This window comes from Schistosoma haematobium, chromosome 6, assembly GCF_000699445.3.
Source record: "Schistosoma haematobium chromosome 6, whole genome shotgun sequence".
NCBI lineage: Eukaryota > Metazoa > Platyhelminthes > Trematoda > Strigeidida > Schistosomatidae > Schistosoma > Schistosoma haematobium.
The window spans coordinates 10,332,506-10,467,601 of NC_067201.1; the positions used below are offsets into that span (position 1 = coordinate 10,332,506).

Sequence of the window (135,096 nt, forward strand, 5' to 3'; positions counted from 1 at the left end):
CTTTTTCTTTCAGTTTTCCGTCACTGGAAATAAGATCTTGTAAGTATTGAGCTAACACATCAAGAACTACTCGTAAAAAGACTGTACGTGGCCAGATTCGAACAACTGTCTTCAGAAACGTCCTCAGATTTTCAAGATCACTACTAACTTAATTTTATTTTTAGGTCACTCAAGAAAAAGATGTATTGACAATCTCTTAACACATTTACAGTCACCTAGTCCGTCGTGTAACTCCGCCTGGAGTCCCTCCGGGGGCTACTGCTGGTCCCAAGCCAGGATAAAGGAGGAGAGTTGGGCATGGGTTAGTGACCCCATCCCGTAGAAAACTAACTCGTTAAAAAAACGCTAACCAGAAACCCTAAGTTCGTCGTGTAAAAAACCTAACTGCGAAAATTAACTAAATCTCCATTAATTTCTACTTCTAATCCTAACTTGTGACTCAATGACTTCAAAATATGTACCAAGAAATGTAATTCAGAATACGCGGTTTATACGGTCGAGTAAATGATTATTAATAGTAACTAATGTTATATTTTTTAGACCTTACGTGTTGAATTAATGTTTGCAGCTTAAAATCACTCAGGTGGTCAACGTTCTACTGGACGCAACTGAATTAATAAAAGAAATTTTTATTAGTCTTGATTATACCAATCGATCACAGATGAGTCACTGACGTCTTATGTTAGGGTTCTCAGCGTTGATTAAATTCTATTGACTAAGCTTGTAACATATCAATTAGGGTAAGTAACTTAATAATATGATGTCATGTATTAGAAGTTTGCAGTTTGATGACTCTAAACTTCATTTTGATTATGATTTTAATTTCCGCATGAGCCCACTTAGTCGGATTACGAGATTATAGAGCTTTCTAATGAAGAATTTGGTGTGTACCACCAACGATGACTGGAATTTCCAGAACCTATTGGTTTATACAACTATCTTCAATGGTTAGTCAGATGAGGAGAGTAAGTAAATGTACCTTTTGTTATGGTAATATCAATCTGACTTCAAAACTCATACGCTCGCGCGCGACACTGAAAGTTCTATCCGGGCATAGTACCCCATGTTGAAGTCGTGGATGCACACTGCCACTGAGGAGTCTCATACTAGGAATAAACGGCTGTCCAATGATTCTTAGTTTCAATGGATGTCAATAGCATTCATTTCGAATATTCTATAAATTGTCGTAATTTCAAAGAGTAAATATATTAGTTCTACAATGTTTATTAACACTTAGGACAAGACTATTATCTATTTGGTGAATTATATGAATCACGATAACAGATAAACAATATATCTGTTTATAAATACACAATGAATGTATCAATATAAATTACCAAGCACATCGATCATAGTTATTAATGTGGATAGACAATAGGCGACTACATTATCTATCTCATTAGAAATTATCTATACGCCAATTTCTCTTTTCATCTGTTTTTTTTTCGTGTGTGGGTTTAATTCTCTTTTATTTAGTTTTGTTTCGCGTCACTACTCATTATATGTCATCGATGCTTTTATTGTTACTCACTAACACACACATTTATGTACAGTTTCTCTCTAACTTGCTATCTATCCGTAGTCACATTTTATATGGGTTTTTGAAATTAGTGTTAGCCTCATTCAGATTCATTCATTCTAGGCATGAGTACACTGTGTGTGTGTGTGTTCATTTCTGTATGAATTGTATTTCCACTGGTTGTCACATTTTTTAGTATCTCCTCCACAAGTGGAATGTATCATCACTGAGTAGTATTTGAATTGATGTTTTTAATCATCCACTAAGTCACCTACAACCCATCTATTATTATCACTATTACTATTATTATTATTATTATTATTATTATTATTATTATTATACTCAACATTAAAGAGATTTGATGAAGCATAAAAGATAACATAGGTAAACAACCAAAAATGTCATAAAGAGAAAGAGAGAGGAAATCAGAGTACAGCAAAAAAAAAGAAAAATCGCATTTTTCGATACTTAGTTCAAAACATTCACGCAGAACAGAATCATACACATTTCACTGAACACAGCTGATGATACACCATTCTAAATGCAAAACGCGCGCTGATACAAATATACATTAGAAAACACACTAACAAACACACAACTAAGCCAATACACGAATATTATTTAATCAGTAGTAATAATCTTATGCACTCTGGTTCTTATTAAAATAGTTATAAATAAAGCAAATAAATATTCATGAATAGTAGTGATGGTCTAGATAATAATCTTATTAATAATAACAATAATAATAGTTACTGAAATGATCAAACAACATTCTGAGCCATTTTCACTTGTAACTATGAATTAATATTAAAATAACAAACATTAAAGATCAAAAAGCTATGAATATGCATAGTTATTTTATTCACAGTTTTAAATCTTTTGTTTAGAAGATCCAGGATTCGAACAAGGCATTAGGTAGTTTTATGGTATGAAGAATTATACTTATTCTAGAACTGGAGGAGGAGAAATTTCTGACTAAGATATAACAAAAATCCAATAAGTATATGATAAACATAGAAATATTTAGCGGTCTCAATACTTTTAAGGGTGATTTTTGTTCTCTGAGCTAGATGATTGAATTGAAGTGATTAGATAAAGTAGACTTTGATGATATTGCCTAAAATGGCATTAAAAGTTCAATAATTGAGAGTATTTATTTCAGGGGATAAAACACATCATCAACAGTATCTACTTGAGCTACCACGCTTCTACGTTATGTTCAGTACAAGTGAGGTTGTGTTGGATCATTGATTACTAATATGGTATCATGAATGTTGCATAACACTACTACTAGTTATTATTCGCGAGGTCCAGAATGTCTCATCAAAGCTCTTCATTGTTATTTTTAATTCACTCATTTCAATTTTATCGGACTTTTTTTGTTTTTGACATGTTTATTCAGATGTTAATATTATCTGAATAAAATAAAGATTATTTATGGATGGAAAGAGTTAAATGTTGGTAAGTCTTTACCAATTTGCAGCTCTTCAATCTAAAGTATTTCACTGTAAAACTAATATTAGTGTTAGTTAATATTTATTCAAACTTTTATTTGAGAGGATTTCGGTAATTATTACTGGTGACAATCAAGATGAAAATTCCTTTTCAAGAGATGCTTAGTTTTACATTTTATTCAACCTCAAATTTATTGAAGTTTGCTGTCGAAAAGTTCTAGAATCAAATATTTGAAGTGTAATATTCAAACGCACGTTGTGATAGAATTTATTATACATACAGTGTTTATGTTGGTGTTGATGACGTTAGATCCCCAGAACTCACTTGGAAAAGGTCCTAATTTTGTAATTTTATTCTGAAAATTGGAACTTTATGTTTTTACGCCAAAAGACGCTTAATTGACCTACAGCTTATATTTCCCACTCGGAAATCCTTGACTGTCATTGGTTGACGAATTTTTTTTAGTACGCTGTTTTGTGGCTTTCCCAAAGGCGTTTCTATCCTTTTATAAATAAGCTTGGTTTGTGTGCTTAGGACCTCGTATTTTCTGAGTGCTTGTAGAATACATTCTCTACGGCTCATCAAGATTTCTTGATCTAGTTGGCAGGGTCGGGGACAACGCATTAGAATAGCTTATCGTGTCACTGTATCTTTGACCTTCGTTCCGTTTATCGAGTAAGGTGAACTCGTAGCATTCAAGCAGTTGGAAACAGGACCATGAAATGAGAATTTATGAGGATAACGTAGGAATTATCCAATAATTATTTTATTTAATCCTCTTATAACACGGCTTCTGTTCAAAAGTTACTGTCTGACATATCATTTAGGTTAAATTCAAGAGTTGTTGGATGCTTCCTTAGTAATCGATAATTCGCAATCACAGATCAAACTATGCTGTATGTGTTAGTAACTCATAAATGAATAAAATAAAAGGTGAAGGATATTAGTTGGTTCGACCACTTCTCACTTCAGGAATACCAGCATTTAATGTTATTATTTGCCGTGATTTTAGAATGCAAAATGTTTTTATATACAAACTTACGAGGTTGTGGTGTATGCTGCTTATGTTGTTAGATATAATTAGTATGTAACATCACTTAGAAGTGGAATACAGATAGCAGAAGGTTAAGAAGATCAAATTGAAGAGAACAGGAATGTAAATAGAGAATAAAAGTAATGACAACTGGAATGAAGGGACAATGGAGTTTGAGATCATTGATGGAAGATTTACAAATGAAGTATTTAATGTAAGGTCTTTCACGTTTTATGAAAGAACTTTGTAATTTGGTATTGAATAAGTAAATTGGTTTCCCCTATCTGAGCTCTCGTTTACTACAAGATAATCTTCTGAATTGTTCATCCACTACAGTCATATATAATTATTTTAGATTTGCGTCTCACGTGTATTCTACGAGAACTGGGTGTGTGATACAATAGGGCGAATAGTGTGGCAACTTAACTTCGAGACTATCATACAAAGGATTATTATCTATACTTTCATATTATCATATTTCTAAGCTTTCATTTGATCCATAAATCGCCACCATATGTATTATTATTCCAGATTTTTCATTAATTAATTATTCGCCTATTATCCTGGTCATGTACCATTTATGACTGATCTATGGACACGCTGTAATTATTGTTACTGTGCAGTTAGACATTCAAAGCGTATTATTATCTGAGTTTTGATCATGATTCAATTGAGTGCAATGGAAAACTGATCTACTTTCTATCCTCGTCTTCTGATTAACCACTGGGTTAGGAGCTTGATGACATATAAGCTTTAATGTTTTATTTATACTAGTTGGTTGATGTGTCACTTGGTAAATGGATCACCAGTCCTACTGCAAATACAGGTGAACTAGTCGATAACCATTTTGAGAGGGAGAGGTTGTACTGCTCGAGTACACAGGACAAAATAACCCAAGTAAACAATGTTTTTTCATCTGACATAACACAATACTTTACCAGTCATTGGCTCACTTCACTTCTGAAGATTCTCGCTCTCACAAACACAGACTTCCTCACATTCCCCTAGCCTACAATAAACCTTAAGCCTAGACGCAAACCTAACAAAGACTGAACCCTGTACACCTTCGTTACTTTAAACGTCAACGACAGAATGTATCCCTTTTTTTAAACAACAATTCTTTAGCTCACAACTTACGAGTTATTTATTATATCCAGTTGGTCTAGGTGGTTTAATGTTAAAAAGTCTTTTCCTTTACAATTTAGCCTCATCTGAAGGAAAACGAGTGAGTATCACTTTTAGTTATTTCAAGCAGGGCCACTACAAACAACTAAGGAATCAGTGTGTTCATGAGTAACGTATTAGCCCGTTACAATTTGTGATGACTGAAATATTTCTCACTGTTCATCATTTATTTTCCCACGTTCATATCTATACAACTGGTTGAAGTTAGACATCAACATCGTCGGATGATGGTTTTGCAGTAGAGGTTTAGCGTTTGCTCACAAAACTGAAAGTTCCAGAACAGGTTTGTGATTATTTAGTTTTTGATTGAGATTATGAACCGATTGTTGTTAGACTACCATTGAAAGCCTGGAAGCACTGGACGGCCATCTTGTCCTATTGTGGGACTCCTCAGCAGTGTGCATCCACGATCCCGCCCACGGGATTTAGACCCAGGGCCTTCAATCTCGCGCACAAACGCCTGACCTCCAGACCACTGAATCGGCATCCAACGGTGTTAATGTCTAACTTTAACCAACCCACGAAATCGCACGACCATCTTCCATTGTAATGAGGTAGATACCTGTCTCTGCCCGACACAGATTAGGTCGACTGGTTACTGCCTCTCACTAGAACTCCGAGAATTCTCTCACGAAGCTAGTCACTAGTGAGCACATGGTAATTATCAGTATAGGGTTGTGGAGATTATTAAGATGAAACGGCCGTCCAGTGCTTCCAGGCTTTCAATGATGGTCTAGCATCAATAAGTTTATGATCTCAATGAAAAATTGGTATTATAAACATATGAATAATTGGATTAGTGCTCATGTTATCCTACTAAATTCATATCAAACAAGGGCCAACTGCTTGACGTCGGCCACACACGACCTTCTTGTGTTAGCTCCGTAATTGTTGGAACCTTACCGCCGGAAAAGGAAATCCGTGGGATAAGGTGAGGTGTGTATTTTTAGGGTTGACCTTTCCCAACCTCACCCTTCCTTGTGGAAAGGCAGCATCGCTGTTATGCTGGTTGTCTGAAGGAAACACCTTACTGCCATCACACCTCTGTACAGTGAGCAGTAAGACTTCGCCCTCGGACATTGGGTTTGCTGCTTTTAGTTTTATCGCTCTTCAACAGACCTGCTTGGCACAATAAGACCTTGAGGAAGGATTATTCCAGACAGTATAGCTCGACTGGTTCATCACGACAGGCAAGCCTGACCAGCACGTCAAGGTAGCAGCAACGGTCAGGAAACATGATATAGTCTTCGGCCAAACATTTCACCTGTAATTACATAAATATTTCTGTTAACTTTATTCACTTACATTTATTCCAACTATCAATCTCAAGTTAACAGTACATCCTTGTCGTTTTGACACCACTGATTTCATTTTACAAGCGATCCATAATTAATAGGCGGTTATTGTAAAATACATAAATGTGTTAAACTTAATCATTCTTTAAAATCACGAGCCGATATAAGCTGTACAAAAATCGAAAACCTGAAAATACTGGACAGCTATTTCGTGCTAGTATGATACTCTTCAGGAGTGTGCAATTATGACCCTGCACACAGGAAATGAACCCAGAACCACCAGTCTCGCGCTCAAACACCCGAATTATAGATCAAGTCGGTAGCCAATAGTGTAATATATAACTTCAACCAATCCACGACATTGCGTGACCATCTTCCTTTGTCTTCGATGGATAACTGCCTCATACGCGATACGGTTTAACTTTACTGGTCACGGATTTTCACTAGAACTCGAGAAATTTCCTATTAAAGTTAGTCACGATTGAGCACATGATAATTGTCAATGAAATTCAACAATTTCTACAATGCATACTGACACTTGACCATTCTTTTAAATTACTAATTTACACTGTAACTATGATCCCAAATCGAATTTAATAAACAGAATATTATTCATCCATCTATATCTATTTTTTAATATGATGAAAATTGTTTGAACACTTTACACACTTAGTTCTGTAAAATAAAGTTCTCAACAATTAAACAAAAGTTTCAAACACAAACCGATAATTAGCGGCTCCCATAAAACATATAATCTAACTACTACCACTATTAGTCAGTTAATCACAGTAATCTGTCTAGTTCCATGTCAATATACACTATGAAGAAGAAGATTATGATTGGTTATATATTCATTCCACGCAAGCTTTCTGATAATTTTACTTACATCTCTGAGTAGTTCCATTCACTGGATGGAGTATGCATGCTTCAACAACAAAGTTTCGGGTTCAAACCCTGTGGGACAGAATTCCGTTTTTTAAACTGTAGAATCATTAACATTCACATATAAAAAAGTAACTCAATACTGAGTATATAAATCTGCACTTGGGTACTAAAGTTGTGTTATATTCAATTTATCTAGCGTTTAGGAAACTATTGAGAACTACGTTCAAACAAATAATAACAATGATAAAATAGATGAAATCATGACAAAAGATTCTCGTTAGTAAACCATTTTGAATGTGGTTATTTAGTTGACTATTTCAGTGAAATTTAATTAAAATAATTGAGTTGCAAAGCCACTTAGTCAGTCAGTAACAACGTAGAACTTCGTACGTACGTACATCAGTTCGAGTTGCCATACCACATTAGCACAGACATGCAGTTGTCTATTCAAATCCCATAGTGGTAGAGGTAGTAAAAGTATAAGCAGTAATCGGAAAGATTAGGGTTTGGAGATGTTATTCAAGGAGTATAATAAAGTGAAATAAATTTGGAAAGAGAAAAAGAAAAGGGACACATAGAATTCAGAAGATTAGAATTTGGGAGAATACAAAGAGTGGATGCACCTCCGCCATTGCAAAACGATTTCGAGCCATGTCATTCAGGGTCTCTAACCATCGGTTGCTATCCTCTCGGGGTCCCCAACCAGGTAGTCTACACCTACCAACATGGCTTAGTTCACTTGTCAGTGACTTCATGGACTTGTACCATATTTTAGTCTGGCTGCCCCTAGCTTTCTTCCAACTTACTCCTACACCACAAAAAATCGCATGTCAGGGCAGCCGCTGGCTCTAAGTTCTCTTTCTAAAGCCACTTAGAAACAGAAATTTAAAGGACTAAAAGATGAAAACAAATATATTTCTTGAGAAAAACGAAACAAAGTTAAATTACATAGTATTATTATTATTACAATTAAAAAATATTTCCGTTTCAATGTAAAAAAAACAAGACATCGAAAACATGTTATTAAAATTAATGTAGAAAAAAAAGCGATAGGATATGTCATTGTGAATTTGTAGCGAATCTATTTTTCAATGGTCAATATTTGGACTGTATCAAGGATTTTTGGGTAATTTTCTGTTCATTTATTATGTAATTGCTATATATAAAATCATAATTTTCACTGAATATTTCATCAAAAGCTCTAACTTTTCTTTCATTTCTTTTTTTCATCTGGAAAGTTGAGATCCACTACAGTGGCGTACTGTCGTATGGAGCACTCATTCACTAATAGAATGGGAAAATGCTCGAAAATGTACTTTTGTGGAACACTGAAGAGGAATGGATAATCTTAGATAATAAAAGAATGTGAAGTGAAAATTGGTATTGCTTTAAGGATTGTAAAAATATACATACATATACATAATCAAGTATGTGTACAAAATGAATAGCTGTAGATCCCCTCTAACAGTCATTCAATGATTGTGTTCAGTTTCCAATTTATTGTAACGATTTTCTGAAATGTGAATTGTTTATCATAAAAAAATTCTCTTATAAAAAAATCATTGAAACATTAAGAAAAGTATAGAAAATTAATTAAGAGAATTCTTAACAGTACATATATACATATATCTATAGGATTAACGATAGCTTACTGGGTAAGGTGATCAACTTTTATCTACAAGATTGCAAACTTGAGCCTCGATTAACTTAATTTAGGGGCACTCGGATAGTATTACTTGCCCATACAGAAAAAATACAAGTTAAAGTCGAGTATATGATCTACTAGGTGTTTTGAAGTAATAGGCAAGAAACCTTATTCAATCTATATTTCATCTCAGTCAATACTCATCAGCAAGACGTAATTCCAATCTAGATGGAACTGATGCAACTCGTAGGATTGGAACTTGCATCACATTCTGACACGTTAACACTCAGGCATTTGGGCAGCGAGTACTCACTTGGCAAATGAGTTACAACAACATCACTATTGCAACGTTACATCATCACTGATTCATTATCACAACAATTCAATTCAACGAGAACAATATAGCCTAAAATGTAGTCACATTGAATTTCTCATTTGGTTGTCATCAGAGATCACTATAATTTTATTCAGGTTAATCACAAAAAAGTACGTTGCAGTTTAAGGCACAAACATTTATTTGATCTGCGCGGCTGAAGAGTAATCGATTCCTTAATATAGTAAAAATTACTTTCTTAATATCCATGAAAAGTTAGCATTGTCATCTGGTCTAGTCTAGTCTATAAACATTGAGAAGTTTATCAACTTCAACGGAAAAAGGTAGTCGACCTGCAATTACTGTTTATTCACAAAGTAAATATAACGAAAGATGTATTAAAGGATACATTTCAAAGGAACATGAAGGTAACTATGAGTTCAAATCGAGGACGTTCGTCTAGATATGGGGAGGATAAGTGGGCTTAGACATATCACTTACTTGTTCTTATAAGTCAACTAAAGATCAGATGGTAGATGAGAAATAATAAACGAGATACACTATCGGAGGAAGCCGATTATACTTTCAGTCAAGAGTCTTAGCTTACATGTCCCTTTTTGGTGTCAAAAGGACAAATGTCTAATAATTCAGCCCTGCTAATTACAGCTTCTTAGTTATCTTTCAGTCACTTTACTCGCATAGCTGGTTGAGTAAGCTGTGTAGGAAGCTAGTCTATCGGAACTGTACGATCACGAAACATAATGAATACCATTAATAGATTATACGTAACAGACGTTAACCAATTGGATATGAATCCCAGGTGTGAATGTCAACAATGGGATGCAGCTGTACACGTAATGAACAAGTTCAGAATACGATGAAACATTTGTCCTGGACTCTACTATTAGATATAATCGGTCGACTATGTATTAAAATCTTTACATGACTTTAGTTTAGTAAACGAGACGGTCATGTTTTCTGAAATTTGAATAAAATCAGCTTCTACCATCAGTTTTCTCTTCATTTTTGTATTGTGCGCTCAAAGTATTCACAGTAGCAATCATCAGTATTTTTGGGACGGTTATAGCAAATATAGGTATTACTTTGATTTCAAGACTACTTTAAATGGATTTTTTACTGTTTCAAATGTCATTTTATTTCATTTACCTAGTACCTAACTATAAAATAGGCGGATATAACTTAAAAACTTTGAGAAACAAAACTATTTTCAAGTCATCAAAGCTTTAGTATTAATCAAAGAAAGAAGATGAGCAGTCGTGAAAAGAGATATAAAGTCCAGAAGAGGAAAAAAAGAAAAAAAACGAGACTTCATTTGTACAAGGCAATTAAAAAAAAGGAAGTAAACCGGCAATTTATACACAACTGTTCAGTAGTAATAGTAGTAGTGGTAGCGTCCAGCTTCATTATATCGCGTCATATTAAATTAATATAAAAATTAGGAAAGTATTTGAAAGAGAGAAAAAATGCCGAATCATATCATTGACATGAATTTTATTTTCACTGCACCCACACTTTTCCCAATATTTTTGGACTTAAAATCCATTGCAATATAAAAGCGTACAGATTTGTTTTGCTCTGAAGGTTAACACTACTTTTATTTTTATATAAGTAACATAATTCTAAATTTGTCGTTTATCAGATCAAATAGCGAGACTTGCGAATAATTTGTACAATTACTAATATCGACCGTAAAATTGTTGTTTTGAAAAGTTTTGACCTTGATCTTCCGTCCCTGTTTTGTACTCTCATGTCAAGACACATCGATAATCGCCCGAAAATACTTCTCGTTTTCCTTTATTAGCTGTCGCAATAATAGAACTTTAATATATTTTGCTGTCTACGTTTACAGATCATATTGATATCTTTATTGCGAGATTACTCTGGATACACAATTTGAATTATATTAATAACATTTGGAATCATTGTCTACTTATAGTTATGTATTACTAGACCAAAAGGAACTCGAACATGCCTCCTGACAATTTAAGTAACGTTCCATATTTTTCTTTGTGTATAACTAATATTTCGGTATATTACCAATTGTCTCTACTCTTTTTTGTAATAACTTTATCATTATTTTAGAATTGATATATTTGGTCTACTACAGACTAATATGTGGGTGAACCAATCAAATTAAGAATAGAAGTCTTAAACTTTGTTGCGAAAGTCATTTGTCCGTCGAATTGAATAGCATTTTGGCATTATAGCTGATGTCAGCTCATGATAAAAATCCTTGCTTTATTTTCAATATAGGGTTGTGAAGATTGTTGATATATTATATTATATTACGCCTGTTACTCCCAATGGAGCATAGGCGGCCCACCAGCATTCTACAACCCATTCTCTCCTGGGCCTTCTTTTCTAGTTCCATCCAATTCTTGTTCATTTTCCTCATGTCTATCTCCATTTCTCGACCTAATGTGTTCTTTGGTCTTCCTCTTTTCCTTTGGCCTTGAGGATTCCATATGACGGCTTGTCTTGTGACGCAGTTGGGTGCTTTCCTCAATGTGTGTCCTATCCACTTCCAGCGCTTCTCCCTGATTTCTTGCTCCGCTGGGATCTGGTTTGTTCTCTCCCACAGTACGTTGTTGCTAATAGTGTCCGGCCAATGGATCTGAAGTACTTTGCGTAGACAATTGTTAATAAACACCTGTATTTTCTGAATGATGGCTTTCGTAGTTCTCCAGGTTTCTGTCCCATACAGTAGAACTGTCTTGACGTTTGTATTGAAAATCCTGACCTTGGTGTTAGTTGACAGTTGTTTTGAGTTCCAGATGTACCTCAGTTGTAAATATGCTGCTCTTGCTTTGACGATCCGCGCCTTCACATCTGCATCAGATCCACCATGTTCATCAATGATGCTGCCCAAATACGTAAAGGTTTTTACATCTTCCAAATCTTCTCCGTCAATTGTGATTGGATTGGTGCATTCTGTGTTGTATCGGAGAATCCTGCTTTTCCCTTTGTGTATATTGAGACCTATTGCTGCTGAGGCTGCTGCCACACTGTTCGTCTTCTCCTGCATCTGTTGTTGCGTTTGCGATAGAAGGGCCAGATCGTCTGCGAAGTCTAGATCATCCAACTGCATCTTAGATATCCATTGTATCCCGCGCTCCCCTTCAGACGTTGACGTCTCCATGATCCAGTCGATCACCAGGAGAACTTGATAAAAAATCATGGACCGATTCAAGTTAGACCACCATTGAAATCCTGAAACCACTTACTTTAATTCGTAACCCTAAATTCTAATGTTAACACTTCATACTACCTTAGTAAGGTAGGTGAGTTGCCTCAAGGTCACTTTGGTGTCACTTAAAAGTCGTCCATAAATTATAGTTTCACCAATCAGATGTAATAACAGACAGAAAAAGTTGTGAAATTAGAAAAGTAGAACATGTAAACGATAAATATCATTTAACCATTAGACCACTGAGCCGGCATCCAACGGTGTTAATGTCTAACTTCAACCAATCCACGAAGTTGCGCCACCATATACCATTGTCTTCAGTGAGCTGATATCTCACAACAGACCTGGTTGTACTCCACTGGTAACGGCTTCCCACTAGAACTAGAACCACGCCCTAATACGGGCACGCATCTGCTTGCGCCTCACTGGACGCAAAAAAGCCACAGTAAAAAGACCCATTAGAACCGAACTGAGTAGCGAGGAAACCAAAAGTAGGTTCCAGGAACAACTGAGGTCACACTTAGGTAGTTCTGAAAACGAGGCTGACCCAGATGCTGCTTGGAAAGATATACAAACAGCTGTGGAAACAGCAGTGACATCTATTAGCGACTTAAACCACAGAGTTACAAAGAACCAGTGGATTTCTTCAAAGTCTATCACACTGATGGATTCTCGCAAACTCGTCCCATCAGGTTCCGAACATGAGGAAGAGCGACAACAAATCAGATCTAGGTTAAGAAAAAGTCTAAGAAACGACCGTGAGCAGTGGTGGGCAACGAAAGAAAAAGAGATGGAAAAGGCGGCGACTATAGGGAACACAAGACAGCTTTACAGACTAATAAAAGAAACTGGAATTAATAAGTCAAGTGTAAGTGAGATTATATCGGAAAAAGACGATACACTCATCTGCTCCCAGTCCAGGCGTTTAGAACGATGGGCGGAACATTTCAGAGAACAGTTCAGCTGGCCTTCAGCTACTCTACAAATACCCTCCATTCCCAGACAGTGTGAATGGAACATTGAAGTAGGTCCCCCAACTCTTGCTGAAGTTCAAAAGGCTATAGTCAATCTGAAACGAGGAAGGGCAGCTGGTCCAGATGGATTGGCTCCAGAGGTCTTTAAGGATGGTGGTCCAATTTTAGCGATTAGGTTGACTAATATTTTAGCTAAAATCTGGGAGTTAGACGTTATCCCATCTAACTGGTCACAATCACTTATCGTCCCAATATATAAGAAAGGGTCAAAATCATCCTGTGACAACCACAGAGGGATTAGTTTAACTAATATAGTATCTAAAATACTAGCCTCGATAATTATCAGATGCCTAACTAAGACTCGTGAACTGCAAACACGAGAAAATCAGGCTGGCTTCAGACCTGGTCGTGGCTGCATTGACCACATATTCACCATTCGTCAGATTCTAGAACACAGGGATACTTATCGGCGTCCGACAATGGTGGTCTTTCTTGACTTAAAAGCAGCATTTGACTCGGTAGACCGCGAGATTTTGTGGCAGTGTCTGTCATTGAAAGGCGTACCCCAGAAGTACATAAACCTTGTAAAGGCTCTTTACTCGAACACTACTAGTCGAGTCAGAGCTTATGGCGAACTGTCATCTACTTTGGCAACCTCAAGTGGTGTCCGTCAAGGCTGTCCACTTTCCCCATTTTTGTTTAACTTCATCATAGATCTACTGATGGAAATAACTTTCTCGTCGACTGAGTTCTCGGGTATTGATCTCCTACCAGGAGGTCCACTTATCGACTAAGAATACGCAGATGACAGCCCTGTTTGGTGAAGACGCTGACAAAATGCAGAGTCTTCTGGTAGCACTGAGCAACAATGCCAGGATGTTTGGAATGCGCTTCTCTCCCTCGAAATGCAAGTTATTGCTTCAGGACTGGACTGCGTTAACACCTGAACTAAGGATAGGGAGTGAAGTAGTCGAACGCGTTGGCAACTTCACTTATCTTGGAAGTCTGATCAGCCCTAATGATTTGGTATCGGACGAAATCTCAGCACGGATTCGAAAAGCTCGTTTGGCTTTTGCCAACTTACGTCATCTATGGCGAAGGCAAGATATCCGTCTATCAATAAAAGGAAGAGTATACTGCGCGGCAGTCCGTTCTGTTTTAATTTACGGCTGCGAAACATGGCCATTAAGAGTAGAAGACACTCGTAAGCTATTAGTATTTGACCACAGATGCCTTAGAAATATTGCTGGCGTCTGCGGGGATCACCAGGTAAGTAATAGTGAGGTTAGACGCCGGGTTTTAGGGAATGATGGTAAATCTGTTGATGAGGTTATGAATCTTCATCGACTGAGATGGTTCGGCCACCTGTTACGTATGCCCGAACACCGATTACCACGACGTGCAATGCTATCCGGTATTGGAAATGGTTGGAAGAAAGTTAGGGGCGGCCAAACCAAAACGTGTCAGCAGTGCTTGAAGTCACTAACTTCTAGTCTGAGCCATGTTGGTAGATGCAGACTACTTGGTTGGGGTCCGCGTGACTATCGTAACCAGTGGTTGGAGACTCTTGGTGACATGGCTCAGAATCGATCACAATCGCGTCGGTGTATACACTCCCTGTCTTCCCTTAAACTAAGAGATTAAAATCACTTCATATCTTTCTTTCTACGAACTAATTCTTTCTTCTTGTACTATATCTCTATATGCAATCTTTCTCTTATATATTACTACCTTTGACCTAACCACTGCTATGAATCCGGTGTTCATCTTGTTGTGCTGATGCGGTATGGCAACCTGGACCGATGCACATATGTGCCTGGTCCTACGTTGTAGCTGACTGACTGACTGAGAACTCCAGGAGTATCTCTTGGAGTCAGTCACCAGTGAGCAGACGATTATTATCAGAAGGGGTTTGTGGAGATTTTAGAAATTTTCACAGATTGAAATCATGAGTCAGTTGAAGCTAGACCACCATTGAAAACCTGGAAGCACTGGACGGCCGTTTCGTCCTAGTATGGGACTCCTCAGCAATGCGCATCCACGATCATTTAAATAATTAAAAATGACAGTCATTAAATGGGAATAATATCCCATCAAAATATATAGTTGGCTACTAAGAATTGACTAATCAAGAATTAAATTACTATGAATTTTTCTAAATAATTCTAAAGTTCATAAAATATATTATACAAACGAGTGGAATAGATTGTATTGATAACATAGGAATTCCTCAACGTTACAAGATTCCATCTATCTCTGAGTAGCAAACCAATGACTTGTAATCAGTTATTACTGAACTAAAATATCACATCTTCTATACATTTTTAACCGATTTAAAACATAAAAAAATGATTGTATGATCGATGTTAATTGATTCAGCGACAGGAAATATGCCCCAATAAAATTATTCAGACTATGTAAGAATAGGAATACAATTCTAAAGTAGGGAAATTCTCCACTTATCATCTAACATGACTTGAATTTTTTAGTTTCCAAGGTTGTTAATTCTGAACACTTGTGTAATTTGAAGAGCATTTATTATTTCAGCATATGCTACTAGAATATTTGTCATTAATTTTATTCTACGTTTCTTCTACAAGCGAGTGCTTTTAAACTGAACATTTTTTTAGCCAAACGTTAGATCAAGAAACAAGTCAGAAGATATGTGATAGGGTATAAAGGTGCAGTATATAAATTAACGTTTTTCAAAACAAAAAAATATTTAAACTAAAAATTTATAGGTTTAATTTATCACCGATGGATCGCATTTAAGGTAACACTGGTAACTAGAGGGCACCGGATAGCTGTCTCGTCCTGTAAGTCATTCGTTGTTCTAATGGTCAAACGTTTACAGACAGATCTGAAAGTTTGTGGCTCGATTCCTGGTAGGATTTTGAATGGAAACTGATGAAGAGTCCTAAACTAGGGCGAAACAATTGGCTGATACACCCCGTAGTTTCCAATGTTACTCTAAATGAAATGAATGAAACCTACGAATTAAACTAATCACAACACAAACTACTTCAGATCAGCCAGAATCCCTGGTTTTTTTGTTCCAATTTCATAATTAAACGCAGAAATATCATATCTACCTAGTTGTTTGGTTAAAGTTTCAATTTCAAACGCTTTTTTCTCCAACTGTTCTATATCCTTATCGAACTGATCAATTTTTTTCAGGGCATCACTTAATGAAGCAACTAAACAGGATTAAAAACAAACAGAAAAAGGCAAATAATGAGAAATTATTGGAAGAACTAAGAATAAATTACTTTAAAAACCTTTTCGTAATTACGACGTATAAAGGTGATACGAAACAGTGATAGTTACAAATGATTAGTTACTGAGAAGTGATTAACGTCATGTTTGTCTAATTCATTTTAATGCTGATCGTATTTTATCGATCAGTAAATTGCAATGTGCCAACTAGTCTACTGGACTCAATGTCTCATGTATTATGTTTTTATATTAGATGGTTGAAAGTAGTTAGAAGGAAATCGCAGTCGCTCAATAGAACATGATTATTATCAGGGACAAGATAAACAAGACATTGGTCACAACTCAGTGATGAACCAATTATTAACACATATATCTTAGTTCTACAGGAGGCCAGTCACGGCCCAAAAAGCTTAATGATAAGGCCTCGAACAGTATAAATGGGATCACAAGAATACCAAGTTCTATCAAGATCATAGTTACACCTTGTACGGCAAGTCTCAAAGGGCATGAAATCTGCGTTAAACAGGGTTTCATGGTGAGTGCTTTCATCGACATAACATCAGTGATTAAGTTGCTTACGACGAATTAACTTCGGGTTATTCAGAAAATTTGATTAAATTGAAGTATATATTACCTATGAAGCTGCAGTACCAGACAAAGGCTACATCAGTTACTTACAATTCTTAATCTGTATAGTTCCCTCTTTGATGGTGAAGTACTTATTATCAATGGTTAGAAAAGATGAGTAAAATGGGACAAAACCTGTTACAGTTGTACAGTTTCTGTGTCTATTCACTATGTTCATATTTATCTTGATTAACGTGTCCATTTTAACTTCCTATTCTTTTATAGCATTCGAAACTAACCATTCATATCCGCCTTTCATCATGTTAACTTTCTCTCTTGTAGTACTGACGTGAGGTTCGTCAGTCAGTTACAATCAATATAGAGCTTAGTACACATATGTGTTGATTCAACACGATGAGATGCAATTGGCAAGATGAACAGCAACAGTTTTGCAATGACGATTGTGACGATAATAATGAGAAAGATTCAAAATTGAGAATATAATTCAGAAATATAGAAGAAACGGTATGTGCGAATGAATATTGAAGCACAAGACCTAAAAGAAGATAAAATGTGAATAAATATGCATTACTGTGACCTATTCTGATAGATATCACCTAATTATTGACCATGATAATCCTACAGATACCAAACAAATGGTCTGAACCCATCAACACCTACCCAAAAGTCAATAACTTTACAGACTGATACCGAATCTTGATTTGGCCACTCTTGATTGTTAGTGATCTCATCTTTTAAATCTTGAATTTTCTATTAGCGAGTATTTTCTGTATATTTATGCAATAAAACAACCTGCACTCATGTGACATATTTCTGTTATCTTCCGAGTTCGTCCAATTCTAACATCGGTATAAAAGTTTCCTATACATGAGGCCAAACCAAGTCATCAGAAAACTTCTGAAGGATAACTGAATCAAAAATATACGCACAAATGAATAAGAAATATATGTGCGTCACTCGCAAAAGCTTGCGCCGGATTTTTAGTCAATCATGTACACCAATTCGTCCAGAAAGTGAAACTGAACCTTAATCAATAATATGCCCCGTCAGTATTTTACATTTATCATCTGACCTATGTTCGATTGACCCAGAGTATCATTTTAAAATTGGACTGTCTATCTGCTTCTCTAATGGAAAGATATAACACTGAATGGACAGTAAGTCTACTTTGCCTCTTGTTAATCCACAGATCATATGTTAATCAACTAGCTATATTTTACGTTGGTTTACAAATAAATTACTTATAATGAACCAAACAACGAAATCGGATTTTAACATCAATTATAGTATCAAACTTACAACGGTTGTTCACATCAATTAATTTTCTTGTCATATCATTTGTATTTGTAGTTAATTCCATGTAACGTTCGCTTGAAGCTTGATTCATACGTGTTAATATATTGACATCGGAAACAAGACCTACAAAAATATAGATTAGGTCATCCAAGATGTGATTTTAAATCATTATAAAAGAAGTTTTATGTGCAAAAACAAAACAAGAACTTATTTCCCAGTGTGTTAAAACAATCAATTTCTAATACTTTTAAGTTTAAACGCAATTCATCCTGCTTGTAATTTTCGTTTTCATTCGGTTACCTTTAGTGTATTATATTACTTGCTGATATTCCGTAACTGATGTTAATGACAATCACTTTTGAGCATACAATTTGTAATGTCATTACGTTTTCGTGCGATATTTCTAGGTACTTCAAGAAATCGGTGCCATTTAGTCGAGTAATTATTGTAACTTCATTTCCTTGGTATTCTTAATAATTTATACTTTTTTGCATGCTTAGCGAACATTTTTTTATCTGTAAAAGCGTCTATATTTAGTGTGAACAGTTCCTATTTCATATTATTGTCTGGAATGATTGTATCGAAATGTCCAAAAGCCGAGAAAAACTGACTCGCGAGGAGCAGGTTGGGTTTCGTTCTGGTCGAGGATGTATTGATCATATCTTCACCCTCCGCCAAATGTTAGAACACCGCTATACTTATCAAAGGCCAACAGTCGTAGTGTTTCTTGACATCAGGGTTGCCTTCGACTCGTCGGACAGGACTGTTCTCTGGGATTGTCTATTGAAGAAGGGTGTGCCTGAGAAGTTTATTAACATCCTAAAAGCCCTATATAAAAACACCTCAGGCAGAGTGAGGGCATACAACCACCTCGCTCCATTGTTCCATTCGAGCAGTGGGGTTAGGCAGGGTTGCCCAATCTCACCATTCCTCTTCAACTTTGCCATCGATGACATTCTGAAAACAGCTCTGATGAATGTAAGTAATGGTGGTGTGGACCTGTTGCCTGGAGAAAGACTTCTCGACCTTGAGTATGCGGATGATATTGTCTTACTGTGCGATAATGCCCAAGGCATGCAATCCGCACTTAATCAGTTGGCAATCAGTGTCCGTAGGTATGGTATGTGCTTTGCACCTTCGAAGTGCAAAGTACTTCTACAAGACTGGCAGGATTCTAATCCTGTACTCACTCTGGATGGTGAGCAGATAGAAGTAGTCGAGAAGTTCGTGTATCTAGGTAGCTGCATAAGTGCTGGTGGTGGCGCGAGTGATGAAATCAATGCACGTATAGTGAAAGCCAGAGCGGCTTATGCCAATCTGGGACACCTTTGGCGTCTTCGTGATGTTAGTCTGGCTGTAAAAGATCGGATTTACAACGCGTCGGTGAGAGCAGTTTTGCCCTATGCTTGTGAAACCTGGTCTCTCCGAGTTGAGGACGTTAGACGACTCTCTGTGTTCGATCATCGTTGTCTCCGAAGGATTGCTGACATTCAGTGGCAACACCATGTTAGTAATGCAGAGGTTCAGGATCGTGTGTTCGGTCACAGAGACGATAATCCAATTGGTGTCACCATCTTGAAACACCGACTGCGGTGGCTTGGACATGTTCTACGAATGTCGTCCCAGAGAATTCCACATCGTGCATTACTTGCCGACTCTGGGACTAGTTGGAAAAAGCCGAGAGGTGGTCAGTGTATGACATGGTGTTGTGGCATGAAAGAAAGCTGTACGGGATTGGCTTTTCTTGGTCCTTCACGACTCCCTGGTTGGGGTCCGAGAGATGGTGCAACACAGTGTCTAGAGACGTTATCAGATATAGCTCAGAATAGAAGCCAATGGCGATCGTGCTGCAACCTTCTCTTACTTTCTTTATAAAAAGTGGTTGTATCTTCCTTAACTGAAAGATTTCTTCTGGTTGTACCCTTCTGTTTCCCCCATTATTATTATTATTACACTTCCTTATAATAATCTGGCCGTTATTGTTCCTCTTCTTTTTTTCTTTTACGCTCCTTACCTATTTTTCTCTTCGAATTCTCATTGGTTTGTGTGGCGCATATATACCTGGTGCTTTCTTGTACCAATTATTATGTGTTCAAATAAATAATCGAAATGGCTACTGTGTATTACATAGTCTATCGAAGTACTCAGTCTTTTGCTAGCAAGATGAAATACGTGAACGTCATATGCACCACTTGAATCTAGATTTGTAAAATGCATTGTTTATGGTGCCATTAGTAATATTATAGAATTGTAGCCGAATCCTATGTTCGATATTTCGGATTTTACGCGTCGCTCAAACATCTAATCTTGGTCTTCGAGTGAAATTAACGTCGAAAGACTTAATTCGATTTCGTCACTGTTCATATTTACCACTAACCTTCTTAAACCTAATATAATGTGCAAATTGCCAATATATACACAATAATGTAGCTAAGTGTCGAGGTTTAAATAGCATGCAAAACAACGTAGCATTTTCAAATTTCAACGATCATTGGATGTACCTCCTTGTGTTGGCTTATTTCTTTTAAAAAAAGCCTAAGCGTTGAAAACTGCGCTGAGAAAGTTATCTAGATGTACTGGGTTTAGCTAGATGAACACCAAGTATATTTTTAAAAATCAGCGATCCATTCTGATTTAATTTATGAGTCATATTACACGACATACGAACACAAACACCAGTGCAGTAACAAAATTGAGCAAGTTAAATATCCACAATTCCACCTCTTGTCTCTTCGCTTATTTTTGTGTTACACTGAACTACTTAATTAATATTTAATAGCTTATGTCATTGTCAATAAATTTTGGAGTTTGCAACATGACGTTTCTCTACTGTGATATTATGCAATTGTTAAGGATTTGTATATACCACCGATGTCTTTACTCATTTTCTTATTTGTGATAGTATTTCACCCCACCTTTACGACTCGTTCTCTATTTTCCGTGTTTCTTTTTTAAATTTGACGATTGGAAACAACTCACTCCCTGTGTTGTCCATCGATTCATGGTATGCGGCGTTCTACATTAATTTTTATGCGATTAGTCCGAGGACGCAATTTCTTATTGATTATCCTTTCGATCTATTACCAATTCTTGGATACCACAGAATTCAATATGTGTAAATTTATTGCTTATATTGTTTGCGTAATATTATCGTTATTCATACAAATACAGTATTTTGATTTACCCATCAGAGTCTTAGAGATTTCATACCTTTGGGAATAATTTTGAATACTTATTACATTTTCCGTTGATACCTTATTGCATCACAACTTGGATGTATTATAAATAAATACGATAGAAATAATAACTAGGAATGATATTTTTAAAAGGATAACTTTTATTATTTTGAAATGTATAATGAAAAACAAAGAAATATATACTGTGATGGACAATCTTCGGGACCGTTGTGGTGTTATTCTGGCTGTAGAAGTTCAGGTTTACAACGGGTCAGAAGGGAGGACAGTTCTGCCTTATGCTTTTAAAACTTCACTGAATTAGGAATGTTCAGTAACTCGATTCATAACCGTCATTATGTTCGAAGGACTGATTATATCTAGTGACAACATCATGCTAGTATAGCTGAGGTCTGGCAATGTGTGTTCGGGCACAGTGATGACAACTCAATTGATGTCACTATCTTGAAACACCGAATTCGGTGATTTAAACATATTATGTGAATGTTATTCCAACAACTTTCGCACTATGTATTAAGCGCCTATAGTGGCACTGAGTGGAAAAAGTGGAAGGATCGTCAGCTTATAACATGGAGCCGTAGTGTGGAAGAAGGATTATATGACTATTATCACAACTTCCAGGTTAAGATCCTAGAGATAGCCCAAACAAATGAAATTTTTCTCTACATTCTTCATAAAAGCAAAACGAAATCACTTTATTGAAAGAAATTCTTCACCGTTATATTTTTAACTGGACTATAACTTAATACAACAGGTCATCGACCAAATGCTAAGTGCACGCGATTGGCCAAAACTTGATATTCTTTTTAAGGAAATGGGGTACATTCCATTGCTGAAAAAGTGTGACTTAAATATATATATACTTCCAATCACCCCCCTTGCAAACCTTATTTCTCTTCAATGTTATTTCTTTATTCCTTGTAGTGCATATTATTTTTGTGACCAGCTTTACGACGAATTTGTCATATTAAGTAAAATAAAACACTTCTAAACAAAGCGACCACAATTAAGGGGTTAAATTTTCCCTTTGTTGATATTAGGGACTGAGATCGATTGGTATCTACTGTTATATTTCCATACTGGACAGATCGCAACGATGCTAAACTTAGTAGTAAATTGAATATATGGTTGAAATAAGGTTAACAGTTAAAATCTGGGAAGTGTGTTTTGTCCTATTTGGGACTTATCAGGTGGATGTAGCACCTACACCCCAATGTTGATGTTCATATTGATTACAATTCAATAACAATGGCTTTGAACAACAACACGATATTCACTAAGCTACTTGCTCTAAACAATCGATAACCTGTTCAACAGGTATTGAGACATTAATAAAAGTTTGTAATTTGCTGTTATTGAGATCAGGACTGAAATTAACCGGTCTCTGTTGACATACTTGCATCCTAAGCGAATCTCATTTCGCTACAGGTCTTAGTATACTCGAATCAATTATCCATACTTTGAAAAAAATGTTGAAAATATCCACAGACTTACATTCAAAGTCATATTCCAGATAATCACGAACAGCTTTAGTTGCTCGACTAATTAGTGAATTATCATCAACTGAGGAATTTGATATGTCAGCAACTGTTTCATTTTTTGTAATTGGATTATTTTTACCTTGTGAATTTTTTTCCATTTTGAAAGTGATGGAAATTCTAAATCGTCTTGATATAGGTAAGTAAATAAATAAAATGATATCACTTACTTTGAGTCTGATAAGTAAACAATATCTAGCTTTACAAACTGTAATACTTGAACATTGGTGTTGAACTCGATAACATTGCCATTACATAGAGTAGCTAAATATAGAGTTTTTAAAAAAAGACAAATAAATAAATAAATACTAACCTTGTTAAGATGATATGAGAAGTTTAAGAGCATCTCCCTACCGATTATTTAGAGCCAAGGAAGCTTCCGATACAACCAATGGGCTAAATCCAGATTTCAGGTTGAACTACGGACAATGTATATTTATATACCAGAAAATAATCATTAGTCTGTTTGAGCGGTGTATGAACAACAGATATTTTCGTCGAAGTTTTAAGCAAAACAGAAGTCAGTGACTAAAATGACTAAGGGTTGTGTAGCTTAAAAGCAATGAATCCGAAATCGGTCATGTGTTGCTATAGATGGGTAACAATAGACATAATTCCAGTATATAGTTTAGTTGGTCTAGACAACATCCAAGATTTCTAAGTCACATCAATGTACACAGTGATAAGTTAAACAGTGTCATTAAACAATCCTGTTTGCCTTTCATATTTGTTATGTAAATCAAAATATCAACCGAACAGTGAATGTATGCAAATACTCTTCAATAGAACCTGTATTATGCTCTCATTGATCCATGACCTAAATCCAAACTACTGAAAAGACAATGGTTTGTTAACACTGATGGACGACAATACAGACAAAATAAAGTAAGTATTCCTATCATTTTTTTTAAGGTATCTTTGAAAACCAGCCATTTAGGACATGAGTTTAAATGTGTCAGATTCAAGGGTTCCCGCGTTTCTCAAAGATAAAAACTGCGATTTTTAAAAAAACCCTTTTGAAGTGATTAGCGTTGTAATCCGAAATTTGCATTCGAAATTATAAGGTTCATGATAGAAAGAAAAGTCAATTTTCGATTGATTTACTCATTATGAGTTTTATTCAGCATTACATCCGTTTTGATTCAACGTGTTGATCATTCAGTGTAGTATTTGATTGTTTTCCCAGTATGATATTTTCCTCTGTATAATATACAATATTCTTGTATTCGATTGACATGAACTATGCTCAATATGTGATTTGTTATATATGTGATTTCATCCTAATTATTAATCAAAATGGGTGTACAATCAATATATAAACCAGTGTATTTTAGACTACATTCGTTCGTTGTCGTCGTCATAGTGTTTGGGTCTAATAAATCTTCACCTATACCAGTCTTGTGTTCTTACTTTCGCATCATGGGAATTGCCGAGGTCCCTCGTTCCGAGTATAAATGATGAGCGTTTTTCCGGCACAGCAATCAGCGACGACCAAATATAACAGTTCAACTACTATACTCAATTACTAACTAACACACGATTTAAAAAAATGAATTTTTTTCTAAACTCCCAAGCTTTCTCACATTACATACTATCAATGTAATCCATAACAATTCAGACAAACAAGCATACAGTAAAATCATTCAAGTAAACGAAATAATTAGAAGAGAACACATTGACAGAACTCAAAATTAAGCTAATTCTCCATATTTTTTTCTCTCATTTCAACAGAAAAATAAAATGATACTGAAAAACGACGTAAGAAGAAAAATGAATATGAAGTTTTTTTCTAAAAAACAAAAAACAAAACAAATTATCTGATGTGTACAGGTTATAGTATACATTTGGGCGAGCGTGTGTGTGCGTGCATGGGTACATATACAATCAAACAAAAAATAAGTATCAACATAAGAATCTTAATTACATGGATCTATTTATTTATTTCTTCCGATTTAAAAATGATTGAATGCGTTGTTTGGTATCACTGAATTGTAAATTTTTTACCATCGCATCTGAAGCTATTGCATAAGCATCCATTAATGACATAGAAGCCTGTTAGGTTAAAAAAATAAAAACAAAATGAAAACCCAAATAAAACACTAGTAAGAAGGGTCTGTGTTTAACTATTGTCGATACCAGGGACTATTAATGCCCCCTAATGCCATAATACAACCGAAGGTTGGAAGAGTCCGCTCCACCTCTCGAAATGCTCTCATATATAACCATGCGTATACAGCCACTACCAGGAAAGTCCTACTCACTGCTTTCTCGTGGAGGAAATTGAGGACAAAAATCTAATGTCCCATCAGTTTGGTGGGTACGGAGGATCCATCTAGGACATTTGGAAAACCCTGATTCCAAACCAATGGTATACATGGGCTTCAGGATCCTGATGGGACAAATGGCGTATGAACCCATACTTGATCACTGGGTGCCATGAAACTGCATCTCCTAACGTTAATCCACTGCCTTGCGGATTAGATCTATAAACCAAAGGTTCAAATGATAGCTCCCTGAGAAAACCACCTGCTTCTGTTTGAGCGCCGCGTAGCATCCAAGCCCACACACATGAAATGATGAGTGTGATGCATATATATTTTATTGTCCCTTTATATAAATCTTCTAACTGAACGCTTGAATCGGTTTCCTAAGCTCTTCTAATAACCTCAGGCTAAATCTACACGGCGACTTGAATACGAGGGAAAACGCGCGAAGTGTAAAAAGAACACATTACTCCAAGGTTAACAAAGGTATGGAAAAGTAAGGGTATTTATACTATTACAGGCGGCCTTGGGCTTCTGGAACCATACTAACTATAGCAGTCTCATGGATAATTATCCAACCCAAACTGCGGCATATGTTTCTGTTTTTCAGATGTTTCTGCGAAAATTCTATTCGACGCCGATCGGATAGCAAACTTACTGGGATTTCTGGACCACTAGGGACTCGTCGAGAGATATTTTCGGGACTATCCTAACACCTTTATACCAATATTTGTGTTTAAATAAACCAAACAAATAAAAAAGCACTGATAAGTTTATCTAAGCCGCCAAGTGTGTATCCTTGAAGCGGATTGTGTTGATGTAGTGTTACGTGACAAGTCTCAGTACATTTTGTACATATCAAGCAGTGGAAACCACGGAGCGTGTTTGCTGAAGTAAATCAAACTGGGATATATATAACAAAACTTGCATAATTTCATTAATGTCATCTAATATAGAATAGGTGGAATGTAACTAACAGTAGGACGAAACGTGCATCCTGGATTCCACTGTTAGCCACATTCCAACTATTCTACATTAATAAATTGGATAGCTATAGAGCCATGATAATAAAAACATCATCAGTCACTTTGTCGACTTCGCTAAGAAGTTTCAAAATAACCTCCATTAGTTGAGGTAGTCTTAGTATATTAACTAGCTTCTAGAGATTTTTCCGAGAAATTATTGGGGAGAGTCAAGATCAGAAAATCAAATCCAAATATAATATGTGATCGGAATTTTATTATTTTTAAGGTATTGCAAATGATTCCGAACCGTTTCTAGTAGATGCAAGTCGCCAACTTTACAAAATGACATATATACAAGGACAACGAAAACAAATACTTAAAACGTTTACACTCCTTTTTCAAGTTAGTCAGCATTAAAATATACAGTCATAGATTTAAAACAAACTGTATAGACTTCTATCTTAGCGCTCATTTAATATCGTCAGATTATACATGATATATGGTAGTTGAAATAAATGCACTATAATTTTGATCCAAAGTTAGTATCTATCTCTATCTATCAGTTGATTAAATAGTTCATAATTGAGTAACTATTTCTAATTACATGTATCTGATTATCAACAAAACTTGATGGATTAATGCTTCACACAATAGTCCACAGGAAAGAAAATCATCTGGTAGAAGCGGGACGATGCAGAAAAATACTTAACCACAGAAAAAAGCAAAAAATCAAAATTATTTATTTCCAATAAACTTACTTGTTTGTGAAGAGTTTCTCGACCTAACTGTACAACATCTTTATTATGTTGAGTAATTTCTTTGGCGAATTCAATAGACGCTTCATATAGTTTGTCATCTTCAACTACACGATGAACAAGACCCAATTCGTAGGCTCTATCAGCACTGATAGCTTTGCCTAAAAAAAGTTTTGTTTCTCTTCAGAAAAACCTCAGGGAACAGGATTTTTATAAGACTGAATACATTGCTGAAAAATCATACGAGCAAAAATGTAAGATTATTTGGTTGGAAAGTTCGTGGGGATTAGTCCAATTTAAAGAGATTTTCATCAAGGCCTGACATTACCTAGTGCAATTAGTAACTGGTGAAATCCCAACACGGATGCGAAAATCCCGTCTTTTCGTCATTTTGTGTCGCCACTTATGGAGATGAGATATCCACTTGTCTATCGAAAGACAAGCATACTTGATATAAACGGAGAAACAAAGAAGCTATGACAAACAACGGAAGCTATTTTTGGGGTGTTGTTTCACTTAATTCGAAGCTTGTAAAACAATAACATTTAGTTTTGTCCCTAGTTAGTATATAAACCATAAGCTTTCGTTTGATGTATGACTAACTGCCATAACTTTTTCTATTCCAAAGCCGTCGCAATTTAAACGTAACGTTTAGTACTCTATTTTCTACCCTAATGACCAGCTTGAACATAATTGTATTTTCCTAATTGTTTGTACGTTGTGGACATGTCAGATATCTATTTATTCGTGTATATTTTTTTACGCTAATGTGATTTGGGAATCGGAAATTATTCATGTGTTCCAGTTGACTCGTCATTTCTCTCGCTTGTCAATCAACCAGGTGATAGAATAGTTTTTCGCCTCTCTCTACTCAAGGCCGTTAGTCTCGACTGGGACTTACGCATTTCTAGCCCCAAGGTTAAACCAGTTGGCCTATCATGTTAAGGCCTCAACCTATATCGAGACAACTTCTCTCCTCTATGTTATTGATTAGACAGACCAAAGACGTAACAAAAGTGACAACAGAGAATTTTTGTTTCGATCGCTCTGGAACAAAATGTCTACATCATTGGACGACCTTAAAACTACTCTACAAATTGAGCAAGCGCAGAGTGATGCAAATTGAATGAAGCTTTTGGACGCATTAACGCAGAAGCTCTCCTTTCATTAAACTTCAACCTTTCAATCAGATAAATATGAAAGCATTGCAAATTCCATTTGTGGATTCAGCTATGATCCTGAATCTGGTATCATATTCGATTCTTGGTTTCATCGTTTCGAAAACATATTCCGTGTCGAATGCTCAAATTCCGATGACGAAGTTAAGTTCGCTTACTCCTGAGAAGAATTGGAACACGTGGATATAATAAATATGCAAATTTCATCTTTTAACAACACAGTCCAAATATTACCTAAAATTTCTGGGGAACAATCCTCATCATTCAACATTCGCTACTAGTAAATAAGAACTTTCGTCTAAATCTGAACGAATAGTTTCACAATATTTGGGCGCCGAGTCAATGTGAGACATTAAAGAGGAAGAATGTATTTGTAAAATCTCAGCGAAAGAATTTGAAGTAAATCCAACGTTTCCAATAATAATATTCGGTAATTTTGTTGTTTGATTATATTTTCCTTCAAAAAAGCTTGAACCAGATTGCCAGGAGAAACGTTGGATTTCAAATTCTTTCGCTGAGATTTTACAAATACATTCGTCCTCTTTAATTCGCCACCAGTGTTTTGAAATAAAATCCTATCCAAGAATTATCTCACCTATGTTGGAAAAGTAAATCGAGAATGTGAACTATTTAAAATGAAATTACAGCGGATCAATTAAAATGTCTGGTTTTCATCTATGGATTAAAGAATCCAGAAGATATGGGCACCCGCATTGAGTAGTAATCGAACACGGCTTTGCAAATGGTCACAACCGAGTGTCAACGTTTGTTAAATCTCAAATACGGTATCGCAATGGTGCAACACAATGCGAAACTGTTATGTTCTTAGCTTGTACGATTACCGCGAATACGATTGCCAAATTTAGATACGCAGATTTATACAATCAACAAATGACGCATACACCTGAACGAACGGCCTCGAGTCTCGACTGGCCCTTTTCCCTGCCTGTTAAGTACAGAACACAAATCTCAACCTCCGCGATATGAATCGTATATTCCAAAAGTACTGGGTTTATATATAAGCCAAACATACTACATCACACCATAAATAGAAAATAACAACTGTAAAGGATCAAGCCAAAAAGTGGCTGTGATTGCGGTTGACTGTAATTAATAAACTGGATATAACTTAAGAAAAGTAAGTCGTATGATAATAGTTTATAGGTCAAAATGAAGCTTATAATAAGAGGTATATGAATATACATAGTTTAATTACTTAACAATAAAAAAATAAACAGTATTAGTCCATAAATAGATTCCAACAGTTATCACCCATTATTCTCGTCGTGATATAACGGAAACATTCCGATTTCGGTTCAGTTAATGCAGTTAAATCCTCTAAATCTCTCAAACAAAGCACAACAAGCGCATAATAACCTGGTGACAAACCACCATCACTATGTTGGTTTCGTGGAGCATGGCATTTTGTGAAATTATATCCATTCAAGAATCACAAGTGCCGCCACTGTCATCGCATTGGTTACTGACCAGCAAATAAACGCCAGTCAAAACTTCGTAGCGGGAATATGAAACGAAATTCATAGATCCAAATCAAGGAAGTATGTAAACTTATTAGTGAGTGGAAAATCTATTCGTCTTCGGCTAGACACGGCTTCCAACGTTACACTGATTTCTAAAACCACGTGGCGTAAGCTAGGATACCCACGCATTCAACTAACCAAACATGTTGCCCGAAATGAATCAGGAGATATAGTGAAGCTAACTTAAGTCATGTGCGAGGTAAAGTTCAAATAACATAAATTTGATAACGTTTGTTATCTGACGAGTCGGCATGATTTGGATCTAGTAGGCTTAGACTGAATCGAGAAGAATGTTACTTCGAATAGTTCATTAAACGAGGTATTTTCTCATAAGCCTTCCTCTGAATCTATCCAAATTTCTCGTAATATTTCCGAGTCATACATTACAGCCAGATTGCAAGCAGCAAACTCAAGGTCTGAGGACAAATTCGTACAACTAAATGTACAGAGGTGTGACAATAGCAAGTAATTTCTCTCAGGAAACCAATTTCTGAAGCAATTTTGCTTCCCCACAATGAAAGAAAGTCAAAAAAGATCGACCCTATGAATACCACCACTTACCTTGCTCCACAGATTTCCGCCATCAGTGAAGACTTTATCATTACGAACCTAACATTTAACTATTCATAAACAGGTTGTGAAACCACTAAGATGTCGCTTCTAATATCTAGTAAATGCTATTTAAGCTTTAATATTTGATCACAGAAACTTAGTTGAGAAATTCTAAGGAATACTTTCTGACAACCAAGCTAATTACAGGTGTAGAAAGGATGTATTTTTGATACATATTAAAAGCTTTAATGTAAGAAAAATGTTATTTCCTTTGTATTGGACCCATCATCACTTTGGTAGGCATCTATTTCAGTGAAGCTGAAAGTCAGCACAAAGAACCGGACATAGTTTTCCCTTTAATTGATTAATCATCATCCACCAGAATATTAGTCAGTCAGTCAATCAATGTGCATATTTGTACATAGTATTTTGGCCCAAGTCGCCATATTATTAACACAACGAGAGGAAATCAATAGGACGAGTAGCAAATAAGTTGAAATGATGTAACAGCAGTGATAATGAGAAAGATCAAGCGTTGAGAACATGGTCCGAAAAGATAGAAAAAAATGAAGTGAATCCACCACAGCCATTGTGATCAATCCTCAGCCACATCACCCAACGTCTCTAGCACAAAATCCCTAATCATCGATTGCTAGAATCGCAAGGATGTCAATCAGGTAGTCTGCATCTATCTGCAAGATTCAGAACAGTCAACAGCTTCATGGTCTGTTGTTACATATTGGTTTGACCGCTAGTAGCATCGTCCTAACCATTTCTGTACTAGCAAGTAGCGTTTATCGAAGTAGGCAGCGGCTCAATATATATAATACATATCAAAACCATCTCAGTTGATGACTTACAACCTAGCCAATCGATCTGCTACATTTGCCTTATATTCTGTGTTTAATCTAAACATTGCTCACTAGTCATTCCACGTAAAGATAGAAATGCTTCGAAGGCAACTATGATAAAAAATCTTTAGCTTATGCATGTCTTCTACTCTAAAGGAACATGTTTCGCACCAATAGAATAATACAGAATGGATTGGTATATATATATATATATATATATATATATATATATATATATATATATATATATATATTGATTACCTGTTAAAAGTAGTTCATTAGCAGCTCGTAACCCGATCGCTCGAACTAATGATACACCAGGTGTACTACAGAATAATCCTAGTTTAATACTACTGGCTGAAAATATCGCAGATTTGGCTGATATTGCCAAGTCACAAGCTGCAACTAACTGACAACCTCCAGCGACAGCAGGACCATTTACAGATGCTATCGATGGTATAGGAAATTCAGTTAATTTCTCCATAATCTATTAATTCAGAATTTAAACAACAACAAGTTCAGGATACAAATTTGTCTGTAAAAAGACCTGATGAAACAATGCTTATTTATTTATTGGTTGAAAACAGACTTTTGTAATCAACTTTACATTCTATGCTTCTTTTCACGACAATTAATTGATAACTGAGTAGTGACCAATGTGATGTACTTCAAGTCTTTATTTAGTGCCGATGGAATTCTATCAAACAAGTTGCAATGTAGCCTCTAGTCTAAGCAACTCAATATCCCGTACACTATGTTGAGATGTAAGGTGATGGTTGGAGTTAATCGATGGGAAACACTGGATATTTGATACTTTCTCACAAGGTGTATCGGTAATCTTAAGATAAATTATGCTCCCTGGTGCTCAATCAATTGTAAATACGCCTCACGCTTACTAGTTATTCGTGGCGCGGATAGTTCAGTGACCACGTCTCTGACTGTGAAGCTGGATGAAGCGAGAGCATCAGTCCCCTTAAGGTTACAGGTACACGTTGCTTACGAATACCAAATAGCACGGAACTTAGGTCCACGGTTTCCCGTCAACTATACTCAACCATTACCTCACACTTTTTTCTCGAAATATCTTTGATTATGTAGCGATGAAACATTTCTATTAAACAAAGACACTGATAAAAAGTTCCCTAGATTTGCTGAAGCAACATTGAATTATTCAAGGTATACACTTATGACCTTGTTGTAGATTAAGACTAAGGTATGGAATTTTCTGGTTTCGGGGGACTGGGAGATTTTTTCCAAAACAAAACGGAGTCTATGAGAACTAGACAAATCGGATAACCAATACATAACACTTCAGTCATTAACGCACCGTACGATGGATGAAATATAATAGAAGTCTTGTGAAAAAGATGTACTGCTCAAGACCACAGAATAATTTAATTACATTCGAGTTAGTTGAATTGTATATCGATTATTGAATACAAAATTTATCAAAATTATTGATCGTCACTTTAATGTAAAACTACAGCGCATTAATATAACGGAAATGCATGGAAAACAAATTAACTGCATACTGGGTAAATCGACACATGAAAATATATTGAAAATCAATGAGCGAAGTTCACCGAAAACCAATGTGAATTGATCTTTCCCTACGTGTAGTAGCACTTACGGATTTAACATCTTCAACAATATTACTAATTAAAGATGATTTCTTAGAACTGGTTTTGACTATAGGGATTTGAATAACTGTGTTTATCATATTAATACTTTAGTTATAAGGATAGATTCATGTGAACTGGTGGTATATGAAAGATCTAACTAGTATTTATCACTTTGCATGGTCCACACTCATGATATGATAACAAAATCTGAGCAAAATAATGGTATATACCACAATAAATTACTCTACTTTACTACATGGCGTTAAAAAGTTCAGTGAATTTGGTACTCAGCGGTTTTTCGACACAATACTGACATTAAGTTAGGCCATAGACGTAAAGCACAAGACAACAGACGTGTACTGATTTATATAGTTTCAAACCATCAACCAAAATGAGTAAATTACTTCATACACCGTACATATAAGAAAACCCATTGTTGTCCAAGGTGACCACGAAAAAGAGAAAACATTAGAAAGGTGAATTTTAGACGTGACATTAATTCATGAAGACGTTAACTACTGCCTTGAGATATGCTAGAAATGAGATAGTTTCACAATATGGTTGAAAGTTAGTTCTTGTGTGACAAAAACATGTTTCTTATTACATACAAGTAGCCAACCATTTCATTATTATAACCTTACCTAACTACTTCGTACTTCCGCTTTTCTTCTGACTCACCACTTCATTTTCTTTAATTATCTAGCTCAGGAGTGTGAAGGAATGAAACCAAACATTATTGCAAAAGGTTCTGTGTCGACTTAAATGAATGTAATATAGCAAGTGTAAGTTAATGAAGTCAGCTTTATGCCACATATTTTTTATATCTACTGATACTACCTGGTTGATCAAATCAAATAGGATGTATATGGGTTTAATCATCCACATTTCATTAAACAGTATTATACAGAAGTAAGGATATTTAATAAGTTTAGATAATCAGTAAGCTTAGTAGTCATCACTCTGAACCATATACGAACATTGTAAGCTCTTTTGCGGTGATATATAAACTTCCTAAAACCATTTGTTGGGATATTGTTAGTATTGTCACAATATTGTGTTGAAAATGCGCTACACGAGTTAAGATGACAATATTATAAGAGAACAGTAGGGGTTAAACAACCAACGAAAAAAATATGAATAGTGTATATTAAATAATTTGACTGAGTCATATCTAATAACACCTCGATTCAATGAGTCGCACACCATCTTCACTCCCATACAGAAGGCCATGATGAATCAACGACCCCTAACCAAGTACATCTATACTTCATTGCACATTTCAAACTGACCACTGCGTTGCTTTGCCATTCTGCATTAGTGACGTCAAACGATACATGATTTGGAAGTCTTTGGCATGAAATGCATGAAAAGCGATCAAGCCATCAAAATCCTGTGTTCCGAGATCTTAACACCAGTCGAATTATCATGTTAGAACACGAATATCCGGACCTCAGTATTGAAGTAGTTCACTAAGTGTAGCTTTCTGTATTTGGCTTTGAGCCGTGCTTTATCCGTAAGGGCTAGTGATAATACCCAGTAGACTATACAGAAATAGGTGACACAGGACTCGAGTCCACAACCTGGTGATTGAAAATCAAACGCCCTAACAACTAGACTACAACAGTATTACTAATGTAATGTTCTCACTGAATGTAAGTAATCGGTCAAATACAGTTACAGATACTTATCCTATATGGCCCAGGTTGTCTATAGTAAGTGATTCAGTTACTCAAACTTGATCGAGCGAAACAGTAAGATTAATAGAATATAAATCAATTTACCTCTGATGCTGTTGAAAAGACTTTTTTAGAGTTTGTATCAGAAAATTTGATAACCTCGTGAAGATTATGTCCAGAAGAAAAAAATCCTCCTTCACCAGTAATCACTAAAGCTTTAATATTCTGCGACAACTTGATCGAATCCAAAACCATGAGAAGTTCTTTCATCAACGGCAAAGAAAGTGAATTAGCACTCGTAGGATTATTCAACGTTAAAATATGTACCTCGTTATCGATTGTCGCCGATTTAATATAAGACTTGAAAAATGGGATGAATAACAAGTAAAGAACAAACCAGATGTCGTACGAAACGGAGACGAAAACATGAGAACAATTTCGATGGGTTTACATATAATACACATGGAAGATTCATTGTAGTTTAGTCAATATAGTGATGATTAGAATGAGCCTAAAAATGAAGGAGACAATAAAGTGTTAATTTATTTCATTTCGAATAAAGGATTTGCACATGGTCAGGAGGAAACAAATATTACATTCTTGGTCCTGAAAAACTTGAGGAAATCAGTAAACCGCATTGAACATAGCCTTATTACTGATAGGGACAGGTTAATAGATGGAGTTCCTACGATCAGGTAAATTTTGAAAAACAAAAGCTAACCTTTCAGCAAAATTACAGGCTCTACGACTGTCATATGTACTATGACTCATACTGTGTAATGAGACCTTATTTGTTAATAGGCCACTATATGTTATTAACCATGTTTTATTTCACCATAGTAGTTAGTCAGTATACAAGAATATGAATAAATACTTTGGGCAAAAACTCAGTAGAGAAGCATTTCAAGTTACACATTTAATTATGCATAACGCCAACTGTCAGGATGTTTAGCACAGATGAGTAGCTTGATGAATATGATGGTATCTCACTAGTCATACGTGCTCTAGACAAAATAATTAGTGAATGATGGGGTGGGTTTAGTTAAAAATATCTCCGAGGAAACTTTGCTAACATTAAAAGATTTTAAAACCTCAAATAGCTGCTCATCAGGCTTTTGGATTCTTCCTGAACTATGAAATACAGCAGAATGTAAGTAAACGGCACAAAACAATTTACAACAAGAGGATATCGACTAGTAGTGTTCCTTTCTAGATGAGGAAAGCATGTAAGTAATATTTATATCATGAAAAGCATGAATTTCAAGTCGAGAGTGTTTTATTCTGTATGCTTACCAAATTCAATTGTTTTATTAATTTCAGCTTGTAAACAGATGTTAGAGTGGACAAGTGTTTTCGATAGCTTCAAATCCTACAATTACAAGTCTATGACAATTGTACTAAATTAGACACAAAATATGTATATAAACGTTCTGGCTGAATTAGTCAGTACTGTAGATAGAAAATAATAGATTTTGTGCCGATTGAGTCTCAGATGCGAAAAAAGTCAGTAGAACCGTGAAGCCCATACAAAAAGGGTCAAGAAAAACTATCTGCCCCAGGGTGATGAGTTCTAATCGATAGACTGAAACTGTCCGGGCCGAAACTTGATACAAAATACAAGTTAATGTGTCCTAGTTAATGTGAGAAAGATAGTAATCGTAATGTTAATAATTATTATTAGTAATATCATACAAAATAAGGTGGATGTATGATTAAGAACGTGAAAATGCCAGGTGCGTAATAGAAAGAGTATAATTGCACTAATATCGTTGAACGTAATAGTTTTAATATCACAAATCCGTCCAAACTGTCCGTCATTGTGATGTGCAGGAAACAAATCAAAAATGGAAAGTCATAGTGACTGATGGCTGGTAAAGGCATGACAACGTACACAAATGAAATATTCATCGATCGGGCTTTAGATTATTGCAGAGAACCGCCACTACATCACGTTGGAACTACCAAATGTTTCGCAAAACGACGGTTGTAGGTGAGCGAGAAAAAAACTGATTGGTGCACAGCAGTGAGAGGGTTATGAGGGTCAAGGAGATACATGTATTCTTGAGTGTCATACGGTATCAGGGGCGTTTGTAACTTCAAAGGACAACGTAATTCGTCATCGGATAATAAGGTAGCTGGTGAGAACCCCATTGAAGCATGTACCGGAGTCCAATAACTAAAAGATAGTACGGCATTGCATTATCCTAGAAATCAGTCGATAATCTGTTTACGAGCGCTTGTAACAGTCTTCGTAGTCCGATTCGTCCGTCAGTCAGAAGGTAAAAAAAACAGTAGGTGACCTTGGTAGTTCGCAAAATTGAGTCTCTTTTACTACACTCAGATCGAAATGCGGTGCTTGTAAAGCGCTCCGTCGCACAGGCAAAGCAACTTCTGCGAGTCTGGATTCTATTTATTTATTTATTTAGACACATAAACCCCAAATCTATTTCCTAACCTTAACCATCAACTGTAAATCATAATTCTAATTCCCCACACTGGTTTATAACCCTCATTTGGTCGTAGTTATTAGGCGGACACTCTAGAGATCAGTCTAGCTTCGCTTAAAGGTCGTCTATGAATTATAGTCTCTCCGTCCTCTCAATTCCGTAAACAACACCCCTACTGAGAGAAGGGAGTAAGTAGAAGTCTGAAGGGCACCAATAACGAGGTATTATGCAGAAGTTAACAAATCACGAGAACGGATGATCGTACTTTTGATGGAAGGGAGGATGCATACAAGGACGAGCAAGCCCTACATGGACTGAATATGCGAGGCGATATAGATATTACGTCACATGAAACCTCAGCCCGTAAACATTCTTTTTTTACAACTGAGCCAGGAAGTTCGATCGCTGGCTAGTAAGCTGCCAAGGGTGGGAAGGCTGAGGCGTAAGGAACGTCCGCTTGACCTTGGATACGCCAGGTTCCGACTCCAACACGAAATATCAAGTTAAGACTAATGGATTTATAACTCTAACGAAGATTTTGTGCTGGAGACATGTACAGACTAGTGTGTATGAAGAATTCTGAAATAAGGAAAAAAAGAAGCCAATTTACTTGATCGACTCAATAAATAACTAGGTTACACTAAAATGCAATAATGAAAGTAACCGTTCAAACACCACAATAGTACAGGAGAGGAAATAAGGCAATATTACAGGAACAACTGGAAGTTTTTAGATTGAGAATCTGATAACGTTACAAAACCCTGACTTATAGGTAAACAAGAAAGGGTAACACACACTTCAAAAACTCCGGGTTCTTGAAGACAGTCTTCAATAAGAAGAAAAGTAAATCGATTGACCTCCGTCCATCCATAGAGATTACTTTTTCATGGAAGTTAAGTTTGTCACTAAAAATGTTCACTTTTTGAGTTATTATCGGCAGTGACGTGTAAATTTATTGATTTTTGCAATTACATCAAAATATTTTGTCCCTAGGGACAATCAGCAGGAAGCTAATTTGTCTTTTCCCACGGAAGACTGTTGTTGATGGTACCTGGTCAACGTACACTAAGTATCTTACGTAGACAACTGTTTATAAATACTTGTACTTTTTTATGATGGTTGTAGTAGTTTTCCGTACAGTGAAACTGTCTTTATGTTCGTATTGAAGATTGTGACTTTGATATTGGTTGACAGACAGTTGTTATTGGTTGAATATTTTGTTTGTTCAACTGTAGGAATGCTGTCTTTCCTTTGCCAATTCTCTCCTTTACGTCTGCATCCGATCCTCCTAGTTTATTGATGATGCGGCTGGCAAGATACGTGAAAGATTCCACATCTTCCGGAGCTTCTTCATCAAGTGTGATGGGGTTGGTGTTCCCCGTGTTCCATCTGAGGACCTTGCTTTTACCCCTGCATATTTTGAGGTCTGCTAATGCAGAGGCTGCTGCTACACTAGCCATCTTCATCTGTCCTTCTTCCCTGTCCATCGGTATTTGCTCTTCCTCCCAAATCTTCCTGAATAGAATGTGGAGCGTCTTTGAAGTTACTTATATGTCTGAGTTCAGTACCTCAGATGGTATATAATCAGGTTCTGACGACTATGCTGATTTTTTCGGTCTTTGATTGAGTGACATCTATAGGCAGGTCTGTAGGACTGCCTGAATGTTCTCTAGGGTTTCCATAGAGATCCATTGCTTATGATGGAGTCGTGTTGTGCGATTGTACCGAAGGAAAGTCTACGTGAATAGGATTTTCTTCTAAATACGCTGCTTTTAAGCGATCGATGCTGATACTATCGTTTGTTCAGATCTTATCGACTAAATAGTACTTAGATTCGCGATGAAGAACTTTGAAATGTCCTTCGTATACTGATTCGAAAGGTCGTCGATGTGAGTCTCGACGAACGAAAACGTGTGTACTATATCGTAAGTCACGTTGAACGAAAACATCAGTTGATTGAGGTCGAGTGGAAGCAGGTTTAACTGAACGCATTGCGTTTGTAAGCCTGTTCGTGTAGGAGGTTAGATCCATGTTCATTGAAGAGGATGAAGGATCCACGAATCCTCCTGGAAGTCGAAGTGTCGTTCCATAGACGAGTTGAGCCGCAGTGTATCGAATGTCAGCTTTCACTGCATTGTGAATACCTAGTAAGACGAGTGGAAGAGCGTCAGTCCACTGTGAAACGTTTGCAGCTGATAGTGAAGCTTTTAGTTGTCGGTGAAAACGTTCTACCAACCCGTTTGCTTGTGGGTGATAGGCGGTCGTTCGGAAACGAGTCATTCCAAAAAGTGTGGTCAGACGACGGAAAATTTCAGATTCAAACTGACGTCTGCGGTTTGTAGTGATGGTTGAAGGGCAGTCGAAGTTTGCTACCCATCGTTCGACGAAGGCGCAGGCCACTGTTTCAGCAGTGATGTCCTTGATAGGTACTGCTTCTGGCCATCGAGTGAAACGGTCTACGCAGGTTAAGAGATAAGAGTATCCATTTGAATCTGGTAAAGGTCCTACCAAATCCAGATGAACATGGTCGAAACGAGCATCAGGAGTTTTAAATGAGCCCAAGGGACATTTGTTGTGTCTGATAACCCTAGATTTTTGGCAGTTTACACAGGAGCGTGCCCACTCCCTCACGTCTTTATTCACGCCAGGCCAGCAAAACCGTTCTGCTATAAGCTTGGTGGTCGCACAAACACCTGGATGAGAAAGTGTGTGCAACGTATTGAAGACATTGCGTCGATAACTTTTCGGCACGATTGAGCGATCCCTACCTGTAGATGCGTCACACAGTAAGGTTTCCTTACCTGTTCCCATCTGTTTGACACGTAACTTGAGGGTTGTGGTCGATAACTCGTGCCGAAGATCAGTTTCTTCTTTTTGAAGCTCGGAGAGTTTAAGAAGGTCGATTCCTTGGAAACTGTTCAAGGAAGTTATGCGAGACAAGGCGTCTGCAACCACATTGTTTGCTCCAGAAATGTGTTGAACGTCTGAAGTAAACTGCGAATTGTAATCCAGTTGTCGAGACTCACGGGGAGAGTACTTGTCTGGAGTAGAGCTTAGAGAGAAGGTGAGTGGTTTGTGGTCAGTGAAGAGTGAATTCACGACCTTCGATGTAGTGTTGAAAATGCCGTACAGCACAATACATAGCTAGGAGTTCCCTACCGAATATGCTGTACCTCGATTCGGTATCTAGCAACCGTCTAGAGAAAAATGCTAAAGGTTGCCAGGAGTTGTTAACCCATTTTTGTAAGACTCCTCCGATTGCTGAGTCGGATGCGTCTACTGCGATGCTAATGGGTGCTTGAGTGTCCTGATGTGCAAGCATTGTTCTTTAGCGACAAGTTCCCTAATTGTGGAGAATGCTTTTCGTGCGGTGTCGTCCAGATTGATGGATTTCGCATTTCCACGAAGTTGGTCGGTAAGAGGTTTCATGAGTAACGCTCATTTCGGTATGATTCGTCTATAGAAACTTACAAGGCCGTTAAACGTTCATAGTTGCTTGATCGTGGTCGGTTCTGGGTAATCCAGAATTGCCACCACTTTGGTCCTAAGGGGTCAGATGCCTTGAGCATCTATAATGTGTCCTAGGAGGTCTAATGAGTCAGCTCCGATTTGGCATTTCTGAATGTTTACAGTAATGCCGTGATTTTGTACTCGTTCGAAAACAAGATCCAGATGCTTGAGATGTGATTCTCTGTCCGGACTTGCGATTAGGCAGTCGTCAACATACGCACGTACGAAGTTGAAACCTCGAAAAACGTTGTCTATGAATCTTTGGAATGTTTGAGCAGCGTTTTTTTATGACCGGAAGGCATTCGCGAAAATTCATAAAGCCCGAAGGGAGTAATGATGGCGGTTTTCGGTATGTCGTCTGTGGCCATATGGATTTGGTTATACGCTTTAACCAAGTCGATTTTCGCTTACGTGGAGTGCTTCTACGTGGGGTATGTGATCACCTACTTACTTACTTACTTACTTACTTACTTATTTGTTTATTTATTTATTTATTTACTTGCTTACTTACTTACTTACGCCTGTTACTCCTAATGGAGCATAGGCCGCCGACCAGCATTCTCCAACCCACTCTGTCCTGAACCCTCCTTTCTAGTTCCATCCAATTCTTGTTCATTTTTCTCATGTCTATCTCCATTTCCCGGCGTAACGTGTTCTTTGGTCTTCCTCTTTTCCTTTGGCCTTGAGGATTCCATATGACGGCTTGTCTTGTGACGCAGTTGGGTGCTTTCCTCAATGTGTGTCCTATCCACTTCCAGCGCTTCTCCTTGATTTCTTCCTCCACTGGGATCTGGTTTGTTCTCTCCCACAGTACGTTGTTGCTAATAGTGCCCGGCCAACGGATCTGAAGTATTTTGCGTAGACAATTGTTAATAAACACCTGTATTTTCTGAATGATGGCTTTCATAGTTCTCCAGGTTTCTGCCCCATACAGTAGAACTGTCTTGACATTTGTATTGAAAATCCTGACTTTGGTGTTGGTTGACAGTTGTTTTGAGTTCCAGATGTTCCTCAGTTGTAAATATGCTGCTCTTGCTTTGACGATCCGCGCCTTCACATGTGCATCAGATCCACCATGTTCATCAATGATATGTGATCACCTGCGGTCGTTACGAAACTTAAGATAACGCGTAAGTGTATGACATAGCTCTGTTATGTCATTCTGAGTCGTTTTAGGCTTTTCTTTGACTGAAAAAACCTCGGTAATAGAAGATTTTGTAATTTCTAAAATGCGGTCGGCAGATGCAGCCAGCTCGTCTAAGGCGTTGTTCTGAAACGAGACCAGAACCGCTTGCACCTGTTGGGGAAGTTTGGACAAGTAAAGTTGTTTGAATAGGCCTTCGTCGAAAGTTATTAGTCTTATAACCTCTCTCATCCTTTGCAACATATCCGCCGCAGAACCGTGTTGTAGGTCTATGTTATTAAAGAGTTGATCTAACCTTTGTCGATCAGTTAGGTCTCCTCGTTTAAGAATAGAACGCTTTAACGTTTCGTATGGTCCAGAAACATCACTAGTAAACATACTAGGTGTTACGTACCTGTTGAATTCCCGCGGTAGTGCCTTGACTACTGCGAGGAACTGTGCACGTGTGTCGTTCACGTCGTGCTCGTGGAAGTCGGCTTCTGCGTAGCAAAACCAGGCTTCGATATTGTCGGGCCAGAAGGGCATGAGTTGGAACGAGGGTGGGGACATGGTCTTAATCTTCAATACCTTAGGAATCTGTTCATTCATAGGGAAATATTAAGTACGAGAATACGAGGGAAAAATACATAGATGTCTTAAAACACAAGGAAAAAATATCATAATGTCTAAAAAAAAATAAAATAAGGCAATAATATATAAAAATCCTCAAAAGGAACAGACTCACAGTTGCAATTGGGTGAACCAGATCACGTCGGTCTCACCAATGAAGATGGCACAGGTAGTCAGTGCTTGACAACGCTTTTACCAGCAACACCTAATATAATTCGTACCCACCAAGAGGAATCAAAAGACAGAGTCGAGGAGATCGGAAGAGTGTATTTGGCGATAACCAATATATCGGAATTCTCTGATCTAATCTGGCTAGCGATTGCGGTAGATGTTGAGCAAGGCGTTCTCACAAGTGATCTGGTGCGGATGCCTGACCAAGCGTCTTCAGCCAGATGAGTTCACTAAAACATATGGCCAGCATCCAATGTTGAAAACTTACAGAGCTATTTATTTTGGGGATTTATTTACCGCTACACTATCTTGAATTCATTGAGTTTGTCAGTATCTCGAAAGAAATCTGCATTGAACCTTTGTAGTGCTGTTTGTCCACTTGTTCAGTTCTATTTCGGCTTCATTTTTAAATTGGCCACACCTAGGTGGTGATCTGAAGCTATGTCCGCTCCTCTCCGGGTTCTCACATCTTCCATTGTCCTTCGGAATTTTCTGTTGATGCAAATACGATCTATCTGGTTCTCTGTGGTTTGGTCCAGTGAGATCCATGTCGCTTTGTGTATACGTTTGTGTGAGAATATTGCGCCACCTGTGACTAATTTGTTGAATGCACACAGATTTGAAAACCTTTTCCCATTTTCGTTTCTCTCTCCCAGTCCATGTCCTCCCATGATATCTTCATATTCGGTGTTGTCTATTCCGACTTTGGTATTTAGATCTCCCATCAGAATGGCGAGGTCGCTGCTTGGGCATTTAGCTGTGATTGCTTGTAGCCTCTAGTAGAACTGATCTTTACTGTTGTCATTGCTATCATTGGTGGGTGCATGACACATCGTGATTCCCTCCTTCGTTTTGGATGATGCTTTGATGATCCTGAATTCGTGGGATTCCCATCCTATAAGTACATTTCGTACCTCTTTGGACAATATTAGAGAAACTCTCTGAGTGTGTGGAGCATTTTCCTCTTCGTAACCGGAGTATAGCAGCATCTCTCCCGCGCTTGGCCTTTTCTTTCCAGCTTCCGTCCAGTGGGTCTCGCTGATTCCCAGCACTGCCAAGATGTATCTCTTCATTTCCGTAGCTATTTGATTGGTCTTCATGGTCTCCCACATTGCCAGGACATTGCGTGTGCCTAAAGTAATTGTTGCTATAGGTGAGATCAGCCTTGTGGCTTTCGAAGAATCTCGGCTCCCATCATGAGGCGTCATCATTCTTCCTTCAACTCAAAGGGCAGTGTTTAATTGGTTTAATTGTTTCATTCTGGTTGGCGTTTTTTTGGCGATGTTGTTTTCTACGAGATGGGGTTTCCGACCGTCCTCTTTTATTATTATTATTATTGTTAGTATTATTAGTATTATTATTCACAAACATCTTATGGGTACATATGTGTTGTAAAGAAACCATTTCGTGTTTCTTCAAAAATGAAATAATACACAAGTTTCAATAATGTTAGCATTATATTCGCCATGTTTGAAAAAATAGATCAATAATAATAAAATAATAACAATAAATCAGGTTTTGTGTAGTTGAGAAGAATATTGAATTGAGTTTAAATAAGGAAAGAAAGAAAATAAGGGAATATAAATGAAGGAGACGTGAAATACTCAAATAGTTTAATAGGCGTGTTTGTGAACACAGAACAAGAATAAACGACTATGTAAAATAGAAAATAATTGAGAAAAAATAACTTATTATTGCAGTAAGATATGACGCTGGAATAAATGTTCGTGCAGTCATAGTTTGGAGTGATGCTATGAAAGTCTCAATCAAGTGAAAAGGATAACGAAATATCAATATGTATGAGTCATATATGCATAGTGAAGATAAAACGGGTCTGAGAAGTTAATTTAAGTGTAACACAAGTTATTGTCTTAATTACAAACTTCGTAATCATAAGAATAATATTTATTTAGAAGGGCAAAACAGAGAGAAAAGAAGTAGACACTTAGAGAAAAGGTTCAACCATGATAATAATAGTTGTGTAATGAACATCGATCTCCGAAGTAAACCAACATTTTAGAAAAATAAAATAAATCCTATAGTGCACTCGGATAAATACATGTAGATTTATCTGGGCTTGAGACCCGCGGTAACTCTACAAGAGCCGCAGGTGGAGTTAATACAAATAGTTTGTCTATTGCAACTCAGGACATCGAGTCTCGATAGTGTCCCTCACAAATGCACTCACGTTCAACGAACTATGGTGAGCCATCTGTTCGAAATTCACAAAACTATCAGTATTTTTACGTATGAAATGAGGTTTTGATAACAGTTCATATGTCGGAGTAGTATTACTAAATCCTGTTACAGTTAAGCAATAATGAAGTCAAGAAAATCTACCCGTAACTAAATAAACTGGATTGAACTAAACTAACCAACTGGAACACTGGTTGAAATCATTTCCTAGATGAGGTTATACATCTATTCCTTCAGTCAGCCCACCAATTCAAATGCAATTAGAAATCAACTCATATGGACGGCATATGGACATGAACATCATAGGAATCCCTAATTTGAGCCAAAAATAGTACCAATACTAATGTTTGTACAATACTGATTGTCTTTCTATTTATGAACACGAAATCCTTTTCCTGTCCATAACTTGAGTTGTTAATTAACGGTTACTCCTATGGAACTTAATGGGGCTTGTTAAAATACCTCTATACAAAGTTATTCTTAATTATCATAATTTTACCTTGTTTAGCTATTGAATAATCTTCACGCAGAATTTCATTAGGCGTGTGCTACGAATTAAACACAAAAAATTTGGAATTATTACATGTACTTCCCCCTCGGTTGCTGCGGCCTTCTTTTTGATTTATCTTTTAATTTATCGGTACTCGGGGAATCCTTATTATTCTTTTGCTAACCCCTGACGCGCGACAACTCCACTCCACAATGTCACGTTGATTCTAGTGGGAAAGTAGCGGTGCTGGTTTCTCACCGCACGCTTTTCGAAGCCGAGCATGTAATTACTAAGACGTTTTACGTTCAACACGTAACACTTAGTGATGATTTTAGAACATGCCGAGTGGTCACCGTTGGACAAATTAAAGTTACATGACCCTTATAGGGCCACAATTAAACACAACTCCGTTTCGTAATTTTGCCAGTCTACGTAGCGACCAACCAGAATGAAATAGGAATTATAATTTTCGCCATTTCCGTAATCGGTAGCGGTCGGCTTGCCTCGTTTTGTGTTTTCCCGCTGTTTTTTAATAAAACTACATAGTCTAATGTTATAGTGCGCTGAAATTCCCCAATTCATGTAATATCATAACTATTGGTAATACTTTTTAGATTCTGCCATGTTTTCTCGGCTTTTGCTGCTGCTATTCAAGCCAGTGTATTCTTTCAGGCAAGCTTGCTTTCTTTAGGCGATAAAATGTCAATCCGTTTTGTTTTAAGTATTAATTTGTAGGTATCGGAAGCCAAAGTTAGCTCTTTTCGGCTAAAAATAAATGTTGCTGCCGCCTGGGATTCTCTTAGTGTCCGCATGTTCCTTCCTAATTGTCGTTTATGATTTTATCCAGAGCAATGACAGAAAACTATTTTCGGTTTGTTATTTTCTGTAGTTTCATGGATAACTTTATCTCATCGAGTCAAACTAATACCGGGCGTCTAGTAGCAGTGGATATCAGTGATGTTTTCGAAAGGATCCAGGCACTTCACAACCTGAGATCAAGTGAGAGATGCTATCGATCTATTGCAGAAAATTTGTTACTGAAACTTTACCATTGCTAGATGAGTGAGACGCACTGTGTCGTGCGTCAAAGCAATCTTAACATTAGGAAGCTGGAAATCCACTACCAGTATGTAGTTTATGTCTGTCGATTTGGCCATAGAATGAGACTGGAAGGCCATGATCAGAAAGTAAAAGAGCAAATAACTGTTATTATGTCTACATTTTTGTAGGTCAAAGGTTACTGGTTGCAAAGCCATGCTTTGTTTGCAGTATGATCTCAACTGATACACACTAGTTTAATCTAATACGATCCACAGCCATCCTTGCCGAGAAAAGCATCTGAAAAATGATGTATGGTTCAAGGGATTAAAAGGTGATCAGTTTCAAGTTGCCATACCCATGACAAAAACCGGAAGTGACCCTGAGCAAGTTGTTAAATATTTCGAAGACAATTTGGGAAATACTATTACCATTTAGTTTGCCAATAATATAAAAATGTCAAACGTATGGAGATCTTTGAGGACTCACTTCTATTCCCTTTTAAACAAACAAATAGTATTAGCTCTGGTCAAAAATGCGGAATGGGTCAATAAACAAGTTACATGTTTTTAAGGAAAGAAGAGTTTGCATAACTGTGACTGACTAACATGTTCATGAATATTAGTTAACGATGAGGTCAGCTAATGCAACATGTGCAAAGCGTAGTATGTGTTTATTAACGTAATGTACAGCTTTTATTCTTTTGCTCACGTTTATGTGTTTTAATACATTTGCGTTTCGTTCAACTGTAAGATATACAGCAAGACTTAGTGTCTAATAAACTAAAATTTCCAGCTATTAGAAAGATTTTTGACGTTACTTCACAACTAACTGCATTTAATTAAGACGCACAACACTCTTCTTTCATGACTGAATACTGCTGTTTTCCTGGGAAATAAAAACACAAAAACTTAGTTATCAATCTGTCGATGTTAACGCTGGGGAAACTATTTATTAACAGTGATCTTGAAATACGGTCAGGGCCACAAGTACAGCCTACAAAGGAAAACCGAACATATATATCATTTCTGAATTCAGAGATAGCATTAACTATACTTAAGATAGGGTCGGACAATTTAGGTAATGAATTAGGAACGTTCACAGGGGGACCTCCAATATCTCTAGGTTTATTAGGAGGGTACATTATATACAAAATAAGCTGGTGGGTCAGTTGAAATAAACATTATGGTAAACAGGTAAACGCTCGGCTTACCAGATAATTGTGCTGGACCAAAATTATATTAACTTAAAAATGACAATAAAGTTATTACGTCCAAAAGTTAACGTTATAATATATCAATTATAAGTTATAAACACAAAGAAGAGTTATGAGACGTTACTTAAATCATCAGGATTTGGCGTGTTCTAACTGCTCTTGGTACCATAATCCACAATCATAGGTAATTAATAATTCCAATGAGGTTGTTGTAACACCAGCGATATGGCCAGATGTAGTATATAATGAAAATATGGCTGTAGTCTATAAATGTAGATAATATATATTTTAGGGTTCAGACATCACAACAACAGGTAACTGAGAACGATAGACGTGTGTGTAGCAGCGTATATACGAGCGGTTAGCAGAGTGTGTTGTGCTATGAGGAATCCAAAATGGAAGAGTTCACGGTCATGTAATTTTCAGTAACTTTTACAATCATTTTTGTTAAATATACAAACTATGAGAATTAACAAAAGAAATGCGAATAATATCAAAATTTATTTGCAAAATAAGTTTGTTGTGCCTATATCCACATATTCAATATATCCACGGATTAGACGAAAAGCAGCTTGTTCCTAACGAGACTGTTGCAATGGGTTTTACCGATCTAGGAAGTAGGACGAAAGCCGACTGTTTAAACGTAATCACAATTAAAGTTAATACCATACAGTTGTTTTACAGATGACGTTGATATTTGCTAAGATGAGGTTGACGCTCAATTCTCTCTAGCATGTAGAAGCACTCTCAACTGTCACATTCCCCATCAGCCACTCTACTCTACCTTGATTTTAAAACAAATTTTTGAGATTGTTTCCACCGACTTTTAATCCAAACTGTAGTTGCTCGTTTTGTATTTACGGTATAGCTTCAGAATTAACATTGGCATAGGATGAATCTTAAGGAGAAAATGATATAAGAAGGCATAAGTCTCCGTGGACTTATATAAAGTATTTCAAATTCTGAAAAACACAGCTCTTTTCACTAATCTTCGTAAAGTCAGAATCTTAGTACACAAATCAGTTACTCTATGACGACGCATTTTATGCATTCCATAATTATATGATTTGTCGTAACGCAAATATTGACATATTTACGTATTTGACACAATTAACACATTTAAAGATTGCAAGAGACAGTGATTTTCTGTTTCGGGGTGTAATCATCTTCTTTCAGAGCTTCGACACGAAGTTTGTTTAAGCTATCTGCGAACCAGATTTAATGACCTACAATATATAGGTGATTTTCAAAAGTAATGGGTTTGATATTGGAGTGTTTGGGAGTCAATTCGTAGACTTATGATCGACAACAAAAGACTTTCTACTAAAATAACAGGCCCTTCATGCACAGTTGTTTCTGACAAACCAGTAGTTACAGTCGGCCGTAAAAGCCATATCCCTGTAGACGTATGTCTTGACGATTCTGAATGTGTATCGCGCAAGCATCTAGAAATACACAGAAAAAACAAGGATATATATCTTAGATGTCTTAGTAAAAACGGAATATTTATAGATGGATCCTTTCATACTGGGAGGCCGGATTTCGTTCTTTTAGTTGATGGGTAAGTAGTGCCAGTAGTTAGAAATAATTATTTATTTATCATAATTTAGGTGTAAATTAAGGTTTCCGAGTACAAACATCGTGATTATCGTGGAAGTAGTCGAACTTGAACCCTTTTGTCACCCTAAAAAGCGGGCATCTTGGAGATCCTCACTTGATCACACCAATCGTGGCAAGCCTACATTGAGTACTGATCAAAACAATAGGTGAGTAAATTCCCAGTAGCCTATGTATATACATTATTTCATCAAGCTAATGTGTTCCTCAAAATATTTCGTATCGTCTGAATAATTCTTTCGAATAGTTTGCTTTATAGATTCATAAACTCAAATTGTCTAACTTTATCAGTGGTAATTCCGTAAATGTGTATAAATCAAATGAGTCTTTTCATGTTTTTCCTGTAAATCAATCTTGTCATTATTTTAACTTTGAGTGAGCATCTAAGCTTGCGGCGAATTCTTCTTTGGGTTTAAGTGGTATACGTAAGCACCACTTTGCTTGAACTTAGTGTGCCAGGCTGTACCATAACAATTTCTTGGTCATTTAGGTTGTTTTCTTCAGTATGTAAAATAATCCATAAAGAATTCGGGCCCATGATGTTCATTCAACATTAATTCATAGTCTAGCTTTCGTGTACCAATCCTGTTTGGTTGCTGAAATATTTAATCACAAATGGTATGTGGCTATTTACATTCTGCATAAATGTTATATCTATCCTCGGTTTCCCTTTAGTAAAAATCTGCCTATGTCATGCTTGAGCTAAATTTTCTACTCCTTAAAATATAGATGTGTTGTTTTGTCTTTGGAGTTTTACTTTCTATTTGTTCAAATTCCCTGGTACGACCGAGAATGGGGAAAGTCCGCTCTCCCTCTCTAAATGCTCTCACATGGCCACGCGTATATAGCATCTGCCAGGAAAGTCCTATTCGTTGCCTTCTCGTGGCAGGGGTGTTGTTTGCGAAATTGAGAGGACGAAAAGCGAATGTCCGGTGCTATAACCGGATTGGTGGACATGGAGAGTCCACCTAGGGGAGTTGGAAAACCCTGATTCCAAACCAATAATGCACATAGGCTCCAGTACCCTAGAGGAACAAATGGCGTATGAACCAATCATTGGTCACCGGCTACCATGAGAATGCATCTCCTTACGTTGCTCCACTGCCTTGTGAATCAGACCTTCAGGTCGAAGGTTCCGGGTGTGACCCTCTAAGAAAACCACTTGCTTCGGTTTGGGCACCCGGGCAGTATCACAGTCCTCACATATATCAAATGAGATCTGTGTGGTGCATATGTATTTGGTGCCTCCTTGTACCAATATCCATGTGTTAAATTCCTATCTACACCAGAGTATAATTTTAGGGCTCGGCAACTTTTTATCATTACCACTTGATAAAGCATAATTAATTGAGATCATGAACCGATCAAGGATTATGATTCAGTACGTTTACTCAAAATTTATTCAGTCATGTGGAGGTAGCCGCTTTTAACCCACAGGTCTTATGGAGAATTTTATTAGACTTAAGATGTGTAACCTATGCAAATAAAAAATCTAATAATAACACATAAAGATCTGTGACAAATTGGGCATTTGACATGCATACATAGTCACTATTCACGACGTATAGTAGTTAATAAAATAATATCGAGAAGAATATAAAGTAGACGAAAACAGAACACTAGTGTGAGAATTAAGAATACTCGCTCACTTAACAATAATCTTTAAAATAAGATGTAAATAAAGACCAAATTAATACTTAATAGATTAAGGTTGAGTTTATTCATGTTTCGTCAAAATTTATCTAGTCTTATCCACTACTAGTTCCTTGTTTATTTTGTCTTATTAAAACAACATGTTTTAATAGAATATGAAATTATCAGCTTTTCACAACCATCTAATTTTAGGACGATGTTCTTTTTCATAAATCCCTCACCAATTATAGTAATAATCACTTTATTCATATGTATTAAATCGACCGGAGAAATATTGAAACAAGTGTATAGCGAAGTTAAGCAAAAGTAGTGATGATAATTACTCCAGACAAACGCTCCACATCACTTCGAAGAGCGATTCTCCATAAACGTCTATGCGGCTATATGAGCTTGAATCAAGTATCTTTAGTAGCATAACACATTGTTATGGCACTCTCTTCATAGTTTGGTACCTCTGAAAGACTTTTCGATAGATGAAGTCAGAAATTGCCCTGAAGTATAAAGCTTCACTGTAGAACACTAACAAATATGTTTGTATTACTGAACCCAGTAAAGTGTCAAAATTTTGTTACTTTAAACCATCAGCATAGAACTTGTTTAGTTTTCATGAATTTGCTGAATGTCAAATATCTACAATTTTCGGCAGCATATTACTCAAACAGATTCCTGTAGGGTCGTCTCAGGAATGTTTATGTCATTTCTCATAAACTGAAACTATCACCCCCAATGAGCAGTCTGTTCGGACGACTTTCTATTTCCGTATTTAGTCCAAAAACACGGTTTTCTAACCTACCCATTTTATTCACTAGCCTTAACTAGATATTGCTGTACATGGAACCCCTTCTCTAAATAAATCCATAGTGCAGTGCCCCTAAAAACTAAGCTTAACAGTCAGGTATTAATTTACTGAAAGATTAGTGACCTAGAGGCCAATTTCCTCCAGTCGCCTGCGACATTTTATCATGTTTATTTTGTGTCTGTATTTTCTATACAACCATGTTATTTTACTAAAAAAAACCCTATTCATTCAACTAGTGGTCTTGTCCTTATTTCTAATCGTTCGGGGACTTCAGTCAATAAAATGGTCCCATGTGCAACCATCACTCGGCCATGTCGTATCACCTCATCCATCTGCCGATTACCATTATATTTATTGTCTTTAACAATTGAAAACTTCGTCTCATCAAACTACCGAAAACCTCCATAATAATAATAATGATAATAATAATAATAATCTGATTTGTCGAATTTTCATATGGCTTGGAAGAATTGCTTTCAAAGTAGTGTTGTGCGTATTCTTGTTATATGTACGTTGTAAATGATGGCGGACTAAGGTATTTATCTTTTCCGAATGATTTTGTGAATAGAATCGGTCACTTATGTGATTGGTGAGTATCAAGGATCAACGTGGTTGTAGCTTGTTTATTTTGGTACTTGATTTCAATTATCGAGTCAGCCTCAAACCTTGTTTTTACTTTAAAGTAGGTGACCAGTTAGTACTTCTTGGGAGTAACTCTGTGGTGTGGGTATTCTGCACCCGATAACCAGGTTGTATGTTTGCACCAAATCATGCTTTATTTCTGAAAACCCCTATTATCCCTAGTCCTTACATGACAAACGTGAACTAAAACCGATTACCTAACTATTCAGTTGAATTGTTTATGTTTGTCAAGGATAATGACCGATGACGTTCTCATATTATTTGTAGTCTGCATTCTAGTTCACGACTTTGTTTTTAACTACGGAGTTGTTTTTTAGTTTGAAATGATGTACTCATGCTGTCGATTTCGATAGTCACAAAGTGTTTGATAGTTTCTTACTAAATTATGACATTCTTGAATACCTAGATTAGTCTTAGTACTATTCTGTAGAAACGCATAAACACAACAAAGTAAAATCTGATGTATAATAATTTAAGTGTGTTTACCTAGCAACCATGAAAGCAAATTTACACTACTTATTTCGGATTTAATTTCTTATAAAGTGTCATTCATACTAAACTTTCAGTAGCCTTATTTAAAAATTGTTTGTATGCCTTGTTATATTTTCATATACTTACACTTCTGTTTTGCAGAAATATGACAGATCCACTAATTTCACCAATTCTAACGTCCAAAGGATTTGAAGAAAATTCCCATTCTTCATTTTGTTTTGAGTCCGGAAATTGTCGAAATACTCCCGAAGAAAGACATGATGTTTCATGTAACAACTTGAAAATTGATTATCAGAATACTATTCCGGATTTATCCCTTAACAGTCTTCAGGGTTCAACCACCTCAAACTGTGCATTATTACCGGTTGAACCATTATTTGTACAATCAGATCAAAATTTCAATATTCCAGCCATCAGAGCAGCTACAACAGTCCTTCAGAATCTTATTCAAAATGATAGTCAATCTAAATTCTTAAATATCGATGGTGAATCACTGTTTCAAAGCGAAAATTCAGATGTTGTAACTAAAATGAATCATATCACAAGATTGTTTGCTTTTAACTCACTTGCACAGTTATCCCAGTTGGATGCACACAAAAGTAGTACTCTAACATTATCTAACTTAGTGAATTTTCCTTCTCATCAACTATATGACTCCAGATCAACTGAACTCAGTAAGCTTTATAATTTACTTTTGATTTCACTATTGAAAATAATTGGTTCAAAAATGTTCATAGTATGATAGTGTACTAGTTTCAAAATTAACATATTATTGCCTCCTAAAGTTTTTATGGAGAAACTACATAAGTCTACTTGTTAATGTCCGTTATCTATTATTGGTGACTGTAGTATGATTCCAAACCTGTCACAATGGTACTCCCACATATTCTCTTAAATCACTTACCCCTGCTATACCTCGTGGGGGAGCATAGTTTAAACAACTTTTCATTCTCTTCCTTTTATTTTTCTACTACTATCTGCATCAATATTTTCACTCTTGTTTTTTCCTGTGTCGATTCTCCACCTTTCTACTGTTTTACACCACCTTTGCCCTTCATCGTTTGTCCTTTAGTAAATACACCATCGACGAATACGTCTTACTCTTATTTGTTATCTGTACTTCTGAAAATATTCAACTAGGCGAGTAGCACATCTTTTCGTGTTCCATTTATTTATATAGTCAAACTACAACAAGTCTGTCAAAATTCATTTAATTTGCCATAAGATTTATTCTTAATTACGTTATACCTCATTTCTAATGACAATCCTTGAAAGTATCTGCTATTTACTCAATTTAGTTTTCTAAAGCTCTCAACATTTACAGATAATTAATTGAAATGGAGTAAGAAATATGAAATATTGTAAGTGAAAACGATAATAATGTTTCTAAAGCTATGATTACACAAATGATGAGTTCTAATGTATAGTTAGTGTTTTTTAATTTTCATAAAAGAAATTCCCATTACAAGTCGGTGTAAAATAAGAAGTTGAACTTTCATAGTAGTTGGTGATAAGCACAGGTCATCATGTCATTTATTATCTGATGATCCTTTAGACTGCACAAATTACTCGCTTTATATTATGTTCTTCCAAATACACCATATAAATGTTCTTCCTCTATTATTTAAACACTATAGAGGACTCAAACTTGGCTGCGTATGCTTCATTTTGTCGACTGAATAGTATCATAATAAAATTTTCACAAAGCCTAATGAATGAATATACACTTGATTATTTAGTTCCAGTCTATGAGTCATCTTGTACTACAAATACAAAAAATTGTTGTTTTAGTATTTTCTGACTATATATCAAGATTTAAAGTTTGTCTTTGACTTTCAAAAAAACTGTCTATCTTACCAGTCACGATCACATCTCTGTTCCTGATTCTTCATGGTCTCATATAGAACTACAATAGATCCTCCAGTTATTAAAACAAGGGGTGTTCATGAAATGTTTCCTATTTTTGTCTGACTATACCATAACTAAATTTTTTTTCCAACTTTGTGTAAATTGCTTAACATTATAGTGACATCTCAGAGATATTTATTTTTGTGTGTACCCAGATAACATGTATGAAACTTACAACTCTTCTAGACACCCTAAGTTAAAAATCTGTGAATATTTGATATTTTCAAAACCTTCGACTATAAATTAAATCAGTGGTGAGTAAACAATTTGGCGAACTCTAATAGTTGATTAGATCTCAAAAACTGATTGATCCCTGAGTAGTAGGGACCAAAGTCATGTTTGTCTAGTCCTTTAGTGTCAATCAAGTTCTATCGGTTAAGTTGCAGTGTGTTCATTAGTTAAAAGTGACTCGAAGTCGAGTGTACTAGGTTGCTGCATATAGCAGGAAACCCTGAACTTAAATTTTGTTCTAGTTAGTACTTGTCAGCAAGGTGTACCTGCAATCCTGAGGCTGTTAATGTTCCTTGGGGAATTAGAACCTGGAAAACTTAGCTTCACAGATTCAACATGTAAGCCCTTCGACTTGTACTAGCACACTGCTAAAATATATACATAAGTTAGCTATCAATTTTGCTAGGTAGTAATATATGTTAGAACAACACATGTAAGCGAACAATTATTTTCAATTAGATCGTCATCAGGCTTTACTCGAATATACATGAATATCTATATAAAAATGTTGAACCAATCAAGGCCATTTGAGTCACCACACATAATAGGTAAAAGTACAAGTTGCTAGTAGGAAGACAGGTGTATTGATAGTAGTAAGAATAATAAAATACGATAATAAAAGTCTTATCAATAGTTAAACATTGAAAATAGAAGGTCAAACGTGGGTATAGTCATCACAAAACACTAAAACCATTACGTAATAAGAAGTGTGTAAATAATTAGATAGTGAAGAATACAAACGGAAAGAGGCGGAAAATTACAAACAAATACAGGATGTGAAAATAAAGTTAATGATAACAAAAATAAAATTTAAAAAACCATTTGTTAAGTTGTAACTGGCCATGGAAGGGATAGGGGGATCACGAATTTCTTCTGTACACATAAGTTGGGGTTAAATGTACGAATTCCTATGGCTTCAGTTATATGTAGGAGACGGGAACGAACTCCGTTGGGATATAATGGAGGTATACGATAGATCACTCGAAATGCTTCCTATTTATCTACATTATGAACGCTGTCAATAAGATGTGCCAAGATAGAACTGCGCATTGTTTTTATCTGGCCCTTTATAAACCAAGCTAGTAGATGTTCACTCATTCGTCGATTAATTTGCCTGGTAGTACGCCCGATATAGTTATCTCCACAGGAGCAGCTGGATTTGTAAATGCATATTGAGGAGGCCGACTCAGGTAACTTATCCTTCGTTTGAGTAAATATCGCTGGTCGACTCGAGAAGGTCAACGCAAGATTGGCTGCTTAAAATGTCCTGTTAATTACTTTCGTTAACCTATCTTTTAGAGTATCACTAACCATATCCCCGTTGAATTGTAGTTTCATGTATCAAAGCTTCTTTCGAGCAGTCGAAATCTTCGACTTCTTTTTTATGTTATACATGTGCTTCTTAATGAATGCACTGGGGTAACCGATCTTGGTCGGTGAGTTGTTGATAAATTCCAGCTCCTAACTTAAAATGTCTACTGAACAGATCTTTTTTTGCTCTGCTAGTAGGCCATCTAACCAAATTTCTCTTGTAACGGATAGGTGTAATACTGTAGGAGTGATTATATTGGCAAGCAGAGGAACTTTTTCTATACACGCTTCTACTTAACGAGCCATCGCTTCGTCTGACTTAGTGTGACGTCAAGGAAATTCAGCTTTTTGTCACATTCACCTTCACCAGTGAAACTGATCGCCGGATGTACACTGTTGAATTGTTCTAGGAGTTTTCCCTTACTATATGTACGTATATTGTTCTGTAGTCTGTATCAAAAGGTCCAATAGGGGATAAATATATTATGATAAATGAATATCCTTAATTCTAATTCACTTTTACTATTATTAACCAACTAATTAATCAACAGTAGTGATTTTTAATCTTTTAAAACATGCCACATGTACTTTAGATTTTTATTTGGGTTTTTTTCTAATATTTTACATACATTTACTTAATAGTAGTTAAGATTTACTTGTAATCTGTTACTTCTAATCGTTTTAGATTGAATATCGTATAGAAAAAAAAAAGGCAACGAAATGAGAATATAGATTGTTTAACATATTTCTTTAGTGTAGTGTATATGTATACATATGTCTTGCTTGTAAGATTGTAAGACTAGTGTCCTTAAGATATATTTTGTTCTATTTTAGGTTAGACATTAGCGTACTTTATGTGGCCTTGTTTGTTTGTTTTTTTTTGTTGCCTAATAAAAACAAACAAAAATCACACTTTTGCCTAGATAAGATTATTAACTGATAATGGAGAATAAAATTAGTGTTTATGTTTGTCTAAATCACCTGGGTATATTTATAAATATTCTTTTTGCGTACTACTACCATTACTAATACTAATACTTCTACTTTATACCTGAGTTTATGTAAGTTTTAGTATGGATAATATTATTATTGTTTATAATAAATGAACTTTAATAAACTAATACTTGTCAGCCTGATTTATCTCATTTTAATGAAGATTGCTGAATTTTATTTATACCATAGACTGACTTTAACTAGATAACCATTAGAGATCAGAAGACACTGAATAACTATTTCGACCTAGTATAAGAACCTTCATCAATCCACAGACACGACCTCGCTATAGGTCAAACCCAGGGTCTTTCAGATATTGCGGTTAGCGCCTAACCTTTAGATCATTAAAGCAGCTGCTAACACTTAAAATGTTTATTTTCAAATAGTTTGCTATATTCCTCAGTTATCTCCTCATGTCATCGATGGATGAATGCCTCATAACCCTTCTGGTTAAACATCACCAGTTACGGCTTTTCATTAGAGCTCGGGCAACTATCATTCGAAATCAGCCATTTGTGATCACATGATAACTTTCAATGCAAGGTGTTTGTGAGAGTTATATCCTTAGTGGAGTGATGGACATGCACTGCTGAAAAATCCCATACCACGACGAAATACCTATCTAGTGTTTTCTATTTTTCAGCGGCTGTTTAAATAAGATTGCTCATTGATGTAAATAGAGATATATTCATTTTAATAATACGCTTTAGTAATACACGGTTAACACAAATTGACAGTTATAAAAGGTCCGATGGAAGAGTCCCACTTTTATCTGTAACCTGTTCAGATTCAGGTTAACAAACCTAGTTTTTTTTGTGTCCAAAAATTAGCTTGTAATATCTCTTTATCTCTTCATTGACTAGAACCAACCCGACCCACGACATTACTAATTATTTTTACTACTTGTCTGTTTCTTTTTTTCTTTACCATCCTCGTGCTGTAAACTGGCCATTCATTTTATATTGCGTAATGTTTAATGATTATCATTTTAATAAGTTCATTTTTAAAGCTTTAACCTAATTTGTACACAACTTACTTACTTACTTACACCTGTTACTCCTCGTGAAGGAGCATAGGTCGCTCACCAGCATTCTCCATCCAACCCTGTCCTGGGCAATCCTTTCCAGCTCCTTCCAGTTGTAATTCATCCTTTTCATATCTGCTTCTATTATCCGACGTAATGTGTTCTTTGGCCTTCCTCTTTTCCGCTTCCCTTCAGGATTCCAAGTTAGAGCTTGCCTCGTGATGCAGTTTGACGATTTGCGTAATGTACACAAGTACACTTCCATACTTTAGATTACAAACTTGTCATAGCTAGACCTCCATTGAAAACATTAAAGCACTGGACGGCCGACTCTGTATTCAAAGTTAGGCGTTCGAGTGCGAGACTAAAGGCCCTGGCCTAGATCCCCAGATGTGGAATGGTAGATAAATACTAATGACAAGTTCTATGTCATGACGAAATAGATGTCCATTGCCTCCTAGTTTTCAATAGTTGCCTAACAAAGGTCGGTCGTAATGTAAAACTTTAAATTTAATAATCTTCACAACAAATTTTCAATAAAAATTATGTATTGATGTGAATTTTGTCTGGTTTTTTCTAGAAAAATTCTTATTAATCATTAATTTACAGATTGTTCTACATTCAACCATGGCTTATCAGATTTAACGAAAAATCCCTTCGTATTGTCATCTAACTCTCCGGAATCTCAATTAAAAAAATCCGATATCATTGAACAAAACACCTTGACAGTAGACGATTTAGATGACACTGCCGATTCAAGTGTAGCTGCAATACCCCAGAACGTCACAGCATATTGTGGTGATGATCATAATGACGATGGTAATAATAATAATAATGGTTGCACTATTCAAGAAAGCGAATCAACTATTAATAAGTTAGCTGCAAATTTAGCTTCAACAACCGCAATTGATCGGGGCTCAACATTTCGTAAACCGCCTTATTCTTATGCTCAATTAATTATCCAAGCTATTGCATCGGCGCCTAATCAACGTCTAACTTTAGCTGATATTTATGCTCATATTTCAAAAACATTTCCATATTATAAACCACATGAAAAAGGTTGGCAGGTAGGCGACTTGAAATCAGTTTGTCATTTCTGTATTTGTTTGTCTTTTCTTGAAACTAATTGTTTTCTCATACTGCAAACATGCAGTGATAATAATCCGACCACACACTTATTAGAACATTTGATATATAAAAAAAATAAGAGGTCAAAATAAACGAACTGAAAGATAAGAGAAAAACAATATGAATTACCCTACACTCTAGATAAAAAAAAATCAATATTACCAAGGGTTTGTTTTGTGTGTAAGTAAAAGTTATTTTGAAACACACGAGTGGGCTCAGGCGTGTTGAAGATTTGTATAGCTATGATTCCAACAAATTTAAGTATTTGCCTTATCTTAGACAACTTTTATGTAAAAATCACAAAGCTGAGTTAATATTAATCTTATGATCTGTCTCAACTGTGTATTTAACGATGAACGAAAATGAGGGGTTTGTTATGTGCTCTTATTTGAGGTCATTTGACCCAATGATGATAAATTTGATGAACTGTTAATGTCGATAGATTTACAACATACTTTTTCTAATGATTAGTTCAATTAAATCGCATTTCTGCTTTCCCTTGTACAGTTCACAATATCTAGTCACCCCATCTCCTGATATACAGTGATAGCTGAAGTAGAATCAGATTTGATGTAATAACTTACTTAATTACTTACGCCTGTTACTCCCAATGGAGCATAGGCCGCCGACCAGCATTCTCCAACCCACTCTGTCCTGGGCCTTCTTTTCTAATCCCATCCAATTCTTGTTCATTTTTCTCATGTCTATCTCTATTTCCCGGCGTAACGTGTTCTTTGGTCTTCCTCTTTTCCTTTGGCCTTGAGGATTCCATGTGAGGGCTGGTCTTGTGACGCAGTTGGGTGCTTTCCTCAATGTGTGTCCTATCCACTTCCAGCGCTTCTTCCTGATTTCTTCCTCCGCTGAGATCTAAACTCCAGGTGGGGTTTAGATGTAATAAAGTTTACCCAAATTAATGTGTGTAGTCACTTAATGTCTATTTGAATCCAACTATTCCAGTATATGTTCTTCCAGGCCATGCAAACAAATAGTTGAATACCGTAGGTGACTTTGTTATACCGCTCCAATCTACTTGAGATAATAAAATACACCATAATTATTGACACGTCAGCATTTGTAATTTCGCTCAAGAGATCGATTCTCCAAAAGTCCCAACCGAACAGGCATCAAATAGGCTGAACCGAACTAGCCAATGAACTAAACATATGTAAATATTCGTATTTGGAAACTAAAGTTAGCCATCTGATACTTAACTATTACTTATGAGCGGCAAACGCGGTAAAATCAGACTCATTGCAGACCTGGATTTAGATGTACTAACTAGATTTTCACCTTTCATCAGGTTATAACAGATCACGTGAAACTGAGTTTGTTCACAATTATTAATTCAATCAAGTCATTTTACTAACTTATTAACGAACTGAGTCATCCTAACAACAACTTATCTATGTCCTTGTATCTTTATTACTATTGCGAGTGTATGAACATGTATGCCTGAATATTGCTTACGGCCCGCGCGTTTATTCACTATGCTAGCCTTACTACTAACCACTTATTTGATTCGGTGACTCATTCATTTCACTATGTATATGTATGTCCATGTTATTCATATTCATTGCTCTCGCTCTCGCTCGCTTAGTTGTACGCGCTTGCTCGTATTCATATTCGCTGACTCACTCGCTCGCTTAATTGCCTTTCGGCACAAGTCTTCTATGCTTGTTTAACGCATCTGTAAATTTGAATATCTGTGTGTGGTCCCGTAATAAACGTAATCAACGCTTCGTGTTCGCTTTCTGATTAATATACCGTTGGGGCGTTATATAGGACGGTTATCAAGACGAACTGTATACAAAGTTTAAGGATTATATCCAATACCGACCACCACAAGGTTCTAGAACTTTGACATACCTCATGATGTTCGACTATAGTGATGCTTCTTGACCCTAAGGGGAGCATACAATCTTGTTGATTGACGGGTTTTATAGCAGTGTATCACTGGAAAATTTACTCAAATATATGAACCCCACGAAATTTAGCTATTATTTACGTACATAGTACTCAATCAAAGCAGTATAATCAAAAAGAGTTAATTGTCCAGTCAATCGAAAATTCATCAAAGATAAAATACAACTTCACGAAGTGATCATTGTCTACCGTAACAAATATATGATATATAATTTACAGCATTACTGCTCTCGTGGCTTGAGATGTGCTTTTTTTGTTTCAAGTTTAGTGATGGTAATTTAAATTAGTTGAGATAATATATATAGCCATATTTTAAGTATTAATTGTAATTGAAGTTTAGGCCATAACCAGTTTTGTTGTTCTGTAAAATTTAATAATTAATACTGTCCTTAATCAAGTTTACACATAGCTCAAAACATTAACTACAGTTCATAATGAAGGAATCATGGACGAAGTGTAGGAATGTATTGTGCAGATAGATTTATCCAATAAACGTTAAAAAATTAAAAGAAATTTGCCAAATGCTTCCAAAATCATATTTCTTTTTGAGTTTGTAAGTTCTCATCTTATTACGGTACGCAGTATATAAAAAATCCATGTACATTCATGACATATTTCTTTTTATTATCTTAATGTGGTGTGGCAGCTTAGTGGTTAAGGGGTTTAACTTTCAACCACTAAGAACAAAGTTCGGACCTCACTCCACTTCGTTTTGAGCAACCGAATGGTATAGCTAGCTATCATATTTATAGTATAGCTCACTCCCAGTTACCTGGTGAGTGAGTTGCGATAGACTGAGTATTGGGTAAGTTAAAACTAGTTTACAGATTATTGTATTTCTATATTCCTTGTATTGTAAGCTTCCTTCAGACCTTTTAACTATTATCATACATTTTATTGTTCCATGGTTATCACTAACTACTCACCTTTTGCTTTGTCCTCTGCTATTTATGGCATTATTGTATGTAAAGCATGATCTGTTATTCGCGGTGCGTTGCGCTCTGATAATTCATGTATATAAGCTAATGAGTATTTGAAATAAATATACTAGGTGCTTAAAATATAGTAAAAGAAGGTTATCTACTCATAACTAGGGATAGAAGGCGTGCTTGTCGGCAAACCAAATAGGAGTTAATATTATTTTCACCTCCACTCAAGGATAACATTACCATTTGAAACTTATCATTAGTCAAAGCTTAGAATGATGGACTACAGACGATACAGTACACATGAGAGGTCGAGAGATTAACTAAGACCTTAATTGACCAGTCTTCTCTATATATCGAGTAACGTCGCATTCATAACATGAGTTCGTTATTATTATTATTATTATTATTAATTAGTCTTGAGCCTTTAAAATTAACCACGTTTTATTTCTTCTCTTATGATAATACAGAATTCAATACGTCATAATTTATCATTAAATCGTTATTTTATCCGTGTACCACGTTCTCAATCGGAACCTGGTAAAGGTGCATTTTGGCAATTAGACCCTTATTGTGAAACATGTTTAATTAGTCAAGCATTTCGTAAACGTCGTCAAACGTCATCGAAGTCATCATCATCATCTGATTTAAATCAAACTAGTAATGCCAATAATAATGCTAATGACGATAGTAATAATGATCGAAATCAGTATGACGGTGACGATGATGATGATGTTGTCGACGATGAAGAACAACAACACCAAGAAAAAAAAGAAGGTGAACAAAGAAATGTTTTAAACGATAATAGCAACAACGAGAATAGTATTGATAATAATACTATTGATGTTAATAATTCTGCATTTCCTGTAACATCTCGTGAATTATTTTTCAATGATAATAGTCAACATAATCCATTAGATAATAACACATATATTGGTAATGATAGTAATGCCTCAGCTTCTCAATGTGTTTTTGTACAATCGAATTATTGTTTAAAACAACAAAATCACCACTTGCAAAATGTACAATCTTTACTTCATCCTCACTCTTTTTGCTTGTCAAATTCATTATCGTTATCAACACCATCACCATCGTCGGTCATGTTATCGTCATTTGGTGATCACCAACAACGCCAGGATGAGTCTGGTGCAGTGTTACATTATTCAAATAGTTTACCAACAGCCAATGGAGATCGGTAAGATTTACTATTTTATGTTCCCATTAATATGTATTTGTGAAAAAATACGTGTAGTACATCCGCCTTTCAATGTTCAGTATATATGTGGATAGCAAAGGTTTCTGGGTAATTTTCTGTCCATTTAGTGAGTGGTACATATAAGAGCATAATTTTTACTGAGGATTTCATTGTAAGCTGTAACTTCGCGTTTTTTTATCTGGAAAGTTGGGTTTGGGCTACAATGACGTGTTCATAAAAGACATATGTGGAAAGCGTTAGATTATTAAAACGAAACTTTCAGTGAAAATTACACTCTTATATTCACCATTCACTCACTAAAAGAACGAAAACAATTCTCGAAAATACTAGATATCAAACTTTTATTGAACTGTGAAGAAAGGATGGTTAACCTCACACGTATTTATACTGTTGAGATGGTTGTGTTTTGATACAAAAATTAGTGGTCGAAAACAAAATAATGGTCACTGGAATATGGCCCCCAAATGCCGTGGTACGACCGAGGGTGTAGAGAGTCAGCTCTTCCTCTCGAAATGCTCTTACATGGCCACTGCCAGGGAAGTCCTACTCACTTATTTCTCGCACCACGGGTGTTGTTTACGTAATTGAAAGGATGAAAAGTGAATATATGGCGCTTTGACCGGTTTGTTGGATACAGAGGATTCACCCAGGGGGGGTGGAAAATCCTGATTCCAAACCAATGGTGCACACAAGCTCCAGGATTCTGAGGGAACAAATGGCGTATGAACATATTGTTGGTCACCAGCTTCCATGGGACTACATCTTCTAACGTGGCTCCACTGCTTTGTGGATTAGATCTCTAGGTTAAAGGCTCGAGGAGTAGCTCACTAAGAAAAGCATCTGTTTCGGTCTGAGCACCCGGGCAGTATCACAACCCACACAAAAATCAGATGATTTATGTGGCGCCTATGTATTTGGTGCCTCTCTGTACCAATATCTATGTGTTCAAATAAATAAATAACAATAACTGGAATATGAAAAAGTTTTAACTGAGGTAGACATGTGATATTTGGTAATAAGATATGACTTCACTTATAATACATAACCTGTCCACTTCTTTATTATAAATGTCCATACGTCTCACAATATATTCATTTATTAAGTACAATGGATTTGTGTATTTGAATTCATATTTTTACATTTCGTTTAGGATGTATAGCTGAGTTAAACTGCTCTGTCCATGTTCTGATAGATCACTTTAGAATAGAGGAATCAATGGTCTGATTATAACCGTCAAGTCACAAGTTTTAATCCCACTATCGAACTACTTTAGTTTGATCAGTCGGGTAATAAGTGCTACATTCCTTCACATAGAAATTAGTACCCCAACGAAGCTGAACAAATAGATGCGTACTTCGTAAATGCTTTACGTCAAATTAAATTTTAGGGAAATTACTATGTCCAAGTGTGTTTAGTGGTGTATAGTCTCTTCATCATCACATTTCCCAATTCATGGTATATTGTTTAGTTGAAATAATGAATAGATTTATGGAAATGTGTTGAGGGCTATTGGTAATTAAGTGATAAACAGCTTTCACTTATAACTACTGATTTAATTAAGTTATTAGTTGGGGTTTGTCAGTTATACGCAATGTGGAACCTGGCATATTTGCACATTTTAACTTGCCACACTACATTAACACTGCGACATGAAATTATCAAGACCAATCCTAATATTTTGGAAATATTAACGGTATCATCAGTAAAAGAAAAGTTTACACATAAATAACGTGTTTCAAGACGAGGGTTTGAATTCGTGGAATTGAAAAAAAACGTATCAAATAATTCAAAAAAGAAATCAGAATATAAAAGAGGATAAGGAATGAGTGCAACTGCGCCATTGAAACCTATTCTAACCCATGTCACGCAACGTCTTCAACTGTTGGTTACGATAATTGCACTGTTCCCAACACGACTCAATCCGACTGTTAATCTAAGGGTTTGTAACTTTCTGTTGTCCATGTTTAGAACTTTGATAGATAAATCTGTGCTGCTATATGGGCTTGGTGAGTGAATTATTTCTATACAACTTTATGTCATGAGTTTCAATATGTAAAGTATAGGTATTCAGTAAAATCCAAGACACTCATTTCATCCTACATCAATCTGTAACCTGTTCAGGATACATATATGACAACACAGACTAATCATTTACAGTCCTAAATGTCGACGAGGCATTAAAAACCTTTTACTAATACTTTCAAACTCATTGAATAAGTTAGTAATTGCACTCAGTAGCTCTGTAGATAATGTGCTCTAGACATTTTGAAGAGAATGATACTGGGTTTTCTAGTGCAGGTACATCGACTTGACAAGTCTCAAATAGGATGAAACACATGCTCTGGATTCCATTGCGACCCTTATGCCAAATATACTACTTGAGTCATGTTTAAAAGTTCTCGTTGAGCAATCAAATGTTTGTGTAGGTAAATAACTTTGACAATGTAGCACAAAATCATACCGATAGGAAAATATTCACTAAATATAATAAATATATTTTTATGATATCCCTATTAGTAGGAAATTGTATTTCTGACGTTTCATGACTTAATGTAGGTTACTTCTTTAGAGTAACTAAATAACCGTAATAATATATATTCATATATTGGATTATAGATATGCACGAGTATGGATGTGCATGACAGTTACCAAATCTAGAACAAAAAAAAGGAATATGTAGCTTTCAATAGTTCTGAAGATTATATCAATCAGTCTGTATGTGGTGAATCCAACTATCTTTATACTGTAAAATTCTTTACAAAGTAAATACAATCTATTCTTTGCTCAGTTATACATTGACCTCTGTTAGTCAGTATGCTACTACCACTACTACAAGTGTTAAACTAATCTGGCGACTGTTCAAATTAGTTACAAGGTTTTTTATTCCTACTAGTGATCCTTCGCTTTTTAATGTATATTTCTCATGTAATCCATTGTTGTTATTATTATTTATGCGCAGTTCATTATAGTTGTGCTTGTTTATACATATAAATACTTGCCATAGAAAATTAAGGTGAATCTATTTTGTGAATTAAATCACTTCAATTATTATTGTTGTTAGTATTATTATTATTATTATTGATATTATGAGTTATCACTGGTGTAATTATCATTATTATTATTACTAGTTATCTGTGGTACTATTTTTATTGTCCTCAGCTGACCTTCGTGCATGCTTTCGACTTTACTGCTGTTTACATTCACTGTTTACACATTCATTCACTCTCATTCTCTCCTTGTTCAACTATGCTACTGTGTACATGTATGTGTGTTCAGTCGTATGTTTTGTCCATTTATTATTATATACAAATATACAATAATTAATCTGATTATTTTGTTAATGTATAAAATGCCAGTTGTATTTTCTAAATATGTTTTAGTAATCTCTTTATTTATTTGGTTACTAATAATACTACTACTTATCTATTCATTCATGTATTTCATACAGATATGTTTGCACTTTTGTTGTAAACTAAAAAAGATGGTAATACGGTGTGAGGAAAAAAACAAGAATGTGTGTGGTAATAGTGATGATGGTGATGATACAATGAATATGAGATGTTGAACTTTGTATTAATAGATGGCGATATGCATATCCTGCGATCGTGTGTGTTTGTTTGAATGACTACCTACTTTACATTATATGACATAGTGCCCTTATGATATATTATGTGAGGAAATAAGTTATTTAGGTTTTCATTTAGACTATTGTACAAGCAATGTGGACAGTTGGTTGAAATTTTACAATATTAATTCAAATCTACCTTGTTTTGTTCTTTTGTCATTATTATAGCTCTTCCATTATTATTATTGTTATTACTATTATTATTATTATTGTTATTATTAGTAGTAGTATTACTATTACTATTATGTTCTTTTGTGCGTTATCGATGTGGTTGAAATTTAGTTCATTTGGGCTATAACTCAAAATCAGCTGAGTGAATGAATTGGTTAGTTAGTAGTGGTTGTAATAGTAGTGCAACGCCACGTGATCTTCATCTATCCATATCAGCTGAAGACATTAGTTCATTAGTTGACGATTGTCTTATTTGTGTTTTTGTTGTGTTGTGTTGTGTTGTGATATGATGTGTGGTATGCTTGTATATTGTATTGTATTGTATTGTTTGTTTGTTTGAATACTCAATAAACTGTGTACTTGTTATTGTTGTGTATTGTTTGTACAGTGTGTGTGTGTGTTGCGTGGACTGATTGTTTATCGTTGATTATGTAATGGTGATTTTGTTTTGTTGTGTATGTGCTTTGGTGTGATGATAGTGTATTGTTTATTTATTTATTTATTTATTCATTCATTTGTTTAAATATTGGATTGTTGTGTTTTTGTGTAAAAATAATTGAATTAATTTGCTCATTCATGTGTTTATGGATTTGTTGTTGCGTGTTAATGTCCGTGTTCTAGAGTGATCTTGTTAGTGTATATCTATGCCTATGTTTAGATATGTATTTAAATGTATCATCACTGTGTGTGATAGTAGTTGCTATTGTGTTTTTGTGTATGTTTATTTGTGTGTGTTTATTTGCATTCACATATCCACTTTGTAGTACACTTGGATTAATTATAGACAATGAATAGACTCTTTTCTTCATTCTTAATTTATTTATTATGGACATTTTTAATTTTCTATTTCGTATCTATTTCTTCTTGTAAAATATTGTAATTTTTGCTCGCCCTCTCTCTCTCTCTCACACACACACACATACATACACTTATCGATAATACATTTTCATATGATTAATTATGATTGCATATTTCTTATTATCCCTAACACAAAATGACAAACATATTTAGTTGTAATGGTAATAATAAGTTGAAAAATAGTCAATCATTTCAATTAAGTTCAATATTATTAATGACCAATATATGAATAATGATGTGTATTTGTTTTGTTCATAAAAAAATTACATTCTTGAAATAATTGTTTTTTTTTTCACTGATGTATACAATTCCAAAAATATTCTTATTGAATATGAAATCTTTAAAATTGTTTCACTTTGATTAAAAGTTCTTATAAGGTAGTCTTGAGTCAGTAAAACATCAATAGTGTGTAAGTTAAGACATGTCATTAATACATAAAGTCATAGATTATTAAATTAAACCTTGTTCTTAGGTGCAAACTACATGGTTTGTGTCCGTGTAACTATTGCAAATAATAATAAGATGAAATAGCTCCTGGACCGGTCACATTAGCACAAATTGATTTACTTTTTATCTTATTATATATTTCCAGGTTCAGTATTCCTTTCACACAGATCTTATGATTCTCCAATCTTTCTCATTTTTATTATTCCTGCTATATTAGTTCATTTTTATTTTTTCTCTATTCATATAATTAATTTCATCTTGCTGTGTTAATGTCTTGTAACAATATGGGTCAACGTATAAATGTGTCTGGTTCTACGTTGATTTTAACTGACTGAGCCCCCAAATGCTCTGGTACGGCCGAGAGTGGGGAAAGTCCGTTCTCCCTCTCGATATCCCTTCACATGGCCACGCGTATATAGCCTCTGCCAGGGAAGTCCTACTCACTACCTTCTCACACCACGGGTGTTGTTTACTAAAATGAGAGGACGAAAAGTGAATGTCCGGCGCTTTAACCGGATTCCAAACCAATGGTGCACATGGGCTCCAGTATCCTGTGGGAACAAATGACGTATGAACCAATTGTTGGTCACCGGCTTCCATGGGACTGCATCTCCTCACGATGCTCCACTGCCATGTGGGTCAGACCTTTAGGTCAAAGGCTCGGGGAGTGGCCCCCTAAAATAACCACCTGCTTCGGTTTGGGCACCCGAGCAGTATCATAGACCTCACACATATCGAATGAGATTTGTGTGGCGCATATGTATTTGGTGCCTCCTTGTACCAATATCTATGTATTAAAATAAATAAATAAATAGTAACTGACTGATCAATTGAATTATATTATTTGAATGAATTGATACACCTAAAATTTTATTTACTACTAACATTAATTAATTGTATACATGAAATATTGGAGAACACGCTTGAATTCAACACTTCTTCGGATCACTCGTTGTATAATCATGTCGCATATTTTTCTGTTGTGTTTTCATTTCCATGTGATTCTGTGTCACATCGTTTCACTCAAGGTTATTAGTTCTCACGTCTGTATGTCTAAATAAGAAAATTCTTAAGATGATGATCACCGTTAAATCTTATTGTCCTGAATATCATCCTGTTTTGTTTGAAACTGGTATGCTTTATGTGCGTGTTGTATTACAAATTGGACTAAAATACACATACACTTGTTCATCCATGTTTTTTTTAAATTTTCAATCATTTCTCCAACAAAATCAGTTTTAAACCAAGACAAAATAAGATGATATATACAAGTGTACGTATGTGTATATTTAGACGTCGTTTATGTTTGTACCCAGGTTTGTTCGTTGTTGTTTCTCTCTCCCCTCTCTCTTTGTTATATGTAAACAACTAATTCAACTGTCAGGTAGGCAAATTTCTTTTAAAAAAGTTGTTTATTCATGAAGCACTTAATTGATCTGATTTTTCAACAATGATCTATTCATAATTGTTATTACAACAGAGTAATATATTCTTATATAATAATATAAAATAATTAATCGCTAAGCAAAACGATTCAATATCACAATGTAGCCTATTTTTAAATTGCCGTTACTGATGTCCATTTCTATTCATAGGGATTGTTGATTGTATACTGAAAGCAGTCAATAAGAAGCCCAGTTTAATCACCTTGATTTTTTGCTAGTTAGTATACATCAGTAAGACGTTTATCTGCAATCCACCTGAGCTACAAATCTTCTCCACCATTGTTATTATCATTATAGGTCAATCTTTTTATAAGCTGACTTTCTTTGACCATTATTAGATTATGGAGATTGTTAAATTTCATTAAAGTTAGGCATATACACTGCTCAGTGGTCCAAAGATTAAGTGTTTAGAAGCGAGACCGAAGGTCATGCGTTCGATTTCCAGTTGCGTGACCGTATCTCAGACTAGGACGGAACAGTCGTCTAGTGCTTTCAGGTTTCAGTAATTGTCTAACTTTGTTGTTTTTTAAGCTGATTTTTCCCTATCTTTTCTACCGATATTCATATTAGTTGTTACATTGACAATTCAGATGACTTTGGTCAAGAAACATTACTCTTTTCCACAGATATGTATATAGTTTCATATTTGTTATTTGTTTATTAATTTTGTCAGCTTTTCAGTTCTTTCCATTGTCTTTTTTCTATGAATATTGTACCTGAATAGATAACTAGGGAGAGAGTGAGAGAGAGGGATAAGGTCAACATCAAACAAGATAAACTAACTAATATCACCTCTCCTTTTTTTACCCTCATCCATTCATTATTGTGTCCATTTTAAATTGCTCCTTTCCTCCCAGTTTGTTGTTTGTTTCTCTTTCTTTTTCTTTCTCCAAAAGAATCTACACAATCCCAAGTATCTTTGATAGAATTAAAATCAACTACAGTTTGTATTTAATGTATGTGTGTGTGTGTGGCAGGTGTTTGAATAGTTTTTTTTATAAAAAAAAAAGTTTGTTAACTAAGACACATGTGTCTGTTGCTTACTTTGGTTGTTTGTGTATCTATTATTCTGAATAAATAAATAAACAAATAATCAATGCTTAGTTTGTTTTCTGTCGTCTTTGCTTTTTATCATTCTCCTTATCTGTGTACGTATGTATGTAATAATTCCACTTCTTTTAAAATTTTAAACAGGTTTTTCTTGTTTGTTTGTAAGATCTTTTTATTGGTGTCATTGTCGCTTTTATTAGTCCATGAATATAGAGATTAGAAGTAGTAAACAAGACGAATAAATAATAATAGCTTACACTCTTGGCATCAGCAGTCTCTGCATCAGTAGGCCTCAGCATACACAAAGGGAAAACCAAGGTCCTCAAATTCAAAGCGGAGAACAGCAATCCAATCACACTTGATGGCGAAACTCTGGAAGATGTAGAGTCCTTCACATACCTAGGAAGCATAATCGATAAACAAGGAGGATCAGATGCAGACGTAAAGGCGAGGATCGGCAAAGCAAGGGTCGCATTCCTACAATTGAAGAACATATGGGACTCAAAACAACTTTCAACCAATATCAAAGTGAGAATCTTCAATACGAACGTCAAGGCAGTTCTACTGTACGGAGCTGAAACTTGGAGAACTACAACAACCACAATCAAGAAAGTACAAGTATTTATAAATAGCTGTCTACGCAAGATACTCAACATCCATTGGCCGGATACCATCAGCAATAGCCTTCTGTGGGAGAGAACAAACCAACTTCCAGCTGAAGAAGAAATTAGGAAAAGACGATGGAAATGGATAGGACACATTACGCAAATCGTCAAACTGCATCACGAGGCAAGCCCTAACTTGGAATTCCGAAGGGAAGCGAAAAAGAGGAAGGCCAAAGAACACATTGCGTCGGATAATAGAAGCAGATATGAAAACGATGAATTACAACTGGACGGAGCTAGAAAGGATTGCCCAGGACAGGGTTGGATGGAGAATGCTGGTGAGCGGCCTATGCTCCTTCACGAGGAGTAACAGGCGTAAGTAAGTAAGTAAGTAAAACTCTTGGCATCAACTCACTCATCTCCATAGATCTCATCATGTATTGATCTTGAATAGACTATTAGTGAGCAGCTATTTCGCCTTAGTATGGGGCTCATCAGTAGTGCTCATCCAGAATCTCATTAGGGATATTGAGCCTAGGATATTCAGGTCAACATGAAACTTTAAACTACTAAACCGGTATACACTGGTGCAGATATCTAACTTTAATCAATATGCGATATTGTACAACCATGTTCTAATCCATTAAGCAGATGTCACACATTCAATATGAATTAAGTACGATGATAAGAACATTAGGGTTAGTGTGGTGTAATCTATGGAAATTCAACAATCTCCACAAAATTTATGTACTAAAAAGTGCACTTATCCATTAAATTTATCCTCCTCGTGTCTACATTTTATTATTATCCTAGTTTTACAATAATAAAATTAAGTAGTATGTATGTGGTGTGTATATAGCTTGTAAGAGGTTTGATGAAATTGTCGAATTTTTGGTTATGTATCATGAACTGACATTACTTAGATAATCATTGGAAAACGGGTTAACACCGGTTACTCAATATCACTTGATTGGAATTAGAATCGTAAGTCATTGAATGTCGACTCAGTCGTTTAAAGGTTAAGGGCTCACTTGGAAACCCGAAGGTCCTAGGTTCGATCCCCGATTGTTTCGTGGTACTGTACTATTGATGAACTAACTTTCCATTACTTCCTGCTTTTGATCGGCTGTCCAAATAAAGTCAGTCGGTAGTATATATCACAAGACTTTATTTGATTTTTCTCCATTCATGTCTTGAGATTCCTATCACCAATAAAGTTCTCGTGTTTTCTGTTCTTAGAAAAACACATTAATTTATATGGAGTGGGTGGATTATAACTAACAACACGATCCATAATAGACATTTCTTCGTATTTGAGACTTGTTGGTTGAATGCCTCTGTATCATCATCTCATCGTTGATATTCACATCTGAAATCGAATAGAATATTTTTTTTTCAAACACTTAACGCGTTATCAACTAAGTTATTTAACCTAGAAAGTAACTAATTTATTCAACAAGTATAATTTTTATATCCTTATTAGTGGAGCTTTGAATTACCCCGTTATTGAAATTGAGGATTAAATTTTGATAAATCTTATTGGCATATACAGTACATTCTGTGCAAATTACATCCCTATTTATATGAGTAATAACAATGATAATATCAACATTTATAGCACTATAATATTATCATTACTTTTAGTAGTGGTAATAATAATTATAAAAACAATAGTACACTAATATCCATTAAGTAGATCACATAGATAAGCAGAATAAAATGTACTGGCCCCACAAAAATAATATAAATAAATAAAACTAATTTTTATGTAAATATACGTTTATTCATCTGTGTATGTAGAATACATTCTTTTTCAATCAAAAAAAGCCCTAACCAATTCTTTGCAAAAATTAAGAGAATTAAAAAAGTGATTAGTTAAAGTGTAGTGTGCTAAGTTTGCACTTTCAAATATATGTGTTTATGATAGTAGTATCATTGATGTCCCTACTACTACTAATAATAATAATAGTAGTAGTAAACACAATTTTTTACAAGCAAAACCATTTGGAATATAATTGTTTCAATCCATTGAGGAATTTTCACTAATATGACCAGAGTGTTTATGTATATATCGAACTTTTCAACCTATTCTGTCTACTTTGTATGCCTTGAAAACAATGTTTTAACTTATTTTTTAAGAAAAAACTAGACTAGATGAGAAAAGGTTAACACGGTTTATGCCGTTGTAGTAATAGTAACTTGCCTGGTTCTATTATACTGTCTTTGTAAAAAGGTTTCTTTCTTACCACATTAGCTACTGTATTTGTCTTTTCTTGTATTTACTAAATTTCTTTTTCTCTATAGAATTAAAATACTATCTTATCCCGTTGTATTAAGGTGTTATTTAAGTCTCTTTGATCACAGCTGGGCAGTCGTTATGGACGGACAGATGCTAGTTCTTTCATATCACAGTTCTACGTCATAAACTGATCACCTCTCTACTGTTTTTAATCACTCCCAGTGTCAGGAAATCATGAAAGTATGGAAGTTGCTGGGATGACATTTGTAAAATATATTCAAAATATTGTACCCACTGTTTCAAGATGGTAGTATCAATTAGATTGTCATCGTTGCTCCTAAACACACTGGCAAACTGCTAAATTGATAACACGGTGTTCTCACTTGATAGCAGAGTTCTTTCGAAGGGTTAATAAATGTCCGAATAAGTTTTATATCACAGTCGTTAAGCGAATGTTTTGGTAAATAGTTTTTATAAATGATTTTAGTAATGTATGTTCATTGTATCAGGAATAAATATTCACTGTTGAAAGGAACACTAAGCAAGTATGTTGTTATGACTTAGTAGTTGAAGTGTTTTACTTTCAACCACCACATCCCATGTTTGGGGCCTACTCAATCTGCTTCAGTTTGGGAAACTGGATGGTGTAGTATTATTAGCCGTCACACTTACGGTGTGGCTCACGCTTTTCCAATGGATTTTTCGCCAGGAGAGGTTTTGCAAGTCTTACTGCATCTTGTATGATATTGCCATTTTCAGTTAAAACTCTGGTATGAAAAGGAATACTTTAAAAATGTTTTCCGTATGAATACCTCAGATAAGTGTTTCACATCTTGGGCTCTTTTTTGTCTTATTAACCAGAAGCTTCTACTCCAAAAAAAGAAAACAAAATACTTTTTAGTAATTGTTTATTAAATTACTCTGTTTGTAAGTTTGATTGTTTAATCGATGGTCGATGCAAACTTCTTGGTTGAGAGATTCGTGTAATAACTTCCCAACTAATGGTTGGGAACGTTGGATGATAGCTTAACTCAAAATCGACCATAGTGGCACATATATATTCACTCCATATCTTACTGTAGAACTTTAGTTCCAGCGTTTTTTAAATCCTCATCTCTTCATTCTGCCTTTTTGATCTGTGTTCTCAATGTTTGGTTTTTTTTCATCATCACTGTTTCAAAAATTATTTCGGTCTTTTTGCTATTTATCTCATTAATTTCATCTCTCTTCATGCTAATGTGAAATGTCAAATTAGTCTTATACATATACATAATTGTGTCAGGGTCTATGTTGGTTAAGACTAATTAAGTAATTTCGTTTATTACTCCCTTCATTGTTCTAGTTGTTAGATAAAACGACTGATTGAATATTGATCAATTTTTTTGTGTTTATAAAAACAAGTGTTCAATGTTAAGTTATGGTAATTGAGAAAGTAAATTAATTAATCTGCTTGTATTTATGAAATTAAAATTAACTCATTCACTAAGTACTTGAGTATGATGGGCCATATTCTAAGTATAGTGGCTAGATGATACTACTCGGTTGCTGAAATTGAAGTGGAGTGGGGTTCGAATCTGAAATTTAGTGTCTGGAAGTCGAATCTATTAATCACTATACTACCATCCTACAATAAGATGATAAAAAGAAATATTTATTGAATGGAAATAGATTTTTTATTCAATTAATTCTTTTTGCAAACTCGAAAAGAAACATCTAAAAGTGATTGAATCACAAATACAACTACTCAAAGACTAAACTCTACTGTAGAAATTGCATTTCTAACAGTGGAACTAATTCCACTGCAAATATTTTAATACTCAATAAGATGGAGAAGGGTAAACGAATACCCATTATATGTCACCTCTAAACATATATATCAATTTTACGCGTGCATACAAACCCTTGTACTTTGAATGAACAAAAACATATGCTTCTACATATTTTATAGAGCATACTCCTATGAATCTACATTTCTGAGGGAAAAAACAGTCGACGTAGTGTGATAGCACACTAATCTTCAGGTACACGACACAGTGAGTTCAATCAATACATTCAAAATGATTCAATTTCATTACGATTTTTCAGAAACTACAGGAATTAGAAGGCTTAGACTCTGACGTTTGTATTCACACAGAGTTAGAGATTAACCTTTAAGTGTCTTAGTTGCGCTAGTAAACTGAGCACTTTGACTCTTATTCATTTTTAAAATTCTTCAATCAATTTTTAATTACAAGCTACTAAGTTTAGCTTACATATCTGTCACTTTCCAAAACTCTTAGGTTTTCTGTTAAATTACATAAGGATAATATACACAACTTGGTAACTTCCTCCCATTAAACTATAAACCTTTTAGCTTAGAACGTTAAAAATAGACGTCATATGAAAGTTGTTTGGAAGCTGGATTCATAGTGTGTGAACTATAGATAGGATGTACCCTTTACGTGATGTAGTTGAAAATTATTTATGGGGTGATGATACACTTCGTCTTCTTTAATATGACGATCTTCAATATTCCTTCTCATGCCAATATCTTATTCTGTGAATTTATGTCTTCTTTTCGAACCTGACATATCCGGTACTTGAATGATTGATAATCCGTTCCAAAATCTTAACTAGATCTCAAAATTCTTTCAACTTGAGCCCTGAATAGAAAATAGTTGGATGGAAGAATGAATGTCAGTTTTTTTACTTTCAAGGATATTTTTAGGTTCATGGGTGGTGGTAACGTTCTAGAAGCTTGCAGTCACAGCATGCGATCTAATCCGTTGTTTTCTAGAAATTTGTGGGGAATTTCTAATAAGCATTAATTAGACAAAATATTTTTCCAACTTTTGAAGGCTCAAACAGAAGTGGGGGTAGGGGTGTTGGAACTAGGGAATTAGAAGTTGAAAGTCGAACATGTTAATCAGTAGGCCACAGATTCATAACTTGTAAAACATGCATCGACCCTAATAGACCGAATAAGTGGTTGTGGTTTTTTTTATACTGTTTTACTATTCATCGGATACAGTTTTGTACCGTTTATTTTTGTACTTTATTAATTACTTCGTTACCTTATTTGTTTTTTCTTTAATTGCACCTTTCATTTTCATGAAAAAATTATTTGTTCATAAATTTGTTTTCGGAAACACTGAATTCACTTCAAGTTATATGTATATAAATATAATCACATTCCCATAATGTTTTTAACCCTCCATCTTATTAGTAATAATTTGTACCATTTATTTATACATAGCCTTTCTTTTCGTATTTTGCTAGATTATTGTATTAACTAGCATGTTTTGTCGTATTTTAGACTCATCTGATACATGTTTATGCATTTTAGTGTTTGTGTTTACTGCATGACTTGAGTCCAGTACTATTTGCATCTTGTATCCCACTACTATCTATTGTCTGTCTTTTCTCAAATGCTTATGACTTCGTGAAAGTATCTAAACAATCCTCTCAAGATGTACATTATGCCAAAAAAACGATTGATCGAAATTCAGTTCTTAACATCAACGACGGGGAAGTTCAAATGCATACAAATAAATTATAAGATTCCGTTAGACTGTTCAACGTAACAGCATATACTTCAATACTAGCAAACAAGGTTACTATTCATCCACAACTATTAAATGATTGATAAATTTCGAACATGTCGCAAGTGAAATATTGGATGATTATCTCGCTATATCACATATTGGTTTAGTCTAGAATTGTGACACTACACCAACCCTGTGGTTCTAATACATAGATTTTCATTGTTTGACTTGAAGTTTCTAGACTCAACAAATTGTTGAGTTGTGTGTTTTCTTTGCTGAGGAGTCCGATACAACATCTCAGTGCTCTCTTGTTTCTGATGGTACCCCAATCAAGATCGATCTGTGAGAAATGCAACTTAATATATATATATATATATATATATATATATATATATATATATATATATATACCTCCGATAATTGTAGTCGTAACTTTATGGTATAATAGTGACAGGTTGTTGTTTTTCTTGTTTTCACAGCATAACACTTTCATATCTATCAGTTTAGGGGTTGTGGAGATTGCTAAGTTTTTGATTAAGATCATGAACCGATTGATGTTAGACCACCATTGAAAACCTGGAAGCACTGGACGGCTGTTTCGTCCTGTTGTGGGACTCCTCAGAAGTGCGCATCCACGGTGCCGTTCGCGGGATTCGAACCCGTAATTTGTGTCAGGTAGAAACAGGTGTCTACCCCAGTGCAATGGAAGATGGTCGCGCGACTTCGTGGATTGGTTGAGGTTAGACATTAACACCATTGGATGCCGGCTCAGTGGTCCAGTAAGTTAAACGTTCGCTTGCGAGACTGAAGGCCCCGGGTCCGAATCCCGCTAACGTGATCGTGGATGCGCACTGCTGAGGAGTTTCACAACAGGGCGAAACGGCCGTCCAGTGCCTCCAGGTTTCCAAAGGTGGTGGTCTAACATCAATCGGTTCATGATCTCAATCAAAAACTTTCATATCTACTGTTCTGACATCAGTTATTATTGCCCTACCAATATAAGTAGTAAATTGTTGATGTGGTGTGTTATATACACATACATTATCGAGATAAGTTCACAATACTTCTCACTGGTTAATTTATCCTTCCAATAGGAGCTAATCTTACCATCTTGGACAATATTTAAACGGTTCTTTAAGTTGAATGTTTATCATTCATGTTGGGTTATTCTTGGAAAAGATGATCATTTATTTTTTATAGATACAATTGCTTGCTTGGTTCATCTTGATGTATATATATAATGTTAGAAACCAGGTCAGTGTTGTTTTTGTAAAATAAATAAATCGGATGACTAGTATCAATTCTGTTATTATTATTATTATTACTATTATTACTATTATTTTCGTTATTATTATGCTTACCATTCTTGTTATAGTCGATGACGTTTATATCATTATTATTAGTGTAACAGTAGTGGTACTACTACTACTAACAATAATAATAATAATAATAATAATAATAATAATAGTATTGTCCTCAAGTGACCTCCGTGCATTTTATAATGTGCGCATATACATTAGGTTTTGTTTATATATATGTTCAGTATCGTATTAATTAATGTACGATTATTACGTGTAAATGCAATAATGTTTGTCAGTTGTACTCTATTTGAAAATGTAAAATTCTTATTGTGTATTATTATCCTTGTATTTTTTTCCGCATATTTCTTATCATCATTTGTTTATTTGTTCAATGTGTTATTTATTTTTTCATTTGTTTATTTTGTTGTTGTTTGTAGTGGTGTATGTATGATGATGACGGTTGTGTATTCCTTGTAAAATTTGTTTGCACTTTTCACAAAAATAATTATAGCGATAATAATAATAATAATAAACATACAGTGTAATCTCTCTCTCTCTCTTCATTCCTCTCTTTCTCGCTCGCTGTTTATCTGATAATCTGTGGTTCAGTGTACCTGTGTGTATGTGTTAGGTAGTGGGTATTCCTACGATTTTATTTACGTGTTTGTGTATATTTATTTATTTATGCGTATTTATATAATTGCATATAATAATTGTTAAAGAAGACAAATATGGATAAAATATCTTCTATAAACTTTCCAGTTGATTTTTCCCCTATAAATGCATGTTGACTCCTATTTGATTTTCTTAAGAATACAACATTTTGATCAACTCTCTTTCCCTTGTTTTGTTCTTTTATCACTATTATAGCTTTTCCATTGTTATTATTATTGTTATTATTAGTAGTAGTATTACTATTACTATTATGTTCTTTTGTGCGTTATCGATGTGGTTGAAATTTAGTTCATTTGGGCTATAACTCAAAATCAGCTGAGTGAATGAATTGGTTAATAGTGGTTGTAATAGTAGTGCAACGCCACGTGATCTTCATCTATCCATATCAGCTGAAGACATTAGTTCATTAGTTGACGATTGTCTTATTTGTGTTTTTGTTGTGTTGCGTTGTGTTGTGATATGATGTGTGGTATGCTTGTATATTGTATTGTATTGTATTGTGTTGTATTGTTTGTTTGTTTGAATACTCAATAAACTGTGTACTTGTTATTGTTATTGTTGTGTATTGTTTGTACAGTGTGTGTGTGTGTTGCGTGGACTGATTGTTTATCGTTGATTATGTAATGGTGATTTTGTTTTGTTGTGTATGTGCTTTGGTGTGATGATAGTGTATTGTTTATTTATTTATTTATTCATTCATTCATTTGTTTAAATATTGGATTGTTGTGTTTTTGTGTAAAAATAATTGAATTAATTTGCTCATTCATGTGTTTATGGATTTGTTGTTGCGTGTTAATGTCCGTGTTCTAGAGTGATCTTGTTAGTGTATATCTATGCCTATGTTTAGATATGTATTTAAATGTATCATCACTGTGTGTGATAGTAGTTGCTATTGTGTTTTTGTGTATGTTTATTTGTGTGTGTTTATTTGCATTCACATATCCACTTTGTAGTACACTTGGATTAATTATAGACAATTCATGAGTATTCTCCCTTTAACTTCGCTTGTTAAGTTAGGAAATTTTAACTGTTTCTTCATGAGATGATCTTGATTTAAATGGTTGTCTTTCTTCAATATGCTCTAATCATATAATAATAGTGTTAACCGTAATATTTCTTTTCTAATTTAGTTACTTATTGTTAATGATATATTCAAATAGACCTTTGCTAATTGGTTTTTTCTTCAACAAAAATCTATTATATTAATGATACGTTTTACTACGAATTTAATTCGACTTGTAAACCTTTAAAAACTTACAGTGCAGATGGGAGGTAGAACAGATATTTCTCACTTATTTTGAAACTCGTCTGTGATAGAAACAACATTCCATTTTAACATTCTTCATACATATCACTTTCTTGAATAATAATGTTCTTACTAGTGATTAGTACCAAGCAAGATTCTAATGTTACTAATGAGAAACTATGAAGGTTCATGTTCAACTGTGTTAGAAGTGGAAAATTTATAATCAAGACACTGGATGACAGTTGTTATATATCGTGTGTTTGTCATGGTTCTTGACTATTGGTCCGTTGTGATGTAGGTAGACGCGGGTTTTCTTGTTGATATCGAAAGGATTGTCGTAATCAGTAGTTGAAGAACTTGTGATGTGGTTCAGAATTGATCGCAGTGGCGATGATGCATTCATTCCTAGTCTTCTCTCATATACTGTGTCTGAGAATCTTTCCATACCTTACTTTCATCTTTCTATACTTTATCCTTAATATTACTGATATTGTCACTACTGCTACTTATTTGAAATTTTTTTATAATTTCATTTCACCATGTGTGTATGGTGTAACTGGCTACTTGAACCAATGCTCATATGTACCAAATTCTACGTTGCATATAGTTGACTTAATGTTGGTAAGGTTAGATCATATGATGATGGTTCACTGTTTGAAAAGTATTGTGCTTACTACAGAATCTAAAGTTTCTAGATTTTATCTCCGGTAGGGTCTTCGATCTACATTGTTTGATAATCCTAAACTTGGACGAAACATTACTCATTGCTTCCTGGTTTTCAGTCGCTTTACAGTTGAATTTATTCTTCGGTAAAAAAATTTCATATTGAACTACTTTTCTACAAGCCTACGTTATTATCTTTTTCATATTTTTCTGGAAAAATTTCAAGCAATAACCGTCCTAGAGATTATAGTGCAGAATATTATATGTACTACTACGGTAATATGCATTCTCCCAAACAATGACTATTAGTTTTTGCCCTCTGTAGGCAAATCCTTTTTATGTATCTAGTTTGTCATACCTTAGAAATACTAAGTTATATTTCTTGCTAGATTCGGTAATCAGAATTCCAATTATAATTCCTTTAATCTCGGGTATACTATTTTGAATTTCGCCAGCATCCCAAGCTTCAACTTATTACACCCTTCATCTGATATGGTTAACTTTAGTTTGAGTCCGGAGTAATCCTAAATTCTATTAGTCTATTGAATTTCAGCCTTGAATCCAAATTAAATTCAGAAGCCCATTTTTTGTCTTATATTTCAGGGACCGAGCATCCTATCTCAAAATTCTCATTTGTTTAAATATGTGAATTATCAGACTGAAACCCATTACAAATAAGAAACGATCGTTTAAAAAATGGGCTGATAGTACGTGATTAATTAACAATAATTGAGGAATAGTAAGATGTATAGTTCTAATTAATAGGTTTCACTAGGCCCCCTAAATGCCCTAGTACATCCGAGGGTAGGTAGATTCCCCTTCCCCTCTCGAAATGCTCTCATATGACTACGCGTATATACCCACTATCAGGGAAGTCTTACTGTCTACTTCACAGCTGGAGTGTTGTTTACGATGTTGGGAGAACAAAATGTGAATGTTCGGCGCTTAAACTGGATTGATGGATGCAGAGGATCTATCTAGGAAAGTTGGAATTTTTTTATTCAAAACCAATGGTATACATAGGCTTCAGGATCGCAAGGGAAAAAATAGTGTATGAACCTAATTTCGATCACCGGTTTATTATGAGACTACATCTTCTAATATTGTTCCACTGCCCCAACCGGTACCCCGACATCACAAGAAAACTATCTATTTTGGCTTGAGAAACCGTACAGTAGCTTAGTCCATATACAAACTCAATTATTTCTATATTGATATATATATATATATATATATATATATATATATATATATATATATATATATATATATATATATATATATATTTCCTATTTGGTACCAATGTTCGTATATTTAATCTATCATAATTTTGATATTAAGTCATTATTCAATGATAATATAAATAACAATAATCTGTTGAACTAATCTTAACAAATTCTTCTATTTCTTCAAATCGGTTATATTCAATTTTCAATAAATTTTAATCATTTAAATTTTATACTAATTTTTATTTAGAAATAAAATATTATCAATAATTTTTTTTCTAATTTTTCATGAAAAATAAATAAAATTCATTATTATTTTAATTAGATTTAATTTAATTGAACTGTTTTTTTTTCTATTTTTTGCTACTCTCTTTTCCCTTCTTTTTTTATGAAAAAAAACAAACAAAGAAACAAAATATTTCTTCGCCTATTATTATTATTATTATTATTATTACTATTAATAACGGTTAAATGGTTATCCTTTTTGATTTTCTACTTTAAAAAAAGTGTATAGACCCTAACAACTACGATGAACTGATTCTACATTCTTTGTGTTTGTTTATTATCTTTTCATATTACTTTGTTAAAATAGAATATTTTCTTTTGAGAAGAAATTCACCATTGTAATGTTGTTATGTGTGCGTGTGTGTGATACTTTTGTCGAAATACAAAATTTGATTTATAACTTTTTGTTTAAATAATTTAGAGAAAATTGATCATTGAATAGTTATATAGTTATGGTCAGATGTAATTAATATTGCATTTAAACTATTAAATGGTATTGGTAATAGTAATAATAATGATAGTAATAATAATAATACATGAATAATGAGATCAATACAGGTTATAAGCTTGTTCATGCTCACAGTTCTGGATCATCAGGTTTTTTTTCTTTTCAAACATCTATTTATTATCAAAACGTTTCCTGTTTTAAATTCGTTTGAATTCACTAATTATTACCTACTAATTCCATATACTTTCGCGCCCTTATAAAATATTTTTACATTCTATCATGAAGTTAATTTACGTAGACGCTCATGAAGCATTACCACAGTAGTTTACATATATATATTATCCTTTTCTGGGTTTTTATTTGAAAAAAGGAACTAGAAACTATTATTATAAAATTCGTACATCTAAGTGTATTCGACGATGAAAAGCTATGTCATAGGACCATGACTGATGGTTTTAAATATTCATAAATGATTTTGAATGATAATTAAACACTACTTGTTTTGTACGTTTGTTTTGCAATTTTACTGTTGAGAATTCTGTATGGTAATTACATAAACTTATGTGACATACTGAACAAGTTGGGTGTAAATTGTTTTCTTAAAAATATAGGACTATTATGAATGAGAGTATGTTAACGTCATCTATACATTAGAGATTGCAAAATAATTTCTATGGATATTCGTCAATATTTGAATGAATAACTTGACAGAAATTCGGCACCAATCATATAGAGGATAGTATTGTAGTGTGCAAAAACTCAGATGCAGTAAACTAACTTATTGCCTTACACAAAATTACACACTGTCTTAGTAAAATATTAAAATCACACGTTGAACACATCATTTGCATATCTTCCTTGAGTTATCATCTACATACTCCATCATTCTCCGATTGCTCTCTGTTTTCCTTGCTCTTCTCTTAACTTCAGTCTTCTGTCGGTAAACATTCCACCTCAATTTTCTGCTACACACTACTTATGTCTGTCGGTTTAAGTAGCACACACCACATTATATGTAAAAAAAAGTCAATTTGAAATAATCTTAGTGATTAACGATTAAACAATTACAACATTACCGTTCAGCAATCTTTTTTTGAGATTATCACTGACATAAATTTTACACATAGAGTATGAACGAGAGTCTGTTACATTGTCGTGTGAAATTTCAGTAATTGTAAAACAAACATAAACATGAATTTATTTTGCAAACAATTACTTTTTTTTAAATCAAATGGCATTTTCTTTATTGTCTATCATTCATTATAAGGTCTGATAAAAATTTTGTTAGAGAAAAACAAATGGTACTCTTAAATTAAGTCATGGAATGTAAGAAATTCAATTTGTCATTCATTATAATATTACAAGTATATAATATTATTTAATTATTGCTATGTTATGAGGTCTTTGTTTTTGATACTGATAAGCAAATTTCCTTGTACACGAGCCTAACCAGCTAATCGAGAAAAAAGACGAAGTATGAGGAGGAAGTATATTGAATAAACAAATAAACATATTTTTGTATTCATCCATACGAAAATATTTCTGTGCCTTATAAAATCAAGCTACTGTTAGTGTATGCCTCACTCCTAGGAAATGTAAGCCATTTTCTTCCCAATCATGTACGTTTATCATTTGGCTGATTTTTGATTAACTCAGCGTACCAGTTATTATGAAACAAGTGAACATTTCTTTCAAATTCTACACACTTATAGTGTACTATAATTCAGTTAAAATTTGAGTATGTTGGTTAGTGCTTACACATAGAAACTTATACTAATTCACATTTCGAGTATGAATGATTGTGAACCCGAAGACTTTTTTTCGGACCATTTTGCAATGATTGTTGCTTTGAGTTGATTGTGTTCTCATTATTCAATAATATTTGTTGGTATCGTATCCCGTCGCTAAAATATAATTCACTTCCATACAAAACACTTTAATTAGTTAATAAGAATTTGTGTACTCTGTATTGAGCCACATTTCAAATGTGAATACTTCTTAAATCGAGCTAGATATAATAAGATTTGAACTCGTAACTTACTAATTAAACACTGAATGCTTTAACTTATAATTCATAACCTTGAACAAAAGGACAAACCTACATCCTTTTAGAACATCATACAATCCTCACAGGATTTGATTGTTTTATACAATCAAATATATCATCACTGAGCTATTTGTTAAGAGATTTATTCAGTGTAAATTTTCTTTGCTAAGCATTTTACAAACTCAGTACTTTTCTAATTTAACATGAAATGTTTAGCAAACATATGTTTATAATCAGTAGAATGAAATAGATTATTTATTTATTTTAACACAGACATTGGTACAAGGAGGCACCAAATACATATGCGCCACACAAATCTCATTCGATATGTGTGAGGGCTGTAATACTGCCCGGGTGCCCGGACCGAAGCAGGTGGTTTTCTTAGGGGGCCACTCCCCGAGCCTTTGACCTAAAGGTCTGACCCACATGGCAGTGGAGCATCGTGAGGAGATGCAGTCCCATGGAAGCCGGTGACCAACAATTGGTTCATACGTCATTTGTTCCCACAGGATACTGGAGCCCATGTGCACCATTGGTTTGGAATCCGGTTAAAGCGCCGGACATTCACTTTTCGTCCTCTCATTTTAGTAAACAACACCCGTGGTGTGAGAAGGTAGTGAGTAGGACTTCCCTGGCAGAGGCTATATACGCGTGGCCATGTGAAAGGATATCGAGAGGGAGAACGGACTCCCCTCACTCTCGGCCGTACCAGGGCATTTGGGGGCGAATGAAATAGATATAAATGTCAGCTATAAAAATGTCATACAAATACATTTCTGTGTTGAATAACTGACCAGAATGTTAGCAAAAAGTTGAATATGGATTAAGTATTTGTTGTTAATTACTTCCTTTCTTTATTTCATCGTACATAGTATACAATTTCTCATAAATTTCTTTTAAAATTTTAACTGATTTCTTGCCTAAATCGATGTTTTCCATGACGAACAACCGTGTTTTTTTCTAACAGATATATGTATATATAAATATATGGGTGGTGTTATCCGAGATGCTTTCATTATTCAAAAATTACGTTGTATCCAGCACTGTTGGTCGGTTTTTTTCGTTCACGTAGTAGATAAGTGCTTCATATTAGAATATAATTGTCATTAAATGTTCCATTCCAAGTGTTTTGAGCTATATCCGCAAATATCTGTCTTGAAACATGTTAATAGAGAGCACCACAGCCCAACGTTTCTGACAAAAAACACTAATTTAATATAATTTAAGGTCTGAATTGAAATCTCAGATAATAATTACACTCTAATGTGCGTCATTCACTCTTTTGCTAGATTAACGGAATCATGAACGAAATTGGAGAAAATAAAACACTTACTGTGAGTATAGGTCTGTGGAGATTGTTGAGTTTAGTTAAAATAATGAACTAATCAATGTGAGACAGTTACCCAGCGAGATGGGAGATGTTCGCAAAACATTGTGGATTGATTAAAGTAAGGCATTAATACCGCTGGATGCCGGCTCAGTAGTTTAGAAGTTAAGCGTTCTTGCGCGAGGCCAAACGTCTTGGGTTGTATTCACACATGCGGGGTCGTAGGTGTGCAGTGCTGGGGAACCCCATACTAGGACGAAACGGCCATGCAGGTTTCCAATGGTGATCTGACATTGATTGGTCCATGATTTTAATAAAAAACTTGTTACTGAACTGTAAAACATTACGGCTAACCTTATATATATATATGCTTGAAGCTAGTTAAATGGAGACAGATAATTGTTATATAATCGATAAATTTGTTTGCCTCGCCTTATTTTTCCGTGTTTAATTCATATTTTACACATTCTGATCTGGTATTTTTGTTATTTGATCAGTTGTGTACTTACTAGTTTTATTTGTTTGGTTGTTACGAATCTGTTATTTGGGTTTATTGTTCTACTATCGTAGGAAATCTCTGAGTATCATCCATGTTCTTTGAAAAATTACTTTTTAATTTAAAGTATATATTCCATATGAGTTGTTGGTATATACTTTGTGTGCGTGTATGTGTATATATATTTGTATATAAGTGAAATGTATGAGCCTTTTAAGCAGAATAAAATCTCAATTAGTGAGATCATGATCTAATCTAAGTTAGATAAGTATGGGAGCATTGGATAGCTGTTTCATTCTAGTACAGGTCTCTTCGACATTGCACATTTACCACCCCAAGGGATCGAATCCGAAGCGTCTGGTTTCGCACGCGAACTCTTAACCTCCTAACACGTTAGCGCGACATAGGTTGGATGAAAGCACGTTCCGTGCACGATTGTGTTGGTGCACGCTGATTGGCTATTTCTTATCCAATCAGCGCTGGTCGAGACTTGGAGAAGACTCTAGAATCTTTTCACGTAAAAAATAAATATACTAACGTTTCTCTTATTGTTCTCCTTACTTCCATCTACCTTTGTTATTTGGAATCTAATTTCATTCCCGTTCAACCGTGTTCTGATTTGGGGACTCGTTGAGTAAATCGGTGTCCAGAAATACTAAGCAATAGGAATAGTCGGGTTGCAATAGGAGAAATTATAACAAAACCACTGAACCGGAATCCAATGGTTTTTCGTGCTTAACTTCTATTAGCTCATAGTATTATGCGAGCGTCTTCATAATCGCAATTCTGATAATTATCAACTGCTCACTAGTGATTAGCTTCAACAAGAAATCTCGGGAGCTCTAGCTAGAAGCCGTGATCAGTGGATTTCAACTGTGTTGGATATGAGGAAGGTACACACTGAAGACAATAAAAAATGATCATGCAACATCGTGAATTGAAGTTAGACACATACATTAGATACCGGTATGTGGGACCGAATGTGTTTGATTCCCCGTAGTAGTCTCATGAATGCATACCTTCACTGAAAAACCCCATACTAGGACAGAACATCCATTCAATCCTGTCCAATTTTTCAATGATTGTCTAACTTAGACCCGTTCATGATCTCAATAACATTCAACAATCTTCAAAATCCTTATACTGATAAAATCACAATTCTTTCTTTTCACTCTACTGTTTATTTATTTCTTGTTCACAAATGGATTATTACTTTGGAATTGTGTTGTTGTTATAAACACTATTTTTATTTGTTGTGGATCAACTTCTCTCTTTCTTTCACTTTTTTTCTCGCCTGTTTTTTTGAACTACGACAAATATCATGTTGTTTTGTTGTTGACGCTCATCACCAAAATAATAATAACAATAGTAATCATCATCATAATAATAAGGATGACCTTGTCCTTAATTTGTTCTTTTATTCCGTGTGTTTTGTTATTGTTTTTGACGTTGTTGATGATTTGTGTGCGTCCATGGTTGTTTTTGTGTTCTGATTTCGGAAATTGTATCTCATTTTTATCCATGTCTATAGATGTATGTTTGTTTATGTTTGTATATATGTGTGCGTATATTTGTATTTGTTTGTGTATGGTGTAAATTCACCTTAAATATACACAGTTTATTTACTATTGTTATTGTAACAATAATGTTTCAGTTGTTGACTTTATTCTGTTGTAATAAAAATATCGTTTGTTTTGTTCAAACCTACTATTGTTTAGCTTATTCTTAAAAGTTGAGGTGTGTATATTATTTGGAATGTGTGTAAAATGTAGTTATTGTCCCAATGTACTTTTTCCCTTTATTATTATTATTCTTATCATGAAGGCTAACAATAACAAAAGAAGATAATAACATCTTGGAATAATAATTCACTGGCTATTGAAAATTAAAGATTGGTTCTATATTATATATATATTGTTTTATTGAACTAGAGATAAACTCTACTTTGTCAAGTCACCTGAGTGTATTGTAGTCAATGATTATGATTATGTTTTCAGTTATTTAATCACTCATTTGTAAGTATTTTTGAACAATTTTTCTTCCATCATACCTCATCGCGCTACACTTGACACGTCCGTAATATGATAGAGTGATTATATTCAGAACACGATTAAAAAACGAAGGTATATTGGGAATTAAGTTCGAGAGGAGGATAAAGAGTGAATGCATACACACTATTGTGACTGATTTTGAATCATATCACCTATCGTGTCTAACCATTTATCGGGGTTATCTCACGAATCCTTGCATTTACCTACATAGCTCAATATAATAATCAATGACTTCGTAATGTGATGCTACATATCCTGACCATTTCAGTTGATGATTTGCAATTTACTCATCCGTTTCACTATCTTTGTCTAATACCTTGTGACTAACCTCAACAATGCTCATTCGGTGGCTTTGTGAAACGTGAGCAATGGATCCAAGACACGTGTTAAAAAACCTACAGCTTACTCATTTCTTTTACTTTCGTAGACCATGTTTCGAAGTTGTAGAGTAATACAGATCAAACTGCTGCACAGTATACTTACTCTTCGTTTAGCCTTGTTAATGCTTTTTCATTTAAAAAAAAACGAAATGAATAATTTAACTCAGATAATGCATTTACAACTTTTCTGTATTCATCTTTAAATCAAACTGTCGATTTGAATGAACTGCGTGATATCCAACTCGAATGATCAAACTGAGGCTTTATGTAATGTATTCGGTTAAAAGTTGGTTGGTAATACAACCACTTAGCCAACTACATATATACACTCATGTACACTTAATTTACAATATCATGGTATATAAAATTAAGGTGTTTATTTATGCAACTCATACATGAAGGTAGAAAGCTAATGAACAAATTATTTCCCTATAAATGTTAGTACCAATTATATTCAGCATAGAGAAAAGTATTTACTCTTTTTTTTCCTAAAGATTGTTTACCAGTATTTTTTGTGAAAGTATTGCGATGAATTAGTCTTTTCGTTTGCATGTTAAATGATAGATTTTGTCGACATTCTTGTTCATTTAAAATGATCGAAAATTATTTTTAGCTCAGGATGAGGATTTTTGTAAGTTTTATGTTTAATTTCGAAGCTTTTCATTGTCTTTCTAGACAACACATTTTCAGTAAATATATTTCAAAACTGAAGTGTGTACATGTTTAAAAGGGGGGGAGTGGTGGTGATGATCATGCAGGTTTCGTACCTGTGACCTACTTATTGATAACTAAGTGATCTTTCTATATTCACACACATATATACATATCAACACTAAATCTCTAACATTTCTGATACGCATATGAGTTCTTTTACTAATGTGTAAATCCATATTCCGAACTTTGTTCACTTATCATAAGCCCAGTTTAAGAGAGAGAGAGAGAGAGAGAGAAAATCGATTACCATTTGACCTAATTATCGTCATTTTTATTGTTATTAATCAACTAAAAATAGAACTTTTATACTATTTAATGTTTTAACCTAAGATCTGAATATCTTGGATGGAGTCACATGGATAACTACTACTAAAAATAGGAACATACATTAGATTAGACAAAACAATTGTTCCATGTTCCCTTCTTTTCTTATTTAAGTTCTCAATAACACCCTAACTAATATTAATTAATGATGAATATTGTTAACACATTTCATTTTTCTCCATCATAATAATAAGATAGATTGAATATATAAAAAGAAAACAAACATTTTGCTTATTTTCATTCTTGTCTATTACACTTAATCCTATTCTATGATAAATAATATTGAAATTAATATTTATTTATCGTTAATGAGTTCATGGATAGTTTACATTATTTATTATTTATTTTTATATTTATCATAAACCACATCATATACATTAACATATAATATTACTTATATACCATTGTTCATGATAACATTGATTCTATATTGTGAAATTTTTTGTGATAGGGTAATTCTACAGAGAAAAATATTCTTCTGATGATAATCATTTATTGTATAATAAAGAAAATAGATAAGGATAAATAAATAATTGATAACATTGAATATTATAATACTGATTTATATTGTACTGTATGTAATATGATCAGTCAGCCTAAAACGTAGGATCAGGCACACATATGCATCGGTCCAAGTTGCCATACCGCATTAGCACAGCAAGATGAACATCGGGTTCATAAGAGTAGTTAAGTCAAGGGTGGTAATATATAAAAGAAAGATTACATATAAGGATATACTACAGGAAGAAAGATTTAGTACGTTGAAAGAATGATATGAAGTGATTTTAATCTCTTGGTTTAAGGGAAGAGAGAGAGAGAGTATATAATGTAATATGATGCCTTTATATATCAGAATTGTGTAACTTTTAAAACTCTAATCCATTAATGTTATACGTAAATGTATGCTGGTTCATTCTGCATAGATTGTTTTGTTTAATTCATTGAGTGAAATTATTAATATTATTAACACTGATTAGTTGTAGTTGAAGATAATCATATTGGAAAGAAATACACGGCTGTGATTTTTCTTTATCTCCCTTTAATTTTTGAGCTTTAATAATGTTCATTCTTATCAATCCATATTGCCAGCCATCACAATATCTCTGATGATTATAATTTTTTGTGACTTGTACAATGAAAGGTCGGAAACTTTCAATATACGCGCCTGAATAGGTTATGCGATTCATAGACATAATGATATGTTAAAACAAATAAAAAGACAAATCAATTGTTGAAATATCTAGATGGTAGGAACAGGTAACCTAGATATTTAAGCAAGCTGCCAAGTATAATACACAATTAAAATATTCTCTTGATTGATTTATTTGTCCATTTCAATGAATTACTTTAAACGTATTGATTCTCTTTTAAATTGGTTGCCTGTAAAGTCTATATGACACACTGTTATGTGTATAAAACCAATCGATTGTGAAATGGATGTAATCCCACAGGCTAAAATCAATTTGAACATTGTTCTCCTGTTTATTTTATTTACCTCATATACATACATACATTCTGGTACAACAAAGTTATCGAAAAAAGAAAGTATGCACCATAAAAATAAACGAGGAATAAAAGAGAGAAGGGTAATATAATCAGTAAATAAATGAATAATATTGTATTTTTAATAGGAGATTCAGTAAGATTGCCATTAACTTCTCTTCTGTATCATATCTAACAACATTTCAAGCTATCTTTAGGACTTCAATTGAGGAGTCGTGATCACAACTGAGTTATTAGTTAATCATATATAAAGTACATTTATTATGGAGCGGTTGTTAATTGCGTCCGCTTTTCAACAATTAAATCCCTGTCTCGAACCATGATCCACTTATTTTGATTAAGGTAACTAGGTAGCATCATTAGCTTTCATGCTTAAAATATGGCTTATATCCAAGTACTTGGTGAATGAGTTAATTGTAATAACAGGTGCCAGTCCTGAATAACACACTTTTATACCACGGCACTTTGTCATAAACTGATCACCTCCACTTTTCCCAAAGTTTCAGAGTCAGCGAATAATGCGCAAAGTGCAAGTCACTGGGACAACATTTATAAGACATGTCTAAGTCACCGAATCTGATGTTTTAAGATGGTGAAACCAAATGAGTTGTAACTGCGACCGAAAACACCTCATTACTAATATGATTTTCCTGCTAAACGTCAGCAATCCTTCAGAGACAACGATGACCAAATACAGATAATAAACGGTATTCGCAATTTAGATACCGGGTTTCATAAACATAGGAGTGAGTTACTCTAAAAAAACCCGTTGTAAACTCGACCATTTACAGCAAGATTAACATCGTGACGCCTCTAATTATGTCCTGCGCTGACATAAGCCACAACGCCTTTTACTACACGTAGATAAATATGATTATTCCCGCCACCACCAGCACTCATACCATCCAGCAACATGAAATATTCAATTGTTTTTGACTACTCACCATAAAAAGTGGATGTAGGCACAGATCCCGCCAGTTTCCCAGACGTACTTTCCATTTAGGTGCAAAACACATGTCACACAGGTATCTAGACATGTACATGATGGCATACACTATTAACTTTTTTTCGAGCTTGGACATTTAGGTATCACAAGTTTGATAGACAGATTACGCCTAGATCTAATTCACAAACAAAAATTTTTTCCGTGTAACCAAATCTTTTTTAAAGCATTTGTACCCTGTTCAGTTTTTTTTCTCCCTTCACTATGAAAAAATCATAGCAGACAATATGTTTATTTCGAAACAAATTAAGTTAAATGTATTAGGAATAAAGGATTTTTTTTCGTTAAATCATGATTTTAGTTAAAGTGCTTTTTCTTTGAACTTTTTGTTATTTCCAGTTTCCATTGTTTGTTTCCCTTTTTACTTTCAAATGACAGGAAATTACAACCAGATCCACCTACACGTACAATGATCTTATCACATGATCTCGATACAGCTGCCTTACTTGCTAATCATAGTAACAGTAACATTAATTCTAACATGAATTTAAGTTTTAACCAAATTTTAAATGGTGGAAATAATATATCAGATTCTACACAAGAACATTCTCACTGTTTAACTACGAGATTGTCAGTTCCATCAGATTTCAATAATAATTTACCGTCACCCCTATTACCTATATCATCAAACTTCAACTGGGGTGCATTGAACAACAGTCAAGAATGGCTGAGATTGGCTAATCTTGGTTGTGATAACTTATCACCATCATCATTAACGGCATTTTGTGAATTATGGCAATTATCTGATCAAGAATTTCGGAAAAATAATTTATTTCTAGCCGCTCAATTAGTTAAAGCTCATCAACATTTAAACAATCTTACATTATCTACAGATAACGATGCAATTAATACAAAGGTAAGTTTACTTGTTATTGGTAGTTGATTTCATGAGTCAATTTAAGCTAGGCCACCATGGAAAACCTGGAAGTATGGAACTCCTCAACAGTGGGCATCCACGCTCGCGGGATTCGAACCCAGGACCTTCGGTTTCACACGCGAGCGCTTAACATATAGATCACTGAGCCGGCATCCAACGGTGTTAATGTCTACCTTCAACCAATCCACGAAATTGCGTCACCGTCCGCCATTGTCTTCAGTGAGTTATCACACAACAGACCCGGTGGTACTCCACTGGTCACGGCTTCTCACTACAACTTCAGGAAATAGCTCTTGAAGCCAGTCACTAGTGATTGTAATTTAATAGTTGAGTTCATGAGTCAATTTATTTTTGTCAGTAGGCTAAGAAATTTAGAATATATTTTTATTATGAAGAAAAGATGCGACAAGTCAGTCGTTATCAACATACAACCTAGTACAATGCGCCAGTCATAGCTCAGGTCAAAATATTTTTCAAATCCTTAACCACCGCCTAATTCGTCGCGCAATATATGCGGATGTATGAATAAGCTAGAGGGAAACTAAAGGTGACTAATCAAAGGCGTGGAACCATCTACTGTTGAAATGAACTATGCTAATAGGTGGTCAACTGGTCGAAATCTGCGCAATTATTGTGAACAATGATTGGAGATACTGGATGACAGCTCACGATGGTATAGGTGCATATAATGCTCCTCCGAAATCCTGAGTTTTAATATCTTAAAAACCCTCTATTTTGTTCATTTTCTTCTTGTCATATCACCTCTATTTCTAGTCTTTTTTATTTCTGCCACCGCCGCAACGATTACTACTTTTACTGTTATCCCGTCATCTGTTTTGAAAATTGTATCTCGCAGCGATTTAGTGGCAATTTCGCTAGGTTTGCGTATGTCCCAAATCCTACGGCGCTTATGACTGATCTGACCAAAAAATGCTTAAGTACTTAGTGTTGATAACATAACAAACTATCTGATATTATTCAGCGTTCTGAACCAGAGGAGCTTCAACAATACAAGTTATCCAATTTGGCTCGTCTGGGACTTGAGACAGTTTGACCAACTAAGACATAATATTTAGAATGGTGACGAATTGACTGTTGAGAGGCGAATATTCACCCACTGAAATGGTTAGTATGTCTAAACGCCGCCTACTTTGACGACCGGATGTAGGAGTGACCTGGGAGAATGATACCACTGACTGCTGATTCGAGTTAATTTAGTAGGTTTAGACTACTCAGTTAGCGTTCACTAGTTCAAAATGTCAATTGAAACACATCAGAACCGGTCACAATAGCGCGAATGCATCTTATCCGTCTTACCTTAGATTTCGAATTTCAGTATTCTTTCATATGTAATTTTAATAGAAAACCTTTCTCTTGCTACGAGATTATTTTGATCTCTGTTGTTAGCGACTTTTGTGTTAGACTCTACATTTGATTACCATTGAGTAAAAATGTTCCTTACAGGTATGAAAATTAATTTCTAGTTGTTAAACTGACTATTCATTTAATTAATTATTTTTACATAATCTAACTACTCTTTTTGTCACAATTTAAACGCATTGTTTAGAATGAAAACATAGAAATCTCCACACACGAAGAATCTCTTTCTACATCTGATAGCCCAACTGATTTAAGCGCCACTAGAAATATTAGTGATTTCCCACTGAACCGAAAACATCGACACACAGATCAATTATCTATATCACCCATATCAATTTCAAGTGCATTATCACCGCCATTTTGGGCATCAAAATGTTCTCGATCTCCAGTAGAAGGAGAACAAGAACAAGCAGATAAACATAAAGAAACCACTGTGAAAAATCACTTTTTCGTAAATCCAACCACCTTTTATGCAATGCAATCCTAGATTTTATTATTATTATTATTATAAAGACTATGATTTACTACCATTATTGCTCTTTCCCTTTTATTCTAATAAAACACATTTTAAAGAAAACAGATTAAAAATCATTATAAGACAAAAACCCCCCTCCTAGATCTGATAAAACAATTAATAAGACAAACAATAATAATAACCGACCAATACAAACACTATGCACACAAGGAACGCTATAATAATATACTAGAGTTAAATATTATTATTATTATTATTATTTCTACTATGTACAAGAATCATTCTTCAATATGAGAATATGTTTACAACAAAAAGTAATGGTTTTTTTTGTTGAAAATTCTTGGTATAATTTATATAGATATTGTTTATTCACAGATAATAACACAAAGATAATTAGAAAAACAATGAATTAGTGAATGTCCAATTCTTTTGTTGTTTTTTTTTCAAAGAAAAAATGCAGGTATAAAATAGCAGCAATAATAATAATACAATGTCGATTGAGTTAATGTTCACATATCAAAATCTATTCGTTTTGTAGTGAATCCACTTGGTCCAACTAATGTAACTGTACGTGATGAACTTGTTCCAGAAGTGACTGTGAATGGAGATGAATTAGCAACATATGTAGTCGTTGTACTGCCACCACCTGCTGGACGTTTTAAGCCCATTGTTAAATTGGCCATTGATGCACGACGTTCAGCAGAGCTTATCATTAGATTAACATCTTGTAAATCTTTACCAGTACTTCGGCCGACTGTAAAAATGACTTTTTTGGGAGATAGGTTTACTTGTTGTTTAACTGGACTGATGAATATATTACGATTACTGGCTAAACGTCTAAAATTCAAGATAAAAAACTAGTTAGCACGAATTTATGATAATTTTATGAATAGGTGTAGACAGTTGTTACGATAGGTGGTTACTATAGAATCTAAATTATTTCTTACTGTAGTAATGTGACAAGAATCCATTTTGACTGGTTTTAAATGCGATAAATAAGACGTGTGTTTATACATTTTCATATTCCAGCCTTGATTCACTACCAGGTACACAGATTCGTAATATTTGACTTCGGGTCACCAGGTTGTTTTGGACCGAAGTAGGTGGAGCGGATTTCGAATTGCTGACTTAATGGCTAAAAGTTTAACGCCCAAGTCATACCAAAGGACAACTTTATTTGTTAGAATGAATTTTAAGAAATTAGTTTTAGTCAAAACAATTAGTCTAAAGTATAAGATAAACAAATAAGATAGACGTGGTTTTTTATTGCAAATTAATAATAAACACTGAGTGTAACAGTCGCCATATAAAAACTCGATACATTTTCATTAGAGCCTGATAAACATAATATCGCACTAACAGTTCAAAAGTTTATGCGATGATAGGAATGTTTCGAATCTTATCTATTCCTTATGATGCCGTCATAGTCTTCTAGTATTGTTTTGAAACCATTAGTTTAGTAAAGACTGGTTATTTCAGTGTACACACATATATGCATAAATAACGAGTGGGATGTGAGCAATTACTGTTGTACATTATTTATTCACTTACCTAGCTTGTATTATATCTCCCGATGTAGTTGTTGGATCAAGACCTAAATTGAGAGCCGCGGCAGAATTTGAAGCTAAATTGTTTACGAGAATAGGCATTGGGGATAATGATGGATGAAGCGTCCATTGATTCAATACAGTGTTATCATCGGTTGATAATGAATCAGAGCCTAATGAATGATGTCCTGTTCGACAATTAGGATCTGTTTCATTATATGTAGAACGTACAGATGCTGCCTTTTTAATGAAGTCTTTCATTTGTGGTAAAAATATAACATTGTAAAATCGAGACAAATCACCGCGTTCTTCAGTATTGCCACGACCATAAGAAACTCTGTTGATGAGTACACGACGATATATATCTCGATAAGATTGAGGTTGCATTCTATACACCTGTAAATTCGATTAGAAATTTGGTTATTATGATTTTATACCTACACAGTGTCCTCCAATCCTTTAAGACTATTGAATCAACTTCATACTAACAATTATCTAAATAATCGATAATAATATAACCTAGTAATGCAGCGAATTATTTATGTGTAAATTTTCATGAGCTTGATTTGTTACATAATGATTGTGGTATTACTGATCTGGTCTAGGACAGATGAAGTTGATATGCTTTGCACTTAATCAACTACTAACTTAACGATTGGTGCAAAATCTAAAGACATGTGAAAGGAAATTTCTTTAAATGTTTGTAACACTATCCTACCGTAAAAAGGATTATTCTTTTGCATGTCATTTTCAGACGATATTGGGACTGGGCAATAAGAGAAAACCAAAGATTATGTACCAAGAAATAGATTCGAAACAGAATTTAGATTGAAAACACGTGATTTCATAAATAATTTTAATAATAAGCCTCTGTTTTACCTCTTGAGCCACACTTTTTCATGAAGATTGGGAATGTAACACACCACAACCTTAAGGAGGAGAATATAGGATGCGAGTTCCAACCTACCATTTAATGTCGGGAAACTGTCTAGTATCTACAATAGTGATGCATATGGAAAAACGGAACTTGTTTCTCATCTACCAACCTTGTATTCTGAACATCTGTACTTTAATTGGAATCATAAACTGATCTAAGTTGAACCACCTGTAAAAACCCGGAAGCACTGGGCGACCGTCTCGTTCTAGTTGGGGACTCTTATGTAGTGAACATTCACGATCCGTCATGCGGGAACGCTTACTAAACATCTAGACCAGTGAGCTGGCATCAAACAATGTTAGTGTCTAACAACAATCAACGCACGACACTGTGCAACTATCTTCCAATGATGGTCTAACCTAGGTTGGTTAATTATTTCAACAATCTCTACAACCCCATACTTAACATTTGTAGTCCGTTAATTAAATTCGTTTATCATTAGCATCATAAAAGATAACTTATAACAATTTTCAAGAAATCTAGGAAAAAACAACTTTGAACCACTTACCTGAACTATATCAACAAATGTAAGCGGACGATAGAGAACAAGTTTGCATATACCATAAATGCAACACATTATAACTTGGTCTATACAGCGATCTCTAAGCAATTCAGTTTCATGCACAATTACTTGTTCTATACATGTCCAGATTTTTGCCATAAGTTCACGAGTAAGACTTAAACGTTCGCATAAATCTCTTAAACGTAAACTGGCCATTTGATATGTTTGTCGAAAAAATATGGCAATTGAATCATGTCGAATAGGGAAATAATTAATTGTATTGCCGGAACCAGGCGTTAGAGATGTAACAACAGTACTATTATTACTACTATTAACGGTGGTAGTAGCACTAGTCACAGTAACTGCGGTGTTAACAATATAATCATCAACTAACTGCTCTGTTATCGGTTTCACATCAATATTCACATTATCCTGATTGATGCCAACATCATCTGATGTTCCAAGAAGACCAGAATCTATATTAACTGAATCAGTAGCTCCACTTGCAAGTAGTTGAGCTGCTGCTTGAGCAGATTCATCTTCAACTCCCGATGAAAGTAGCCGATAGATACCAGGTTGATTTGTTGAAAATTCAATGTTTTGTTGTCGACTAACTGATACTTTAGATGTAATACTATTACTGTTATTATTACTATTGTTACTACCTGTAAGACGAGGTTGTTTAGCATAAGAATTTGGTGAGAGTTTTATATTTTTGGTAGATATTACATTAGAAGTTAATAATTTTCGGCCAGGAGATATGGTAGTGGTATTTCGTGTGTAACAATCGTTAGAACCCTATGTAATAAAGAGAAAATTAAGCAATATGAAAGTAACCAAAATATCAACGAGCAATAATATTAATAATTATCATATACGGGTTTATGTAATCAGCATTGAGTTACAACTAAATTGTACGACGGTTAATGATATTCGACTAATCTAGTATTAAAGTAGGAGAGGCAAAGCTTGAACCCGTGACCTGCTACTGCTGGTTGAGTGTTGATTGAGCGCTTTAACTACTAAGCCACTTTCACAAAAGTCCAAAAAACTACGTATAATTCAAGTTATTTAAATGAGAATGTTTAGCCGTAGTAAGATATTTTATGAATTATTATGACTAGACTAGTTGAGTCGAATCAAAATATATACTCACCCTCAGGAGACGTAATATCCCCCCAATAAAAAACAACTTACACAAAACCAACCTACATCAGTAACTGCTTTGAACTAATCCCTAACTAATAAAATAATTTCATTTCCTGTTCCAACCAACGACGTTACAGAGAGAAAAAACATGAATAAACTATTTAGTTTGAGTTTTATAACACCTACTTTACTGGTACGCGTGTAATTTAAATGTCTGAACTAATCATTAATAAAAAAAATTGTTTGGTGATTCTAGGCATATCTTTGAAAAATATTATAATACACAACTTAAAGTTCCAAAGAATCCAACAGAATAAATAGTATGTAATGATAATAAATAATTATAGTTTCTGGATAGAAAATGAAAATTATATATACATAAATATTTGTGCTTTAAACTTATTGGAATTTTCAAAAACAGGGAAAAAGGACGCAAATCAACCCTGTTTAGCAGAATTTAGTACGAATTGATCAGAACCACTACAATAAACCATCTCTACAGTCAGAAGTAGGAAACTTTTTGAAGACGTAGTATTAATAAATTTCACTTGAAACAAATCCAGTGAGACTACAATTTATGATCGACCTTTGAGCGACGCTAAAAAGACCTTGAGAATGTCTACCTACATACTACGGCTAAATGAGGGTTATAAACCAGTATGAAGAATTAGGATTATGATTTACAGTTGAATTAGGGTTAGAAATTAGATTTAGGGTTTTCATCACGAATTGACATCAGATATAATGCCAAGATGCTATTTAGCTAAATGGATGAATGAATTTCACGACAAAAATCCGAGATCTGTTATCGTAAATCTGATTGGTCCGTCCATAAATGGTGGTCTCGCCAGAAATCCTTTTTACAACTTACTTATACATTTTTTTGAAATAGACCAAAAAGAATAAATAAAACGAAAAAACGTATTGGTAAAATTACATGAAATAATTTTTGCGGTTGGATACATAGAATGAACACACGAAAACAATAAGATTCTCATGGGAGTAAGTTGAAAGTCAAACAAACAGACACATTGAATAGTATAAGGCACAAATTATGTGTGAGTGTTAATAATACTGTTCAGTTGCCCAAAGTGAAGTAAATGGAGTGAGGTTTGAACCCGAAACTTAGTAACTGAAAGTGAAACGTTTTAATTACTAGACCACTGTTCTACACACATATTGCCTTATAATAATTATAAATTTATCGTAATATCAAATGAATATTTTTCTTACTTGATCAAGTTTTTCAGGAGGTATAACTTCTTCAATAGATGGAGCTCGTCCGGTTGCTTTCAGTACCGACCATACTGAAGAGTTTGTACGCCATGCATATGAATCTAGAATATATTCGACAACTTGATTCATATATTTAACAATTTCACGCGGCAAATCTAGGTTACGAACTAAAACTTCGACGACCTGTTAAAGAAAAAAACATTCTCATCGTTAAGTTAGATAAGAGATGAACGGTAACAATTGGTGTCCTTAAAAAAAAACTGTTAGAAAAAAATCGAGTAAAATTGAAGATATGTCAGAAGAGCATGAAATCAGATTGTAAGGAGCTATACTACTTATTTTACTCACTAATTACAGTCAGCTACAACGTGGGACCAGGCACATATATGCATCGGTCCAAGTTGCCATACCATATCAGCACAACAAGATGGACACCGGATTCATGAAAGTAGTTAATTCAGAGGTGGTAATATATAAAAGAAAGATTCCAATAAGGATATAGTACAAGAAGAAAAAATTGGTTCGTAGAAAGAAAGATATGAAGCGATTTTAATCTCATAGTTTAAGGGAAGACAGGGAGTGTATACACCGACGCCATTGTGACCGATTCTGAGCCATGTCACCAAGAGTCTCCAACCATTGGTTACGACAGTCACGCGGACCCCAACCAAGTAGTCTGCATCTACCAACATGGCTCAAACTACAAGTTAGTGACTTTAAGCACTGCTGACACGTTTTGGTTTGGCCGCCCCTAACTTTCTTCCAACCATCCCCAACACCGGTTAGCATTGCACGTCGTGGTAATCGGTGTTCGGGCATACGTAACACGTGGCCCAACCATCTCAGTCGATGAAGATTCACAACCTCATCAACTGATTTACCATCATTCCCTAAAACCCGGCGTCTAACCTCACTATTACTTACCTGGTGATCCCCGCAGACGCCAGCAATATTTCTAAGGCATCTGTGGTCAAATACTAGTAGCTTACGAGTATCTTCTACTCTTAATGGCCATGTTTCGCAGCCGTAAAGTAAAATAGAACGGACTGCCGCGCAGTATACTCGTCTTTTTATTGATAGACGGATATCTCGCCTTCGCCATAGGTGACGTAAGTTGGCAAAAGCCAAACGAGCTTTTCGAATCCGTGCTGAGATTTCGTCCGATACCAAATCATTAGGGCTGATCAGACTTCCAAGATAAGTGAAGTTGTCAACGCGTTCGACTACTTCACTCCCTATCCTTAGTTCAGGTGTTGACGCAGTCCAGTCCTGAAGCAACAACTTGCATTTCGAGGGAGAGAAGCGCATTCCAAACATTCTGGCATTGTTGCTCAGTGCTACCAAAAGACTGCATTCTATCAGCGTCTTCACCAAACAGGGCTGTCATCTGCGTATTCTTAGTCGATAAGTGGACCTCCTGGTAGGAGATCAATACCCGAGAACTCAGTCGACGAGAAAGTTATTTCCATCAGTAGATCTATGATGAAGTTAAACAAAAATGGGGAAAGTGGACAGCCTTGACGGACACCACTTGAGGTTGCAAAAGTAGATGACAGTTCGCCATAAGCTCTGACTCGACTAGTAGTGTTCGAGTAAAGAGCCTTTACAAGGTTTATGTACTTCTGGGGTACGCCTTTCAATGACAGACACTGCCACAGAATCTCGCGGTCTACCGAGTCAAATGCTGCTTTTAAGTCAAGAAAGACCACCATTGTCGGACGCCGATAAGTATCCCTGTGTTCTAGAACCTGACGAATGGTGAATATGTGGTCGATGCAGCCACGACCAGGTCTGAAGCTAGCCTGAGTCTCTCGTGTTTGCAGTCCACGAGTCTTAGTTAGGCGTCTGATAATTATCGAGGCTAGTATTTTAGATATTATATTGGTTAAACTAATCCCTCTATGGTTGTCACAGGATGATTTTAACCCCCTCCTATATATTGGGACGATAAGTGATTGTCCCATTCACATTGTCTGGGAATGGAGGGTAGTTGTAGAGTAGCTGAAGGCCAGCTGAACTGTTCTCTGAAATGTTCCGCCCATCGTTCTAAACGTCTGGACTGAGAGCAGATGAGGGTGTCGTCTTTTTCCGAAATAGTCTGACTTACACTTGACTTATTAATTCCAGTTTCTTTTATTAGTCTGTAGAGTTGTCTTGTGTTCCCTATAGCCGCCGCCTTTTCCATCTCTTGCTTTCGTTGCCCACCACTGCTCACGGTCGTTCCTTAGACTTTCGGCTAACCTAGATCTGATTTGTTGTCGCTCTTCATCGTATTCAGAGCCTGATGGGATGAGTTTACGAGAATTCATCAGTGCAATAGACCTTGAGGAAATCCATTGCTTCTTTGTAACCCAGTGGTTTAAATCACTGATAGATGTCACTGCTGTTTCCACAGCTGTTTGTATAGCTTTCCAAGCAACATCTGGGTCAACCTCGTTTTCAGAACTACCTAATTGTGACCTCAGTTGTTCCTGGAACCTACTTTTGGTTTCTTCGCTACTCAATTCAGTTCTAATGGATCTTTTTACTGTGGCTTTTTTGCGTCCAGTGAGGCGCAAGCAGATGCGTGCCCGTATTAGGGCATGGTCGGAATCCAAGCAGGTACTCCAGAATGAGCGACAATCTTCTACCGACCCTCTCCAACGATGACTGATGGCAATATGGTCTATTTGAGTCCATCGTTGGTTTGGTGTAGGGGGTCGCCATGTTAGACGATGTCTCTCCTTATGCTTAAAATCTGTGTTTGCTAAAAATAAACAATTGTCTGAGCACAGTTGCAGCAGACAATCACCATTATCTGTTCGTTGTGCCGGAATACTAAAATACCCACCTAAATGCCTTTTTGTTTGGTTTAAACTACCTATCTGGGCATTAAAGTCACCTGCTACGAGTACTGTCTGAACGTTTAGCTTTCTGAAGAAGTTCAGATAGCTTTCTGTAAAATTCATCTTTCACTTCATCTGAGCTGTAGTCAGTGGGAGCGTAGGCAGATACGACAAAAAGGCAACGACGTGTGTCCCTATCCTTCCGAGCTCTTACGGAGCCAATTAACCGAACAGCACATAAACGACTGTTAACGGGAATCCACCCTAACAGTGCTTGTTCCGCCCTCATGCTTAGTGCTATCCCTACTCCTGCCAGTCCACGAGAGCTTGTCGTCGGGTCACCAGATACACGGAGGGTGTATCGCGCTGGCTCTCCGTTTTTGCCGAGGTGAGGTCAAGTGAATGACCACACGGGGATCCTGTATGCGTGTTTCCGTGACACAGCATACATCAATGGTACGAGATTCTAGGGTTCTAGCCAAGGAAGCCTGTTGACCGATTTGACATAGGGTTCGTACGTTGAAGGCTCTAATGTGTAGTTTGGAGCGAGGTTTCAGTAGACCTGGGACAGTGTTCTGCGCACTAGAATCGTTGACTGTGGTGACACTTGAGGGGGAAGCCGAAAAAGGAAGTTTAGAGGTGAAAGCCGATATAGGAGGAATAATAGGAAGTGAAGACGGAGGTTGATTATGAATAAAGTAGTCTTGAGTGCTGTTAGAGGTATGAGGGCGGTTATCACTTCCCGGTTGCCCACACCGTGGAAGGGTTGTTCTGGAGGTACCTGAAAAGGAAATTGGATTAGAGGCGGTCTTAGTGACCTAGGAGCGTGACTGCAGTGCCCTAAGGGACAACTGCTTGAGGTCGGTCACACACGACCTTTTTATGGGTAATTTTTGTGTTAGCTCCGTACTTATTGAGACCTTACCGCCGGAGACGGATATCCGTGGGATAAGGCGGGGTGTGAATCTTTAGGGTCGACCTCTTCTAACCCCACCTTTCCTTGTGGGAAAGCAGCATCGCTGTCATGCTGGTTGTCTGAAGGAAACACCTTACTGCCGTCACACCTCTGTACAGTCAGCAGTACGACTTCACCTTCGGACCTTGGGTTTGTTGCTTTTAGTCTTACCGCTCTTCAACCGGCCTGTCTGGCATGGTGGGACCTTGAGGAACGGCCAGTAGTATACATCGGTGGCTTCATCACGATAGGCAAGCCCGACCACTACGTCAAGGTAGCAACAACGGTCGGGACTCACTAATTACACCGTTTTAGGATCCTCAGTCATCACTAAAGTTGTCGGTTATTTGAATTATTCTCTAATATACCATCTAACATTCCTATCTGAAAGTTTATATTATTGCCCAATCAGCTTTTGTAATAAGGTTTCATCACCAACAACTATATTTTTTTATAGGACAATCTTATCATAAATCTAAATAATTATCGAACACGAATGCTTTGCTATTGTTTTTCCTTGCTCTATAAAGTGCACGGAGGACAGTTGAAAGATGCATTCCAAGTGAGGACCGGAGTCAGACAAAGCTGCTTACTCTACCTCTTTCTCTTTTTTCTGGTGGTTGATTGGATTATGAGGACCTCGACATCTGAGAGGAAGCACGGAATACAAGGGATAGCTTAGATGTAAATAAACGATACAAATCAACAAATGTAGGTCAAACAGCTGGTGTAGCAACAAGCCTCCATATACACAAGGGAAAAACACACGGAACACCAACCCACTCTCACTTGGAGAAATTCTGGGAGATGCGGGAACATTCAAGTACATGGGTAGCAGAACCATCGATAAACAGGGAGAATCTGATGCAGACGTAAAGGCAAAGAATGGTAAAGTAAAGGCAGCATTCAGACAGTTGAAGAACATGTGGAACTCAAAACAACTGTCAACCAATATCAAAGTCACAATCTTCAATGCGAACGTCAAGATTGTTCTACTGTACGGAGATGAAACTCCGAGAACTACAACAACCATCATCAAAAAAGTACAAGTATTTATAAACAATTGTCTACGTAAGATACTTAATGACTGTTGACCTGATATCATCAGGAACAGTTTACTGTAGGAGAGAACAAACCAGCTGAGTTGGAAATTAGGAAAAGACGTTAGAAGTATATAGGACACACAGTAGGAGATCGCCAAACTGCATCACGAGGTAAGCCATAACTTGGAATCCTGAAGAGAAACGGAAAGGAGAAGGACCAGAAAACACACTGCGTCGGGAATCGGAAGCAGACATGAAAAGGATTGTCCAGGACAGAGTTGGATAAAGAATGCTGGTGGGCGACCTATGTTGCTCCATGAGGAGTAACAGGTGTAAGTAATTGTATGCGGTCGTTGTGTAAATTTTTTAATTACTTTGTATTTAGATGCTTTTACTGTTTATCATCTTCGTGGTTGGTTTGAATAGGTATCCGTAGTACATTTGTAGTGACGAGAACTCAGGTGGGGAAGACCGGTTTATTATTCAATGCAAAATCACATAGTGGATTAGTAAGATATGAAAACCATACATTAAATACATCATGTGCACATATTACTTCAGTTGTCTTTTACATACTTCATGATTCTTTCAATTCTGTTATTACAATCGCTCTCTATTTTCCTTCCTTTTCTCTTCAATTCAATCCTCTAAATATTCTGTTGACAGGCATTCCGCTTCCGGCTGGTGCTACATACTAATTATATCCGCCAACATAAGTAGGATAAACCGCACATCAAGTGATTGGAAAAAAATTGTCAAAGGTGTTCCTTTTAATGAACTTAATTGATAACCTACTGGATTATTTAAGAAACTTTTAAAAAAGAAAACTAGTTATATAGTAAAAATTAATAAAACAAAATGTTTCTCCTAAAATACATAAAATATTGATGATGCTTACTTTAAAGAATTGAACTGAATCAAGACTTAACGCTTCTAATATCCATGGAAAATGGTGGTTTGGTGGATCACAACTCACCATAACTATTTCCATACAACAAATGAATAAAGCCCGATGAAATGTATCTTGTGCTAATAATGTGGTAAGGTCAGGATGGGTACGGCGTGTTTTATTTGAATTATTTGAACTGGAGAGTGGAGTGAGAGTAGTAGTAACCAGTTTCTTTTCGATTCTACGAATTTCATCTAAGAGAATATTTTCTAAAGCCATGTAGTATAATGGATAACATAATTGTAGTCGTTGTTGTGCAGCTGAAATTGCTAAATTATTCGCTGTTGGTGTTATTGTTACTCCACTACTACTGATTGATTTTAATCCAGCATAAGCTCGTTGAAATTGTTCACCTAAATTATCTAATCTTTCACGAATTGTAGAGAGTGGTGATACAGAACAATGTGCATTGATAAGATGGACTAAAGATTCACATGGCTCATTGTTTCGACCATTTAACGAAATCTGTACAGAGAAAAAATTATTAAAAATAATATTTGTTTGATTGCATGAACGCTTCTTTTGTTGATAAAAGTGAAACAAGAAATTCCACTGCTGTGCAATGCGTATAAGCGAACAAACACTATTGATATATAAATAGTACATAGGCATGTTTTATAAAAAAACGTCGATATTGTCGACCCAGGTTGAAAATTGCCTAAAAAACAAGACAACTTAAGTAGCATGCATAATGCACCTTTTTAGATTACGACAAGATAATTAATACTCATTTGATAATACACCTTTATTTGTAGCTTTATATATAAATTACAGAAGACTGGGTTTTGTTTGCTGGTCACTGATAAGTGCGATTAGTTTAAGCTTATAAACCTCATTGGTTCGTAACTGCATGCGAAAATACAGATCAGCAATTTGTGACCTGCAAGGAAAAAAGTTGATCTGTCGTCATCTGTTTTATGTTATGTTTTTACAGTCCTACATACGTTTCGACAAAAAACTATGCAACTGTCCAAACAAGTATACAAGTTTATGCACCGGGTTGCAGTGTTAACAATACCACTAACCAGTTGCTTGAGCTACCAAAATTGCAACAAGACCAATGATTAACTTCCAAAGCCCTCCGTTTATGGAAGAGTTTATGCATTATTATCTGATTATACTACTCATAAGTAACTAATACTATATATAGTTCTTTTTAATACCGATTTCCCATTAACCACTTGATGCATATTGTTTTCTCAAATTTAGACAAGAACAACAGTGCTTGCATAGCTACTAGTACAATGACTTGTTGAGACTTCATCAGTGTCTTTGAATCCATATTTTATTATATATTTGCATTCGGAACAATGTGCCGTTCTCTGATAGGCAAGTAATTCTTTAAGAAAACGAAGGCTGATTGTGAGATACGAACACACTACTCAGATATGCAGTCCAAGATGCTAACATGATACCATCTGAGTCCCGTCTGGTTTCCTGTAAGACCGAGATACTTGCAATTGTCTGATTATTGAGTAGTGACTACTGTCAAACTAAATACAACTTTCTAGAAAAGAAATGGATAAAAAATAAATTTGAACAGAAGTTGACGAACTATAAAACACTAATATTTATATTAGGATAAGTAATTAAGGCAACTTTATTTCTAAAAAATACTATGGTTTAACGCCTTTGGAGCTTAAGAGCTCTTGTTCATGAAAGTGAAACTATACATACCCTTGTAAAAATTCTAAATGTAAACTCTAGGATATATATACATCGGTTTAAGCTGCCATACACCATTAGCAGTGAAATGTAACAATGGTAGCAGTAGTAACGATGTTAGCGTTAGTGGAAAAGATTAGAAACAAAAGATTCACCTCGAGTGACCTATAGCATTACAAACTATTCTGAGCTACATCACACAGTTTCTAACTACTATTTACAATAATCATGTAGACCTCAACTAGATTTTCTGGATCTATTAGAGTGGCTCAGACCAATAATCAATAACTTCGTGGACTGATGCCACGTCTCGGATTGTCTGTTCCAAACCTTCTTCTAACGTACTCCTACAGCAACAGATGATCCTTCGAGATAGGCGATGGTTGGATATAAGTAAAACATCAAGACCACCTCGCAGTAGATGGAGACCCACTACATCATTAATCAATCTGCCATTAGCATCGCTCACTCTGTGATCCTAACATACACGAGAAATTTTTCAGACACTAGTAATATAAGACTATCCTCTACTTTCAAGAGCCAAACATAATAGCCATAAAATAAAACAGAGGGGACTTCTAGTCAGGAAAATTGTCGTCTAATTGATAGACAAAATAAAATACAAGAATGTCTCAGTTTATGATTATTATAAGCCAAACGAACTTGTAATTGATTGAGATTTTGACTTCGAGCTTCAGGATTGCTAAAATTGACACCTCCATTAAGACGACTGATAGCACCAGCATTCGCATTACCACGCCGCGTAGTCTCAGTGAAACCTCCAAAACCAGAGTTACTAACTTCCTTAGAACACAACGGAAAAATATAAAAAACGAGTTAAAAATCATTATTTTATGAATTAAAATCAGTAAACGTGAATAAAAGGTAGCATAATGAGAACAAATAGTTAAGTAATTTAGAGAAAACAGAACGTCTGAGAAATAGAAAGCATTCGTTACCGTATTACAATTGATATGCTTAAACAAGTTTCCGTAAAAGTGCTATTTCAATCCTATTTAGAATGAAACATCATGTTTATAAATTTGAATCAACTAGCCAGTTTTAAAAAGCAAATCAAATGAATATCTTTAGTTTTATCTGCACTAATTTTCACTTAACAATATGATATCATATGGATATTTAGTTCAGTTGGAAAATGCTTGCCATAAATATCATACAAAGCATACTAGGCTGTTCAACAGAAGTAGAAATGATATCAGATGTAAAAAAAAGGTAATCAACTTTTGAAATGAGACGTTACATAATTAAGCTAAATCAATACTCACAATTGAGCATTGACTACGTCAAGACCTCTGTGGTAGGAAATGATAATTTAACAAACTAGTACGCCGATAGGCTTATAAAATGTTAAATGACTAACTTCATTTGTAAATTTCAAATTCTGACATTCATGAACTTCAACCAGTATAGTACTTCATGGGCGTTGTACGTTAATTTGAATATGTATTGAGTTATATAAAATAGATGGAATGTTGTTAGCAGTGGAACTTGTGTCATAATGGCTATACTGAGGCAATCTGCAAAGAATGCTCATATACCTATCAGGACTAACCAAATTTCAGTCAAGAATATTAACAACGGGATAATCCAAACCACTTCAAAGTAAATTAATTATTGGTTTATGATTATGACGAATAAGCGTCAGAAATTGATCAAATATACAAGTTCAGTGGCAATTAAAATATATCATAAGAATGAAAACTATTACAACAAAGTGAAAAATTAAATCCTATAGATATAATGTAAGTTATAAGAAGGAGTTATGAGTCAGAGTAACAAATATTTTCGTTATCATCGAAGTAATCCGCTCAGGATGCGTATATACTAACAGGGACTGGCCCTTTATGTCAAAAAAAGAAAAAAATCAGACCTTTACATAATTAAAACATTGAAATGTTAAACTAGAGGCATACTAAGAATGAACGAGTCAAAAAATAAATAACTTGCGAGCATATATCGGCGTGCAGATGGTGTCAGACCGACAGGTAGATGAAAATCAGACTGAACAGTACTTTCCCCGATTGATCCAATTTCTTCTGATGCATTCGGGCTCAGATAAATACGTTCATCAAAGTCCCCCGTACCGATAATGTATTCCTCATAGTTATTGTTCAAATTTTGAATTGTTATTTCGAAATTTTCCTGTTCTAATAAACTCCCAAGAACTGAAGGGTGAAGTTTGATCAAATCCTTAAAAAAATATCGCAAACGCCTGCATTTATTGTACAACACATTTTGAAAACATATTTCTAGGACTAAACAGTAGACATGAAAACGTTACGCAAATGAAATGGCAGATTAGATATTTTCACTCAAGTGAGAGGCTACTTGGATCTTTAAAAAAATGAAACAAGTAAACAATTTGCGCTCAGAATATAGGACCTATATAAACTGTTCCATGGAAATGACAATTATCAAACAAACTATAGAGAGTCTAACAATTTACAAATATGCACCGTTCAAACAATTCCAATTGACGTTCTCGAATCATTATGTGATCAACGTACGTGAAAGTAATGACAATCCACTTATAATTAGGAAGTGAATATTCCGTATAACATAGTATGTAGGAATTTTTTCTTGAAAATACCATTTATTTTTGTATTTAACTTTCTTTAGCAAAGCCCATCAAAAGCTACCATATATTTTTCGTTTCCTTACAATGAATCAGCCAGTCGGTTAATCATGGGCAAAGTAGGAAGTGGGGCAGTTTGACTTGACACACTATCAGCAGAGTGAGATGAAATTGTCAAGACAAATGCCAGAGTATTAATGGAAGTAGAAACATTAGTCATCGACAGCATGGTTCGGGAATGAACTAGTGGGATAAAAAGTATAAGAGTTTCAAAGCACAAAATCTAAGGGACGATATAGAGTGTATGCATCTGTCCCCCATTCAACGTCTCCAAACACTGGTTGCTATTATTTTATGGACTCCAACACACCTATTCATTTAAACATACAAACATTGGCATAAAATGGCACCAAATAGATATGCGCCATATAAATCATGCGATTTGTGTGAGGGCTGGGACACTACTTGGGCGCCCAAACCGAAGCAGGTGGTCTTCTTAGCGGGATCACACCCGGAGCCTTTGATATAAAGGTCTAATCCACAAGGCAGTGGAGCAGTCTCATGGTAGCCAGTGACCACCAACCTGGTTGAGGCGCTGGACTTTCGGTTTTCATCCTCTCAATTTCGTAAACAACACCCTTACCACGAGAAAGCAGTGAGTAGGACTTTTCTGGCAGTGACTGTATACTCGTGAACTTACGAGAGCACTTCAAGAGAGAGCGAACTCTCCTTACCCTCGACCGTACCAGGGCATTTTGGGGCCTAACTAGATAGTCTACACTTGTCCATATGGTTTGGCCATCGAGGTAGGCGATGGCTGGGTATACATAGGACATAATACTTCTCAAATGAAAAATAGCATTTTAAAATCAAATTTTGCCTAGTTTACTATCAGAAAATTTGCAATGCACAACTGTAAGTTTAATTTTATGAATTATTTAGAATAGCATCAAAATTTATGACTTTCGCTCAAAGAATAGAAAACCACTGAATATAACCTTCAGAGTTGTAAATTTCAAAATCCATACTCGATGTACATTCACGATATACTTAGTAAACTACATAAGTCCAAAATCTTTTAGTAATATAACATATAACAAAAGTATTTATATTATTCAATACAATTAGGCGACTGTTATTTTTGCACATCAAGCTATATGATGTATTAATAACTGAAAATGCTTTTATCTTTGAAATATTATATCACACGGCAAGTCCAGCCTGAGCTAAATACATTTGCAATCGCTTAAATATTTAACTGTACTCAAAATTGATTCTCTGAAATAGGTATGCACTAAAGCATAACTTCTGAGATAAATAATACTAACCTTTTCAATCAACCTTAGCATAAATGGTCGAAAAAAGTGTTCTTTCACAGTTTTACACTCAACATAATTAACATCATTATCTTCGCATATTGGACGTAGCATACAAGTTGGCTCATCATGAGGTGGACACCAAGTTTTGTTTTGAGCAACTGAAGTTAAAAAATCCCTAGGCAAACCATTTTGCTCCATATTGATCAAATCTCGTCTTCTGGAAAGCATAACTGCACCAAGAGTCCAGTCCAAACAGCAGGCTAGTAAGTGATAGGAATTGACTAAATCATCGGTAACTGCTGGAAAACTTGCTCGAGACTTGATGAATAGCAGCCATGTAAACCTGAATAAGTCAGAACCCGTTGGGCGCACTGAAATGATAAAAACAGAAAAGAATCGACACAAGTAAATAATTGTTCATATACAACTTAAACATTCAAGGCCATTAAATGAGTTCTCCATAATGCATACTGATGGGTGCATTAGTTAAAGTTGGTATATAACACAAACAACGTAGTGACAAATCAATAGAAAGAGAAATTTGTAAAGAGACGGCGATATTAACAAGGGAAACGATAGAGAGAAACAAGTCGAGATCATGAAAAAAGAAAGTAATATATAAAACGCAGCACAATAAAGTGATTTAAGTCTACGAAATAGAACTACATCGCCTACTGTACAGAAATTCCCAACATTTGAACAATAAATTAAATGATTTACTGATAAGTCAATTTAGAGAAGTAAAATATTTGAAGTGATAAGTAGATGTTTGACGAGGATGCTCGTCGTTAATACTTCTAAATAACATAAACATGATGATCAGGATGATAACTTTAGCTCCAACTTCACTCGTGCCTATGTTATGAATCTTGTGATTAGTCGAGAAAACAGATGATCAAGTCCCACTAGACGATGGTGAAGATTTAGATGAAATTTCGGTTGTGCTGAGGGGACTTAAGGACGCTAAATTTTGCGGATGCTTAAACTCTGCTCTGATATGATCTGTTTTGCAAATAGGTGTGCAAAGTGGAATCGTTGAGCGTACAATACTAGAAGTAAGACGAGAGAGATTGTAAACTTGTGACGAGGTGACTAAGTCATGGTTTACTTAGTGTTACTTTTATCAAATAACCGTATTATTTGAAAGATGAAGTACAATTACGTGGCCCAAGAGCAACATAGTCAGATTAAGACGTAGAACCAATTTATAAGGTCACAGATTGTTTATTAGAAGCATTTAATGTGCAAACCTTTTCAAAGGAAGTCTTTGAAATGACTGTATGAAGATAAAAGTATTATATATATACATATATATAGCTGAATGAGTAGTGCAAAGGTTGAATACAGGGGACTCAAGGAAGACAGTAAGCCAGTTGATAAAACCGTGAATATTTATCGGCTGAAGTGGTTAGAACATGCGCTATTGACGCCTAACCATTCGCAACCTCGACAAATGACGTTAGATGCCGTAAACGTAAGTTGGGGGAAAACTAAGATGTGGAATCAGTCTATGAATTTGCTGGACGGTTTATACAAGATTTCCAAATCAATTATCAGGTTTAGGTAGGTGTTTCAACCCGTTACGAGTATTCTGAAGATATCAGTATGATTTCGTTGGATTAATTTCTTAAGTTTTCTCCCAACATGTAGCCAAAAAACGAACCACAGGTTTTTAATATATGAGGACATTTTAAGTTATACAAACGAAGTGCGAATCTAGGTGAAAGACAACTTACTTTGACTGGTCTCATAATCTGTGTCAGAAAATAATACCCCAAACGATCGACCGAAATTACGAAATATCACCGATGAAACGGAGAACTGACGTTCAATGAGCTCGATGCGATCTCTCATATCATCCAGCATATCAGTCATGTCAGCCCATTTCCTAATACGATGAAAAAACTGTACAGATTAATTAGTAAGAGGAACATACCTGAACCATACTCATTTTGGCTGCAGATAACAATCGTGACAGAGATATATAGGCGTTATCGACATGTCCAGAAATTCCGTCTGATAGACAACGGCGACAACATTCATAGAGAGAACAAACAAGCCACTGGATTTGATCACCATCAATCGAATAATTCGCCCAAACATCTTGTTAAATCAAAACAATTTATCTAGTTACCTTTGTACTTTTCCCAAGCTTCCTCTCTAACAGATCCATCTATACATAAATCTTGACAGAGGTCTTCAAAACGTTTTTCAACCGGCTCTTCGTAGTCGAAATCTAAATTATGCATCACTGCAGCGCGTATTATTAGCGTCTACTTGGAAGCGGAAACGGTCTGGAACAACAACACAACAGTCAAGATCGTTAAATGACTCTGTAATAAGAACGCGACGTACTAGTACAACATATATTTCGAAAATTCAAAGATTTGGATCGGGTACAAAAAAGAGAAAATCTATTACAAAATAGAATTATCTATCGTTCTGCAGGGTCAGCTTAAATATGGCTTCCATTACATTTGCTGCCCTGCAATAAGAAAAACAGACTCACGTTAGTAACCTCATATGTAATGACTCCTAATACTACTAAATCTACTCAAAATGCCGCTCGCGCAAATACAGCTGATGGGTTATAACAAAAATTCAAACTTCGTAGTCTAAGAGATTTAAAACTTTTTTCTTGAATTTTACTTTTTGCTTATAGAGGATAGTTTGAACGGATTATAAGCTTTCGTTTAATCGGCTTCCGTATCTGGTAGATGGATGTCACCGATACATTCAGGTAGGAATCAAGGTATAGATAACGACTTTAAAATGTTTGGTAATTTGAAATGCTATACTGTCTTGCGTATTCAAGGATGTGTTAAATTGTGAATGAGCTTCTTCGGTAATTAACTGATATTTCTGTTACTTTTGACATCTAAATCAATAATACTTACATCGTTCTCAGTGATTAAGAAAGTAAACAGTGTTGTTATGTTCCTTTATGTGACCCTACACTATGTGGAGTTACCCGTCGGAACCAATAAAAAATCATTGGGCTAGCTTTTCTTGTTTTATGCCGTCGGTACCAGAGGTGCAATAACATATTTAAGAATTTATTCATCTCCATTTGTAGTGGTTATCCAAAGAGTAACTTCCAAGTACCATACACTGCATGACTGTTGTTTGTAGTGGCTTAGTTTCGTTAATCAATCACCTTGACAACTGTTATTATATAAATTATAACGGTGTTTTAAATCAGAAGGCGGATAGCACAGATCACAATGCCACAGGCACCTCGAGCGAATTGGAAGCAGAGAGGTGAGTGTGTGTATGCGAGCAAATACAGAGGCGAATTTATAGTCAAATCAAATAAGGGCATAGCAAGGCGAAGTAAAGCCAAATAATAGGATTCTAGTGCATATGTATATGGAGAAGAGAATGACTGATCGGGCTATATTTAAGCTATCAACATTTTAGCTAGAGAGAGATAGGTGCGCTGGCTGTCATATGATCAAGCGTATACGTTTATACGGACGAGATAGTGGTAATATTAGTGCAAAGAAATAAATGAGTTATTATTGTTCGAATAACATTGTTTGTTGAGTAATTTGAGAAAAGGGTTTAACAAAATGTAACTATAATCGAGGCTGATTGCAGGAGAGTTGCTATATGTTTCCATTTTTTCATTCGATGTGTAACTTTATTATGAGTGTTATTTTTACGACCCTTTCAGTCTACACACTTGCACTCCTGCGCACTAAAATTTGCTTCGTATATTATTCCTTGATTTGCATTTTATCTCATCTTGACCAAACTCTCAAACAGGTTCATCACAAGGTCAAAAATGATTTTTTCCAGATAGTTCAACATGTAAAAACAAGGATGGTTGTGAACGGATTACAAAGTTTCCCGTCTCACTCATCCATCCTGATTATTATTTGATGCACGATAAAAGCGTTGAGATTCACTCATATTCGTGTTTCTTATTATGTTATTTGTATTTTATTATCCTATGATGGTAGTGACGTTGCTTTACTTGGTCTCTAATTACACACTAATTTGCCGCTCTTTGGCTACACTTCTATAATATTTCGAATTATTTGAATTCTAGTAAGAACTAAGAATCCCAGAAATAACGCAACTGAATTAAAAAGTAAGACACAAGCACAAACGAATGTATTGTATTTAGAATTCGAAATCAAGCATTCAACAAGTACAAAAGAATCATTAGTTAATTCAAACACCACATCCGCCACAGCTTAAATAGAAGTATAAGTGTTTGTAATCGGTTTTACGTCTTCTCGTTAAGTTCATCCTGAGTCTGTCCGACATTGTATTGGATAAAATCTTTGTAGTATCTAGAATGTGCTCATTAGTATTGGAATTAACAGACGAAATCGGAACAGACTCACCTGGAATTGTATACAATCAGCATGTCGGTTTTGTACCGGAATCATTAATATCTAGAATTCGAACCATAGATTTTTCAACACTATCCTCCCCCACGAAATAATGTTGAATCTTTATATCCCCAAGTTATGAATAATGTGGCTTCATTTAAAACATATTTATCACATTGACTAGAGTAAACATTAGAAGTGTTTTTGTGACAAGGATAAACAGCATTTGATATGAAATCATCCGAACTGTAATGAAAATCGAGGTCATTTAGTACTCGTGCTTTGCATTGAACAAGTTTTTCACAAAGAGCAATTGCATTGTGAGGATAGGTATTATATGATATGACATCAGGATTTGACTCTTCTGAAATATTTTCATGAAATTTATTAAGGATGCCATTGCACAGTAATGGATCATTAGAAAAGTCAGCATCTATCAAAACTACATCAGGTTTTCGATCATGACTAGGTTCATTCAACATATCTTCCTCAGATGTGCAAGGAAATTTGTCAGAAATAAGTGTATCATTAGGAAAAACCATATCTGGTACAATAACATGAGGAATCTGATAAGTCGATTGATTAGAAACTGTTGTCTCATATGGATTATGAGTTTCATTTAACTCTGAACTGCCACATGACTCTACACTGTCTTTTAAAATCGTTGATAAAGATAAATGATCATTGGGAACACTGGACTTAATAGAATCAGAATTACAAGACATAATATTAGTTGCAATAAGATGAACATTAGTATTACAAACTGACTGAATATGTCCAGTATCACCACATTTAAAGCACTTAGAATTACGAAATTTACATGAATTAAAAGATTGGAACTTGCCACAGGACAAACACTGACTAAATTTGTACCCATCTTCGTGAAATGCATTGCAACTCCTCAATGAATTATCTGCATAACCTTGAGTATGCACTGGGTCGGGATGACGTAGTAATGTAGTGGAATTTTTTATATCCTCATGAGTCATTTTACGAGATCTCCCTCCTTTACCGCATTCGAAATTTGTATAATTAACATAGTCTAGCAGCAGTTCCTTGAGAGTTGTATAAGGAAGCGAGATAGGCTTTTCCGGCATAGCCAGAATTCCTAATAAGCTGTATGCTTCTTTTCCAATGAATGTGAGGAAATGTGCCACAATATTAACATCCTCATCATCTTCCTTGGTCATAACCCAGATTTCTAACCTTTCAAAATAATCCTCAAGAGCCTCAGAAGTTGAATGAATATCTAACTTTTCCATCGCAGGCTCCATCGTGACGCCAGTATAATATTTGAATTACTTGAATTCTAGTAAGAACTAAGAATCCCAGAAATAACGCAACTGAATTAAAAAGTAAGACACAAGCACAAACAAATGTATTGTATTTAGAATTCGAAATCAAGCATTCAACAAGTACAAAAGAATCATTAGTTCATTCAAACACCACAACTTCCTTAAATTAATTGACTTGAACTGTTTTTTCGAAGTAAACTGCTCTTCCAGTTAGCTGAGAATGCCTATTATTGACAGGCCATCAGCCTCTACTGCTCCTAATAATTTAGTTGTTTGTTATTTCACGGTTTCGATTCGTTGCCTTTGAGTATGTAAAAGTTGACTATTCTGTAGGGTAGCATTCTGACTTCTTTAGGCAAAGAGTTATTCTATAAAAAATGATTAGTTTGGTGGTTATTAATATTCTCGTTATTCATATTTTTGTGATCTAGCTGTATTCAGTCTCGTGTCTACAAATTGGTTGTGTGGTCAATTTCCTTTTCGGGTGTACCGTATGGATTTTAGATATTTACTCTTTTTCAAATTAGTTCCAAACCTTAGATTACCGAATCACTTTACTTTTTTAGCTATATGAATCAGTGTGCGTCATTAAATAGCGATTTGAGTCATATACCTTAGGGGCAGGGAACTCATTCATTACTGGTCAATACAGCGTTAAGTAGAAAGCTAATAAGCTGTTGTCAAATTATTTCTCATTGTTCACTAGACGCATTAGGGGTTATTGATTTAGAAAATACTCACTTTGGTTATCATTAATAATGGTAAATATACCATACGCCAATAATACTGGTGCACGCTCACAGTTACTGTATATGCTAACTCCGAGTACCAGATAAAAGATCAAAGGACACTGAACAACAAGTACCAGTACATTCAAAACGAGTTTATTTTCGACTCAACACTGACTTTCTGTCTGTATTCACTGCTGTTGAAACAAAGACACTAAAGCATAATGCATCTCCGACCTACTAAGTTACATAAATCTTTCAAAACAACCCAAGCTTTATAATCGAAGCTCGATTGAGCCAGTCGATTTCCCATTAACACCATAATTTTAGTTAAACAGCTATAGATACAAATGAACAAGGGGAATGTTAATGGAGTCCTCGATATCCAGCGTATTTGCTAATCCAGTAAGTACGAGACTGAAAACTTTAATTTTACCAAGAATTTTAATATGCATTGTAAAAAAACATATTTTCCATCATTAGAAAGAATTAGTAGGGATGAACTAATAATTTCGTCAGCAGCGCCCTCAATGACATAAAATCCCGTCAGGACGGTGTCACTCAGTAACATCATTTTGCATCTGTTAGTACCCAGGACTAATATATGAAGACTTGAAACTCAAATGAATTTGAAGCCGACCGATGCTAAGCAAACCGTCAGATACAACACCGGAAGCGCAGTAACTCATAAATAAAGTCGTGAATAATCCCTGTCCGAAAATGCCCAAATACATTGCGGCATTTTAATCATATGAAGAAACGAATTGAAATATCTCCCACACGAATCCACTTCAAAGCCATCAATAGGCATAAAACCAACAAAGGAAGTCGGTGATCTGGTGATCCCACACTGCATGAAAACTATCAAGATAACAAACCCGACACCAAGGCTTATACTAATGGGCAATCCTACCAATACACAGAAAATTCAAAATTATCCTTATGTAAACCAAACAATACAGCGACAGAATAAAATGGTAGATATCACGGGGAAAAATAAGTCGTGATTCAGAGAAATATAGAAAATTAGATTGATAAATCATACAGCTGGAATAATATTGCAATTCCAAAATCCCTTTCCTTAGTTACAGGCATTCTTCATCTTAGATATTTTAGTTCATTAGAACTCCTATGAGAACGATACGAGAGCAAACCTCTTTGGCTGATTGAATTCAGACATTAGAACTCAGGAATAAAAGGAGAAGTGATTTTGCAAATAAATTTGCTGTTGTCAACCATATTCATTGTAACCATCTAATACAGGGTTTAAATTAACTAGACTTCATAAATAACCAGTTCAGCACCATCAACAGAAATTTAACTGTGAAACGGTTGACCTGGAAGTTTACAGCAAGAATATGTCATTCAGTTTGTAGAATTAAAACTAAGGTTCGGAATGAATAATAACTGTCTAGGTATCTTAGATACGCGCTATTGCCCAGTTAAAATCAAAATAAGGTGACTGGGTAAATGACTGTTCTAGATTTCATTATAAATATAAATATACATTACTCACTAAACAAGTACTAAGACCCCGTTATCCAACCAATAATTGTTCAGCCAGTTAGCAAATCTAAATAACAATAAATAAACGAGTGGATAAAGAATGTAAGAAAATTCCCAAACGCATCAAATAAATGTCATTCGTTCAAAAAGTAATATTTGATTGCTTTATAACACAGGGTGTTTCCGATTCTGAAAGAGTGCTTCAATTCACAACCAAAAATGCACACTTCCAGTCAATGCAAGCAATACGACCAAATGGGGAACAAATCAATATGGTTGCCGCCAAGACTAATTATAAACTAAAACAACATAAATGTATTTCAGGAAAAAAGTGAAAACTCAGTAAAGGCGTAAGAAAAATAAAAACTGTAATAAAATACAAATATTACCATCTCAAATGGAAACAAAAAGACTAAAAAATGTACAACTGAAGGGATCAATAGGAACAAATTACAAACATATAAATGGAGGGATTTTTCACACAAAACCTTCAAAATAGATCTTACACCGGCCTCGAAAATCCCTTTATACAACGCAAAGCCGCTTCCATGCCTTTAGTCATGGTACATTCTGTAGCAGCTTATACTAGAGGAGCAAGTGGGACTTACAACAGTACGCCTACTCGACCTGCCTACGTAACATGACCTATTTGATGCATAAAAGTTATCCAACCTAGCCATGTGGACATTTGTGGCTCAGTGAGTAGTTTATCCCAACCCATTTTAGATTTACAGAATTTTTGCAAGAGGAATCTGGCAATCAGGCAGACTGGAACAACTAGAACAGAGGATCGAACAAAGAAAAAAACAGATAGAATCCCTCTTCTAGTCAGAGGCTTTCTGGTGCATCGCAGCAAAACTTAAAGACATCTTGTTTGAAAACCCATTCTTCAACTAGAGTTCAGTGGGTGGTATCGTAACTCGTTGGCATTTCTATCAAATACTCTTCTTTACAAACATCAGGCAAGATGGTCCTTAGTTCTTCTGAGTTGGTGATCCATTTATAATAATAATAATAATTTATTCTCAAATAAAAGTTTGTTACATGAGACACGCCAGTTTACAGGCAAGATCAAATTTTTACAAATGATACAATATCCACTGTAGTAAATTACTCAGCTGGATTGATAATTTAAAAGATATGAATGTAGATGGTTTCAGTCAGTATCACAGTTGGCGCGCTTCATGAAAGTTATTATTATTATTATTAGAAGCTTTATTCAACATTATATTTTTGGTACAACATAGAATTCTCAGCATAAAGTATTTCAACAAGTTTCCTTTTCTTATACCTTGATCGACTGTGACGATAAATTTTGAATGATGACCAGTTAGATGTTAGAAGTTCGGTAATCCATATTTGATTACTGTTCATTTGTTTCAATGCATATTGCCAGCCACCATGATGTCGCTGATTGTACCTTTTTGTATCCCGTATAGCGAAAGGTTGTAAACTTTTCATAAACGCGCCTGAATAGGTTGTGCGCACAATAGACATAGTGATGTGCTAAAACAAACAACAAAACAGATAACTTGATGAAATATCTAGATCGGAGGAACAGGTAGCCCAGATATTCAAGCAGGCCGCCGGTTGCGTTGCGAATGTGCAACTGATTGTCAAGGATAGGTCCTTTGAAGGTGGGAGCTTCTAGAAATCGCAACCTTATGTCCCTTAGGAATATCTAAGACTTTAAGGATGGTGCATGATGAAGTCACCCTTTCCATATCTCAAGGGGGCTGAAAGAGGGAGCAAATAAAAGAATCTCCTCTACATAATAATTCACTTGTCTGCTTATCAAATGTCTTTGCCTGTTCACAGGTGGAAAAGTAAATCAAGCAATCATCAACATACAAATTGTTCTTGACAGAATCTATGACATAACAATTATAACCATCAGAGAATGTTTGAACTGTCCTATTCCCAGCGAAGTCCGCACAAAACGGTGACCTGGCACTAAATGAATGAGAGGCCATTTAAAATTACGATGGCTCCCTCGACATGTCATCCTCCTCCCACCATATAAATATTAAAGCTCCTCGATCAGACCCAGGAACCTCCACTTGCATGAACATTTCCTCAACATCTGCAGAGATTGCAACCGCCTCCTTGTGAAAACGAAATAATATACACACTAGCTCAACCGTGGTGTCGGGTCCTTGATAATTTATATCATTTAGGGAAACCCCTGCCAACGTAGTGACACAATCAAAGACTACTCTCAGTTCCTCTGATTTTTTCGGGTTTTTTATTCGATCCTGACTAAAGGTGTATCTTTTATTGCTTAGTTTACTGTTGCATGATATCAAACTATTGACAATAATGTCGTGTTTAATCAAACTCAGGGTCATGGAGTGGTTTATTGTACGACTGCTAACTTTCGGCTGTCTACTTGGAAAGGTTGTCGGAATCTCTACAGACAGATATCTGATCCCATCTTGTTGGTAACAGTTTTATTACTTCTCAGGTATCGAACTCTTGTTTATTAACTGTTCCTTTTGTTGGTTAGCACGTTGGTTTGTGCTAGAGATACCTCTAAATGTATAGCTCAGGCTGTACCGTTTGAGGTATTTCGTAATTTTGATATACCTGATTCTTTTTTAAAAATTTGAACTGTTCGAGTTAAACACAGAGTTTAAACACAAACGACTCATTCAGAAACAATGCGTACGCAATACAGAAGGACGTAGTCTGGCCTAATCGGATAAACTTTGGTTCATTAGTTCTGCGTTCAAACCGAATATTAGTATTTCGTTCGTTACAGCCAATATAAGCAGAAAAATATCATGCTATTGTTTAAATGTTAAAGTTATAAATAAAAAATAATACTAAACTTATTTGGTCTCTTAGAGAAAAGTATGTAGGATTATGGTCTACCTCGATATTAGTATTGCTCTAATTATAGACCTAATCCTAAAATTGTAGATTTGTCATGATATAACTACCTAATCTATAAGATCTTACAATGAAGTCACATCATCATCTATACCAACTCATCCCATCGTAACAATCAGCACTATCTGATGGAGGACAAACTTGTAGTGGCATTGGACAAACTTAGACTAGAGAATGAACAGTATGTTTAATATGAATAAACGATATATAACAACACTCAAGAGTGACCACGCCTGCAAGGTCAAGCCATGCCATTCGATCAATTCAAATTGATTCAATTCATTCCTCCCGCATTCCCCACCGTTAGGTTTTTCTCCACGTTAAATGTTGGATGTCTATTTTCCCAGTAGTCTCGTGTTTAGCTTTGAAGATCGTGTGGTTAGGGCCCAATGCCACTACAAGTATATGGTTGCTGCATATCGGAACAGTAAGATTATAAATACGGTTAGGAAGATTTTTATTTGATAAAAGGCGAAAAATTAGATTTTGCTCATAAAAATTTCGAAAACGTCTGATTCCGTAGGCTCCCATTCAAAACCTGCGAACAGATTAGAAAAGTTTACATATCTCAACTTTTCGAATGCACATATCCAGATCAATCATGCTTTCATTACTACAAGGCTGTGATTGCTGGCAATCACACAGTAATTTATTCAACGTCATGGTAAGCTACCTAGTTCCTTCAGTATTCTAAATCTCTCAGTAGGTTACAGTTCTGATACCCCTAAATTTTCTGGTACGAAAAAACTACCTACCAAAAACTGGCGTCTTTTCACTGAGAACCGAGAACAATGGCGAGAAATTAGTAGCCAGATATTGGATATCCTTTTAAGGAAGGTCTGAACACATTTCAATGTTGAGCAAAATGATATAACAATAGGAATAATTTATTTACTGTTTTCCATGACGTACTACTATACGAGCAGAATCAAGATTTTACCATCACTGGATAGATACTCAGTTAATATGTTTTATATAGAATAGATCACATAAAATTAGACGAACAATTCACGACCAAAAATAATGAACCAGAATATATGTAAAATGGTACCACGTTCAATACGATTAAAAGCAGTCAACACGGTCGGTCTATATCAGAACTCAATAATAGGAGTAAGACAACAAACTAAATTTTCTATAAATGAGAGTCTATTTGGTTGCGTTTAGTTGACAATCGCTCCTTGCTTTCATTAATCATGCATCTCAATCAAGAATAAATTAGCTCTAAACTCTGAAAATCGTAAAGTAGTTTGTGACATCCTGCTGTTTGAACGTATAGTTTGAATTATTCACAGTTTTAGGCGTCAACAATATAGGCAGAGTTTGCCCTTCTTGTTCTCTGCGATCTGAAATCCTATACTAAGGTGATGGGAATATTTTTATGACCGATATTACGCTAGCAGTTTACGGACAAAATAGAAATAGAGGAATATAAGTAAAATGAAAGAACTATTGGGAAAACGAAAACAAGGGATTGCAAAATAGGTTCGTTATATAACATGATAAAAAGGCAAAATCAAAATACCTTGGTTTACGGATTGTGATCTTTGTTCAACATTACTTGCGTTTTTAGTTGAATTTAATGTGCACTCAGTGCAATATTTGTTCTGTTTTCCAAGTTGATATCTTATATATCATATCGTCAATTGATTTGAGTGTGATGTTTACTCAAGGTTCAATATACCTCGTATTGAGTTGACGCGAACAATGTTCAGCCTGGTGCGCAGCATCCGATGTCTTATCACTCTGGATGCTTTACATAAATGTGATTTTACTCTAATTAATAATCAAAATGGGTGTACGACCAACACTAGGGTTGTCGTCCTCTTTTTAGGGTTAATAAACCCTCAGTTGTACCAGTTCTGGTGTTCCTACTTTGCATAGTGGGAATTGCAGTGATTCCCATAAAACGTCTGTCGGAACTCGACAGCCTTTTTATCGATTGTTATGTCTCCTATCGTAGAGTATTACTTACTTACTTACTTACGCCTGTTACTCCCAATGGAGCATAGGCCTCCGACAAGCACTCTCCAACGCACTCTGTTCTCCACCTTCTTTTCTAGTTCCATCCACTTCCTGTTCATTCTTCTCATGTTTATCTCCATTTTCCGGCGTAACGTGTTCTTTGGTCTTCCTCTTTTCCTTTGGCCTTGAGGATTCCATATGACGGCTTGTCTTGTGATACGGTTGGGTGATTTCTTCAGTGTGTGTCCTATCCACTTCCAGAGCTTCTTCCTGATTTCTTCCTCCACTGGGATCTGGTTTGTTCTCTCCCACAGTACGTTGTTGCTAATAGTGTCCGACCAACGGATCCGAAGTATTTTGCGTAGACACCTGTTAATAGACACCTGTATCTTCTGAATGATGGCTTTCGTAGTTCTCCAGGTTTCCGCCCCATACATTAGGACTGTATTGAAAATCCTGACCTTGGTGTTGGTCGACAGTTGTTTTGAGTTCCAGGTGTTCTTCGATTGTAAATATGCTGCTCTTGCTTTGCCGATCCGCGCCTTCACATCTGCATCAGACCCACCATGTTCATCAATGATGCTGCCCAAATACGTAAAGGTTTTTACATCTTCCAAATCTTCTCCGTCAATTGTGACTGGATTGGTGCATGCTGTGTTGTATCGGAGAATCTTGCTTTTCACTTTGTGTATATTGAGACCTACTGCTGCTGAGGCTGCTGCCACACTGTTCGTCTTCTCCTGCATCTGTTGTTGCGTTTGCGATAGAAGGGCCAGATCATCTGCGAAGTCTAGATCGTCCAGCTGCATCCTGGATGTCCACTGTATCCCGCGCTTCCCTTCAGATGTTGACGTCTTCATGATCCAGTCGATCACCAGAAGAAAGAGAAAGGGTGGTAGTAAGCAACCTTGCCTAACACCGGTCTTCACTTCGAACGAGTTTGCCAATTGTCCTCCATGCACAATTTTGCAGTTTAATCCATCACAGGAATTCCGTATGATATTGACTATCTTCTGAGGTAGGCCGTAGTGTCTAAGAAGCTTCCACAGTGCTGTTCCGTCTACGTTGTCAAATGCTTTTTCGTAGTCAATGAAGTTGGTGTAGATTGATGAGTTCCATTCAACTGATTGTTCCACAATGATCCGTAGAGTTGCGATTTGGTCTGTACACGATCTATTCTTACGGAATCCCGCATGTTGGTCTCGAAGTTGGGCGTCTACGGAGTCCTTCATTGTGTTTAACAATACCCTGTTGAAGACTTTTCCTGTTATTGAAAGAAGAGTGATGCCCCTGTAGTTATCACACTTGCTGAGATCGCCTTTCTTTGGTGATTCGACCAGAATTCCTTCTTTCCAGTCTTTTGGTACTTGTTCCTCATCCCAAATCTTATTAAAGAGAATGTGGAGTATCCTTGCAGTTACCGCTACGTCTGCTTTTAGTGCCTCTGATGGGATGTTGTCTGGTCCTGCTGCTTTGCCACTCTTGATTTGTCTGATGGCCATGCTGATTTCTTCAATTGTTGGTGAGCCAACATTGATTGGGAGGTCCGTGGGTGCTGCTTCGATATTGGGTGGGTTCAGTGGGGCTAGTCGATTTAATAGTTTTTCAAAGTGTTCTACCCACCTGTTTTGTTGTTCTTCAATGTTAGTGATTACCTTGCCTTCCTTGCTTTTCCCTGGTCGTTCCGGTTTACGGTGATTTCCAGAGAGTTTCTTTGTCGTGTCATACAGTTGTCTCATGTTTCCTTCTCTTGCAGCCTTTTCCGCCGTCGTTGCTAAATCTTCCACATATTTACGTTTGTCAGTTCTGATGCTCCTCTTCACTCGTTTTTTTACTTCTGTGTATTCAGCTTGTGCCTTGACTTTTTCTGCTCTTGTTCGGCTGGTATTGATTGCTGCCTTCTTTTTCCTTTTTTCTTGAATCTTATCAAGTGTATCAACAGTGATCCATTCCTTGTGATGGCGTTTTTTGTGGCCCAGAACCTCATGACATGTTGAAGTGATTGCTTTTTTGATCCCCTTCCAGTTGCTCTCCATAACAGTTCCTTCTCCATTGAGTAGATCATGAAATGCCTGGAACTTGTTGCTGAGGACTACCTTGAATTTGTTGAGTTTGTCAGTATCCTGAGGAAAAGCTGTATTAAACTTTTGTGATGTTTTCCGCCCCATTGTCTAGTGCTTCTTGAGTTTCAACTTCATCTTGGCGAACAGCAAGTAATGATATGATGCTATATCAGCTCCTTTCTTGGTTCTCACGTCTTCCATTGTCATCCTGAACGTTGTGTTGATGCAGATATGGTCGATTTGGTTTTGTGTAGTGTGATCCGGTGAAATCCATGTGATTTTGTGAATGCGTTTATGTGTGAATATAGTGCCGCCCATGACCAGTCTGTTGAAGGCACATAGGTTTGCAAATCTCTCACCATGTTCGTTCATTTCTCCCAGTCCGTGTCGTCCCATGATGTCTTCATATCCAGTGTTGTCCGTTCCAACTTTGGCGTTGAAATCTCCCATCAGAATGGTCAGGTCCTTTGTTGGGCACTTCTCGATGACTGACTGCAGCCCATTGTAGAATTGATCTTTAGCGTCTTCATTGTAGTCGTTGGTGGGCGCATAGCATTGGATGACGTTCATTGAAATGCCCTCTTTCTTTGTTTTGAAGGAGGCTTTGATGATCCTTGGTCCATGGGATTCCCATCCTATAAGTGCATTTTGTGCTTGTTTGGACAGCATCTATGCGACTCCTTGTGTAGGTGGGGCATTTTCTTCTTCATGGCTGGAGTATAACAGAAGCTCTCCTGATGTTAGTCGTTGTTGTCCAACTTGCGTCCAGTGTGTTTCACTGATCTCAAGTACCTCTAGGTTGTATCTCCTCATTTCTGCAGCAATTTGAAAGGCTCTTCCGGTGTCCCACATTGTACGAACATTCCATGTATCTAAATAAATGGTCGCTCTGGTTGTCAGAAGGGGCATCGGCCTCGGAAATTCCGAAGGAACTTGGCTTTCACCATGAGGCGTCATAACTCTTCTAAATGAAGGCCTTCTGACTCCCAGGGCAGAGTTTAAAAGGTTTGAATAATTATTTCTGGTTAGCGTTTTTTAGCGAGTTAGTTTTATACGGGATGGGGTCGCTAACCCCGTGCCCAACCCTCCTTCTTTATCCGGGTTTGGGACCGGCAGCATAGTGAAGATAAAACGGGTCTGAGAAGTTAATTTAAGTGTAACACAAGTTATTGTCTTAATTACAAACTTCGTAATCTTAAGAATATTTATTTAGAGGGAAAGAAAAAAAGAAGTGAACACCTAGTGAAAAGTTTCATCCATGATAAGAATAATAATTGCGTAACGAATGTCAACCTCAGAAGGAAACCAACAATTTAGAAAAATAAAATAAAAATCCTTTAATGCACTCGGATGAATACATTTAGATTTATGTAGTAGTATACAGAGTGAAACCGGATATTAGTATAAATATTTGTGCAATAATAATTAAGAATGATGCTGTGAAAGTCACAATTAATTTCAAAGGACAGTCAGGAATTAAATATGTTAAGAAGGATAAGGAGATATAAAAGGAATATCTAATGTGTCGGGGGAATAATAGTGATATTAATAACAGTAATAATTATAGATAAGAACATAAGCAGACTTCATATATTAAGATAAATAGAGATAAAATAAAATAGATGTGAAAAGATTTAGAGGTTTTATTTTGCCTTTCAGGCGATTAAATGGATGACAGACCTTGTTTGTATAAATCATTGTTGAATACATTGATATTCAATAGGTGAAATAATCCACTTTCGGAAAGAAAATCATCAAGGAGACTTTTGAACCGGGTCGTAGTTTCACTGCAACGGAGGTTCACTGGCAGTCTGTTCCACATGGTTGAGTAGCAAATAAGGAAAGAATTCTGACGTAAGTTTGTGTGGGTTCTTGGAATCGCTAGAATATTCTCCTTATTGCGTAGATTGTGGGACGATATCATAAGGTATGAAGGGGTGGATACCGAAGAGTAGGAAATACCGTTAATAAGCCGGTAGATAAAGACAAGATTTTATTTGCTACGTCTGATCCAAAGAGGTTCTAAGTTGAGTTGTTGACATCTTTGGTGATAGTCTTTGTTATCAGAATACCCCGGAACAGCTTTGGTGAACTTTCTTTGAACACCTTCAATTTTAATCAGGTCATTATGTCTGCAATTACTGTAAACTAAAATACCATATTCAAGAATGGGTAAGATACATTTTCTGTGTAATAACAATCTCGATTCGATATTATTAAAGTTTATCATTATCAATCCGATCAGCTTTCTAGCTTTGGATACTTGAGATATAATGTGCTCAGAAAAGTTCAGACTGTTGCTATGTCTTAAACCCAGGTCACGAACAGTGTTGAGAGGTTTGAGTGTATGTGTGTGTACAGTCAGATTTAAGTTAAGGCAGCGATCAATGTGAATAAATCCACTTTTGTCAACATTAAGTGGAAAATCTCACGAAACAGTCCATTCGTACAACTTGTTTATTTCCTCTTGGATTACCGCTGAAATATAGCTTTTTTTCGTGGGAGAAGAGAATGACTAAACTACTTTCAGGTCATCAGTAAAAAGGAAAGGCTTACCATACTGAAAGAGGGAACACACGTCATTGATAAAAAGGAGAAAGAGTAATGGACCAACCACACTTCCTTGTATAACCCCACTGGTTACATTCACAGGTTTAGAGTAGCAAGATCCAAAGCGAACGATTTGGCTACGTTCTTCTAAAAATGATTTGAGCCAAGATAAAAGGGGATTCTGTATGCCAAATGAAGAGAGTTTCAAAAGAAGTTTGTGTGAGACACTGTCGAAAGCCTTACTAAATTAAAAGTAAAGAATTATCACTGACTGACCGACATCTCTTTTCTGGGTAATTTGATCAAAAAACTCCAGGTGCGATGTGACACGTGAGCGTTTAGTCATAAACCCGTGTTGGGATGGGCTGATCAGACTAGCCGAAAGTAAAAATGATAATAGCTGTTTGTGGATGATTTTTTTCCATGGTTCTTGAGAGCACGGATGTCAAATTAATTGGCCTATGGTTAATAATATCACTACGTGGTCCTGTTTTGAATCTAGGGGTGATAAGGGATGTTTTCCATACAGATGGATAGGTCCCATATTCCATGGATAGATTGAAAAGTTTCAAACAAAATAGTGGAAATTTTCTACTTCCATATTTCACAAATGATGAAGGTATCTCGTCAGGTCCACCATCATAAGACTTTTTCAGGGCAGCTATGGCCTGCTTGATGTTGAAGGGTGTAAAATCAATTTTCGACAGATGTCTGGATGTCAGCATTGGAAATGTAATGATGGAGTTTTCAGTTCCAGTTTTGTAGCACTGCGAGAAGTGCTTGCTGAATTGTTCGCATATAGTATTCGGGTCGTTAACAATGCTTCCGTTAACTATGAAGAATTTAGTCGTGCCAAGGGAATTTGACTTTACACGGGATTTAAAAAGCCGAAGTATTGATAATTCTGGGCTTTTACTACGTAGAGCTTCATTTTCTATATTCATAAAATACTTACGTTTAGATGAAGCATTCTGTTGATTAATTTAAGTATACTCTGAAGTGCATACACATCATTTTGCTCGTAGTAGCGGCATTTTAATTTCCTCAGCTTTCTTTTAAAAGTATTTTGGCCCCTATTAGCATCATAAGCCACACGGCCAATAACTGGAGCAGTGCAGTCAAGACAATATATTAGGTTGTGGTATAGATTGGAAAGCGCAATGTCAACATTATTTGTGGTAAAATAAGTTTCCCATGGTAAACATTGAATGAGAGTTCCAGTCCGTTTCCATGTTTGTTGATCAAAATGTCTGCTTTGGTACATCAATGAAGCTTTAGAGTTCAATTGTATGGCGTTTAAAGAGTGAATAATACTCAATACAACTCTATGGTCACTCATAAAAAACTCATGACTGGTATGCACTGAGATAGAGTCTATGTTGATTGTGAACACTAAATCAAGTGTATTATTCCCCCTAGTCGGTTTTCAGACCTGTTGAACCCATCCACAAATTTCTAAAGTTTCAACTAGCTTGTTATATCGACCTGGTACCGGAGTCAAGCCCCATATAATTTTTGGCAGATTAAACTCACCTCCGATGATTTTAAAAGTATGCGGTTGGTGCGAAGCAATGGAAAAGATGTTTGTTAGTAATCTGTCAAACTTAGTATCCGCATGAGGTGGTCTATTTATGCATCCCACCAGTAAATGATTTTGGGATCCACAGTTTACAGTAATCCAAGAGGAGTTGTTTATAGCATCAAGTGATTTATCCTCAAGTTTTCATGCTTGAATGTCTGAACGGACATAGATAATTGTACCGCCTCCTATTCCATAACATCTATCGGTTCTAAAGAAAACGTACTTATCTACATTCAAGGAATGATCGGATATAGATGAATTACACCACGTTTCCGTAATAAGTACAATGGTTGGATTTACAAGGAATAAAAAAGTTTTAAGATGAATAATTTTATTGGACAGAGAGCGGGCATTGAACGAAAGAATAAGAAACTCAGAGTTATCATAGTGAAGCAGGTTAGAGTATAAATCGCAATTGGTCGTTCCATGAATACTCGTAGGATTAGCTGAGGTAAGAGTTGTGTTGCGAGGGGAAATAGATTCAACCACTTTGTCATCATGTGAAATATGTTTACCGTTGCCGACAGGAAAGCCAGCGGAATTCCAAAAATGTCTCCTCATTGCTATTGGATATAACATCTGGTAAAGACATAGTGTACATATTGGGAGCCGGACCAAGAAGGCTATCAGGTCTATGTGTGCGACCAAGTGGCCAATTACAATTCAGATAACTATTTATACCTGACGTATGGGTAACGTGTTTAGGACGTTTATTTCCAAGGTTTGTGGTTGATTTTGGCTTCTTCATAAGTTGGCGAGGATTGTGTGCTGTTAAACATACTTGCGATGGTTTGCGAGGTTCGAATATATCAACGTTAAGTGCGTGGTCAGTTATATGAATGTTATGATTAGTTTTCCTATTATCCGTTGCACAGTTACTGTAACTGGGTGTTGCACTAACAGGGGTTTGGACTGTGTTATCTTATTCGTCATGAGCACAACTACTTCGGGTTGAGTCTAAGTCAACATTCTTAAGAGGATGGACACCACCTACATCGGGATTACTTTCTTCTGGGTTTTGAACTTTAGGAGATTCAGAAGAGTTTTTCGGTGGCGGCATACTTGTAAAGCTAGACGTCCTCTTAGAATCGGACTTAACTTTACGACTATTAGGATTATGATGCGTTTGAGAGTTTGACGCTGGTGGTCTGTAGCTATCTCTTCCTGCTTTTTGCTGGCGTGGTGTTTTATCCGGAAGAGTCTTAATATCCTTGAAAATCTGTTTTTGTCTCAATGAGTTGGAGGAAGTTAAAAATTCACTGGCGTCTACAGATGAGTTGAATTTGAACAAGATCGGTGAGTGCATACCAGGATGACTTCTTTTTAATCTTGTGCATACACATGGTACGTGTGTCATATTGCTGGCTCTAAGCAGACTAGATTTGATATTTTTAAGGGCGTGTGTATCCGGTATATTAAACACAATTGCATTGCTAGATCGTCTTATTCTTTCAAATACCTCTGATGCAACACGATCTAGGAAAATATTTATGTCATTCATTTGATCTGGAGTCTCTGTGGGTTTGGGGTTAATGAGATATTTAAGCGGATTGAGAATGTTCACGTCTACTTGCAACGTTTTTATAGCATCCATATGGTTGCAGTTGCGATTATCATCACTGTTTACCGGCAGAGTTTTCGACATGTTTCGAATGGAGACAACTGGTAAAAGCTTGTCTTCTTCAGGATGAACGGAGTGGCTCGTCTCGTTGAAACTGTCGGAAATCGTGTCAGTAGTGATGTTAAGTTGTGTCGTTTTCCTACGTTTGGCTGGACGCCTAGAAGCAGGGGTCTTCATTTTCTTTTGTGGCATGATAAGAAAGTGACGTATAGCAAGTGGATTGAACAGAATTTTGGAAATAGAAAGGGATGAAAAAAAAATCAATTCCGAGGGTTCAAGTTAGTCTAAAAATCAAAATCTATGTTTTAACCAAGAGTGAATGTATCGTGAGGATTAGTGGTGTCAAAAACCATTTTATCTGAATTGCAAACAATAAGATGGGTTAAATGAACTTTTAAAATCTTAAATGTTTGTGAAAATCAAAATCTTCAGTGTCTGATCAATCCATGTTCAGAGGACTACGTATTTTACCAAATAAAAAACGATCGGTTGAAGGTTCGCTAGATTACAGTCAAATAATACCCCAACCAACTAGCTGCACAGCTGGGAGCTTAATAAAATGGACTGTTATGTTACTTGTATATGAGGTCCATTCTAACTGGCCTATCCAACCGCAATTACTCCGGGTAACAAATTCACCAGAAATTGTATCTGTGAGCTCAAAATACTGGTAAACAGGATTTCATTTCCTTCTTAAAGGCATCAGGATTTAAATAAGTAAACCAGGGTACTCCTTTGATGAAATATAATCAACCAGTCAATCCCCTAGTTATGTGATAGAAACCTGTTTCCGCAGCATAATATCCATGATACGCGCTCGCCAACCGAGCCTCAAAATATTGTCATCTTACTTTTACATAAAAGGGATCGTCATGTCAAATTTCAATTTACAGACTGACGTTTACGCTTTCCTTAGTTTAGGTCATAAGGACAGCTATAAATGAATCTCTCCTAAACAACTATGCCCTCTCTTAACATTAATATGGATGGCCACCAGACATATCGTGTAACTCAAACTTTTGACAGTCTGTGATGGTTGATCACTCAGTGGACTATGACCCTGTTGTGTATTTCTCTAAGGCTTCACGAAGTCACTCATCTAAATTTCCACTGGAGACTAGAATCAATATGTATGACTAGGCTCTTGACTAGACAAGTTCTCTAAGTTGTCTGCAGCAAGTTTTTTCTTCGTGCTACTTTGCTTCTAATTGTCTATGAGCAGCCTGCCAGGTGACCCCGATTCCCAAAATACTTTATAAGCAGTTGATCTTAAGGTTTGGAGAGGAATGGATGGTTTTACAGACATCTCTACTCTTTGATATTTCGGTCGAATATTGGTAAATGCAGAATACTAGCGGCTGACAGTAATAACATATCAATCTCGTACCTCCTGAACGATTTAAGGATCAAATGGTCCGCCGAGGAAAACGACCTGGGTATCATTAAAAGTTGTATGCTAGGTGTAACGTTCAAATGAACTGGTATTACGAAGAAAGTCAATAGTATTACGGGGATCCGCTCCCGAACTTAAGGTAACCTGACCCTTGAAGTATACGAACCTGCCTCAGTACTTATCAGTAACTCTATTTGAAGAAAGTTAATCGTCATATCCCCCATCTCACCAAAGACATTGCTTTCTTGAAACAAGCTCTAAGCAGCCAATAATGTGCATGAACTTGGGAGTAAATCATACTTCTCCCTCTAAATTTCACTAGAACTCCAACTTGTTTAGCATAGAAAGGTAAATGAGATTATGATCGTAATGTTGTTTGTTGTTTATAGTCACCAATCCAATGAAGATGGCATAGGTATTCAGTGTTTGACAACGCTTTTACCAGCAACACCTAATATAATTCGTACCCACCAAGAGGAATCAAAAGACAGAGTCGAGGAGATCGGAAGAGTGTATTTGGCGATAACCAATATATCGGAATTCTCTGATCTAATCTGGCTAGCGATTGCGGTAGATGTTGAGCAAGGCGTTCTCACAAGTGATCTGGTGCGGATGCCT

General features: G+C 35.6%; 3 protein-coding genes across 6 annotated transcripts; 1 reads left to right on the forward strand and 2 right to left on the reverse strand.

The window, feature by feature from the left end:
• Positions 1-7,566: 7,566 nt before the first annotated feature.
• On the reverse strand, positions 7,567-38,001 carry BLOC1S2 (biogenesis of lysosome- organelles complex 1 subunit 2). Of its 2 annotated transcripts, XM_051216826.1 has the most exons (11): positions 37,461-38,001; positions 35,146-35,259; positions 34,854-35,108; positions 31,712-31,937; positions 27,332-27,489; positions 23,658-25,396; positions 23,515-23,608; positions 23,301-23,473; positions 18,616-18,735; positions 16,605-16,709; positions 7,567-8,885 (listed from the first exon to the last, which is right to left on the reverse strand). In XM_051216826.1, the coding sequence occupies exons 8-11, from the start codon at positions 23,443-23,445 to the stop codon at positions 8,845-8,847; spliced, it is 411 nt and encodes a 136-aa protein (XP_051065443.1). In that variant the 5' UTR covers positions 23,446-23,473; positions 23,515-23,608; positions 23,658-25,396; positions 27,332-27,489; positions 31,712-31,937; positions 34,854-35,108; positions 35,146-35,259; positions 37,461-38,001; the 3' UTR covers positions 7,567-8,844. The 2 variants fall into 2 exon arrangements, with proteins under 2 accessions (XP_051065443.1, XP_051065444.1); XM_051216827.1 differs by lacking the exons at positions 7,567-8,885; positions 16,605-16,709; positions 18,616-18,735; positions 23,301-23,473; positions 23,515-23,608 and having other exon boundaries at positions 25,036-25,396; positions 34,854-35,259; positions 37,461-37,774; positions 37,907-38,001.
• A 10,807-nt stretch (positions 38,002-48,808) lies between these two features.
• BUB3_4 (mitotic spindle checkpoint protein Bub3) lies at positions 48,809-96,126 on the forward strand. Of its 2 annotated transcripts, XM_051216828.1 has the most exons (7): positions 48,809-49,130; positions 49,180-49,335; positions 52,914-53,446; positions 58,849-59,306; positions 62,687-63,411; positions 93,464-93,941; positions 95,530-96,126. In XM_051216828.1, the coding sequence occupies exons 1-7, from the start codon at positions 48,868-48,870 to the stop codon at positions 95,827-95,829; spliced, it is 2,913 nt and encodes a 970-aa protein (XP_051065446.1). In that variant the 5' UTR covers positions 48,809-48,867; the 3' UTR covers positions 95,830-96,126. The 2 variants fall into 2 exon arrangements, with proteins under 2 accessions (XP_051065446.1, XP_051065445.1); XM_051216829.1 differs by lacking the exons at positions 93,464-93,941; positions 95,530-96,126 and having other exon boundaries at positions 48,809-49,335; positions 52,914-56,651; positions 58,849-71,650.
• A 21-nt stretch (positions 96,127-96,147) lies between these two features.
• On the reverse strand, positions 96,148-115,270 carry RBL1_1 (Retinoblastoma-like protein 1). 2 transcript variants are annotated; one of them, XM_051216831.1, is made up of 12 exons: positions 115,050-115,270; positions 114,675-114,834; positions 114,477-114,643; positions 114,277-114,445; positions 112,550-112,911; positions 110,590-110,836; positions 109,289-109,425; positions 106,910-107,425; positions 101,186-101,371; positions 98,810-99,601; positions 97,369-97,760; positions 96,148-96,654 (listed from the first exon to the last, which is right to left on the reverse strand). In XM_051216831.1, exons 2-12 carry the CDS (start codon positions 114,787-114,789, stop codon positions 96,327-96,329), a joined length of 3,411 nt encoding a protein of 1,136 aa, XP_051065448.1. In that variant the 5' UTR covers positions 114,790-114,834; positions 115,050-115,270; the 3' UTR covers positions 96,148-96,326. The 2 variants fall into 2 exon arrangements, with proteins under 2 accessions (XP_051065448.1, XP_051065447.1); XM_051216830.1 differs by having other exon boundaries at positions 106,910-112,911; positions 114,896-115,270.
• Positions 115,271-135,096: the final 19,826 nt, after the last annotated feature.

Excerpts from the sequence above, each read along its gene's own strand:
- RBL1_1 (XM_051216831.1), bottom strand. The coding sequence starts at position 114,789 with ATGCATAATTTAGATTTCGACTACGAAGAGCCGGTTGAAAAACGTTTT. Across the intron at positions 110,837-112,549 it reads TGCTAAGGTTGATTGAAAAG|GATTTGATCAAACTTCACCC; the intron begins GTTAGTATTATT and ends TATTTTTTTAAG. Across the intron at positions 109,426-110,589 it reads ACGCCGATATATGCTCGCAA|TTAGTAACTCTGGTTTTGGA; the intron begins GTTATTTATTTT and ends GTTCTAAGGAAG.
- BUB3_4 (XM_051216828.1), top strand. The coding sequence starts at position 48,868 with ATGATCGACAACAAAAGACTTTCTACTAAAATAACAGGCCCTTCATGC. Across the intron at positions 53,447-58,848 it reads CTCCAGATCAACTGAACTCA|ATTGTTCTACATTCAACCAT; the intron begins GTAAGCTTTATA and ends ATTAATTTACAG. Across the intron at positions 93,942-95,529 it reads ACGATGCAATTAATACAAAG|AATGAAAACATAGAAATCTC; the intron begins GTAAGTTTACTT and ends CGCATTGTTTAG.
- BLOC1S2 (XM_051216827.1), bottom strand. The coding sequence starts at position 35,018 with ATGAAAGAACTTCTCATGGTTTTGGATTCGATCAAGTTGTCGCAGAAT. Across the intron at positions 31,938-34,853 it reads TCTTTTCAACAGCATCAGAG|ATTATGGAGAAATTAACTGA; the intron begins GTAAATTGATTT and ends CTGAATTAATAG. Across the intron at positions 27,490-31,711 it reads TAATGAACTACTTTTAACAG|GCAAAGCTATCAGTGCTGAT; the intron begins GTAATCAATATA and ends AACTTTTTTTAG.